General features: G+C 40.4%; 1 protein-coding gene and 1 long non-coding RNA gene across 4 annotated transcripts; one reads left to right on the top strand and one right to left on the bottom strand.

Annotated features, from left to right (window-relative positions):
- Positions 1 to 43,884: 43,884 nt before the first annotated feature.
- On the bottom strand, positions 43,885 to 117,378 carry HECTD2 (HECT domain E3 ubiquitin protein ligase 2). Of its 2 annotated transcripts, XM_070470640.1 has the most exons (21): positions 117,094 to 117,378; positions 97,731 to 97,860; positions 76,791 to 76,929; positions 74,315 to 74,417; positions 73,679 to 73,768; positions 72,928 to 72,992; positions 70,916 to 70,961; positions 69,057 to 69,166; positions 67,473 to 67,621; positions 66,810 to 66,933; positions 64,350 to 64,446; positions 61,202 to 61,309; positions 60,240 to 60,372; positions 59,286 to 59,374; positions 54,779 to 54,937; positions 51,523 to 51,597; positions 50,478 to 50,565; positions 50,284 to 50,390; positions 48,429 to 48,544; positions 47,716 to 47,859; positions 43,885 to 46,386 (listed from the first exon to the last, which is right to left on the bottom strand). In XM_070470640.1, the coding sequence occupies exons 1-21, from the start codon at positions 117,229 to 117,231 to the stop codon at positions 46,266 to 46,268; spliced, it is 2,331 nt and encodes a 776-aa protein (XP_070326741.1). In that variant the 5' UTR covers positions 117,232 to 117,378; the 3' UTR covers positions 43,885 to 46,265. The 2 variants fall into 2 exon arrangements, with proteins under 2 accessions (XP_070326741.1, XP_070326742.1); XM_070470641.1 differs by lacking the exon at positions 97,731 to 97,860 and having other exon boundaries at positions 117,094 to 117,164.
- A 69-nt stretch (positions 117,379 to 117,447) lies between these two features.
- LOC139036040 (uncharacterized) lies at positions 117,448 to 129,196 on the top strand. Of its 2 annotated transcripts, none has more exons than XR_011488735.1 (2): positions 117,448 to 118,444; positions 126,375 to 129,196. It is a non-coding gene; the product is annotated as an uncharacterized lncRNA (long non-coding RNA). The 2 variants fall into 2 exon arrangements; XR_011488734.1 differs by having other exon boundaries at positions 117,448 to 118,511.
- The last annotated feature ends 2,015 nt before the right edge of the window (positions 129,197 to 131,211 follow it).

Genomic DNA, 131,211 nt, shown 5'->3' with positions numbered 1-131,211 from the left:
AAGAAGGTTGGGTCAATTCACATCCAAGGCCCAGGAATCTTCTGGGTGGGAAAGGACCAGAGAACAACATCCTTTTGCAGAGTTTGGTAAAGTGGGAAATTTGATGGGAGTGGCCAGGACCTTGGACTGACTGGCAGAAAATCATTCCAAGATCTATAGTGTCTGGTTTTGTGATATGGTTTCAACACAGATGGCTGTGGAAAGCCGCTGGAATCCAGATCTGGGATATAGCTCAGCAGAGATGTAATGATAGGAGCTATAACCTGTGTCCTGGGTTGGGATAGACAGTGTTCTAAGGTGGTTTAGGGGTGATCCTTCAACAGCATCAGGGGATAAGAAGCAAAAGCAGAAGCGAACACTGATTGTTTCATTTATCCTTAGAAAGCTCTTGGGGTTCTGAGACAAATTTTAGGACAGCATAGAGGGAAATACAGTTCTAACAGGAACATGCAGGACCTCCAGGGGCTTCATTGAAAAAAAAGTGACTATGTTTTATTGCAGGCGAATGAAGTAGATTAATGGGCTTCCTAAGTGGTGCAGTGATAAAGAATCTGCCTACCAATGCAGGAGATGCAAGAGACACGAGTTTGTTTCCTGGGTTGGGAAGATCCCCTGGAGGAGAAGGAAATGACAACCCACTCTGGTATTCTTTCCTGGGAAATCTCATGGACAGAGGAGTCTGGTGGGCTACAGTCCATAGAGTCACAAAGAATTGGACATGACTTAGCATCCATGCAATGAAGTAGATTACACCAGTTACAGGTTGAGAAGCTTAGAAAGTCTGTCAGGAGGGAAGCACCCAATGAGCAAAGATGTGGACATGGAAACAGGTCTGCTGTGTGGTTTGTGGTTTGGTGAGAAGTCTTGACCCAGAGTAGGAGGGATTTAGCTGGCCAGTGGTCAGATACAAATCTGTGTGGATAAATGAAGCTAGATTCTGGATGGACTACCACGGTGATAGACCAGGAGTGTATACATTATTCCCAGGAGATCGTGGCTTTTGGGGCACTTAAGCCCAAGAAGTCATTCTGAATGGTGCCCAGAGGAGTGGATGGGAGGGGCAGAAGCTGGGATGCTGGGAGGTCAGCAAGGCTTTGGACCAGGGGAAGGTCTCTGATGCCTTGAGGGCAGGGATTCTGTCTTCTGCATCATGGACTCCCAGCAGAGCATCTGGCATATGGGTATTCAGTAAAGATTTGTTGAATACAGGAAGGCTGTCACATGGTGGGAAGCAATCTCTCGATGTCAGGCAGAGCTCCTGATTTCTGAAGTCAGGAGACACAGATTCCAAATTCTGGCACTTCCTTTCAGTGGGATGTGGTGAAACTCATTTCACCATAATGGAATTTCAGTTTCTCAGGTCTGATGAACAGCCACTCACTCACCAAGCATTTGCTGAGCACTAGTCACGTACCACTCGTGCCAAGTCTCAAAGAGGAATGACAGGTACTGTTCAAAGCAGTGCAGGTACTGGCTCACTTAATCCTGTGAGGGAGCTACTTGTAGGATCCTCATTTTCTGGAAAGGGAACTGGAGCACGGTAGTTAAATAACTAGCCCAGGTTTCCACTGTTAGTAAGCGGCAGAGCTAGGACCCAGTCTGATTGTGGGGTTGGAGGTGGAGGTTCATTGAAGGATTCATGGGGATGTGATGTTTGAACCATGCTGGAAAGCTGCATAGGCATTTGAAAGGTGGAAATGGGCAACCAGCAGAGAATAGCAAATGCACAGGGGTCTGAAAGAGCATTTTGTTTGCCGGAGAGGAGACTGGTACGGGGACTAGAGAGGACACACACCATCATGGGGTTTGAATGCTATATGAGAGAATTTGAACTCTATCCAGGAAAACTTCCCCACATTTTCCAAAGTGTACAAAGAAGCCTCAGTTCGAAGGGACATAAAGAGGTGTGTATTAGGATTCTCCAGAGAGAAAGAACCACTAGTAAGTATGTGTGTATAAGAGATTTATTATAAGGAATGGGGGGCTGAGAAGTCTCCCAATCTGCAGTCAGCAAGCTGGAGACCCAAGAGACAGGATAAGTTCCAGTCTGAGAGCCAGCAGGCTGGAGATTCAAGAAGAGATGGCATCTCAGTCTGAGTTCGGAGGAAGGAGACCCAAGTCTCAGCTCAGGCAGCCAGGCTGGAGGAACTCACTTTTACTCCGCCTTTTCATTCTACTCAGGTCTTCAACTGAGAATGGATGAGCTCACCTCCACTGGGGAGGGCCATCTGCTTGACCTATCTACTAGCTCACCCAGAAACACCCTCTCAGCCACACCCAGGGTAATGTTTGGTCAAAACTCTGTGCAACCTGTAGTCTACTCAAGTGACACAGAAGATGAAGCATCACAGATATTGGTTGTGAAAGGGGGTGTGCATTTGGAGTAAATGCTGTGGGCAGCCCATTCCTTCTCTTCTGTCTCCAACAGAGCTCCAGTTTTGTTCAGAGATGTTCTTCTGGTTCACAGGGAAGCTGACCCACCACCAGCCTGAGGGAGACTGATTGGAGGGAAAGGCTGTTCCTTTTGACACTTCAGGACCTGTGACCTGACTGTGGCCAACAAGACCGGAATGAATGCCAGGAGCCTTGTGGGAAAATTTCTTCTCATGAGGAAATGGTTGTTGTTCTTCCTCTGCCCTGTATCAGGCCATCTCATGACTGCCTGAGGAGAAAGCTGGCACTGAGGATGGCAGGGTAGAAAAACATGAGGATGTCTCCAGAGCCTGCCCTACATCTCTAAACATCTGCTTTGTGAAATATCAATGTCCTGATTGTTTATCCCAGCTTTGCATAAGCTTTTCTGTCCCTTGCAGCTGTGTCCTACCTGATACCATCATAAAGTAAGACTGGGGATTAGACTTAAAGTCAGTGAGGTTTTCTTGATTCCAGTACTCCTCAGCAGGATTTAGTATGTGGATACACATTGCAACTACCCAGGAGTAGCATTTCCCAAACAGGCGAGACCAGGCAAAGTTTTTCAGGGAAGAATCTCTGGAAACTGGTGTTCATGGAAATGCTGGTACAGGTGGTGGGGAGACTTGTGAGACGTGAAAGCAGTCAGATGACAACACAGTAAACCCTACCCTTTCCTCCTCCAACCACACCAAGAATTATGTCTCTGGTGACCATGAAATTTGAGGAAATTCAGAAGTAGCTCCCCAGGAACAAGGTACCAGTTTTGACTTGCTCTAACGACTTATTTCCTTATCTCCTTCCAGTTCTCAAACTCTGTGAGGCTTGTATAATTTGGTACATTCATCTCTGAGCCTTGAACAAAGTTTCCCTTCTTTTTTTAGTCACTTGCCAACATCTGTGAATGAAGTTGAAGTTGATATATATATATATATGTGTGTGTGTGTGTGTGTGTGTGTATATATATCATCTGTCTATAAGCACACACACACACACACACACACACACACACACAGATACTCAACCAGTCTTTTTCTGGAGTGAATTATTTAAAGTAACCAACTGAATGAATTCCTGCTCAGTGGGCCTCTGACTAACGTTCAATTTCACTCAGGCTCTGACCATATTTTTAATTTCTCTGGTTTTCTGTTTTTTCAGTCTAACGGCCTCAGGGAAATGGCTTGAGGCCACAAAGGACGGTGTTAGAATGTTTTCTCTGACAAGGTGACAAGGTAGACAAATGGTATAAAACTGAAGCATCTACTCCATCTCAGATGAGAAAAAATTGCTTCTGTGGCTCTTCTTGATCTCTGTTAAATTCATCATGGTTTTCAGACTGAAACTACTTTGGCTCCATAAAAGCAAACGGAGAAGAGGAAGAGGAAAGTCTCTGGCAGGTCTGCACTAAATGACCGGACCCCATGAGAATATGAACTGTGGAACCCTGGGCAGGACAACTCTGTTCAGTTTCCTTTTTCACACCATGGGGTGCTGGCCATGACCTCCCAGAGACAGCATGATGTCGATGTGAACTACGGGACATAGCAAACAGCAGAGCCCCTGTAAGGATGTGGTGACGTGTCCTGTGCTGTTTTCTGGTCTCATGGGCAGTGGTGAAGTCACTGCTGAGAACAACTGTGCTCCAGGGTGTGAATGTGTCTCGTAGGTGATGATTTATCATGAGCTGGTGTTCATGGGAAGAAACACTTTCTCGGTCACCTCTCTCCTCGTGAGAGGAAGGGCCCTGTCTTTTCCTTACCCCAAAGCCCAAATCTCAAAGGCCTGCCCTGGGAATTCCTCTTTAACCCTTAGAGAACCATGCTGCTCATCTGGGTCTTGTACTGATCCAGGGTTGCCCACATCACAAGAAATCCTTTACTTCTCTGTTGACTAAGTTCATATCAATATGGAATCTGCTTTAAAAAGCCCAGCTAGAAAAAAAAAAAAAAAGCCCAGCTAGTGCCAGGCAGGCCAGATGAGTGGACTTTTATTGTGGGGCAAGGATTGTGTGTTTCTTCTGACGAGGTCATTATTGGTTATAGGACAAGGAGGAAGCCTGATCAGCAGTTAACACAGTGAAATTAAAAATTAACATACTCCTGTTTGCTGAACTGTAATCTTTGAATCAGTCAATATCCAGAGGCTGTGCCACTTACCTAATTTGAGGGCGGTCACAGATTCTGCTCGGAGACCAGCCCAAGTAAACAGTGAAGGCTGAGATCAATTGAGCAAGGCTAGGTTTAGATACATCTGGGAGTGGGGTCCTCCCAAAGTGCTTAGAGATTTCTTGCAGGGAACTGGCATCTGTGGTGCTGGGTATGGGGGGCTTGAGAGGACCCAGAGCCCTAGACTTTTGGGAAGGCAGTAATTCCAACTGTCCCTTTCCAAGGAAGGCCAAGGTTACGGGCAACATCTTTCCCTTTTTCTCTCTTTTCTACCTCTTTCTCGTTTCCCAACCCAATATGGCAGGCAGTCAGATGGAGGTTGTGGGTAGAAGGCAGGGAGGGACTGATCAAAGCTGGTGGGAAACCTGTGAGTAACTGTCCCAGGCTGGATGACTCTTTCCCATCCCCCTCTTCATTTTGGGGATGAAAATATCTATGAAGAAGGGGGGTGATGGTGAAAATTTTAGCTGCAGTTTAGTATTTTAATTTTATCTCTGAACACAGTTCCTAGAACATAGGAAGTACTCAATAAATATTTGGCAAATGAAGGAAAGAATGAATGTGTGGACTAGGACCACAGAGGACTGGGAATTAGGAACAGGAATTGTAGTTCATGTTCAATTATTTTACATATATGGGCTTCTCTGGTAGCTCAGCTGGTAAACAATCTGCCTGCAATGTAGGAGACCCCAGTTCAATTCCTGGGTCAGGAAGATCCCCTGGAGAGGGTTGGGCTACCCACTCCAGTATTCTTGGGCTTCCCTGGTGGCTTAGATGGTAAAGAATCAGCCTGCAGTACAGAAGACCTGGGTTCCATCCCTGGGTTGGGAAGATCCCCTGGAGAAGGGCATGGCAACCCACTCCAGTATACTTGCCTGGAGAATCCTGGCAGGCTATAGTCCATGGGGTTGCAAAGAGTTGAACACAGCTGAGTGACCCACCACAGCACATTTACATATATGCATCTGTACCTATGTCAAGGGCTTCCCAGGTGGCTCAGTGGTAAAGAATCCACCTGCAAGCTGGAGACATGAGTTTGATCCCTGGGTTGGGAAGATCCCCTGGAGAAGGAAATAGCCACTGTAGAGAACTAGTGATTGGTTAAGATGGTGATAGGCTCTCTCGCCCTGCTTCCTGTAAACAATGACTTTGCACGGTTATCTAACAACTGAGATCCTCTATAGCAATGCACACATGCATCAGTATGCAACAGCTTGGGAAATTGCCACCGTTGTTCATGTATACCTATGTAAGTCCTCCTGGAACATCTCTGACTGCTGCGCCAGGCACTAGAAAATAAAGCATATCTGCAGTTTTTATGGCTCCTAGCATTTTCTTCCGGCTTCCCAGCTCATGCCTTACCTACCCAGGGTTCAGTGATAAACAAGAGAATTGTCATAGTAGGCAGGATTCCCAGCAGGTAGGGAAGCCTGAGGCTCCAATGAATGGAGGAAGTCAGTGGCCACTGCAAAGTGTGTGGTACCTGGTAGCTTCAGTCCTTTTGGTGTGGGCCCCAGTGGAACACCCCAGTGAGAGGTGGTGGACAGGTCACTGGATAGTCTTGATAAGGCACTATAGGTGGTTCCCGTTTGCCAGACAAGGTGGCACACACTGCCACCATTACAGTGAGAAGGATTTTCTTAACTTCCCTGGAAGCTAATATGGATAGTGCCATATGCAATGCTACACAGGTCTGCAAATTGCAGAAATGTGAGGAAGAACGAGAGCAACATATATGGACATTAGAGCCAGAAAGACATGGCCTGAGGAACCCAATGTCTCCGCGGGATGGTGATGATACCATGGGTCCCTGCTTGTTAGCAAGACCCGTCATGTGTCAGAAGATGAAACACCAGCAGCCTGTGGCCCAGGTGTGGGGCATCCCCAAGGGGCTCCCAATGTGTCTGTGACTGAGTTCATAACTTATTGGCCATGTATCCAGGTGGAGTTGGTTGACCTGGGTAAGCAATTTCTACAACAGCAAGGGGAACACTTGGCAGCTTGCCACAGGGGTGGATGGTATTATTTGCACCAGAGATGAGATAGAACAGTTGGCATCTATAACCACTAACCCCTGATCGAAACAAAGATTACAGAACGTTAGGTGACACATTCAGGGGGCACCTAACCAAACAGTCTCCCTGATGGAATGGATTAACGTTGCCATCCACGCTGTGTGGATGGATGAGGGACAACTCCTGGATACTGCAAGTAAGTGGCATACCCTTGCTGAGTTAACTCAAGTTGTGAGATAGTTAGGAATGAAACAGTCTATGCTTAACTTAAATACATAGGGCCCAGATGTAAAGCATTTTACAGGTGGCATGCGAGATGCCATTTTGAACAATGTCCCATCTACCTCTTTCAGGTCAACTGCTATTCTTGTGCCCTATGTGGGCCATCCCATCTAGGAAGTGATCTCAATGGTGGTAGCTTGGGAGAAGTAGAGGGATGGTGGCAGGCAAAGGGGATTAGAAGTGTGAAGACCCCAAAGGGGGTTCGAACTGGTAAAGGACCCATCTAGGTACGCAGATGCAGATATGGGCCGATTGTTGTCAGTGGGAGTCGATAAAACCAAGTTGGATAAACAACCCAAAGCTACATCCTAGAGCTATGGAGGCAACTGAGGCCAGAGCAGCAGTTTACCACATGTGGGAAATGCCCACAGCAAGAGAAACAGACCATCTACCTGGAGGACTATGTGGCCCCAAAAGGTGTATCCTCGGATGACCTCTTTCAGTTTGAATAGGGCTCAGGCCAAGGTGTCCACCCAAGGAACCTAAATGGGGACCAGAGGCTCCATGTAGAGCTCGAAACTTATGGGTCACAGGCTAACGTACAGAAGATAATGGCTCTGGTTGACACCGGTGCCCAGTGCAGCCGTATTTACAGTAAGCCAGAATAGTTTCTAGGTCCCAATGCTCACGTTGATGGCTATGGCAGCCAAACAGTTAAGGTAAAGTCTGTGTACCTGCCTTTAGAAATTGAATGGCTCCTTGCACGGATGTATACTGTGTATGTATCTCTGATCCTGGAATATATTTTGGGGATAAGTGTTCTGCAAGGCCTAAAGTTGCAAACCTCTGAGGGGGAATTTCGTCTCCAAGCACATGTGGTGAAGGCTGTTGTGAGGTGATACTTGAAGCATCCCCCACAGTTACTACTGGCACCTTGGAGGGTGATGGCTTTGAGACAGTACCATCTACCAGGGGGCATGAAGAAATAGTTGCCACCATTGCCAAGCTGGTGAAAGTGGGCATTGTACAGCCCGTTCATAGTCTAACTCCCCAGTGTGGCTTGTTCAGAAGGCTGATGGCTCCTGGCGGATGATAGTGGGCTACAGACAACTCAACAAAGTCATGCTGCTCTTGCATGCTGCTATACCGTCAATCTGCGACTTGATGGACCAATTGACCCCAGCATTGGGCAGGTATCACTATGTGGCAGGCTTAGTTAATGATTTTTTTCTACAGCTATAGCTTATCAGAGCCAATATCAATTTACATTTACATAGGAGGGTCCTTCCCCAAGGATACCTACACAGCCCAACTGTATGTCATGGGCTGGTTGAAAGGAAGACCTGGCAAAATGGAAGTGCCCAACGTCAGTGAAATTGTTCCATTATATTGCTGATGTGCTACTAACCTGATTCTCTTGAAGATTTAGAACAGCATGTACTGAGCTTTTTAAGCATTTGAAATCATGTGGGTGGGCTGTGAACACTGCAAAAATCCAAGGGCCAGGATTATCTGTCAGGTTCTTGGGAGTTGTCTGGTTGGCTAAGATCAAACCTCAGTAGCACAAACCTCAGCTTTGGCTAGGTGGGGAGCATACCTAGAACAAAGGAGCTCCTTGTCTGCCAGTCCTTTGTCACAAGAGTTGCAGCATATTCTAGGGCCTGTTACAATTACAGAAGAAACACCTGCTGTTGGTCTCGGGAGACACCCTGACAATAATGGAACGGAACTGGAACCTTTGCCATTTAAAGGAGATAAACCTTCAATAGAAGTTGGAGCCTGGTACACTGATGCAACAGCAGAGGCCAGACTTCCTCCTGGACGGCCTGTACTATCCAGTCTGCCACAGATGCAAATATGGTTTGACTCAGGGTTGGGCCAAAACAGCTAGTGGCCAAATTGTGAACGGTCTAGGCGGTAGCAAAGAATGAAGTAACACCCTTTACTGTTTGTACAGAAAACAGTATATAAAGGTCTAACATGGGTCAACACATGGAAAGCACAGCAGTGGCTAGCAGGACACCAACCCCGGCGGGGAAAAGCCATGTGGCAGGACCTACGGAACTGAGGGCATGAGAAAGACATAACAGCAGTACATGTGACTGGGCATCTGCCTATGGCAAGCCTGGGGAAAGATGAAGCTGACAGCTTGTTCGTGTCCCATGGGTGGAACCAGCCCCGCCCAATGAGGTAGTGGGCTGGCTGCTCTGGTGCCTGCATTATGCAGGAATGAAAACCATGTGAATGGTCACTAAAAGATGGGATCTCCCCATCTCATGGAAAGAGATAGCAGATGCTTGCCATGACTGCCCCACATGTGCCCGGGAGGACCTCTGTCCCTGTAGATTGGCAGCCACTGATGGACAAGTGGTAAGAGGAAGGGTTCTGTTGATTCGGTGGCAAGTGGCCTTCACAGGGCCTCTGCCAGCATCAGATAACCCTAGCTTTGCACTAACAACTGTAGACACAGGTACAGGTTTGCTTTTTGCCTGGCCATGTAGGGCCATGGATCAACGCTACACGCTTAAGGCATTTGATTGCCTGGTGGCCCTATACGGTCAACCCTCTGATAATAGAAAGTGATCAAGGTACCCATTTCCCTGGGAAGGTTTAGTAATGGGCTCACAGACTGAGGATACAATAGGTATTTCATGTCCCATGCCACCCATAGGTAGTAGGTATGATTGAGTGATATAATGGCTTTCTAAAACAGAGCCTACAGACGTCTACTGATGCCCCCCTCTTTGAAGGGTTGGGCCTGACACCTATGGGAGATTTTGTGGGTCCGTAATGAGAAACCCTGCAGGGGTGGAGTTGCCCCTCTGGAGGCTCTCCTACCTCGTGCCGCCGAACCTACACAATCACAAGTAACAACAACAGACATTTTGTTAAAGCCTAGATACGGAACCCGAGGTAATATCCTGCTGCTGGCTCCGACAGGAATTTCACAAGGGCAGATGATGGACTGGACCTGGCCATGGAAGCTAAAAGCACCCCACATGTGGTAGATGGCTTTTCTAGCCCCATGGGGACAAGGACTGCAACATGAGTTTCAGGTGCTACCATGGGTGATGAGTGCCTGGCCCCCTCATGTGCAAGTCAGCTGGCTAGGACCACAGGGGGCCACCTCAGTGCTGAAGGGTGCCTTCATGCTCTCTCTGTGGCTCCTTATGAGCTCTCCTGTTATGCTTCATATAGAATCATAGGATGTGAGCAATCAGGCAAACAAAGTGTGGTATACAAAACCAGGTAAACCCCTGGTACCAGGAACAGTTCTCTCCCAAGACACAAAGCTTGCATGCATTTTGTTAGATGGGAAGAAATTGCCCATGTTGGTACCTTTGACCTCTTTGTCTTTCTGCCCATAGGTGCGTCATGATCAGTATGATTGTAAGTGTGTAATGCGATGGTACAAAATGTGTTGGCATGTTGGGTCTGCACCGAACATGGGGCTTCCCTGGCGTATTCAGCCTATGACATTGATTATCTAGACCTGGAAATGAAACACCTCCTGGTCAGAAAAGAAGAGCATTGAATAGAATGAGGCAAAGTGCCTGATTGTACAAGATGTGAAGAAATGGTGGAATAAGCCCCACCCCTGGGGAGAACATGTAATGTGGTAACCAGTGTAACATGTAACCAGTTTTCCTGGTTACCCGCAATAAGTGTTGAACTATGGGAAATTGTACCCTTTGTGCAGAGAAGAATGATGCTGAGCCTGCAGGTTGAACCCCACCCCCACATCCCTCTGTGGTAATGTTAGCCTTAATTATACATATCGAGAGGCCAATAGTGTAATCCCTGTCCCTCATGGAACCCCATGGGTATGTGGGCCGTATGGGTACCTGCCCAGGAATTGGACTGGACAGTACACTTAAGGCCAGTGGTACTTGCCTGCCTCAGTATGTGTGACCCTCCCACAACAACCCGCTAATTGGAATACAGTCTGTGCATGGTACCGAGTGAAACGGACCCCCCGGTGGTACTATCCACTAGCCTTGTTCTGGCCCCAAGGGGCAGCTATAGTTACTGAAACACAAGTGACTGCACTTGCCTTGCATACCGCCCATGCTCTGAATTACATGCATCACATCAGGCCTTAACTCTGTTGGATTAAGAAGTTTACCAAATGAGGATCACAGTCTTACAGAACTGAATGGCCCTAGATTTATACTGCTACACAGGGTGGAAGGTGTATATTTCTAGGTACAGAATGTTGTGTATATATCCAGATAATCATAAAAATATTACAACAGCGTTAGAGCACATGACAGGAAATTCATAAGATACAATGCCTTCCTGGAGACCCACTACAAGAATGGTGGGCCAATCTGTCCAGTACCTGGTACTGGGTTTTGCTGCGTATTGGGGGTGTAGCTTGCAGACTAGTATATTGTTGCTGTAGCCTCTACTGCTGTTGTGGAATGTGGGTTCAGGGGGTTTCTTTAGTTACTGAAACGATGCCGCAGAAGACGAAATTTGCAGTCTGTGGGGCAAGAACCCCTGAAGGGGTGGCATCTAGAGAACTAGTGATTGGTTAAGGGTGATAGTCAGGCTCTTTCTCCCCACTTCCTATAAGCAATGACTTTGCATGGTTATATAACAACTGAGATCATCTATAGCAATGCACACACACATCCAGATGTAATAGCTTGGGAAACTGCCACACTTTGTTCATGAATACCTATATAAGCCTGCCTGGAAGATCTCTGGCTGCAGTGGCAGCCAATGGCAAATAAAGCCTGTCTGCAGTTCCTATGGCTCCTCGCATTTTCTTCCAGCTTCCCAGCTCATGCCTTGCCTATCCTACCTGGGTTCAGTGATCAGCAAGACAGAAACCCACGCCAGTATTCTTGCTTGGGAAATTCCACAGACAGCGGAGCCTGGTGGGCGACAGTCTACAGGGTCAAAAAGAGTCGGACAAGACTTAGAGACTAAACAACAACATGCCTATGTGTATCTGGCTTGTCTTCTCTTTTTCTCTGTATGTGTATGGAACAGTAGGTCTCAAGGAGGGGCAATTTTGCTTCCCATCCCCTGCATATTTGGCAATGTCTGGAGATGTTTTTGGTCATCACAACTGAGGGGATGCTACAGGCATCTTCTGGGTAGAGGCCAGATACACTGCTGATCATCTGACAACAGAATCATTCAGCTCCAGATGCCAATAGTGCAGGGTTGAGAAAACTAGTATGAAAGAATGTTTGTTGCCAAACTGTTAGTAAGGGTTATTGATGGGAGAGGGAGTGGAGGATGGAACAGAGTTTGGGAAAACTTTCCACTTACTAAGTTTATTTATGTGTTGTTGGGACTTTTTTTTAACAACATGAGTGTATTACATTTGCAGTCAGAATCAATTAGTAGGACAGAAATTTTTATGGTACGCTTAGTGTATCCCTGGGGATATAGAGATGTGTAAATAGTAGATGTGCTCTTAAGGGGCCCACAGGTCAACAGAGAAGATCAAACAGCACTCATTTAGAGAGGTGGGAAGTGCTCAGAGCTTGCTGAAAATGACATTTTTTTTTTTTAAATTAAGGAGAAAAAGTACTTGGTGTCACCAGGTGTAATCACCGTGCAGCGTGGTTCCAAGGCACGCAAGGGCACGTTTGCCCTGAGGAGGAGGTGATGAGGCTCTGTCCAGGCCCTGGAAATCCTCATCTGGTTCTGGCCTCCAGAGCAGCCTCTCTGGGCAGGCCTAGCCTCTGCTCTGGCATCACCAGCTCCCTCCAGGTGCCCCTCAGCCCTGAGGGTGCAGGCAGCAGAGTCCCAGAGGAGACCTATATGAGAGGGAGCCCCCAATACAGAGTGAGCAGCGAGATCCTCTGACCAAGCCCAGGGTTGCTGCTGGCAGACGTTGGGAACATCAGTGTTAATAGCTCATTTAATGGAAGAGGCCAAGGGGGGGAAAGGCTTGTCACACAGTGAGTTAATCTCAGGGCTGGCACTAGAACCCAGATGCTAACCCCCAGGCTCGGAGGCTCTGCTGCTGCTCCAGGACACCGTTTGCTTCCTACAGGGCTGGCCAATTTCCTCACAACACCCCCTCCCACCATACCACCCGCCCCATCACCATGTGGTGGGAGTGATGACTTAGTTGTTAAGTTATGTCTAACTCTGTTTCGATCCCATGCACTGTATTCTGCCAGGTTCCTCTGTCTATGGGATTTCCCAGGTAAGAGTACTGGAGTGGGTGGCTATTTCTTTCTCCAGGAGATCTTCCCAACTTAGGGATCAAACTAGCATCTCCTGCATTGCAGGTAGATTCTTTATGGCTGGGCCACTAGGGAAGGCCCCCATTACCCTAGCAGCCTTCAAATGTGTTTGCCTGGCCCTGAGATTGCTCCATGTTCCCAGCTGAAGTTTTTACTTCAAGTTCTGGTGAAGGCTAGGGAGAGCAGCCTGTTCAGACTCACAGGTGGAATGGTCTCCACCACCTCTGAGAGTCCAGCCGGTGAGGTTTTGAAAGTGGTTGTGAGGGAGAAACCACACAGCAGTAACCTCATGTTTGGTAGACTTGGGGCAGTGCCAGTATGAATAGCCTTGGGAATGAGTGTGTGTGTATAATACATACATCCGTGTTAGCAAAATAGATGTGGATTAAGTGTGTGGGTGTGTGTAGCCATTTAAAAGAGTTAGATCCACATGTATTGGGTGGAAGGAATGTCCAAAATACAATGTTAAAGATGCGAGTTACTGAAAACAAGCTTGGTAATAACTCAATTTTAGATCTAAACTTCTTGATGAATGTTTACATATGTTTGTATTAGTTAAGAGAAAGATACAGAGGGATACACACCAAACTACTAATGCATCTAATCGAGGGCTTGAAACCACCGGCGGTTTAGAGGCTTCTCTGAGAAACTCCACATCCCCTTGTATAGGGTTTGTGGGGCATCTCCAGTGTGTAGTGTGTGAAGTAGGAGAAGGTTTTCTTTTGCTTGGGGGTGGGGGTAGTGGTGTGGAGGATGGCTGTACAAAAAAGAGGTTTAGAAATCTCAGCCTATGTTTTTAAAAAAATTTTTTGGCTGGTCATGGATTGTGGGATCTTAGTTCCTGAGGTGTTGGTAGAACCATCTCTCTCCATCTCTCTTTCTCTTCCCCTCCCTCTCCCCGCCTCTCCCTCCCTCTCCCCTTCTTTCCCTCTTCCTCCCTCTCCCCCATCCTACCCTCCCTCCCTCTCCCCTTCTTTCCCCCTCCTTCCCTCCTCTCCCTCTTCCCCCTCCTTCCTTCTCCCTTCCCTCCCTCTCCCCTTCTCTCCCTTCTTCCTCCCTCTCCCCCATCCTACCCTCCCTCCCTCTCCCCTTCTTTCCCTTCTTCCTCCCTCTCCCCCCATCCCACCCTCCCTCCCTCTCCCCTTCTTTCCCTCTTCCTCCCTCTCCCCCTCCCTCTTCCCCCTCCTTCTTTCCCCTCTCCCATTCTTTCCTTCTTCTTCCCCTCCCCTCTCTCCTCTACCTCCCTCCTTCCCCCCCCTCCCCCTCTCCCTGTCCCTCATGCTCTTCCTTCCTCTCCCCTCCCCTCTCTCATTTAGCAGGATTTCTCAGGCCCCAGGATTTATTCATTGAGTTTGACTATGGGTCAGTGAAGTGGTTTAGAGTGAAGAGCTCCCAAAGTCCATTCCTGCCCATTAGGGGTTAGAAAGAATTTTTTTCTGATGTTGGGTAGAGTTCCCATGCATGTGTGTATGTGTGTGCACATGCACGCTCACTGTCCCTCTGAGGAGACACCCAAGACTGACTGAGGGTTGTACTGGTTGCTCTGTGCACACACGGTCCCTGTGAAACAGAAGCCAGCCGTTCTAGTGAGCTGATGTCCTTCTTGCTGTAAATACTACCGCGTCCCTTCTCCCTCTAAGTTGTTGGTAGCAGCTTGGGGAGTCTGAGAGAAAGAGGGACACCCTTGCCATTGGACCCCCTTCTTTGGGCAGGGGCTTCTCAGGTGTCACTAGTTGTAAAGAACCCACCTGCCAATGCAGGAGATGCAAGAGACACGGGTTTGACCCCTGGGTTGGCAAGATCCCCTGGAGGAGGGCATGGCAACCCACTCCTGTGTTCTTGCCTGGAGAATCCCATGGACAGAGGAGCCTGGCGGGCTACAGTCCAGAGGGTCGCAAAGAGGCAAACATGACTGAAGCGATGTAGCATGACTAAGCACGCTGGGTGTGAGGCAGCTGGAGCCAGGCTGGCAGGAGTAGCAGGCAGAGGTGTTCTGGCATTTTCCTGATATTTCTGGGTCCAGTCACTGGGTGGGTCTGTCCTCCAAGAACCTGGGGCTCTGTGGTTGCTTTTCCCCCCGAAGCCAGAAAGTGAGACAAGGAAGCAGGGAACGAAGGAGAGCAAGAGAGGGGAGGAGGAGGGGAGATGGACCTTCCTTCAGAATGACTTCCAAGAACCCAGGCATAACCTTGCCAAGCCCTCTCCTGCCTCGGGGCGTCAGCATGAGGCGCAGGCAGAGGGTGGGTGGCGGTGTGCGATCGAGCCTGCTGAGGGGAAACCTGGTTGCCGCTGTCTACTCTCTGAGCTTAATCTCGGAGCTCTGCCATTTCTGCCTTCACTCGGGCTTCTCCAATCTGTCCATCTTCTTAGTCCTGACAGAACTTTCCTCCCCGGAGCCTTCAAACCTGGACCTCTGTTCCTGGGGAGGGAGTGGGGTGGGTGTCAGTCTCCTGGTCTCCACTTTCCCCTGGGCACCTCGGCTAGACCCTGCCACACCACCGAGAGCCTGCATCAGCTGCTAAAGGCTGGCAGCCCTCAACCACCTCAAACTCTTCGCTTCATTTTACTCAGTGGCCAGGTCGCCTGCTTTTCTCCCACCCAAATCCTCCCCTGGTCTCCCGACTTCACCTCTGCGCTGTGCCTCACTTTGCTGCAGTTCTTATCCCTCCGGCATCAATTTAAAGTTCACTCTTCTCCCAAGACCTGTTCACAAACTGGAAACCTCAGGAGGCCTCCCTGGTCTCTTCAACCCACACTGACCACCGCTGTTGCCCCAGTTCTACTGCATATATGGTTCAGAAGTCAAGAGCTTGCTGCTCATAGTTTTTGTCCCCAGCTACATGCAGGCTTCTTTAGGGCATTTACCATGCCTTTTACTTTCTTTTCTCTCTTTCCCAGCCCAAGACTGGGATCACTGATGGATTAAAATAGGAAAATGATTGCAAGAGATTAGAGGAGGCAGAGTGCTTAGATAGCCCAGAATCCTCCAGCAAGGCTGTCTTTAGTTGTGTCTATGATCACGTGTTTGGCCATTGTAGGTGCCACGAACACTGTAGCAAATACTTGTATGCTCTATTGTTCATTGTCCTTTCTAGTTTCTTCTCACACGGCCATAGCCCAGGTGGTTATGCAGAGGCAGAAAACACCAGAGTGAAATCAGACTTGTGAGTCATTTCCCCTGCTCATTCTGTGACGAGAGAATCAACCACTCCATCTTGCTACCAAACCAGTTTTTTTGACCCCCACACACCAAGCCAAAACCCTGAGACACAGAGATTTGCAGCAAAACCACAGGTTATTCACTAAGGTAGCTAGAGGAGAAGACAAGACAAAAAAACTCAGACTGCCTCCTGGAGGGTGCTCTGAGGAGTGAGGAGTGTTGGGAGCATGGGGCAAGCTGATGAGAAACAGGTGTGGTAGCTGTTCTGCACAGGCGTCACTAGGCTGTGGGCATCTGATTATCCAAAGGTCACCTAGCAGACACTCACGCATGCCCAGTTGGAGGGTCAGTGGTCTCATCCAGTCTTAACAAGCTCAGCTCCAACTAGATGCAGTTGATTCCAAGCTCCTAGAAAATTGTTCTGGCAAACACTTTGTTGTTTAGCTACGTGCAGCTTGGGGAACGTGCAGGTCTTAAAACAACCTTGATTAGTGAAGGCAGGTGAAATGGATTTGGCTAATCATTACACCAGGTTTCCAACTGAACCTCTTCAGCCAGTTTTGGTGATCAGAAACTCCCTTAATCTTAGGTGCATGCGTGCATGCGTGTTCAGTTGTGTCCGACTTTTTGTGACCCCATGGACTATAGCCCTCTAGGCTTCTCTGTCCGTGGAATTTTCCAGGCAAGAATACTGAAGTGGGTTGCCATTTCCTACTCCAAGGGATCTTCTCAACCCAGGGATTAAACCTGCATCTCTTGTGTCTCCTGCATTAGTAGGTGAATTCCTTACCACAGTGCCACCTGGGAAGCCCCTGGATCTTAAGACCACTCATTGAATCTCCATGTTTCCAAGCGCGGGGGCATCCACCCTTCTTCAGAGTGCAAACCTGCCTGTGATGGGGCAATGTCCTGGTTGTCCTGTCACTAGTATTTGTAATTTTCTCCTAACTTCCTCTCATGATGTTATGGCCTCTCTTTCCATAGAATAAGAGATCAAGGAAGAGGGTGGATTTGAATGAGATCATCAGTTAAGATTCCTTACAATTTAGATTTCTGTTCCAATTATGATTTGCTATTGCTCTTCAGTCACTCAGTTGTGTCCAACTTTTTGTGACTCCATGGATTGCAGCATGCTAGGCTTCCCTGTCCTTCACCATCTCCCTGAGCTTGCTCAGACTCATGTCCATTGAGTCGGTGATGCCATCCAACTATCTCATCCTCTGTCATCCCCCTCTCCTCCTGCTTTCAATCTTTCCCAGCATCAAGGTCTTTTCTAATGAGCCAGGTCTTCGCATCAGGTGACCAAAGTATTGGCATTTCAACTTCAGCATCAGGCCTTCTAATGAATATTCAGGATTGGTTTCCTTTAGGATTGACTGTTTTGATATCCTTTGACCCCCAGTTATGATACATATCTTTATTGCCTTTATAATGAGTCAGGAATCTCTGGTTGCAAGTTTCAAAAACCATACAGATGTTTTCCACAGACACATCTGTGTCTGTGAAATCCATTAACTGTTGGAATGATTGATACTGTCCAAGAATATTGATATGTCTGGTGGACACTGTTGTCATTCCCTACAGCCATTCTACTCATCTTCTCTTCTGACAAAGCCCCAAGTGTGACCAGCTCCAGGGGCTGACTGTTGGAGGTCCCAAGACCATCCCCAATTTCAGTAATTTGCTAGGAGGACTCCCCGGACTTAGCACATAGTTGTACTCACAGCTAAGGTTTATGACAGTGAAAAGATACAAAACCAAATCACAAAGGGGAAGAGGTACATGGATTATAGTTCAGAGGAACCCAGGCACAAGCTTCCAAGAGTTCCTCCCAGTGAAGTCACATGGGACATTCTTAATTCCTCTCTGGAACTGTGACAGTACATGTGAAATGTTGTCCGCCAGGGAAGCTCATTAGAGACTCCATGCCCAGAGTTTGTATAGGAGACTGGTCATACAGGCACTCTCTGCCTAACACATATCAATAATCCAGACTCCCAGAAGGAAAGCAGGTGTTCAACACAAACCGTACTATTTTCACACACAGTTTTGACACAGTGAGGGGAGGACTCTATGGGGAGGTCCTGAAGCAGAGGCAGAGAGAAGAGAAAGATCTCTCTTTGTGTCACTGGGTCTGGGACAGACCATAGCTGGTTATGGGCTTTCTCCACAGACAAGGACTCTCGGCGGGAGTCAAATGACCTCTATGTGCCCTCTGGCTTGTTACTAGGAAAGATGGTCAGTTTTCTGTGGGATGCCTGGGGATGTCCTTCTGGTCAGAATGATTCTGGGCCTCTTGAGGATACTGTGTGGCCAAAGATTACTAGCTAAAGGTATAAGTAAGTCAGAGTAGCCACAAACCCAACTCAGAATAATTTAAGCAAAAAAGACTTTATTAGCCTATGTAACTGGGGGTCCAGAGCTGCAAGTGGCTTCAGTTGGATCAAGGGGCTCTGGAGGGTTTGTTTGCCACCTCCCAGTTCATCTTGCTTCTATGAGGCTTCATTCCTCCAACTGGCTGTCTCTACACAACTGTCAAGGAAGTCGCTTGCACTCCTGCCAAAAGTAAATCCAATCATGAGGAGATAATCAGACAGACCTAAATTCAGAAACATTCTACAAAACTAGCCTATATTTTAAAAAGATCCATCATGAAAGACAAAAAAAGGCTAAAGAGCTCTTCAAACTATGTAAGGCTAAACTGTCTCATTTTTCATTTATGAAAATTAAATATAATGTACCAACCTGGATCCTGAATTAGATCCCGGAAAGAGACTGTTATAAAGAAATGTTCTGTATATTAGGCAGTAGTATTGTTTCAATGTTAAATTTTCTGAATTTGATTTTTGTATTGTTATATGGGCTTTCCAGGTGGCTCAGTGGTAAAGAATCCATTTGCCAGGGCAGGAGATGTGGGTTTGATCCCTGGGTCAGGAAAATTCCCTGGAGAAGGAAATGGCAACTCAGTCCAGTATTCTTGCCTGGGAAATCCCATGGACAGAAGAGGCTGGTGGGGTATAGTCCATGGGGTCACAGAAGAGTTGGACGTGCCTTAGCAACTAAACCACAACAAATTGTGGTTATATAAAAGAATATTCTTGTTCTTAAGAGATAAATTTAGAGTATTTAGGAATAAAAGATGTCTGCAACTTACTCTCAAATACAGTAATAATTATGACAACAACTATATACTATAATATTAGAATAGGCTAGAATAGGATATGTACAGAAGGGGCAGAGAGATAGAAAATATAAAACAAATTTGGCAAAATGCTAATCTAGGTGAAGGACAAACTAAGTTTATTGTATATACTAGTCTTATATTTTCTGTAAGTTTGAATTTTATTGAAAATTTAGATTTAAAAATTGACCAAAAAATGTTGTAATGGCAGACCTCTCTCTCTCAATGTGCATGTACTGACCTCATGGAAGAGTCTAGTTGATGATCCTGGATCATATACTCATTTTATGGGAATCAGATATTGTGATTGACAGCCCCATCAGGGAGCTTCTGAAATGGGAAGAATTCCCCAAAGAATCCAAAGTAAAGAACATCCCATCCATCACAGCCGTCTCTGGCTTCTCTCTTCTCACAGCTCCCGGTCTCCTGGGCCCTCATTTGTTTCTCTCCTGATGTCCACATGGCTCCATCTTTCCAGACCACGCCTCCCTCCAAAATGGCATCAGACAAGGCAGATTTTTCTCAACAAACAGTTTCACACTTGGGACTTTTGGGAATTCCTCTCTCCTTTCATCACATCCATCTGGATCCCAGCCCTCTTGGTCCTACTTTCTCTTAGTTCAATGATGAAGAAATCTGTGTTCATATAAAAGTGTTAACAACAATTATGTGTGTGCTCTTACACTCAGCTTACAGATTCACATTTTTGACTGAACCTTACTTAACCCAGACAGAGAAGCCAATGGCAGGAGTTTCAAGCACAGAAGTAGACCAAGGAGAGAGAAGTAATTTAGGGCAGTGGGCCCATGGCTTCCTTTGCACCCCACTGTGTGGGTGGCTTTTTTCTTTATCTCAGGCCAGGATTTCTGACAGGGGGCTGACTGCTGTTCCTTGCAGTTGGAGGAAGCCAGGGTAGCCAAAAGGAACAGGGCCAATATCACTTCATTTCCCAAAAGGCAATTTGATAATTGATTTGTTCCCAAGCAGGAAAGCCGAGTTAGCAAAGAGATTGCTAGAACTCCATTAGTGCAGTCTTGGCATGGATATCTCTGCACTCAGCCTTCTTGAGAACAAGGCAGAATTTAGGAGACCCATCTGCTGAAAGTGAAACTAGTGAGAAGAAATGAAGAGAATTCATTCATCCATTTATCCTGTATTCACTCATTTGTTCATTTATGAAAAATTTAGAGATACCAAGGGAAACTTTCATGCAAAGATGGGCACAATAAAGGACAGAACTGGCATGGACCTAACAGAAGCAGAATATATTGATAAGAGATGGCAAGAATACACAGAAGAACTGTACAAAAAAGATCTTCATGACCCAGATAACCACAATGGTATGATCACTCAGCTAGAGCCAGACATCCTAGAATGTGAAGTCAAGTGGGCCTTAGGAAGCATCACTATGAACAAAGCTAGTGGAGGTGATGGAATTCCAATTGAGCTATTTCAAATCCTAAAAGATGATGCTGTTAAAGTGCTTCACTCAATATGCCAGCAAATTTGGAAAACTCAGCAGTGGCCACAAGACTGGAAAAGGTCAGTTTTCTTTCCAATCCCAAAGAAGGACAATGCCAAAAAATGTTCAAACTACCGCACAATCATACTCATATCATGTGCTAGCAAAGTAATGCTCAAAATTCTACAAGATAGCTTCAGGAGTACCTGAACCATGAACTTCCAGATGTTCAAGCTGGATTTAGAAAAGGCAGAGGAACCAGAGATCAAATTGCCAACATCTGTTGGATCATCAAAGAGCAAGAAAGTTCCAGAAAAACATCTACTTCTGCTTTATTGACTACAACAAAGCCTTTGACTGTGTGGATCACAACAAACTGTAGAAAATTCTTAAAGAGATGGAAATACCAGACCACCTGACCTGCCTCCTGAGAAATCTGCATGCAGATCAAGAAGCAACAGTTAGAACCGGACATGGAACAACAAACTGGTTCTAAATTGGGAAAGGAGTACATCAAGGCTGTATATTGTTACCCTGTTTATTTAACTTATATGCAGGGTGCATCAAGAGAAATGCTGAGCTGAATGAAGCACAAACTAGAATCAAGATTGCGGGGAAAAATATCAATAAACTCAGATACGTAGATGATACCACCCTTGTGGCAGAAAGTGAAGAGGAACTGAAGAGCCTCTTAAAAGTGAAAGAGGAGAGTGAAAAAGTTGGCTTAAAACTCAACATTCAGGAAACTAATATCATGACATCCAGTCCCCTCACTTCATGACAAATAGATGGAGAAACAATGAAAACAATGACAGACATTATTTTTTTGGGCTCCGAAGTCACTGCAGATGGTGACTGCTGCCATGCAATTAAAAGATGTTTGCTCCAGAAGAAAAGCTATGACAAACTTAGACAACATATCAAAAAGCAGAGACATTACTTTGCCAACAAAGGTTCATCTAGTCAAAGCTATGGTTTTTCCAGTAGTCATGTATGGATGTGAGAGTTGGACTATACAGAAAGCTGAGTGCCACAGAATTGATGCTTTTGAAATGTGGTGTTGGAGAAGACTCTTGAGAGTCCCTTGGACTGCAAGGAGATCCAACCAGTCCATCCTACAGGATATGAGTCCTGAATATTCTTTGGAAGGACTGACGCTGAAGCTGAAACTCCAATATTTTGCCCACCTGATGTGAAGAACTGACTTATTTGAAAGTACCCTGATGCTGGGAAAGATTGAAGGCAGGAGGAGAAGGGGACGACAGAGGTTGAGATGGTTGGATGGCATCACCGACTCAATGGACATGAGTTTGAGCAAGCTCCGGGAGTTGGTGATGGACAGGAAAGCCTGGCGTGCTGCAGTCCATGGGGTGGCAAAGAACTGGACATGACTGAGAGACCAAACTGAACTGAGCTGAGTAACATAGTGTTGAGTGTAGGCTCACATGAACCTTCTTACAGGTTGTGTTGTGTTCTGCACAACTCCAGGGGGCGCTGTTCACAAGAATCGTACATGGCAGGCCTAGCTTAGAAGGCAGTTGTGTTGGGATTGTAGCGCCTTGTTTCAAATCTGTTTACATCACCTCCAGCTGTGTGATCTTGACTAGACTCTTGACATCTCTTTGACTGAGTGACTTCATATGTAAAGTTAGGATACCATCTGCCTCAAGTGGTGTTGTGAGGATTAAACGCACAAATACATCTTCAGTATTCTGAAGAGTTTAGACAGACTTGTAATGATCTGCTCCTAAGGGATTAGTAGAATTCTCTTGGGAAGCTGTCTGGGTCTGGAGTTTTCTATGTGTCTGTATGTGTTTTACCAGACATTTTAAAAGCAAATCCCAGACAACATATTATTTCACGATAAAGATTGTATATGCCTGTAACAGAAGAAGATGAAAATGAAAAGCAAATAACAATGACAACTCACTCATTTACAAGGCCATTATCACATAAACATAGTTATTAATGCTAATTCCTAATATCCAGCTCATATTAAAATTTCTCTGTCTCAATTTTTTTCTTTTTGTGTTATCCAAAATGTATTTAGTAGGATGGTTTTCCCCTTCATCCTGGGGCATTTAGCACTGCTTCTGTCCGAAGGAGCATCCTTCTGTCAGCCTTGCCTTGCCTCCTGCAGTAGCCAACACACACAACTGCCATTTGTTCTTGGTCACAAGCCATGGCCAGGCGACAGCATCTGGGCATTTTGAATCCATGAAGTATGGTCTGAGGCTCTGAACCAGTAATTCTTGTGTTTCGTCTCCTGTTTTTGAGAGTGATGAAGAGACAGAGATCCTTTGAGAGACATGGTCATGTAGGAAGCTTGTTCCTGCAGGAAAGTTCATACTTTTTACAGATGGTTTTCAAATCAGAATCCAAACACAGTTCACAAATAGTGTTTGATATTTTACCTGGCCAGTGTGATTTGTGTGTACAAACGCCTCAAACTCCTTCCCACACGCTATGTCCTGTGCCTTCCCCTGGATGGGTGCCCTTGTTCCATTTCCCACATTTCCAGGTTTCTCGCTTTTCTCCTTCTAGCACTCATACTGACATGGATGGTGGCCCATTTTCCTTCATTTTCTCAAAACACTGCTCGCAGGTATTGCAGCTGTCAGGGGACTCAGAGGGGACTGGAAGCAGCGGTGCTATGGGAGGAGAGCTGGTAAAATGGTGGCAACACACAGCACAAAACTCCTGTCCTGCTTCTTAAATGAACCCCTGCTCTCTCCGTCACCTGAGACTTCTCCCTAGTCTTTGCTTCTCTCCAGAATCCTGGCCTCTGGCCGTCTTGCTGAGCCCTCTCTCAGTTCCCATCAATGCAATATCTCTCCATCTCTGAGCTTCCTCATCCCTTCCTCTGAGATTGCCAATAGTCACCTCAGTTTCTTCTTACATTATCGGGCCAGGCACAGAGTCCCCTTGGTCTAACTCCTCTCTCTTTAGTACCTAAGTCATGTCTGACTCTTGCAACCCCGTGGACTGTAGCCTGCCAGGCTCCTCTGTCCATGGGATTCTATAGGCAAGAATACTGGAGTGGGTTACCATTTCTTTCTCCAGGGGATCTTCCCGACCCAGGAATTGGAACAGAGGTCGCCTGCATTGCCTCTGGGCAAACCCTCGAACCTCTTACTACAATGAAAAGGCCCATAAGAGTGCTTTGTTAAACAAAAGCCGGAGTTTTCAGCTTCCCAACTCCCATCCCTACATCCTCTGGCACTGTATTCATCCAGACTAGCACAGTTGTTCACCAGGACCATCATAGTAGCTTTTTACCTGGCCTGAGTGATGTTATCCTTGGTTCTCTCCAATGCATGCTTTATACTAAATCTAGAGTGATCTTCCAAAAACACTGATGTGCTCACACGGTTGTTCTGTTTATAATACACCAGTGGTTGCCATATTTAAGATGGATAATCAACAAGGACCTACTGTATAGCACAGGGAACTCTGTTCAGTGTTACGTGGCAGCTGGATGAGGGAGGAGTTTGGAGGAGAATGGATACACGTAGATGTATGACTGAGTCTCTTTGCTGTCTACCTGAAGCTATCACAACATTGTTAATTGACTTTACTCCAATATAAAATAAAAAGATTAAAAAAATAAATCATTGGTGTTCCATTTGCTTCAGACAGCATTCCAAATCTTCCACATGCTCAGTCCCTGCCTGAGTCCAATGCCCTCCCCACCCTCACCTCTCATTTTCTCCATCCACTGGTTTTCCTTCAGTTCTTGCAGTTCAAATATTTGTGGTTATCTCTAGTGGCCAGACTTTAGTAATGCTTTTTTCTTCATCAGTTCTGCTCTCCTTCCTCCTTTCACCTGGTACCTCCCACTCCTCCTTTGAGTATTTGCTTATAGAGAAATTTCCTGGCCTTCAGTTACACCTTCCTCTGCCTTTGTTGTAGAGGACAAATGTCATAGCATTGTTTGTCTAAAGTCTGCTCTCCCTTCTACAGTGTGAGGTATGTAAAGGCAGGAGCCATGATTGTGTTATTCATACTCCATTGCCAACTCATGACACAATATCAGGCACAGGTATTCAATGAATAATTGTAAATTCAATTGAGCATCTAAAAGGATCTAAAAAACAGCATCTAAAAATGGTGCCATGGCCTCTGGTGATAATGAAAAAACTCCAGTAACTCCGAAGCAGACTCATCCCTTTTAAGGAAATCAACAACACTGCATTAGGCTCTTACACAGGTGCCAAGATTCTGCCATTTCAAAGGGAAAAAGAAAAAAAAAAGTGCATCCAAAGCTGCCCAGCTGGTGCTTACAGAAACACTGCAGAACAATGCTCTGCAAAGTTTCTTTCTTCACCCAGGAGAGAGTCCTTTTCAAACCACATTTCCAGAATTATACAGTTGCATGAGAAATGCCTCAGCTCCTGCTGATGAAGTGATTTCTGCAGAAAACTGACTGCCTTCCAAGAGGAAGGAAGGGCCCCGGAGATGTCTCTGAAAAAGATGAAAGGATTTCTAAAATAGCAGCTTAATGTTGTATCACATATGGGATTTTCAAATTCACAGCTGGTTGGAAAACCATTTCCGCCTTCAAGTCACTGACTTACTGCCTTTGTGGCTGGAAGCACCCAGAGCTTTTATTTATCTCCTGGTCACCCAGGGGGTCTCTCTGCCTTTTTCCTACCCTGGTCCCTCTTTCCTGTTGAGTATGTCCAGTTGTGTGATATTAGCACTTGACTAAGTGTTCACACTAGAACAGAAACTCCACGGAGGTTGTACCACATTTGTGCTTTGTCCCTTTGATCCTGCGTATGGCTGTATTTTAATATGTTGTTGTTGTTCAGTTCAGTCATGTCCAACTCTTTGCAATCCCATGGACTACAGCATGCCCGGCTTCCCTGTTCTTCACTATCTCCCAGAGCTTGCTCAAACTCATGTCCATTGAATTGGTGGTGTCATCCAGCCATCTCATTCTTAGTCGTCCCCTTCTCCTCCTGCCTTTACTCTTTCCCAGCATCAGGGTCTTTTCTAATGAGTCAGCTCTTTGCATCTGGTGGGCAAAGTATTGGAGCTTCAGCTTAAGCATCAGTCCTTCCAGTCAAAAAAGCATCCTGAAGAGAATCCCTCATGGATATAAAAGAGAATATTGATACCAATCTAAACCCTCAACTTAAATGCACTCACTCATGCCTTATGCACAGTTCAGTTCCTATTGCTACCTAACAAACTGCTCCAAAACATACTGGCTCAAAACAACTACCATTTTTATTTTGCTCACAGACTCTTTGGGTCAAGAATTCAGACAGCTCCAAAGGGAATGGCTGGTTACTACCCTGTGATTTCTGGGACCTCAGTTGGAAAGACTCAAAAGTTGGGGATGACTCAACAGATGGGAACAGTTGATGGGGAAAAAAAAAAAAGCACAACCTAAAAGTTGAGAATTATGTTTTATTCAGTGGACATACTGAGGATGTAAGCCCAGGATACAGCCTCTCAGATAGCTCTGAGGGACTGTTCTGAAGAGGTAAGGGAGGAACCAGGATATATAGGAGTTTTTGCAAAAAAACCCATGTAGCTGGAACATTGTAAGATTACTGTTAGTTAAAGAAAAAACAGACATTTAAAGTTAATAAATTTAGTGTTTTTCCACTATTTACAATATCCAGGACATGGAAGCAACCTAGATGTCTGTTGACAGATGAATGGATAAAGAAATTGTGGTATATGCGGTGGAATATTACACAGTCATAAATAGAGTGAATTTGAGTCAGTTCTGGTGAAGTGGATGAACCTAGAGCCTGCTATACAGAGTGAAATAAGTTAGAAAGATGCATGAGACAAGTGCTCAGGGCTCTTGCACTGGGAATACCCAGAGGGATGGGATGGGGAGGAAGGCGGGAGGGGGGATCAGGATGGGGAATACATGTAAATCCATAGCTGATTCATGTCAATGTATGGCAAAAACCACTACAATATTGTAAAGTAATTAACCTCCAACTACTAAAAAGTAAATGGAAAAAAATAAGTTAGAAAGAGAAAAGCAAATATTATATATTAATGCATATATATGGAATCTAGAAAAATGGTACTATTTTGGTACAAAAATGGTACAATCTATTTGCAGGGCAGGAATAGAGACTCAGACATAGAGAACAGACTTATGGACACAGTGGGGGCAGGGGAATGAAAGAGTAACACTGAAATATATATATTACCATATGTAAAATAGATAGCTAATGGGAAGTTGCTGCATAACACAGGGAGCTCAACCTGGTATCCTGTGACAACCTAGAGAGTGGGATATAGGAGGGAGGTTCAAGAGGGAGAGAACATATGTACACCTATGACTGATTCATATTGATGTACGGCAGAAACCAGCACAACATTGTAAAACAATTATCCTCCAATTAAAAATAAGTAAATTTTGAAAAAATTTAGTGCTTTCCTATGTATGGGGAGATGCAACAGTTTCTAGGCGCACTGAAATCATCCCTTAGCTATCTAGGGCCAGTATCCTGCTTATCTCCATCCTGACTCCCCACAGAATACACAGTCAGGGGTGGCTGTAGTGACTGATGACTTGATGACCACAACATTGTTTGTTTACTGGAAGAGACATTCTTCATCCACTTGGTATAATCACCTGCAGGTCCCTCACTCACATGTCTGGTGCCTGGGCTGATATGACTTCAAGGTCAGTACTAACGACCAGAGCACCTACTTGTGGCCTCTCCATGGGGCTTGAGCTTCTTCACAGAGTGGCAGCCTCAGGATAGTTGGACTTCTTACATGGCTGTGAATTTCCAGTGAGTGAGGTACAATCTGCATCGCTTTTAATAACTTATTTATTTATATTAAGTCTGAATTGTAGAAAGGAATGCGAGACAGGAGAGATTTTTGCAGTCATCTTTGAAAGATTCAGTCTGGCACATTCCTCCAGGCTTTCCCTGATGATGGATGGGTAACAAATTTCCAGGGTATTGGAAGGAAGGACCTGGAGACAAGGTCATCTCATGTTAATTCTGAACCTTTCTTGGGATTGTTTTTTCTTTTCAAGAAGAGATAAATGTTTTTTTTTTCCTAACCCATGTCTTTTTAAAACAATTGTTTTCAATGATAGTTGACTTACAATGTTGTGCCAATCTCTGCAGTACAGTAAAGTGACTCATATACATGTAGACAATCTATTTTAAAATATCCTTTTCCATTATAGTTTGTCACGGGATATTGAATATAGTTCCTCGTTCTTTACAGTAGGACCTTGTTGTTTATCCATCCTATATATCATAACTTACATCTGCTAATCCCAAATTCCCAGTCCTTCCCTCCCCATCCTTTTCCCCCTTGGCAAACAGGAGTCTCTTTGAAGAGATCCATCTTTATCTTCTTAATCAGGATTGATTTTTGGCTTAGGAAATGATTTTTTTTAGAAACAAATAGATAGGCAAGATGAGACCAACATTTCCCACCTCTGTTATTTATCAAGCCATTAATAAGTGTTTGTCATGGAAGAAAGGACTTAAAGTTTGAAAAAAGGTTAAAAATGATTTTGCTTTTAGAAATTAATGCACATGATATAAATACTGAGAAGCCCTTCCATAAAAAACCTTTTACATTTCAATTTGGACACCTATTAGGTGGTCAACAAAGTGGTTAATTTTGGGGGACCAGAGTCTGGTCCTTGGTGCTTCACTGACCATCTCATGACCCTGGGGAAGTTAATTCCCTTCTTTGAATCTCAACTTACTCCATTTATAAAATGAAGAAGTTAAATTAGATGATATTGAAGGTCTGGTGGTCTCGAGGGGCAGATATCAGTTCCCCAAGCCACCCCCAAGTCGACTCACAACAGTGTGTTTCCATGCACACCAAATTTCAAGATAATCCCCTTTCCAGGTTGCTGACCCAAAGAAATGACAATTCAGAAAACCTAGCACACATGTGTGTGTTCTAAGTCGCTTCAGTCATGTCCAACTCTTTGCGACCCTATGGGCTGCAGCCTGCCAGGCTCCTTTGTGCATGGGAATCTCCAGGCAAGAATACTGGAGTGGGTTGCCATGCACTCCTCCAGAGGATCTTCCCAACTGAGGGATAGAATCCGCGTCTGTTATATCTCCTGCATTGGCAGGCGGGTTCTTTACCACCACTGCCACCTGGGGAAGCCCCTGAGAAAACCTAGGGCCGATGCCGAAGGTCCACTTGCTCTTAACCTGCTGGGCCGGCCTGGCCCCTTCAGCCTCATGGGGCTGTGGTGAGCTTTGAGGGGTAGTGTGGAGCAAAGATGCTGCATATGCTATGTAATTCATCTTTGTAAAAACATTTATCATTATAAGTATCATTGAAAGTCATCATTGTAAATAACATTTATCATAACAGCTCAGAGGTGAGATCAAAGTCCAACCTGACTCGGTTTTTAGATTGATTGAATTGAGGAGGGGTGGATGATACATAGGGCTTCCCAGGTGGCCCTAGTGGTAAACAACCCGCCTGCCAGTGCAGGAGACATAAGAGATGCAGGTTCGATCCCTGGGTCAGGAAGATCCCCTGGAGAAGGGCAGGGCAACCCACTCCAGTATTCTTGCCTGGTAAATCCCATGGCCAGAGGAGCCTAGTGGGCTACAGTCCATAGCATTGCACAGAGTCAGACACAACTGAAGCAACTTAGCACACACGCATAGATGATACATACCGCTGACTACTTGAACTTGTAAACCATTTGTCAGGAGGAAAATTTTAGACAAGCAGGTTAGGATTCACAGTTTGGTAGAAGGGCTAACAGACGGGGTGGTGAAATCAGTTGAGCAAACAGAAGTTTGCATAAAGCCTTTGCGACATTGGGAGGAGTGGTCTCTTGGTGGAAGAACCAATCAGAAGCTATGGTTGTGGCTGCTCTCTCCATGACCCTTGAGAAACCCTTACCCTATGTCCCCACTATAGGCCATTGAGGGATTTGTGTTGGGGAGTGATATGTACCAGTCAGCCTAGACTGCATGACCCATGAGCTGTAACAGCAGCCAACATTTATTAAGTGCTAAATAAATGCCAGGCCCCGAGCTAATGTTCTTACAAACTCATTGCATTTAGTCTTCCCAACAACGCTCTGAGTTGGGTCCTATTATTATTCCCATTTTGTGGATGAGGAAAGTGAAGTTCCAGAAGGCCACATCCTTTAGCAGAATTCAAACCCAGGTTTTCTAATTCCACAGGCATGTCCTAAACACTGCTTTGACCCTTGACATCAGAGTTTCCACTGTTTGCTCCTTGAAGTGGGGAAAATGCCTTTTGAGCATCCACAAGGAGGGTAGCACCAAGTACATAGTCTTCAATAAGTCTTCAGTAGCCCTGCAGGGAGGGTGTTATTATTTCCACTTTACAGGTAAGACTGAGTGTGGAGATTCAACATGGACAAAGTGACACAGCGGGAAATGGAAGATTTACACCTGATCTGTCCGGCTCTTCATCCTTCTCTGCTCCTGCCCCTCCCTGAGCTGTCCCAGATCCACTGACAGAAATGATTGCTCCCTTCTTGGGATTCTGTGATGATTCTCTCTCCAACTACACTCCGCCACACGCTCTGACATCAGTGTATAGAGATCCCATCTCTCCCAGGTGGAGAGCTCTCATCTCTGCTATCTGTGCCCTGAGGCCAAAGGAGAACATGGTCCTGAGCTGGATTGCAGAGAAGCTTGGTGGTAGAGTCCTTGGGCAGAGCTTTGGGAGCTCAGACTAGCAGGAAGGATCCTGAGATCTTACAGGCAGGGGATGGTTAGTTGGAACAAAGATCCCATTAATGGAGGGCAGAGAGGGTAGAGCCAGTGCTTTGGGGATTAAAGGCCTGGACAAGGATTTAGGGTGGAGTGGGGAGGTCATCGACAGGGTAAGAGAGATAAGAGGCTCTGAGAGCTGATGCCAACCAACAGGCCAGTCTCCAGGGCTTTATGTACACACATCCCCCCACGGTCCTTGTTGGGAATGCCCTTTAAAAATGCCAAAGAGAGCATCGCATCACTCCGCTATCACTCCTTGGTCCACACGGTGCTTCATCAGCGCCTGGCAGTCCCTTGTTTAGAGGCATCAGGCACATCGGGCAGAGGCAGAAGGGGCCAGGGAGCTGGTGAGGGCTTCCTGTCACATGCCTCAGTACTGGGCAAGCTGTACCGAGAAGCCAGGGGGTACCAAACGCTCTTGCAAACTGTCTGGGGCCAGTACTGGTGCAACCGCAGGCCTTGCTGCCAGCTGACATGGCCATCAGCACTCCTGGAAATCTTGAAAAGAGGAAGAGTGGTTCCATAAAGGCTGAGTCACCAGGGGAGCCCAGGCAGGGCTCTGCCAGCACTGTGAAATGATGGGACAGGTTCCCCCTCGCCGCCCCCCACCTTCAGCTCCTCCGGCAGCTGGATTGGATGGGTGATGTTTTCTATTTAGGGTTTTGGGAGACCTGAGGTTCTGCAAAGAGGCCTGGGGGGAACTACCAGATAGAAGCCAGGTGGTCTGAAGCCTGAGTCCCTCACCCCATGTTGCACAAAGCTGGTCCTCTGATTTCTGTTCTTGATGCTTGGTTACAAGCGTCTCTCCCCCTGCCTGTGTTGCCCAGCACTCTGCCTCCCTCCCCGGCCTCTGCTGAAGAGCAAATGTGCACATACACGTGCACAAGCTACGAAGAAAGTCCACTTAATTCCGTATTGTACATTCACAATGATGCATTCATAATTCAGACTACGGAAGTGGGTGAGGAGGTGGCCTGAACTTAGCTGCTCTGTCTATGTGGGGCCTTTCTCCAGCCCACGGAGGTGTCCCAAGCAAACTGCAGAGAACGGCTCCCTCATCACTTCTCACCACCCTTCTCTGCTCCTACCCTGAACCCTGGCTCCTCCTGCAGTCCACTCCCCTAGACGGGGAAGTCTCCAAGCCTTGAATACGGAAGGGGGCCCTGTGATGAGTCATTCTTCCTGGGAGTGGAAGAGGGAGGGACGAATGTCAAGGTGGTTGGGGCCTGGGGTAGGGTGTAGGGGTGTAAGGGGGATCCACCTGCCTTTTCTTGCTTTCTGACACACCCTGGAGAGTGAAGCTGAAAATCTGATGTGAAAAGGTAGTTTACCCTCATGAGATGATTCCCAGAGCTCTGGGGGCCTTACTTGCTGTATACACCATTCATCTCCTTTGTGGTCTTGGGTACAAAGCCGGGGATGCTGTGACTATGTTCCCTACTAGGTGGTCTCTGAGTTCTGACCCAGTGTGTGAGGTTTCTGGTTCTGTGGGCTCTGATGTCCCTGACAACCAGGTTGCCATACTGGCCACAGTAAGGAGGCAAGAAAGAAGCAGGCCTTCAACAAATCAACCCATAGTGATGCAGAAAGGACTTTGGCATGGTCCCCAGGCATTTGAACAGAGGAACTCAGAAGCAACAAAACCCTCCCCTGGGAGTCAGAGCTCCCTGCTGTCCGAGATCTGGTCTAACATCCACTCTACATGCCCATACCTGCTGTGCTGAGTAGGATTCCAGGTGCAAGACTTAGGGGTGGGGTGCTTTCTGCTTATCAACACAGGCTGACAAGCAGTGTATGTATGTGTGCTGGGGGTGAGGGTGGGAGGGATAATGGCTCCTTTTCCAGAGCCCTCTCTGGCTTTTGGGTGGGGTAGAAGGACCACCTTGCTGGCCCAGAGAATAGCTGGTTGTCTTTCCCCTACTGGTGAGTCCTTAAAAACTGGGATTAATGAGAACAAAATCATAGGTGGTTCTGGAGGAGATTCTCAAGGTAAAAGGATGCTGAGTCAGGGTGGACTCTTCAGCTCTTATCCATCTCACTCTCACAGAATAAAGCCCATGTTTCCAGCTTTCAAGGGATGGAGCTGACTCAGATGGTGTGGGATCCAAGTTCCTTAGAGACAAAGCTTGGTGATTTCCTGGGATCAGGCTTTGCTCATAGGTGGTGAGACTATGGGGGTGTCACACAGAAGCTGTTCTACCTTCCTCACCAAAGCTAGTGTCCCAGCATCTACCACTGCATGCCCCGTCCTGGTTGTGTGAGGGTATGGTGGCCATATCAATACTAGAAAAGTCTGGGAAGAAAACGCTAGGTAGATTTTCTAAGCTGGTTACCAGCTGGGCCTTTCTGTCTAGATTGCTGTCCACTTGAGAGCCCTAGGGCAAATGCTGCTGTGTCCTGAGACCTCCAGTCCTGACCCTCTGGGTGGATCTCAGGCCTTTCTGCATCAGGTAAGTCTTCCAGCTCTTTTGATGCTTGGTAGGTGATATAAACACCTCCCAGTGACTCTTAGAAGCTGCTTCCTCTTGTCTGCATTGATAGCGTCACTAGCCAGAACCAGCCTGGGATCCATGAGTCATGTCACATTTAGTTCAGTCAAGAGAGTGGCCTGGTTGTAAAACTCCACACTTAAGGAGCCAAGAGCACCCAAAGAGACCATCAAGAAGGCAGTGTTAACTCTGATGGTGCTGGTTTGCGGCGGGAACAGCCCAGCCATTTGTGATATGTGCGTCTCTGAGCTGTTTGGGTGACAAATGCTCCCAGTGTCACTCCCTCCAGTCACCAGTGTCCCAGCCTAGGGTGAAGCAGGGCATGAGTGGAGCCATGACTGCACTACTGGGCTCTGCCAGTCTATGGAGCCCCGGGATGGAATCCCAGGGAGGACCATGTTCTGTGCTTGACCAGGGGCAGTCAAGGGGCAAGAACATGGCTTCAGGGGTGCAGCGCTGCTGCTTACTAGCTGGTGACCCAGCTCTGGGCCCCAGGGTACAAGGGGGGCCCTGGTGTTCTGTGACCTCAGCGCTCCTCCCCTTGAGAAAGCTCTTGGATTCTGCCCTCAGGAATGGGAACTGGCCTATTTTGCCCAAATGTACTGTTTTCCAAACAAAATAGACCCTAGTTACTAATTACCTAACCTACATTTCCTGTGATTGCAACGGTGGGGGAGGGGGCAGAGCTAAGATTTCTAAGGGAGTGTTGGAAAGAAGGGAACAGATAGATAGTACTCAGAGGTGAGGCTGAAGGCTCACAACAATTGGGCAGAATCCTGAAATTCTGGTTGATGTCATTCTTCAGAAAAAGCTCTGTTTTAGAAGAGCCCCTTAGTCTTCAAACACAAATAAGAACTATCCTATTTTTTTTATAGTTACAAAAATTAAGATTAGTTTATTATCTATCGCATTATATGATTATGTTATTTATGATATGTTACTATTCTGTTAATATTATATATATTCTATATACATATGTCACTATATGATATTAATATATCATACACAGTGACTATTATATAATGTATACAAAATAATTATTATGTATAATTCATATAATACACATGTGTGTGTCAGTTGCTCAGTCGTGTCCAACTCTTTGCAACCCCACTGCCAGCCTCCTCTGTCCCTGGGATTCTCCAGGCAAGAATACTGGACTGAGTAGTCATTCCCTTCTCCAGGGGATCTTCCCAACCCAGGGATTGAACCCAGGTCACCTGCATTGCAGGCAGAATAGCACACATAACTAAAACACTACAGACACGATGATTTAGAAAGATAAAATCTCCTGGAATTCTATGGCTGTCTCCTAGCTGTTCCCAACCAAGTTAACAGTTTGGTTTATATTCTTATGTGTATTTTCAATGTAAAACCAAAAATAACTCTATGCTGCTGCTGCTGCTAAGTCGCTCAGTCGTGTCTGACTCTTCGCGACCCCATGGACTGCAGCCTACCAGGCTCCTCCATCCATGGGATTTTCCAGGCAAGACTGCTGGAGTGGGTTGCCATTGCCTTCTCCGATAACTCTATGACTTTTATGGAAATTGGATGACACTGAACATGCTGCTCTGAAGGTTGTTTTTCATACTTAACCTATTTTGGATATCTATCCATGTAGCATGTGTCAATTTGTTTCATTTAACAGGAAGAGGTCTTCTTAAAGCATTGGGGAATTTAAAAAAAAAAGAGTTTTTGAATTATAGAAAGTTCTTTTTTTCCAGTTTCAATATTGTTTCTGCTGTATTTAAGAAATGGAGACTATCCAAAATTAGTTTTTAAATGCTTCAGATATAGTTGAAAAAACCATCACAGGAATGATAGTTGGATTGGTGTAGGAAATCAGTGAATAAGTGGAAGATGCACTTCCGTGGGCTTCCCTATTCTGACCATTACTTATCGTTTTGTTTTTGTCCATTTTTGCCTTCAACTGGACTGTTGGACAATGGAAAACTGTCTGTGGTATGCAGAATAGTGGCTTCCAAAGATGTCCACATCTGAACCCATGGACTCTTGAATGTGTTACCTCACCTGGCCAGTGGGTCTTTGCATATGTGATTAATTAGGGATGTTGAGATGAGGTAGATTATCCTGGGTTATCTAGGTGGGCCTGAGGTAACCACAGGCGCTCTCATAGTGAAAGAAGCAGCAGGAAGGTCAGAGCGCTACACTGGTGGCTATGATGATGAAGGAGGGAACCTTGAGCCAAGGGACACGGGCAGCCTCCAGGTGCTTAACAAGACAAAGAAATGGATTCTCCTCCAGAGCCTCTGGAAGGAAGGCAGCCCTGTTGACACCTCAGTTTCAGCTGAGCAAGATGCACTTCACACATTGGAGCCCCAGAACTGTTAAGTTGATAAGTCCACGTTGTTTTAAGCCCCTGGGTCTGTGGTAGTTTGTTACAGCAGCAATAGGAAATGAGTACACCTCCATTCATCTGTTCATCTGCATGCTGAGATGACATTTGGTCCTCTCTTGGAGCCAACCACAAAGGCTGTGACCGAAATCGTGACACTGAAGCTCCAATACTTTGGCCTCACCTGATGTGAGGAGCCAACTCATTGGAAAAGACCCTGATGCTGGGAAAGATTGAGGGCAAGAGGAGAAGGGGGCGGCAGAGGATGAGATGGTTACATAGCATCACCAACTCAATGGACATGAGTTTCAGCAAACTCTAGGAGATAGTGAAGGACAGGGAAGCCTGGTGTGCTGCAGTTCCCATGTGGTCACAAGGAACTGGACACGACTTAGTGACTGAACAACACCACCAAAATCATGACCCATCTGTGATCCCAGATGACCAGAAACCAACCAGAATTGGCTTGTGGGAAGCATTTTAGGTTATTAAAATGAAAAGAAGTATGACAGGGGAGAGCCCACTGGTCTCCAAGAGGATGCTCAGGATCTCCTGGCTTAAAGGCCACCAGAGAGACGAGGGTACTTCATATTCTGGCTCCATTTAGTGGCTGGATCATGAGGCTCTGTGAGGTTACTTCCCAAGGTCACAGAGTGGGCTAGGGCTTGAGCAGATCTGAGATGGTCTCCTCCTCCTGGGTTCTGTGATGGTTCCCCAGCTCCCTAAAGGGAACCCCAGCTTTGGGCACCACTGAGGCGTGGCAGAGGGAGGGGTGGGCCTACATTTGCCCGTGCAGCCAGGCCCACCCCTCACCCACCCCAGCTGGCAGCCCAAAGGGTTTCCTGCCTGGGGAGGAGCCATGGTACCCAATCCTAGTTCCAGGTGATTAGGAACTCACCCGGGCAGCCTCCCTGGCTGGTCAGAACTTGTATTTGGCTGGAATTTCCCAATGCTTTCACGCAAGAGGCCAAAGAAGAGGGCTGGGCAGTTGTGACCAGCACAGAGACCTACCCCTTTTCCTCTGACCACGGGAGCCTCAGATGTGACAGTCGAAAGGGAAAAGTGGGTCACTTGGTACCAACTGGGGGACTTACTCTAGGTCTTCAGATTTCTCTCTTGGACCTGAAGGTGACTGAAGGCTCTTAGCACCTCAGAGGTCAGAGCTGACAGACCCGCACATGAACAAGGGCAGTTGTGTAACCCATTTTCATCTCTCCCTTTAATTTACTACATCACTCTGAGTCGTGATGAGAAGGACTCCAGCGGGGCTGGGCATGCTCTCAAAAGAGCCAGATCCAGTCATGAAAGCTGAGACAGAAGCCACATGGATTGGGCACCACCTGTCCAGGCACTTTACAGATGCTATTGCTAGGGTTAGGTCCCTGCGCTGGCCACCCTGCTCCCCTCAGCGTTCTAGCAGGTGTGGTAAACCCTAGGCCAAATGCAGTTCAGACTGGCTGCTCTGTCAGTTCCCTCCCAAGTTCAGGCTCCTCTGTACAGTTGAAGAGCATGCTGAGACCTTGTCTGATTGCCAGCTGCCACCACACTGGACTCTCCTTCCTCTTAGGCAGCTGGTCCACATTTAGACTCCCTGGCAGTGAGGTGTGGCCATGAGTGGTAGACTGCAGGCCTCCGGAGCCCCCAGGGAATGGCTTGCTGCCCAGGGGCAGGGAGTGCCATCAGCAGTTTCCGGCTGTCAGCTCCTTCATGGCTAGCCTCAGCTGCAGAGAGCTGCTGTCTGCTCTCACACCCTTCCCAGGGCGCCTGCCTGCCTGACGCCTGACAGGAAGGCTGGCCATTTTGGCCGACTGAGGACAACTCTGAGGGGCAGCATTGGCTCCATGACTTTGTCAGGACTGGGTTTTACCTCAACAGACCTCACCCTTTGCCCTATGCGGCTTACTCTTTTCCTTTCACAGGCATTGATTCCCAATAGCCGTTGTGAACCCCACAGCTTCACGTGGGCAGAGTGGAGGTCAGAGGAGAGGTTAGGGTGAGGGATGGAGCAACCCTGGAAGGGGGCCCTGAGTGTGATGAATGCCCCCTGAGCAGGATCAAGCGGTTCTGGGGCTCACCCCTGCTTATCTGCCAGTTTCTTGTTTCTAATCTAGCGTGGTTTTCCTTTTTATCTTATTATAGTTTGCTAGAAGTTTATTGATTTTATAAAGCTCAAATCTCCTTTTGAGTTTATGCCTCAGTGATGCTGCTTTTATATTTTAAAATTGAACTATTTATTGATACTTTTTTCTTTATTCCCTGTTGTCTCCTTTCCCGAAATTTTTTTATTGAATTCATTACTTTTATCTTGTAGGCGTCCCTGATCTCTCAGCAGGTAAAACATTTTCCTGCCAATGCAGGAGACTTAGGAGACGTGGGTTCAATCCCTGGGTCAGGAAGATTCCCCAGAGGAGGAAATGACAATCCACTCCAGTATTCTTGCTTCGAGTATCCCACGGATCGAGGAGCTTGATGGGCTACAGTCCACAGGGTCACAAAGGGTCAGATATGGTTGAGCAACTAAGCATGCACAATTTTATCTTTTAGTAAGTAAAATATTTAGAGCTATAAATTTCCTCACAAATATTCTTTGTCTATATCCCATGAGATCAAATATATAGTTTGTTGTCACTGTCATGGATTTCCAAGTAGTCCTTATTATAGACTTTATTTCCTCCTTGACCCAGAGAAAACTGTAATCTGTACTATATTTTGAAATTCTAAGGATATCTGTCACTTTTTTGGAAGACAAAAAGAGAAGCAAAAAAATCATTTAAGGTTATACAGCAATTGAGTGTCAGACTTAGGGCTAGAACTCAGATTGACTGACTCCGACTCCTTGTCCAAACAGGGAGAACAAGTTTTATCCATTTCTATCAGAACAGTTCAAGCTTGGGAGTTTCTGGGAAGCCTAACTAGTTGAGGGAGCATATGTAATGGGAAATAGTGATATTTAGAGCCAGAGAGACATGAACTCAAATTCTTAATGCCTGTGTGACCTTGGGCAAGCTTCCAGACCTGAGTTTCCATTTCTTATCTTTAGCATGGGGATAATAACATCAATTTTATGCTGTTGTAAAGATTAAATGAAACGTGAAGTGGTGCACCTCATACATCTTAGATGATCAATAAACATCCATTTCTGCTCCTTCAATTTATATTCTATAGATACTTAGGATACTGGATGTTTTGTTTAGTCAGCGATTCGTGTCCAACTCTCTTGTGAACCTATGGACTGTAGTCTGCCAGGCTCCTCTATCCACGGGATTCTCCAGGCAAGAATACTGGAGCGGGCTGCCATTTCCTTTTCCAGGGGATCTTCTCGACCCAGGGATCAGACCCATGTCTTCTGCACTGGAAGGTGGATTCTTTACCACTGAGCCACCGAGGAAGACATGGGGTACTGGATAACTGGTTTAAAAAATTAAACAAAGGGTTTTTTCTCTTATTACAAAGTGTTCATTGCAAGGAAATTTTTTAAGAAGCACGACAAAGCAAAAAAAGGTAAAATCATGTATAATCCCAGTGGTAATTACATTAACTGTGATAAAATTTTTCAGAACATACATGCACATATACACACACATTCATATACCTTCACACTCACTCACATACACACCCTCAAAATCTGGGTGATACCACAGAGCTGCTCTACAACCATCTCTTTCCCCTTCCATAGTTAACCCACAAAGGCACCACTGCTCACTGGTTTTGTTTCATTTGGTGAATGAGCCCTTGGTCACTGGCGGTGGGCAGGCTAAGGCTCTGTGTGGGAGCGAAAGGCTGCCTAGACTGATGGGAACACGATAGTAGGTTTGGGGGGTGGCGTTTCTGAAGGTGCTTCCCCGACAGCCAGGCTGATGGTGGGGTCTGTGAGTCAGGGCAAAAGGTAACAAATTATAGACAAGACTACCCATGAGGGTTTCTGGTTCATTCCACTAATTATGATGAGTGTTTCACCTGCCCAGTCAAGTCAACAAGTCAGGTAGGATTTTATCTGAGCTGACTGACCCTGCTTGCTCTGTGCTGGATGAGGACACAGGAGATGTCTCTGTTCTCAAGTGGCTAATGTGCTAATCAGCAAGTCTGAAAATATTAAGAGCCACCGAGCAATGAAGACAGGTGGGATGGGTGTGAAAAAGAGAGAGAGAGGCCTTCCAGCTAGCTGTTTTCTTTGTGGGGGGGAGGGGTGGTGATGGTGGAGTTCAGCACAAGGTTTGGCAGGGGAGGAGAGAAAATCCTAGTCTGTGGAGGTTTAGAGGGCAGGAGGTCTGAGCTGGACTGGGGCTGAGGGAGGAGTTGATTTGAAGGCAGGAAGAGGACCTCAGAAGCAATGGGCTGATCAGTGATGCCATTGTGCAGCGTGTGCACGGGACACAGGAAAGGAGCGATCTTCTTGGAAGATGGTACTGGGGAATATGCAAAATAAAAGTGGAACACAGGCTAGGCTTTGGAGTGAGGAGGTGGTCAGATAAGCATGGTAAGAAGAGAATTTGCTAAAGATTAATAGTGGAGACCTTATGATAAATGGGGGAAGAGTAAGTCTCTAGTCAGAGAAGCTAGTCAGCTATCAAGGGTCTAAACCAAGGAGGGGTCTGTGGGAATGGAGTAGAAAGAAGGGTCAAATCAGAGAAACAGTATAAAGATGAGGCTTGCAGACATGAGGTTAAAGAGAATGAAAAGTCAAAATGAGACCAACATTTATGAGCCAAGCTAATCAGGAGAATAAGATTGCCAGTGACAGCAGTAAGGAAGGCATACTGAAGGTCTTATAAGCAGAGGTGACCTACATGCAGGTGGAAACAGCACAAGATTATGCTCCTTGAGAAACCCTACTGAAATAATTCTATGCTTTTTCTATTGCAATTTGTGTGTGTGTCTGTGCACATAGAAAAAGTCAAGTTGGGATGCTGAAAAAAATCTACCAATTTAATTCAGTGGTGACTAATGCTTCTATGGTGCATATATCTGAGTTGTAAAATTTATATGGCGTGAAAACTTTGAGTTGTACAATTATCATGAAAATCCTAGAGAGATTTTCTTGCTATGATACACATTAATGCTTTGCAAGGTAAGTACTCAGAACCACATTTGCTTATGTTTGTAAAGAATAAGCATATGTGTATGGAACTGAAGATCAGCCTCCAGCTGAGATATAATAGGCATGCAATACACAAATGGTAAAGTAACACATAAATAAGCTCGTGTAAGTCATCTATAGGAAACAATGCATTTAAAAGTTTTATGCACTGAATGGGGTAAAGAAATAACCAAGAGGCAGGGCATGTATAGGCTGAGCTGAAATGGAAGAGGCCAGTTACTACCATAAACTTTTATAATTTGGGGGCAAAATATAGCTACAAAAGTCTTAAAATATAAATGTCCAAGATTAAAAGGAGGGGAAGAAGAGAAATCATCAGTAATGGGAAATGAGGAAGAAATGCAGAAATAAAAAGCAAGATTAGGTGACTCATGTGGGTCATGAACTGTCTAGCGGATATTAATGCCCATATGAATTAAACAGACATTCCTTAAGCCCTACTCATGGTGAGGAGCCAAAACTGATTCCACTTCTTAAAGCCCAGAATTTCTATATCTATGAAAACGGGATAGAAAAACTTAACTCATAAACCCCAACCTGTGCCACTATAAGGGAGGGGCCCAAACATACACAAGTGGGAGAGGAGCCCTAATCTGAGGAGGTCACATACAAAGTGGTCTAGAAACCTATAGGGTCTTTGTTGACAACAATATGAAATTGCTCTACTAGGACACTTGCATTTCTCAGGGCCCAAAATTAAAAGCAAAATTATAAGTGACATGACACAAGGAAATAAATTACTATGAGAGCCAGCAGATGAACAAATACAAGAATCAGTATTTCAAGAACTGGGGAGAGTAAAAAAATAATCTAAAATAGACTATCAAACAAGTACACTGAAAATTATCTTTTAAAAAAACCACAGGAAAGGAAGAACAGTATGAAATAAGAGCAGGTGGATTTGAAAAGGAACTGAAAGAATTTCTAGAAATAAAAAATAAAGCTATTGAAATACACCATGGTTAAACAGGATTTAATGATTGAGATGGTCCAATATATGTTTAGTAGGACAGATCAGAGAGAAGAGGGAAGCGCAGTGTTCAAAGAGGAAATGGCTGAAGAATTTTCTAAAACTGAAAGACAGAAATTCCTAGTTTCAAGAACCATAACAAATCCTAAAAGAGATTTAAAAAAATACAATATACATATTGTCTGTGATGTTTTGCAGTTTAACAAGAAAAAAAAATCTTAAAAAGTGGCCAGAGTAAAAGAGATTATCTACCAAGGAATGACAATTATACTGACAACTAACTTCCCATCAACACCACCAATACTTAAAATGGACAACCAAGAAGGTCCTACTGTATAGCAAAGAGAACTCTGACCAACAATATGTATCAACCTAATTGGGAAAACATTTGAAGAACAATAGACACGTGTATAACTAAATCACTTTGTTGTACAACAGAAACTAACACAACATTGTTAGTTAAAGGTGGGGCTATTGGTAAAGAACCGGCCTGCCAATGCAGAAAACGTAAAAGATGTGAGTTCAATCCCTGGGTCAGGAAGATTCCCTTGAGGAGGGCATGACAACCCACTCCAGTATTCTTGCTTGGAGAATCCCATAGACAGAGGAACCTGGCAGGCTACAGGTCACAGGGTCGCAAAGAGTTGGATACAATCGAAGTGACTTAGCACACATGCACACAGTAGAAAAAGTTAAAAACAAACGACTACTCTCTTAAAAAAAACAATGAAATGCAAAGATAATGGATTATACATTAAAAGTCCTAAGGGAACTATCACAAGTCCTTAAGTATCACTAAGTCCTTAAATATCACAACAGAAATGCATGCTTGATGAACTTATCTTTCACGAATAGAGGTGAAATAAAGTCACTTTCAGACAAATGGAAAAAGAACTTACTAATTTAAAACAGCTTCTAGCAGATATTTTGGAGGAAAAAAACTGATCCCAGAACTGGGTGTGAAGAACATTAAAAGAAGGAATGGTGTGCAAATAAACTGTAACTATGTGGTTAAATCTAAACAACTATATAAAATAATGTTATGGGCTGTATTTAAAAATTTTTAATTCATATTATAAAAGACAGAAGTCAGGATACAACTAAATCTCTACAATACATGAGCTATAACAAAAAGGTAATGGTAATAATATCAAACATATAAGGCTTATTATAGGTTAGGCAAGATATAAGTACTTATTTATTCATATATGCTAACTACATTTTATATGAGTGTATATATATATATATATATATATATATATATATTATGTATAAGCATATATCTATATGAGTAACCCTAGTGGCTCAGCAGTAAAGAATCTGCCTGCTAATGCAGGAAACGTGGGTTCAATCCCTGGATGAGGAAGATGCCCTGAAGAAGAAAACTGTAACCCACTCCAGAATTTCTGCCTGGGAAATCCCATGGACAGAGGAGCCCAGCAGGCTGCAGTCCATGGGGTTGCAAAGAGTCAGACATGCCTTAGTGACTAAACAACAATATACATCTAATACATATATTTACAATAATATATACACATACATTAAGTATATACACACGTACATAGTTCTACAGAGGTTTATTTAACAACTCTATGAATTATGTGTTATCAGAAGCAGTGGTTATAAGAGGTAATCCCACTGGAACCAAGGTTCCTCTGGTGTCACATTACATTGCTTACTATATGCCAGGGACTGTGTAAGTGCTTTACACATACTAATTCATTTATTTCTCCCCAGAATTGTGTCATTGAGATAGGGTTATTTTCATTTCACAAATTATTATCATTTGATAATTAAGGCATGAACAGATTAAACTGCCCAAGGAAACACAAGTATTAAACAGTAAACTCAAACTCAGGCAGTTTCAAAGCTCAATTTTTAACCACTCACCAGGCCCTCTGGGTGAACTGATCTTGTACCCTCCCCTGTGAAAACTCATCTCAGTCTTCCACCCAGCTAGCTATTTTCTCTCATCTATTATCCATGACATTCTCTCCTACATTCTTAGAATCTCCTCTCTTTGTTCATTAATCAAGGAAAATGTGGTAAGGGAAAAACATGGCCAAACTAATGGTTTTGGTAGGGGGTAATAGATCTGAAGTTGTTGATTGATGGCCAATGAAATGTCATACTTAGTTTATTTCTAGGTGACCTCCATGGTACTATAATGTTCATTTGGTGGAATATTTGTGTGATCATCCAGTCATTGCCTGTATGTTGTTTCATACCGAAAAATAATGTTAGAGGTTAGCAGCATTTGGTGTCAATAACACACATCTTTTGAAGGAGTATGTATTAATTTTCCAAAGCACCAGTTTAAAAGACAGTGTAACAGAGTAGTTTGCATTTATATTTTAAACTTTTAATTCACTGCCTAATGTTCAAAAAAATGAATTGAAGTCTAGTTGATTATATAACTTTAATATTTGAAAAAATTTATCCAGAAATTAACAACATAATACAATACACATTTGTACAAAAAAGAGGGGCGGTTAAAAACTTCTGATCATACAGACAAAAATATGATTAATTAAACAAAGATTAAAAAAAGACAGAACATTTTGTAAATACTGATAAATAGTGTGCAATGCTTTAATTTACTGTGGCAGATACAAAAATCAAGAATTCATGAACAGATTATATAAAAAGAAAGCAACTACATGAATTTTCTAGCTGTTTAAATTAACGAAATATAACAGTAGTGGTTCTTTTAAAAAATGAGGTATTAATTACACTGTAAACCAAAACCAGAGCATAAATAAATAAAGGCAATGTGCAATTTAGTGATAAATGATTATAAATTTCAACAACAGACAACAGAAATTTTCCAGTTATTTATGGACTCTGTGATTTAAAAATTTGGCTTGCTTGTATACTTCTTATTTAAAAATGACATAGCTATTGATATACAAGCACATCATAGACATGCAGACCAAGCCAACACAATTTTCCCATCTCTACCAAATAGAAGTTTTGTTTACATTTTACTTCGAACACTTAAATCTGGTTTCTTATACATGATTCTTTTGTGCTTATTAGTTAGCAGTAACCTACATTAAACACCTTACTTTCTAGTTCAAGCAGTGAAAGAGAGAAGCAGTTTTATTTGCACATGGATTAAAAACAGAGCAAACAAAACAAAACCAACATGCCCTTAAATCTCTTAGGTGTTCCAAGAATTTTAAGAAGAAAAAACCTTTAAATAGTATGTCCAAGTGGAAAAGTGGAATCACTTCTGTCTCAAACAGAATAGTAAATGAACTAACTCCTTTCCTCCAAGATTCACAAGTTGGCTTTGGAAATACAGAACAAGCTGATTAGTTCCTCCACCCTAGAAGAATTCTGCTGGTGGGGGTGTAGGAATCATAGCAATAAGATAGTAGTGTGACTTGGAAATCGGGAAAGTATTATTTGCATGTGAACCATGTGCTGGTACTAAATGCTGGCGTCATTATTATTGCAAATACACCTTCAGAGTTTTCTGAAGGAAAGCTATCAAAGTATAATACAGAAGTCGATTTGGAAATACTGCAATGTGCTAATAAAACTGCTTCATTTGCTGTAAATTAAAACCATTTACTGTCTGACTTAAAATGCAGTTTCTTTTTACATGCTACTTTATTAAGAAACTCCAAAAAGGGTACTTTTGAATTCACTATATTCAAAATCCAGTGAAAAACAAACATTTGGGCCAAAATGTTGAACCTTATCTTTACATCAAGCTATGTCACTGAGGGACTTTCACTTCACTTCATGTCATTTTGACACAAATGTTATCGTATTCACTTTTGTCAAATATCTTATCCTACTTGTTTTCAAAAATTAGTGTTTCAGAACAACAGGTGATCAAAAAATACTATAAATAAGTCTTGTATGTCAATCAAAGTGTATATAAAAACAGTTCTCTCTTTTTGTGCTTGTAATTGACTTAATTTATCAGTGACTACTCAGATCTATTTCCTTTCTAATATTCTGACCCTTAAGAAGAAAGGATTATACAAACATTACAGAGTACTCAAAGTAACTAGTTTACTGTGCGTGTGCATGCAGACTGACGATACTTAAAAGAATATAACCTTGAGTCCAATTAGTCTGAAAATAGTTACACTCTTGTACAATCATCTTTATTGATTTGTAAAAGCTGTACACACATCTAAAACCCTGAATTTACTTTGTAAAAATAAATCTTTAGCAATAAATGGCACTATCAAAATCCCATTATTCTCAGGCTATTATGTAGTTATTTACATGCTGATTTTCAGGAACGGCTGAAAAGAATCTTTAGAGGACCAAAGCCAGTATATCAAAAAACCCCTGTAAATTGCATTTGCAATTATACTGTTGTTTACCCGCTATATGAAAATATGGCTACATGCCCTACATTAATGATAATGTAGCTATCCATGTTGCTACCGTGCGCAAGCAGCACACAATTTGCCACTGGGCTCCACCGACCCTGTCATCGCTGCATTCTTTACTGCGTGATGCTTCCCCAGTGGAACACCTGTGACACACCACTTATGGAGGATGATAAAGTGCTATAAAAAGAGGGACTGGACCCACCTGTCTCTGCCACCTGGTCTTTTTCTCACTCAAACAGTGTTGTGTTTTTAGAAAACCATGCCTCTACTGAACACACTTCATATTTGATTTTTTTTTTTTAAAGTCAGTCTTTTAAAGTTGGTGAGCTTTTTCAAGGTATTTTGAGACAGAAAACATGGAAAGGTTAAAGGCACGATAAGAGGGAAGTGAATGCTACATATAAATGTATTTCAAGTCTTCTTGGTTACTCAAGTCCAAAACCTTCTGAATTTGAAATTCCAATGATCAATTTCTGTTTCAGGTCCTTTTTGCTCTTGTAGGGGGGAAGGCAAAGTTGATTGAAGCAGGTGTGGGCCACAGGCAACCTAGGGGAAACATTTTCTTCAAAGATATCAAGTCTTAAAACACACACAGAATGACTGCTAAGCAACTTTCAAAGTACCTGAACACACACACTCAAATCTGTTTTACTAGACTGAGATGACTCATCCATTCCTTTACTGAACAAATACTTCTGGAGTACCTGTCGTGTATGAGGCACCATTCCACATCCTTTGGCTGGATTTACCGACAAGACAATGGCCCTGCTCTCACAAAACTTGCATTCTAGAAGCATTATTTTTAGAGTCAGACAAATCAACCTGAATACCATCTCCCTCACTTTCTGGCTGTGCGATCTCGTTCAAGTGGCTTCATGTCTCCAAATCTCAATTGCCTCATCACATAAGGCAAACTATCTGAATGGGTGGAAAGACCCAGTAGAATAGTAGGTAAAATAACTATTATTTTACCCTTGACTGTCAAAAAAATCATAAGAACATTTCTGAGACACTTGATACCCACATTTCTCCTGTTGCTGCCCTCAAGGTACATGCACCCTTCATCTTCTGAATCTTTCTGATCAGATTTCCCAACCCTCTACCTGATGACACTTTTATCTATATCCAAGATTCCAGCAGAATTCTTAGACCCTTTCCTTCAGTTTTTATGAACTCCACAGAATCAGAACAGCTGTCGGTGGTAGCAGTGATAAAGGAAAGGACAGATTTCAGTTCTAATTGATGAAAGGAAGAACTGACAGAGCTCAGGGAATATATAGGGCAGGAGTAAAAACTATTTATCATCAAAGTAGTATCTACTCAAATCAGCTTTAGAAATTACAACGAGATTGGGAAAAGAAGTAAGTAGATCAACATTACCCCACCAACACTCTAGAAAATAATTTAAAGCCATCATCAGCATCCCTTTCATATGCAAAGAGCACTAGATAAAGAAAAAAAAAAAAAAAAAGGACAAGCACTAGAGGAATTCCAGTACAACAGGACTTCTGGGACTAATTATAATAATAGCCAAAAAACTCACCTGGCATCTTAAATAAAAACTTTTAAGTAAAAATGAAGGTCAGACAATCTAAATACCATGAAAAGCAAGCTAGATTCTGGAAGTGATGATAAAGTAATTGACTTAGCAAAGTAAAAAGTTGATGGAAAGGAATTATTATCAGTTAGTATTGGTATGTCTCAAACTTAATAAAGAACCTTAAGCCATAGTCTATCTTATTTCAAAGCCATGTTTACTTCTAGCACTTTTTCTAAGAAAACAACTTCATATTGAAAGAATCTTCTAATTCCAAGCATACTATTATTAGCAAAACCTATAGATTAAAAAAAATGAATGACAATCTGGAAACTTACCAGTTAGTAGAAGTTTCATTCTTCGAGATTTTAAAGTTTAAATCAGCCATTCCTCCTACAGGAACTCTGTCGCTTCCTGTAGTAAAATGTAACAACTTCTTTTGAAGATCAAGAGGAAATCCAAGCACAACATCCCAAAAGTATCTAGAGGACACCAAAGGAAATTTATATAAAATGTATATAAAATGACAAAAATCCTGCAGATGAGAATAAAATAATATAAAGTAACAACACAAAACAATTCCCTTAGAGGTACAGACTACTCTCAAACTGAAATGGAGGAATGACAGGCTTCTATATATAAATTAGAGTTCTGACTAACATCATTATAAAAATAGTCCAACAACGGAGAGTACATAAGACATTTTTCTTCTATATAATTTTCCGTATTTTTCAACACAGTGCTATTAAAAGGCTTTTTATAAGCATGGCATCTCTGCAATTCTAGGACCAAAGCCATTTTTTAAAATAAGTCAACTCTCTGGACTTCTGTAGAAGCTTACTTTATCACTTTCTCCCAAGGGGACTGTGAAGTGATTTCATATTGAATATTCTCACATTACTTTCAAGAGATAAAAGAAGGCAGTGTGGGCTGTACAAGATTTCTGGTGACTTAACTTGATTCAAAGATTGTAAGTTACACAAATAAACAAATCACATTCTCTTTCATTCCCTCTTCAGCAGCCTCACTCTCAGAAGTATAAACAGCTCACCGGATAGTCAAGTCAGTTTTCGCGTAACCATCATACTGTGTACTTCTCTGTAGGGCATGCATATCCAATTCAGGACTTCCGCAGACTAGAATTTCAACCTCTTCTGGACGAAGCAGCTGCCAATAATTATTTATCAAAAATGATAAGAAAAAGTAATGATCAAAAAAAGTGAAACTGGAACTGTTTCCACTGAATCAAGCAACAAAAATCATGACCTTCTTATAGTAAATCAAACCATTTTTTAAGGAAAAATATTCTCCGTTTATATTTTTCCTACTGGGATATTTTTGCTTCTGAAAGTTTATAAATCTTGTCCAACTCTTAGATTCCCCCTCTTGCAAATAACAGCAATTAGCTAGAAAAATAAGTAGATGACTAGGCATAAATCCAAATTACAGCTCTTCCCCAAAACCCAGCTTGAAACTCTTTCAGCTACTCTAGCATCTACTGACATGGCTGGATCCAACATCCACGAAGCCTCCTGTGCACAATGTGGCGTTTGAGTAGTAGGTTAGTCTGTTTTGTGTTGTTCACTTGTTTTTTCACCTACACAGCTTGTCTCCCACCTAAAGAGATTAGAATTTTAAAATGAACACTTGCTACACTATTTATTTTCCTTCCTTTCACCCCTAGAACTACAGTGCATCGCAGACAAAACTTAATTAGAAATCAACAAGTGCTCCATATTCAAAGGTACTTTCAATAAACATGTGATAAAGACCATCACAGAGTGAGAGCTGAACTATAAAGAAAGCTGAGCACCGAAGAATTGATGCTTTTGAACTGTGGTGTTGGAGAAGACTCTTGAGAGCCCCTTGGACAGCAAGGAGATCCAACCAGTCCATCCTAAAGGAAATCAATCCTGAATATTCACTGGAAGGACTGATGGGGAAGCTGAAACTCCAATACTTTGGCCACCTGATGCAAAGAACTGACTCATTTGAAAAGACCCTGATGCTGGGAAAGATTGAGGGCAGAAGAGAAGGGGATGACAGAGGATGAGATGGTTCGATGGCATCACGGACTCAATGGACATGAGTTTGAGGAAACTCTGGGAGTTGGTGCTGGACAGGGAGGCCTGGCGTGCTGCAGTCCATGGGGTCACAAAGAGTGGGACACGACTGAGCAACTGAACTGAACTGAAAGACTATCTACCATTCTAAAGCAAGTCCTCTCCTCTGCAAAATAATTCACATGAAGACCTGACTCCAAACCCTCCTTATAAACTTGAGTGGAGATGGCTTGATGGAGTGTGCCCAGAGGAGCAGGGATGAAGAGACTTTTATGACGTTTCTGATTCGGTGCTCTCAACAGCAGCTCACCCATACTCACACAGCTAAGAAAAAGTCAAACTGACCAGAGCCCACCATGACTCTGGAGATAAACTACTTCCTGTGGGAAAAAGGCCACTCAGAGTTGCTGCGGGACCCCTGAAGAGGAATGAAGCCGCTATAAAAACCTGTTCCTTAAATGGTGAGAAGTTGTAGCTTTTGCCTGGAGCTTATGTTAACCATTTTCAGCATTTTGTGCCTCAGTTTTAAAGGTCTGGAGCCCTTGGGGATCTCTTCATCCACTCTGCTTGGGGAAATTTTTTAAAGCTTAGAAGACATAGTTTAAGATACAGCATAATGGGTAGGGGGGATGGAGTTGACTGGTCTTTTTTCTCTTTAGAGAGTTAAGGCTGAAATGAGAGAACTATTTTTATTTCCAGCTCTAGCTTTAAAAACTAGAAAATAAATTTTTAAAAAATTTAAAAACAAAATTTTTTTTTTTAAATTTAAAATGTTTTAAAGAATTACTTGTCAGTATCATAGTATTACAAAGCCTAACTGAAAGCATGAAGCTTTAAACTCACCATTAGGGCATTTGAAGCACACACACTATGAAATCCATAATAAAATGCAGCAAACTGCTTATAGATGGATTTGTTGAGAAGAAAGTCAATATAAAGCTGTACATATTCTGAAAAGCAATTTTACATCTGTTAAATAATAAAAGTAAATGGCAAACACTAATGCACTTTAGTTAAGAAAAGGTGTTTTAACTTACCTTTCCTATTTTGATTGGTAACTGGAATTTTATCACCACCCGGCTTTAAATTATAGGACTTAATTATTCCAAATTCTTCTTGAAACACCTGATGGGAGATACCGACATACCACATTTATTGGTATATGCTAACAGACTTCAGTGAACAGGTTTGTAAAATTTAAAAAAAAAAGTGTTTCCCTCTTTTCTAAATTACAAAATACAGAAAGGTTTGGCTCTTGTGAAATACATATAAATCCACGGCTGATTCATGTCAATGTATGACAAAACCCCCCAAAAAATAAAAAATAAAATAAATAAAATAAAATCCAAAAAAAAAAAAAAAGAATGGTGTCATGAAAGCATTTTGGAGTAAAAAAGTAGGGTCTTAACCCTCTTGAATACAGCTAAATACTTTACTGATGTTTAAAAAAATTTGCGTGACCATTTGGGTAGCACTCAGGCCTTTGGAGCTATGTGGATTACTATCATTTCCACCTTCGGATTATTTTTAGGAGAGTGGAAATGAGAGGATTTTGGTCTGATCGATTAACTTCTGCTCCTTACTTCTTGTACTGAACTAACAGGAGAGGCTGGTTTTTAGAAGGTGAAAAGCTCAGAGGAAGTAACTGCGTCCAGGACATAGGCCAGGTGCCTTGCAGAGTACCCTCACCCTTGCTGGCTTTCCTTGACTACTTCCTTACCCGTCTGCTTCAATGTCTCTGCGCTTCCCCGGTGGCTCAGATGGCAAGGAATCTGCCTGCAATACAGCTGACTTGGGTCTGATCCCTGTGTCAGGAAGATTATTCTTGCCTGGAGAATTCCATGGACAACAGGAGCCTGGCAGGCTATAGTCCAGGGGGGTCAAAAAGCATTGGATGCAACTGAGGAGCTAACACTTAACTTTTTCACTGTTTTTAATCGGGTTAAGATCCTATAAGATAGGGAGTGGTATGTATAGATCAATCCTTGTTCCTCTTCTCTAACGATGGGTATATGGTAACAAGGGGTATTTTTCATATATGAAATACCTGGTTAACAGAAAGCTATTTGCCCTTAATGGTACCTGAAATGTGGAATAGAAATCTTCTTCAACATTGCCTTCATATGACAGGAGTTCACTTAATCCATGGGCCAACTCCTGTAAAGAGAAACCTGTTATTTGCGTTTTTAAATCAAATAGTACTACCCCAAACAGTAAACCAGATCTACTATAGCTCACTTACACATGAGATAAACTCAAGATTTTGAAATAAAGATAACATTGGGACATATCTTCCAGGGTAAAAAAATACTGGTTAATGATTTCTACCATGTAAAAGTTTTGGAAAAATTTGCTGGAAAGGTCACATGAAGGAAAATATCCAGTTATACCCATAAAGGCATAACTCTGGGGTCTATTCTTATGCAGAGAGCTAAGAGTACAGTTTCCATCATAATTCACTGCTAACTGCAATACCACTGTTTATGAATTTGTAGTATTTCTCATTCTCAGTTTATATTCTTAAAAAAATCTGTTAATGTTTTAGAATTCTTCTTTTAAATAAAAATACACAGTTTATATATGCTAAGTGGTTTTTACATTTCAGTTCAGGGTTCTCCCCTCCCAATAAAAAGTTGAGAACACGGGAAGAAATGTTTTCCTACATTGTAACTCATGTTTCCCCTGGACAGAGATTTAAAAATAGAAAAACTAAGCCAGTATTTTTTAAAATTTCAGGTTGTACAAAAAGTGTTTTATTTTAAACATTAGCAGAAAAGATAAAGAACAGCATGTTTAGAATGATCTTACACATTTTACATATTAAATTTTCCATTCCACTAAAATAAATTTTAAAACAAATCTAGGGTGACATAGGTTTTAATGTGATTTTTATCATTTGTTTCCATTACTAATAAAGTTATGGCTCCTGAAAATTATAATTGGTAGATCTGCATTTTTTAAAAGAATTCAAGGAAGTAGTAGATTAATCCAACTGAAAGGATTTACCATATCATTTCAAAGATCGAATTTTTAGTGATAAAATACAAAGTCAATTAGGTAATAAAGTTATATACTCAGATCTGCTTTATTCGACTGTAGGGACTTTTATTTCCAGCCTTTGTATTTTCAAAACTCAATTTTTAATTTTTTTATCTATAGTTAAGATTATTAAATGTAAAAATATTATTAATTAGCCCATAGTTCAACATTTTTATGATTTTTATAAATATAAAATTAAAAATGCATGAAGATATAGGTTTTATATACTATTTGAATACCCTGGTATTATTTAACAGACCGTACTGGACAGTGACTTAAACAGAAGAGAAAAAAGCTACTACAGTTGCTGATTCAAGGTTATACTTAGCCTCTCCATTCTCAACTAAAACCCTCAAGGGTAATTTTCACAAGGCTGTGTAGGGAAGATTTGTTGTTGCCATGGGACAGTTCTGATGCTTTGAGTCATGGATCCCTTCTCTACAAAAGCAATGGAGTTTCCATTAACATGGTCACGGAAAAGCATTGGCCTATTAACACTATACTGAAGGGTCCATCATTGAATATTTTGCTTACTTTCTGTGTGTTTCTTAATCCTTATTCAAAAATAGTGTTTAAATTAAGAAATATATCACTATAGGTTTCTCTTTGCTTTCCTGTTTACTCTTCTTGAAACACATACTGTACAGATACAAATGGTAAACAAAGCACTGAATAAAAAAAGCACTTCACATTTTTCTAGACATGTTTTGCCATATATGAAATGGGAATTAGGTGCTAATTTTAATAGATGCCATTCATAAATTGATACTCCATTTTAAAAATTAAAAAAATTCCCCGCATTCTACTATTCTAACACAGCAGTTTTCTTGCTTCCTTTCAATCTTCATTCATGCCTGCACAGACACTCAGATTTTTTTCAGTTGATCTCATAGTTTATGCACAATCTTGATTCATCATTAAAGAGGCAATGTAGGACTATGAAATTAACTCAGTATCATCTTCAGCTCCATAATACGAAAAAACATATTGGTATAGTCATTCATAAAATATCCATTAACTAAAAACTTGGATCCAAATGACTCAAGTTTAAATAGCTTTAATCCTAAAATCAGACAATTTATTGGTAAAAATCAGTAATAAAATTAGGAAATCTATTAGTAAAAATTTGACAAAAACTGCATATATGGGACCAAAAAAATATCACAGAAATCTAAAATGAGAAGTTAGTTCAGCCATTAGTATATATAGTATTAATATGTATTATACACTAGTATATATTAGTGGATAGATGTAACAATAACTTTCATTGTTATACAAATAAGCAAATTCAGTAAATTGTCCAGGGTCACAGGTAGTATGTGGCCAAAATACAAGAGTATAGAGGGCAAATCTTTCTTAAGTAGAATTTACTCTATTACCTTTTCCAACTACTGAGTCTTGTAAAAATATGGATTTAGGCTCTTAATTCAAAAGAATCCAAACTTACTTTAAAAAATGTGTTTGAAATCACATGAAGAATGGTTTTCTAATTGGTCACGTGTTGTGGAGAGGTTTTTCAACTTTGGTAGGAAGGTTCCAACTCTACACCAAAGTGATCTGACCATTAACTAAAACACAACAATATTTAAATAGGTCCTTAAGAAACAAAGAGGATGTCCACATCCAGCTACTTACTAAGAATAGTGAAGGGAATTCTCTGCTGACCAATGGCTATCAAAATTCAGCTGTGAAAAGTATTATTATTGTAGGGGATTGTCAGTATGATGAGCATACTATCCATTCTTCTACTAAATTTTAACACTGGATTAAATCTGATGATTGGAAGTCTAGTCTCTGAATAGCAGAATATCAGAGACAGGTCTGTGAAATTCATTGATTTTATTAAGGCTGTTGTTGCAGACATTGTTACCGATACTGCATAGTGACACATTGATAAGAATCCACAGAAGCAATCAAGTATTGAATACTGAGTACTTTATCATCTCGTGTAATCTTCCTGATATGTAAGTTTTACTATTCCATTGTTCACATAAGGAAACTAGAGTTCAGAAACATAAACAGCTTATTCAAATTCACAGAGCTTGTAAATTGCAGAGGCCAGATTCAAATCTCTGCCTCTGACTCAAAGCTTGTTCCACTATGCTGGAAGAACTAAGTGCTGCAACGTGGGTTACGTATCTCTACAGGGAAGGAGAAAATTAGACGAAAGGAGACAGGTTACAAACGTAGAGGGAAAGCATATCTAAACATAAAAATAGTTACCAGGAGGAGAGAGACTGTAGTAGAAGAAGGATGACTAAGCAGTAAGGGATAAGATACTAAACAACTGTATACTTACAGGCATGATTTGACACAGGTCGTCAGTGGTAACACTGCAGATGCCTACTGGCGTATTTTGATCACTAGGAACGATGGGAGGGCTCAATAATTTCTTATAGCAGCAGGGGGGGAAACGAATATCCAAAGTAATGCTGTTATACACAGCTAGTCCCATAAGCTATGCATACTAAATGTTAAGCATTAACATAAAATCCATGACAACAAATGAGTTTTGAATTATGCATCTATTTCTTGCATACTTTTTTCAGATCTAACACTGATTTTCTAATTAATCCCATATACTTCCTCTTTCCTTTATTTTCCCTTTATTTTACATAATAGAATTCCTTGATTACCAAAAATTATGTAAAAAGGAGAGGTACAGATAATAGTATTTAATGATTTCCCTAGAAAACTGTATATCTAAGATCACAATAGCAAGTTCACACATTTCTATAAAGTATTTAACATATAAGAAAACTTATAAGAAAACATATAAGAAAACTTATAAATTTAAACAAAGATCATGTCTGACTCTTTGCATCCCCATGGACTGTAGCCTACCAGGTTCCTCCATCCCTGGGATTTTCCAGGCAAGAACAATGGAGTGGGTTGCCATTTCCTCCTCCAGGAGATTTTCCTGACCCAGGGATTGAACCCAGGTCTTCCACATTGTAGGCAGATGCTTTACCATCTGAGCCACTAGGGAAGTCTATTTAACATATACGAAAATTTCTAAATTTAAACAAAGATGGTGGTGATTTTATTAGCAGCAGTTTATTCAGAACTCGCTGCAGAACATCCCATTGATTTTGGTGACCATTTTGGCTACTTTCAAACTAAATACAGGCTACATAGAGAGACCTGTATTGAGTAGGCACATGGAAACACACACACAGCCGTCTGCATACACACACACTACTGATAAGACACAATTTCCCACAGTGATACCGGAAAGACTTATTACCTGGAGTTTACTCAAAGTGTTAAATTAAAAAGCTACAGATGTTATATTTATAAACTTTGCCCAACTGTATTTTTTTAAATCAGTTATATAGCAGAATGTAACTTTATCCATTTGCTAAATGAGGGGTTTTAGAGCAAATTTTACGACATTTCAACTGTCAAAGATTATAATAACAACTTCTTAAGGAAGTCATTACTTTTACTGACTTAAAAGGAAATCTAAACATATGGTCTGGACAAATCATTAAAAACAATTTAAAAGATTTAGAAAATAGCCAATATTTTAATTTGCTAGGGCAGAAAAAGGCTAATAATAATCTAAGGAACAGCTATGTTATTTTATAGGTAACCATACCAACAGAGACCGAGAAGTGTGTTGTAGAGAAAGGATATTGAAAATAAGCCCTAATATACTCCTATAATCATGATAATAACAATAACAGAAGTAAGTACCATATTACTGTAGTTACCATGTATGATCATTTACTATAGTGATAAGTTCTAAGCCTTTTTCATTAAATTAAAAAAAATTATAATCCTGCAGGAAGCTTTTTAACAGATAAGGAAGTAGGTTCACAGGATCTGCTTTAGGGCACCTTCATTGCAAGAGAATCACACTGATTTCACACTAAAGCTGCTCTGGTTGAAGTTGGGGTAGGAGTGTGGGAATTCTGCTGGAGATACCATGTGGTGCAAACAGGGTGGAATTTGAAAACCCTGCACTATATTATATTGCCCCATTCTTAGTTCCAATGCCTTTCTGGTAATTCTACTTCTAAAAAACTATTAGATTATGGCTCTTCATGTGATCTTCAAAACATTTTATAATTATTACTATAGGTTTCATTATAACATTTCTTGTAAACTCCAAGGCCTTAATATTTAAAAATAATCATATTAGAAATACAATACTGTAAGAACTAATAGACCAATAAATCTTTGGTTCTGAAATTTTAGTGAATGCTTTTGTGTGTGTGTTCTCAGTCGTGACCACCTCTTTGCAACCTCATGGACTGTAGCTCACCAGACCTCTTTTCATGGGATTTCCCAGGCAAAAATATTGGAGTGGGTTGCCATTTCTTTCTCCAGGGGATTGTCCCAACTCAGGGATCAAACCCATGTCTCCTGCATTGGCAGGCAGATTCTTTTATCACTGAGCCACCTAAGAAGCCCCTCTGAAATTTTAAAATTGGAATTATGTATGGAGCCAATTATATTTTCTTAATCACCACACCTATTACTTCTAAATTTTTTGTTCTCTTCACCTCTGGTAGATTTTTCAACCACTTACGTGACCACAGTCCACTGTCATCACACATTTTTCATATAAAATATCATGCTTTTCAGGGTAGCAACCTTTCTATAGTTTGTGTGTGACATCAATACACATAAGGAGATGAAAATGAAATCGTTGTGAAAGTGAAGTCGCTCAGTCGTGTCCGGCTCTTTGCGACCCCATGGACTGTAGCCTACCAGGCTCCTCTACCCATGGGATTTTCAAGGCAAGAGTACTGGAGTGGGTTGCCATTTTCTTCTCCAGGGGATCTTCCCAACCCAGGGATTGAACCCTGGTCTTCTGCATTGTAGACAGACGCTTTTACCATCTGAGCCACCAGGGAAGTCCCTCTGATAAGGAGATAGAAGTGTTTATAAATTAATTTTAGATATAACTGTTCAACTTGTAATATACAACATCTAAATGCATTTAATATGCTCTTTTGGGTAATGATTGAATAGAAACTAATGCCTATTGCAAAAAACCCCAAAAAACCCGGTAAGCAAGTTCACGATGTCACATATACTACTCTGAAAATGTAGTGTAGAGCTAATACTTTATTACAAACACTAGAAAGCCAAACTAAGTCAAACCTAAGCCATGATAAGAATGTAAAGTATGACAAACATATTTATCAGGAAATTCAAATGACTCCTAGTGTAGTGAGAAGTATTAATAACTCAGGCCTTCAATGAAGTTGAAACATTCAACAAATGACTACTGTAAATAACAGAATAAACATATGAGTCTAGGAACTGTTACACGTTCCTTACTGTGGGCTTGGCACTTTGGACCTTTAGATACGACAACACATAATCAAATTTCAGATTAAGTTTACTTTCATAGTGTGTGGTTTTCCCTACTCCCTTTTCTTCCATGCAGTTTCTTGATTTCCATATACATTCTTCAGGATGTATTCTAACAAATGTCACAAAGTCAGATGATATTCAAAGCCCTCCATCTGACGGCTCTTAATCTTATTTGCCTGAATATTCACTGGAAGGACTGATGCTGAAGCTGAAACTCCAATACTTTGGCCACCTGATGTGAAGAACTGACTCATTTGAAAAGACTCTGATGCTGGGAAAGACTGAAGGCAGGAGGAGAAGGGGACAACAGAGGATGAGATGGTTGGATGGCATCACCGACTCAATGGACATGAGTTTCAGTAAACTCCAGGAGCTGGTGAGAGAGGCCTGGCATGCTACGGTCCATGGGGTTGCAAAGAGTTGGACACGACTGAGTGACAAAACTGAACTGAATCTTTTTTGCCAGCATCATCTATAGTTCTCAGAGAGCCCCCTGCTCCCAACAAGAGGACCTACACATTGTTCTGTGACGGCCAGCACAGTGTGGACTCTTTCCCAGCCATTTTCCCAGTCCAGGTCCCACTCTCTCCAATCCTGGTTTAATAAAATATATTGGTTCCATTTAAAAACTCTACCTTCTCTGGGATGAATACAGTGAACTGTTTCCTTCTCAGAACTCCTCAGCACTTAATGCCAAATGGTCATTGGATTCTGAGAACAAACTACCTGCATGGGTGTTCATCTGTCCGTCTAGACGGTAAGCTTCTTAAAGTAGCTATTTTTTCTTTTTTTAACCTATGTATCCCTATGATTTGCTCATTATTTATTCTTCTCTTTCTTCCACAGACAATTATATTTTTTAGAATTTAAAAATGAATGCAGAAGGCATCCTGTCCAATCTCCCACCCAATGCAGGAACACCCTCTCCAACAAACCTGAAGGAATCAGAGGATGGCGTAGGAATTTATATCATTTTAAAAAACACTATAAAATAATGCTGTATGCTTCAAATGTTCCCATTCCATTCAATTTTTAATTCTTATGAATGTCTCAGGATTTGAGGCCACATTAGATTTAATCTTCATAATTTCAATTTAGAAAACTGAGTGAAGTAAGCACAAAGTGAAAGAACTAAGGGAATAGTTCATTATGAATAGGAAAGTCACTTTGACTTTTAAAAATGTCTTAAGTTTCTGATAATGTAGGTTGTAAATGAAATAGCAAATAATACTTGAGATAAGGTTTTCAGAGAAATATGTTAACAGTTCAGTCACTCTTTCCAGTTAACTAAATCTGCTGATAATTATATGGCTGTGATCTTACAAAATAATAAAGACTATGGAAAAATCTACTAGTAAATTTGATAAGAATCTTTAATCTGAATAAATTAATGAGAACCGTTTTCCAAAATTCAGATAAAATTCTTAAAAATCTCTAATCTACTAGCACCTCCTAGTGGAAAGTTTAAAGGATACAATTCCAACCAATCGGAATTCAGAATAGTTATCACATTTAAAGCTGCTAAACCAATGGCAGTATGAATCCTTATGATACGTAAACATGCCTGGAAAATAGAAGCATAATTTCATCAATATAATTGATTTAAAAAATCAAAATGGTAAACATGTACATGATATCTTATCTATTAGAAGCAAAACAGTTCAGCAATAGTTATGTTACAGACCAATTTTCATGTTAAAATATATCAAATAAGGGTCCAGAGAGTGTGCAAGAGCCTTTTATTCTTCACTGGTATCCTGAACCAAGGGTTGAAATGGGAAAAAGACAGAAACTAAATTAATCAGTTGATTTATAGAAACTATAGTTTTATACTTTGTAAGTTAGCAAAATTAATTCTGAGGATTATCTGGAGACTTCATCACTGTCATCTCTATTTCCCATTACCAGAGAGATATTATACAAACATATATACAAAATTAAGAAAAATAAAGAATTAAGAAAACACTTAAAACTCTTTTGAAGAAAATGCTTAACAATACTAAGGATTATATAGGTGTTTTCTCTAAATCAAATGAAACCAAATTAAAGTTCAAAGGTTTATTTAATGCTTCCTATTTATTAAAATGGCTCATTATTTTATGAAAGAGTTTGAGTATTAGTGAAGAGCAAACTATAGCTCTGATCTTAAAATTTTTCATGTTCTTTTTATTTCAATGACAAATTTTTACATATTTGGCTTAGTCAGAAAACATGTGAATGCTTCTATGCTAATACATTTTGTGTAGGATTCCCAGTAAGATAATAAATATAATCATCAATTTGGTCAGTTAAAAAAAATGCAACTAACAGTCTTTAAAAAATTATTCAATATTTATGATTGACAAAAAATCTGTAAAATCATAGATTAAAAATGAGTGACAAATCTAACGATCAGGAAGAAAACACTTTCACAGAAATTAACTACTCACCATAATCTGGATGAAAAATTTGGCGAATTAGAAGAAGGAACCATTCTTTAGTCAAGCCACCCATATCCAAACCAGCTTCCCCTACAAATGTAACTTTCAACTTCTTTTTCAGGTCTGCTCTTTTCCGGGTTAACTAAGGAAATTATAAGATAGAGGAGAACAAAAGGCAATAAAAAAGGAAATTAACCTTTTAAATTCTGGGAAATGCATTATCATATTTACAATGTCACAAAACTTCATCCATCCATCCATCCAATAAATCTGTCCAACCCTATTGTAATGTTTGCTGTATAGATTCAAGCAACAGAATTAGGAAAGTCAGGTACCTTGCTCAAGGTTATTGCTCACTGGCATCGTACTGACTCCAAGATTTTAATTTAGTCAAATACAGTACAAAGTAACTCATTTAAACTTGCCTTCAACACTAAAGTTTTAAAAAAATCATATAATTAAATCAAATATTATAATATTCACATGAAAATCTGGTTAAAGAACTGTACATGCTTGAAGTCTAATAATACATGTATATACAATCAAAGTATCAATATGTTTGACCCTAAATATACCCAATATATCCTTGTAGATGAGACTTCTAATTTTACAGATGAGTAATCTGAGGCCTGGAGAAGTTAAAATGACTTGTTAGGCACCCAACCAGTTAACAAAGGTGGTCTAGAATCTACATTATATATTCAGAAATATGAATTACTCATTTAAGTGTTTTATATGAAATCCTTTTCTGAATATTTAACAACAAACCACTAAAAAACATATAAAAAAATGAACATAAAGCTTAACTATGAATACAGAACTGTTTTCAACCATTGTATCAAAATATAAGAAAGCACACCACTGGCATACAGAAATAAAGACAGCTTACTAAGATTTTAGTAATAAGCCACATTATCAAATTATTTAGAACTTTAATCAATTAATACTAATCTGGAATAAATAATCTATACCTCATCAAGAGAATCGCTAACCAGATGTGTCCGCCTTACTTTCATATTTAGAAATAACATATTCATATCAGGTCTCTGTCTTCGAGATACTTTATCCACCAGACTTTGCTAATTGAAAAAGAAAGCAAACATTTTCATTTTTACTTGAACTATAATCTCAATTAAAACATTTAAACACTTAGGTAAAAATCACTTATATTCTTCTCTTTACCATCTCTCATATAAACAATTTCATAAACTCAATTATGCAAATTTTGATTTATGAAAATGCCTTATTATTTCGTTTTGGGACAATGATAACAGAAAGGGATACAAAATGGAGGACCCAAAAATAATTCAACTTCTACAGTAAAAGAATGTTGCATTGCTGCTTCTGTATGTCTCACCTCTTACGTAGCAAAGTTTTGTGTTTAATAAATACAAACAAAGTAGGAACATTGGGAACAAGGTACATACGTCTGATGATAAACTTGGCTTACGCTTTTTAAGATACTGGATTTACTCTACAATCTACTTCTAGAAAGTAATTTTCAACATATTTCAGAAACCGTTAACAATGTTCATATCCTTTGTCCCAATACTAAACAGAGGAAATATTTTATACAGTGATATTCATCACAGCATCATCTATAAAAGCAAAACTTTAGAAATATACTAAGTATGAATGTCTAGTGGAATTATAATACAGTTATCAAAAATGATGGTCATAAAAATCATGTAAATAACATGGAAAATGTTTAAGGAATGTACAACTAAAAAAAGCTAGGAAACAAAATTGTATACACAATATTGTTTCAACTCTGATGCCTCTTAAAAGATAATACAGGTAAAGACTATCAAAAGCAAATTCCCTAAAATGTTAACAATATTTATGCCTGGCTGTTGGAAACAAGGGGATGTTTTACAAAAGTATAAGAAATATATGAATGTCATTTATCATATAAAGTCTACATGCTTGTGTAATATATTTAATTTATCTAAACTTTCAGACTACCTCATCCTCTTTGGTAGCAAAGAAAATGAATTACTGTGCAGATTAAAGATAAACATTCTGACATTTTATATACATGCAGCAGTTTGCTTTAGTAGGTAAAATTTCAATACCCCAAATCTATATAGTAAGGCTACTTTCATGATTTTGTAGATTACTATAATAATACCCTAATTCAGAGCCCTTCTTCATCTCTCCAGTATTCGATTCTAAAAGCTTGCAGTAGGTTTTTTTTTTCTTTCCCCTTCTCTGGGTCCTCTCTTTTGTGCTCAAACAGATCTACATTCCTAGCATAGTATGCAGTATCATGGACCTGTTTTTCCAACCCTTTCTTATCTTCTGTTCCCAGTCGAGCTCCTGGGAAGCCATCACATTGGAAATTATCCAACACACAAATTTAAACTAGGATGCTAATGGAAGACAAAGCCTAGTGGCTCCTCCTCCTGTCAGAGATTCATACTGCATAGAAAGTGCTTCAGATGAAAGAAATAACCCAATGATGGTAGAATTTTAGACACAGACTGATGAGGAAGTTATTTTTAATCTGGGAAATCACTTTCACAACTTTAAATTATACTATATAAGTTCTTGCTTATATTAACTATCTATAAGGTTACCCTGTGTCAAAATAGTCACCAGTCATTAATTCTAAATAGTATGGCATAGTTTACAAGCTAAAATGCTGGGAAACACCCATAACTGGGAACGCCACTGGACTCCAGTTGCTACTCATTTGTGCCCTTGCTCTGTGGAAGACAGCCCAGGATACGTGCTACAGCTGCCACTCTGCTTTTAATTGGAAGGGAATTTAAAAGAAGGTATTTAAAATCTTAAGTGTGAGTGGCACAGCAGAAAACTGCTCAGAGGAACTTAAACTTCTAGCTCTTTAGATTTTTTTCTTATAAATAAAAAAATCATAGCCCAAGGCTTAAAAAAAAAAAAACAAACCTAAAAAGGCACATGAAATGGCATAAATGCTAATCATCAAAATGACTAGCTAGACAGACTAATCTTTGAGCCAATATCTAACCAGGATTAGTAATTCTGGTGCTAAATATACCTGTTGAAATCTACTTCTCAGCAGGGTAATATGGCTATGTTACTCCTTTGGTACACAGAGGAGATACCATTTCTTCTAATACTCCAACACTCAGTGTTAAACTGACTCTGGGATGTCACTAGTCACTCAAATCTTTTGTCCCGCTCTGTAATAGCAAAAAATACTCACCTTCTGGTGAATTACTGAAGAATCAACAATTCTTACTTTTATGGTATTTGAAGTATTATAATTATGCCTTAGAATTATTTTTATATCCTTGAACAAGACATGGAAATCATTTCTTTTACTCTACAGGTCTGTCTTGGGGGTCTCTATTTTAAGAAGACTATTGCCAACCTCTCTAAGTTTTAAACTTGTTAAGTAATCATGTCGCAAAAGCAGAAACTCAAAAACATATGAGTATTAAAGTGTATAGTCTAGAGCTATAATTTTTTTTTAAAAAGCACAAAGTAATTATGTACTTCATCTATAACTATACTGTGTTATGCAGAAATCGTGGTAGGAAGTGGACAGGACAGGCCCAGAGATGAACTTCATCCTCCTAAAGCCGCCCTGACTGCTACCCATTTCAATGGGCCTGCAGCATTTTGGTTCCCTAAGAATCAACAAAACACCCCTCACCATCTATGCACATATTTTTCAGTTTTCTAAGACTACACTTTTTGCTACATTTTCTAATTTTTCAGCTGTTTCTATTTGACTTTCATAAAATTTAGAAAAGTGTCAGTGGTTTGAGCGGTTTGCTCTCAAGGACACCCCTTTTCTTGTCCTCACTGTAGTTCTTTCTCACTGATGCATTGCTAGTGACCCTGGAGGATGGTATCTACAAACTGATGTCCAAGTTCCCACTACTTTGGATCTGTGAGAGGCATTTAACCTTCCTGCTATATTTATAAAACAATGAGAAGTTGATGAGGAGTATTTTTTTCCCTGTATCACGAATAGGTTTAAGTACTTTTTGAGGGCGTATGATATGAATTTTACTTTTGACATTTCCTGATTATGCTAGAACAATTCACATGACATTTGACTTATTTGTTAAATTATTTAATATATATTGATTATAGTCAGCATAAATGTTTTCATAGCTGGCTTACCCTTGCGATGCTTATCATCTGTTGTTCTGAGTCTCTTTGAATAATGATTTTTTTTGCGGCTATAGAAATAACGAATGGGTACTGACAGAAGGAAAACCTGCTCAACAAGTGAAAACAGAAAAAGCAAAATGGTGTATTTTTAGCAAAATTATACTAAGGGAATCTAAGGTACCGCTTCCAACAATATTAAACCATTACTTTTGTACTGTGTTTTACCATTCACAAAATGATTTTATGTGCATCATTTCTTTGAATCCCACAGCCCTGTGACCTATACATCATTATCCGATGTGCAGTGGCTTTATTCCCTAGAGGAAGCTACATCCAATGTTCTGAAATATGTGCTGACAGCTTACACTGTTTATACAAATAATCTCAGTTTATGCAGCCACTTGTACATCATTACCTGGGAAAAATACGGCCAACATCAGAAACAGGAGGCAGAAGTGCTGATGAAGGATTAGGACAGAAAATCATGTGCAGAAATCAACATAAGAATCCATTACTCTATGAATATGCATATGCACCAGAAATGCTTATGCATCAGAAATGAAGAAATCTAGCAAGAACTATGGTAGGAAAAGTAACACATTTAAGAGCAATAAAGTAAAATGAAAAGTGTTGCTTTAGCACTGTTATTTAATGATGCAGTAATATGGAATGGTATGTATTTGTAAACACAAAACACACAATCAAAAGTTATGAAAATAACTTCTTCCCTGGGTCAGAGCTCACTCTATTATATAAAAGAGCCATAAAGCACACAGATAAGCTGCATTCAGAGAGAACTAGTAAGGCAGCAATGACCCTTCGGGAGCTAGACTCCCACCTAAGTGGCTGTAATGAATCCATCAGCCGTGGTTGGAACACATCCAAGGACAGTCGAGCAGCACATGTGTGACCACTGGTCACAATGTGATGTAGGCATTAGCAGGAAAAAGGAGATAGCCCTGGAATGACCTGAAAATGAAATGGTTTTCCTCTTGGAATGAAACTGTTAGAAAGCAGTAAGAAAATTGTTCAGTATTAATGTGTAATAATTTTGAATCACAAAGTGCCAACTAAAAATTTGGAAACAAAAAGAAGTACAATGAACTTAGTAGGATAATGCTGGTCTAACTATGTACTTTTAAAATAGTGTTCTCAGCCCTTCCCTAGTCATAGCACATAGACAAATGACACTATGTGTATGACACATTGAGATAAACACAAGAGGCTGGCCATGGCCAGACACGCGACTTGCCCTGGGGCTCTGATCCCCTTCTAGGGCCCAAGGGCTGAAGGGATCATTCTTGGTACACCAATGTTACAGTACAGTGTTTAGAGGAGCTTTGCATTAAAAGATGTCACTGAAATATGCACAGTAACTCTTGGCATTGTATTGTAGCTCTGTCTACAACATTACAAATACATTAAAGTGGGACAAAAATATCTTTGTAGAATAAACTCTGACAAGAAAAAAATCCATCAGACTGGCCAAGGTGGAATTCTTACTCCGTTCAGGTGTGGATTGAGATATATACAGGATTCTAGTCTATGTTTTAGGTCAATTCTGGTAGAAAGGGTCCCTGGAAGCTTGAACCAATTTTGGGGCTTGGGGTTACTTATACCCATATCATCTCTCTCAGTTAGTCTCTCTTAGAATAATGCATTCTGTAGGACAACTCAGAGTTTGGGAATAAATTATGTCTGGGATAGTCTTGCTGGTTTAATCCAAACTCTAAGTGTGACTATAAGGTGCAGGGTAATGAAGAATTTGGCCAAGTGTTTTGAAAATCTATTACACTAATGTAACAAACCATTTCTGGTGAAGCCCTTTCTCTGTAACATCCATTTTTCTAATGCTATGTATAAAGAACAAACACTTCATCTACAGGAAGAGGAAGAAAAGGAGTGAATTCACGTGTGTATGTGTACACATGTGTGATCACTGTGGGAGATCGGGCACCAGCATACTATGGTCCATGGGACCAACATGGCCGACAACTCAGGCTTGTGAGTAAAGCTCTGGAACACAGACACACCCCTTCAGTTACATATTTACTAAGGCTGTTCTGTGCTAGAATGGTAGACCAGAGACTGCATAGCCCAAAGAGCCAGACACATTTATAATCCTGTACTTTCCAGAAAAAGTTTGTTGACCTCTGTGCTGGGTGATGACACACAGAATAAGAAAATTTATAACAAACTGCATACTAAGAACTTTTCCCTTAAAAAGATGTTACTAACCAAACAAAAATCATATTAACATAAACATAAATTCAGATGAAACAGAAAAAGAAGATGCTTTAGGAAATATAATGATATAATGATTTCAAGGCTGGGTATCTAAAATATACTTAAAAGTTTATATGTTAAGGTATGTGTATATGTAAATTTACTTACACAAACTTAAAAGCCAGTCATTATTTTGAATAGTATTTTATTCAGGTGAACAACCAAATGAACTTTTGATCATACCTGTGAGAGTTTCCAAAGCTCTGCCAGGTGTGGTATTCTTCCATGAGGTCAATGTGATCCAATGTAGAATTATAGAAATCAGTATAAGGAATAAGGGGAGGGTGAACCAAACTGTTCGCAGTATCTGTAAAGATAATTCTAACATAATGATCTTTCCCAATATGTACATGATTCATTCTAGTAGGAAGAATATTTTAATGCCCACCAGAAAGCCTTTATCTAGAAATACCTCTTTTAAGCAATTGAGGTGCTGAATGAAGAAGGTAGTTTTAAAATTAAGGTCAAAATGCAGCCAGTAATTACTTGCTTTAAAAGAAAACTTGAATGGTGAGGATTATAATAGTATAGTAAAGGAAGTAAGCAAGTGGCATACTCAGGAATGAATATAAGTTCGTGTATTCTTAGGAACCACTACTTAGGAGGTCATACGCAGTTGACAGCCATAAAACAGAATTCTGCTCAATAAAATGCATAAAGCTTTTTCATGCTTATACATTAATTGTGAAATCTATTAGCAAAATAGAAAATACATTACTACAACTCTCCTCCTCAAAGGAATGATTTAGGATGTACGTAATGCCTCTATAGTATTTTGAGGTCCTTATGGAAATATCCTTATATTTAATAAAAGAAAAGTAAAGATGATTGAATAATAAAACCTACTAAGTAAAGCCAATACTTTAGATGCTGATGGGATCCACCACGAACACTTTGATATAGGTGGAAATTCTTCAGGTTTTGCAGGAAACAGGCGTAAAGAAATAAATTGCAGCAATCTCTCTACCAATGGTTTGAACCTCTTCTGGGATAATCTGGTAAAAATTTTGAAATAATTCCAATCAAAATTCACATTTTCTATTTTGGCAATATGTTTGTTAGAGATCAAAGTTCATCCTTTATGCACAAAATTTTAGGCTATTCCCCCAAATTCTATTTCTTTAATTGCCCCAAATTTGAAAAGATGCAAAATCTTACCTCAAATATCATTTCTTAATTAAATGAGAAATAAACACCAAAATTACTAAAAGTTAGCATTAAACATTTCACTTTTAAGGCTTTTAGTACTCAGTCACTCCTCATTCATAGACTCTGTATTTACAAATTTACCCATTCCCTACTATTTAATTCTAAACCCCAAATAAATAATTGTGGCACTTTTGTGGTCATTTCATGGCAGTGCAAAGGTGGCAAAAAACAGGAGTTGCTTATGCTGAGGCTGAATAAGGTGATGCTCTGCCTCCTTGTTTTAGCTCTCATACTGCAAATAAGTATTCTTTATACAATCTACTCGGGTCATGTTTTTCAAATTCTTATGCTTTTCATTTGTGATTTTGCCCCTAACTCTAGTGCTAAAGTTCTTAGTGTTCCTAAGAAGGATGTGATGTGCCTTATGGAGAAGGTACTTGTGTCCAATAAACTTTGCTCAGACATGAGTTATGATGCTGTTGGCGGTGTGTTAGCTGCTCAGTCCTGTCTGACTCTTTGTGACCCCATGGACTGTAGCCTGCCAGGCTCCTCGGTCCATGGAATTTTCCAGGCAAGAATACTGGAGTGGGTTGCCATTCCCTTCTCCAGCGCATCTTCCCGACCCAGGGGTCGAATCTGGGTTTCCTGCGTTGCAGGCAGATTCTTTACCTTCTGTTGGCGGTGAGCTGAATGTTAATAAAATAATGATTTTATCAAATAAGGTGGCTTTAAAATGAAACACAGATGAAGTAAGGCTATGTTCTGATATGCTGATGGAAATGGTGTGAGCAAAGGCTCGTAGGAATCTAACCCTCTTGAGTGGAAATAATGGTTTACTATTCACCAATTCAGTACTCACAGTAGCTTTATAGAATGTTAACTATTGCTAATAATGAGAACTGACTGTATTTAAAATTAATTTTGGGATGATTTAGCTTCTTTAGCTTGTATTAGTCATGGGGAAAAGTAATTGTTAATATAAGTACAGTACTGTGAAAAAATACTGTACTTTTATAAATTGATATTGATGCCTAATATGTTCAACGATAGGAATGTGCTGTATAAAATGCAAAAGCAGTGGATAGAAATCTCAACAACAGCTAATACAAGCAAAATGGTTACTTACACACAAAACAGATCTTTAATGTATCCTTTACATAGTACTAAATAATACACTTGTAATTGGCTTCTGAAGCACTGTAAATTATAAGTATCATTTCTAAAGACCTGAAAACATTTAAGGTTATTATAAAATTAAAAGTTTTTAATATCATAATTTACTTTTTAAACCAGTGAGCTAGGAAATGATGGTCAGCTTCCACTAAGCTGGCTGTCTGTCGTAGCAAGTGGGCATAGATGACATATGTAGATGTGTTATTAAATTGAGGATTCTGAAAAAGATATTAAAGATAATTGTGTTAAAATTGTGTTAACATGTAAAAGGAAAGACACTAAGCTTAATGAGCTAAGTGGCAAATTCAGAAAACTAAATTTGAGATTATGAAATACTAGATGAAATCCTTTAAAATAAGAATCTATTTGTTTCATTATTTAATTAACAGACACTTCCATTTCCACAATGGTCCAGTGGCTTTGAATTAAGAAAGATTTAGGTGTGAGGGCTAATTCTACCACTACTACACACCCTTAAGAATGTTCCTTAAACTTTGATGCTCAACTTCTTCATCTAGAAAATGGGAATGATAATATCTATCTTGGAGGTTGTTTTGAGTACTAAAAAAAACCCAAAAAGATAACATAAAGCACCTAGCTCACTGCCTAGTATAAACGGAGGGAAATCACTCCTTTCCAATTAAGCAAAAACCTGGTTCTTTCTTGATTTAAAAAAAAGGGGGGGGGGGGACAGAGAATGCTAGAAAAATAAAAGCTGGTAATGAAACTTTTGCAATGTGAAAAGAGTTATTCACACATTTCACAAAGAACAGGGGAGAACCACCTAACAGCTCCTGAGAACTTTTAAATGTTAAAGGAGAGCTTGTAAACCAAGCACAAACTCTAGTTACATTTCCAAAATCTAAAACTCACAATGTACATTTCAGAACGTGGTGGTAAAAATAAGTGTTACTGAACAATAAACTGAAATTGTAAAAAAGAAAAGAGCACCATATGTTTTTCAAAACTGACTTACGGTCAGGATGGTTCAAAATGAGGGAGTGACCCCAGCTGATAACCTCACCAAGTGATAGCTCTTAAGAGCATAACTTACTGAGGACCAAATACACTCTCCTAAAAATGTGAGCTCCATGCTGTCACTTTCTAGCTTTTACTATCTTCACATATATTTCCTTTTCTCCCCCCTAGTTTTGTCTTTCTCTTCTTACCTTTTTACCTCCCCTTCCTCGCTTTACATCTCTCAACTGCCTTTTATCTATTTCCCCTTATTTCCCCCGACTTTTTCTTCTTTTTCTTTTTTCCTCTCTCCTCCTCCTTCTACCCATATATTCCATATTTTTTTATTGGACATAATATTAAGTTAAACATTATACCTTATTTAACATAATTTTTTTATCTTTAAATGAGATAATAATCTATACAACTATCTTTGGTAAACTGTAAAGAATAATACAAATATAGTATGCTAGCTATGGAATAACATACTTCTCAAAAAATTATAAAAGTTAAAATTACTTTTCATTTGTTTGGACCTTATTTATTTATTTATATCAATGAATCTGTATCTCTTGAGAGGAAAAAGTTCATCATCTTTGCTTCAGCAAACATAAACAACCACTTTGACTTTTCCATTAGAATTCTAGCTTAAATATTTATTGAAAAGTTAGAAACCTACTAATTGGGAAACAAAAAAGTGTTTTGAAGCCCCCTTAAAAAACTAGTTACAAGACAGGAAGTTGACTGGAGGAGGAAGAAGTGCTTCTATTCTGTTTGTTCCAGAATTCAACAGCAGAAAGGTAAGAACTAAACTAAAATATTAAATCTGGATATAATTTAGCTTCCCACTGTTTGTTATAGCTTTAATTCTCTGATTAAAAGTAATTATAATCTAAAAAGTATCAAAAATGCTGCTCAAAATAATACTTAGTACTTGGTATTATTTTACTTACAAATGTACAGATTGAAATATGAATTATACAATTTCAACTAAATTCTTGCTTTCTTACCTGTAAAAGTATAAAATATGCTCTAAGATCATCTTTTGTTCGTGGACTGAAAAAGAAAGAAGTGTAACTGATGAGAGATGCTTAATCTTATACCATCTAATAAAAATTATCAATGTTTCTGTGAGAATTGACTTGATAAATGCTAGACTGAATTCTGAAAACATAAACCTAGACTTAAATCTGAAAACATAAACATAAATCATTGCCCAAAGTGTACTAGATGCCTTTCATAAATGTAAAGCCAAATAATCTGAAATATAAATAAATAACATGTATATTAAATTTTGAAATTCATATGTATGTATTTATATTACATATATAATTTTAAAATTAGTAGTACTATTCCTCTATGGAAGAATTATCTGACTGAATAATGATTTAAATTATTTGGGTTTAAATAAAATCTAAACTATTTCTTTCTATAGTAGTCTACATAACTTTCAGATTATTTTTTCAATGGGACTACTATTTTATTTTAGAAATTATATTTGAAAATATTTTAATAAGATAAAAGCAATTCATAAATATTAAAATTCCTGGTGATAAGAAAGTCCTCTTTATTTTTTCCATTTTATAGCTGTACCATTAAAATTTCCATCTTCCTGTCCTATGCATTAGTATTTTAGTACAGTGTACAGCTTTGGGTACAGAAATGGTGGTTAAGATCATAGGCTCTTTTGCCAGTCAGCCTGGGTTCTAATTATGACTAAGGCACTTACTGTGTTAACCTAGGCAATTTACTTCTCTGTAAGTTAATTTCCTCAAGTGTGAAGTGAAAATAATCCTATTAGCTATTTCACAGGATTGCAGTGAAGATTCAATATGAGAAATACATGCAAAATCATTTGAAAGGTGATTAGCTCATAGTAAACAGTCAATAATCTATAAATTTGTTACTTTAAGTCCAAAATAAAACAAAATTTTGGGGGTAGAGACCACATGATCCTTTAATAAGTAAGTTGCATCAAATTATTTTAATCCGTCTCAGGTACACATTTGAGGAGTAGGGGTTAGAAAGCTGTGGGAGCGTGCTCAGAGGGGACTAAGGTCCTGCGGTTTCAGACCACTGGACTTCCTCACTCTCCTAAGCATTCTTTTAACATTCTAATTTTTCCTCTTATCTCCAATGAGGCATATATTCAACCAGAGAAAATGCAAAAGTATTACTAGAATGATAAACTAGGAAAATATTAAGATAAAAATCACATGCAAAATATAATATGATTTGAATTGTTTTAAAAAGACAACTAGAAAAAAACTGCACAGTTACATTTTTACTTTTTTAATAAAGTAATATTACTTTATTACTTTAGTAATAAATAATAAAACCACAAATTTCTTTGAAAATTGGAACAATGTTGTTAAAATATATAGGGTATATTTAACATATTTAAGAACTGTGGTTTGGTATTTTCAAACCGGGCTTAATATAAACATTTAAATTATAATTTAATGGCATTGCTTGGCTTTAAGAGCAGCTACTATTTACTATGTTATTTAAGTAATATCAATTTAAATATGTACTTTTAAAACTGTATTTTTGTGTTCTGCATATTCCAAACACTATCAATTACATTGTTCTTCATTCTTTACATAACAATTCAATATTTAGTTCCAGAAAAAAAATATGTTAGTGGCTAAATTTATGTTTCCTTATATTAGAATTAAGGAGATGTCTACTCTGCTACCCGGAAGCCCAAGGATAAATTTAATGCTCATATTATTTCCTTCTAGGTTACTGATTTAACCACCCATCTACACAACAAATATTATATACAGTTTTAAACAATTCACAGATCCTCTGAGGCTCACATGTGGATCCTCCTAACAAGTCATAAGTCTCAAGTTAAAAAGCTTTGTTATAAATGGTTTACAGTTTCATTTTATGTTTTTACTGTACCAACTAAAATCTTTTCTGAGTAAAACACACACATATACATTAAAGTTGGATGAGGTGCACAGATTAACCATCTATACTGAGGAGCCACAACTATAATACTGGTCACAATTACCCTTTCCAGTCTTGTAACAGGCTGTTAATGATTCCCTTTAATACTGTCTTCTGAATGTCTTGAGGCTGTAGGCAAAAGAAAATCATGAAATAATTAGGATTAGATATTTAGGTGACTTTTATATGTTACTTATATTTGCAGATCTGTTTCAGTGGTTAAAACTAGACTTGATGACTGATTACTGCCACTTATGGTGGTCTCAATTTCACTTCTGAAAGATTACAGTGAAAATGCTCCCTGGGGTGTGCACTGTACAACCCGCACAAACACACGAGGTGGCTGTTTGATGATTACTGTCAGTTTTATGTGACAGTGTAAAACAGAAAAAGGAAAATAATTTCACTGTCTCTGGATTGACAGGGTTAAATCATGAACACAAACTGAAGAATAGCATGTTTAACAATATAAAATGATGGCATACATTTTGTACATATTTATATGTTATAATTAGCAGTTAAGTCCATAGTTCATTATAAAGTACAACCAAATTATGTTAAAAAAACAAGACAAAAATTTTTTCTTACAGAATTCGAAAAACCTTTTAATTAGAAAAATATAAGAATTAATTAGAAAAATATAAGAATTAAAAAATAACCTAACTTTCTGAGAATTTCAACTAAATTTACCAAAAAAGTTTCTTATGTAATTATGTTACAAGGTGAGTTTTACAACATTTGTGTGATGGATTTCAAAGTACAGTATTAGACTCAAATAATTGTATGATTTGCATGTGTTCATAAATGATACTTACAGTATTAAGTAAGGCATCATATACAGCATTCACAAATTTAGCATTAATCCCAGAGTCTTCAATAGTATTAAACGAGGCAGAGGCATCTTTCTGAAAATTTAATTAAAGAACTAAATGTATATAACATTTTAAGAACTATTCTAAGTAATATCTGAATCATAACTATTCCTTCATAATTTATAACAGTCTTAGTATGATGATATAAAAGAACTGTTACAGCTAAATTGATAAAAAGGAAAATAAATACATAAGGATTATTTTAATAATTTCTTTTTTAAAAACTGAAAGAATGGAGTCAAACGTTGTTATTCGCTAAGTCATGTTTGACTCTTTGTGATCCCATGGACTGTAGCATTCCAGGCTTCCCTATTCTCCGCTATCTCCTGGAGTTTGCTCAAATTCATGTCCATAGAGTCAATGAGGTTATCTAACCATCTCAAGTATTACATTAGTACAAATAAAAACAATTTTTAAGATATCACTTAAGTAATTATTGTGATATCTATAATTTCAGAATACATATTTATATTTGCTTAAGTAGCTGATTAAGCCAATATTGGCTAGAAAAAGAGATAAATTCAGTGTCTTTTTTGGGAGAAATTTAAAAAGTGAAAAATGTGCTTTACATGTTATTACCTTAAATGCAGCACTTAGTTCTGGAAAAGAATCAAATGTTGTAAGATAAAAATCATATACTGTTTTCCAATCTCCTGATGACTTAGCTTTTTCTACATCTTCCCTAAAATAAAAGCATTCATTAGCCACAACAGATAAAAACATTATGCAGATAATACAGCACTGGTTCTTTACAGATAAATGTTACCCAACATGCAACTTGAAATAATGAAGCTGAATACAGGAATGTGTTCCAGTTAATGTAAATATGTAGTTTCTGAATTCATAAGTCTTAACTGGATTAAGATATTAATCCAGCTTCAACTTTCCCATTTATTTGCTTTTTTAAAAGTTCATTTTTGGGCTTCCCTCGTGGTCCAATGGTTGCAGATCCACCTTGCAATGCTGGGGACGCCAGTTAGATTCCTGGTCTGGGGGGATCCCACATGCCACGGAACAACCAAGCCCAAGCACCACAATGACTGAGCCCAGAGCCCGTGCGCCTAGAGCCCGTGCTCAGCAACAAGGGAAGACCCTGCAGTAAGAAGCCCATGCACCACAACTAGAGAGCGGCCCCCACTTGCTGGAACGAGAGAAAGTCCATGCGCAACAACAAAGACCCAGCATAGGCAAAATACATACATAAATATTTTTAAAAAGTTCATTTGCCATGCTCCTTATAATTATCTCTCTTTCTTTCCTTTATAGTCAAATTTCTTGACAGATTTTGTTTACATTCTGTCCCAACTTTCTCTTTCTCATTTAGTCCTTCGAGTATCCATTTGGTTTTTATTATTGCTGCTGCTGCTGCCAAGTCGCTTCAGTTGTGTCCAACTCTGTGCGACCCCATAGACGGCACCCCACCAGGCTCTGCCATCCCTGAGATTCTCCAGGCTTGGTGCAAAAAGTAAATGTGGTTTTGCACTGTTGAACTTTGCCCTTTGATATTGGAAAACACTCTTAAATAAATGTGGTTATGTTACTATACATCATTTTAATGCACATTTCTTGCTTTATGTTTTTTTGCTAATGACTTATTAGTAGCTGTTTACTTTATATTTTAGACTACAGAAATGATGTTAGACAAAAAGCTAATTTGAGCAATTTTTGTATTCTAGTTTAAAATGGGTCATAAAGCAGTGCCAACAACTCACAACATCAACAACACATTTGGCCCAGGCACTGCTAACAAATGTACAGTGCAGTGGTGGTTCAAGAAGTTTTGCAAAGGAAATGAGAGCCTTGAAGAGGAGGAGCATAGTGGCTGGCGATTGGAAGTTAACAATGACCACTGAGAGCCATTATTGAAGCTGTTCCTCTTATATGAGGAACATGAGAAGTTGCCGAATAACTCAATGTTGACCATTCTAAGGTCATTCGGCATTTGAAGCAAACTGGAAAGGTGAAAAAGCTCGATAAATGGATGCCTCATGAGCTGACTGCAAATCAGAAAAACCAATGTTTTGAAGTGTCATCTTCTCTTATTCTACGCAACCAACCATTTCTTAACTGGATTGTGACCTGTGACGAAAAGTGGATATTATACGACAACTGGCAATGACCAGCTCAATGGCTGGACAGAGAAGCAGCTCCAAAGCACTTCCCAAAGCCAAACCTGCACCAGAAAAAGATCATAGTCACTGTTTGGTGGTCTGCTGCCTGTCTGAACCACTACAGCTTTTGGAATCCCAGCGAAACCATTACATCTGAGAAGTATGCTCAGCAAATCGATGATATGCACTGGAAACTGCAACGCCTGCAGCTGGTACTGGTCAGCAGAAGGGATCCACTTCTCCATGACAACACCTGACCACACATCACACAACAAATGTTTCAAAAGATGAACGAATTAGGTCATGAAGTTTTGCCTCATCTGCCATATTCACCTGACCTCTTGCCAACTGACTACCACTTCTTCAAGCATCTTGACAACTTTTTGCAGGGAAAACATCTCCACAACCAGCAGGAGGGAGAAAATACTTTCCAAGAGTTCGGCGAATTCTGAAGCATGGACTTTTATGCTACAGGAATGAATGAGCTTACTTCTGTTGGCAAAAATGTGTCAACTGTAATAGTTCCCATTTTGATTAATAAAGATATGTTTGAGCCTAGTTATAATGACTTAAAATTCATGGCCGGAACCAACATTACTTTTGTACCAACTTAACAGCAGCAAGGTAGCTTTTATGGTCTGTGTGTCACTTAGCAAATGAAATCTTTTTTAAAAAGGACACATTCCTTCATCTCTGCTTGCTTATTTTGACTCATTTTCTCTTATTTAGTGTTTCTTTTGTTGCAACATTATCTATCCCTTACCTGTTAATTATATATTTGTTCTCACCTTCAACTTGAGACATCTAGTCTTTGGTGCATTCACTCTTATAATACCATATGAGCCATAAGTTCAATTAATTTCCCACACAAAAATATTAAATTATGTGAAGTGCCGACATGCAGTTGACTATATGTCTACATGTAACAATGAGCCAAAACTTACAGAAAGTCCTTCATAGTTTTGGGCTGAACTGGAAGGATGGGTTCTGGAAGAACTGGGGCTTTCATTTCAGATGATAATGGATCTGTGGAGATGCGCTGTTTTTGTCTAACATCAAGGGAAATTGGTGGTAGGTCTCTCACTGTGAAGGATAAAGTATTCAGTGTAATTAATCATAAACTTTTCCAAATTATAAAAATGCCATGCTAAGTCAACATAAACAGAAAACAGGTTATTTTGTATTGCATTCACTTTGGGATCATATAATAGAAAAACCTACCACACTGAAGGGCACTTGCTGGGAGAGTCTGTTGTCACCCTACCCAATTTCACCCACAATAGAAAAATCATATGACATTAAAAATTATTTACAGATATAATATGGGGCTTCCCAGGTGGCTCAGTGGTAAAGAATCTGCCCGCTAAGCAGGAGATGCAGGTTCAGTCCCTGCACCTCCAGAGGGCTGGGAAGATCCTTTGGAGAAGGAAATGACAACCCACTCCAGCATTCTTTCCTGGAAAATCCCATGGACAGATGAGCCTGGTGGGCTACAGTCCATGGGGTCACAACGAGTCAGACACAACTTAGGGACTGAACAACAACAAAAACAGATATAATACAGAATTTTTCTTTTGATGCCTCCCTTCCTATAAATTATGTCTTTTAGAGATTATTATTTCAGTGAGACTAGATGTTTTTAGTGATTATTAGCTTTCTGAATACAGTTGCTCCTTGAATGGTGCAGAACTTGGGCACCAGTCCCTCACATAACTTTACAGTTGGCCTTCTGCACCCTCGGTTCAGCATCTGCAGACTCAACCAAACACAGATTCTGTAGGAATACAGTACTTCTATACTGAAATTTATTGAAGAAAAAATCAGCCTGTAAGTGGACCCACACAGTTCAAAGCCATGTTGTTCAAGGGTCAACTGTGTATGCAAATCACTTATTTATATCATCTGCGATGCTCTGTTGGGAGTTTTAGCACTTTGTTATCAATTTGCATGAACAGTTTATGTATTTTTCTTTTCCCCCAAATATTCACTGGTTCACTGACTGGCCTTTTTGTTGCATTTCATAACCTTATAATGGCAAAATAAAATAAGTACTGAGATAGCTCATTAAACAAATGCATGGCTTAAAGAATTACTGCAAGGCAAACACCTGTGAAACACTAACCAGTCAAGAAATAGAGTGCTACCAGCCCCTCCCTGCTCTGTCTATTCCAATGTTTGTTAATATCTATTTCTTTATAACTCTTTCCTCATTTCTTTTTTAAATGTTAAATATTTTCTTGTTTTTTAGGTCTCATAAGGTGCTTTCACATTTGTTTGCATTTATGTTCCTTCCAGTTTATTTCTAAAATTAAATTCTAATTATTTCCTTTATTGTCACTTCAGTTTTCATTTTTTGCAATTCTAACTTATGGCATTCTTTCAGGTGTCATATCATTTTCTTAATGAATTTTAGCTCACTTTGAAATAGAATTTTATCTTTTTTTGCGGGCATGTGTTTCAGATGTGCTCTCATTGTTCAAGTGGCTGTTATTCTGCTTTTTTATTAAAATAAAATTTTTTAATTAAAAATTATAGAATTTTGTAGCCAATTTGATTTGAAATTATTTTCCCCAAATTTTTAGAAGGAGGTGTAGCTCTCCTTTTTTTGTTTTTATGTAGAACTCAAATATATGATAGTTTGCTTTCTGGGATTCCAGGCCATTTCCCTGCTCCACTTTTATTCCAGTCTTCTCTCTCTGTCCTTAATTGCTATTGTCCTAGAGCTGCTCAAATTTGATTCTAATCTCAGGATGTCCTCCACACCCACCCCCAGCCTGGAAGGAAGTACTAGTTGGGAGAATTCACAGGGGTTACATGCTCCCTTCAGACCTCACACGGGCCACCTGCATGCACCTGCTCTTGGCAAAACCCCTTCCAATTTCAGTTTCTGTTCTCTAGTTGGCCTCCTGAGCTTTCCAATGAATAGCCATTCCCTTCTTCAGGGGATCTTCCCCACCCGAGGATCAAACCCCTGTCTCCCACATTGAAGACAGATTCTTTACCATCTCAGTCACCAGGAAAGCCCTTATCCAATGAATACCTGCTGCTTATTCGGAAGCTCTCTTGGTCTCGAGTCCGTCAAATGGCCTCGATGCTTCCTTCTGTTTACATCACGCTTACATCTTCTGACCCTGGTCATTTGTCCTGCTATCTTTTGGGGTTTACAGGGACATTTTACAAGCTAATTTTGTAGTAAATGATGTCCAAGATGTTTAATTTTGCTCTAGAGGTGGTATGTGTGTTTTACTAGGGATTCAGGGAGATTAAAAAACAATGCTGCTTCTGCTGTTACCTTCTTTTAAATCTGTTTGCCTTTTAATTTTATGTCTGAAAACAGAAAAGTAATTTTTCTTATTTTATTCATTTTTAATTGGAGGATAATTGCCTTACAATATTGTGCTGGTTTCTGCCATACATCAACAGGAAACAGCCACAGGCATACACATGTCCCCTCACTCTTAAGCCTTCCCCCCGCCTCCCACCTCATCCCACCCCTCTAGGTTGTCACAGAGCATCAGGCTTGAGCCCCCTGTGTCACACAGCAAATGCCCACTGGCTGTCTGTTTTACATACAGTAGAGTATATTTTTCAATGCTACTCAATTCAATACACCTTCTCCTTCCCCAACTGTGCCCCCAAGTCTTGGAAACTGAAAAGTATTTAAATAATACTTCTATTACTTAATTTATCAACATATTCCTTTAGTAATCTTTTTTTTGGTAATTTTTTATGATTAGTAATCCAAGCCTTCCCTTCCTAGAGACCTAGAGAGCAGATGACCATGTATCTCTTCTAATCTGTGCTTCTTTTCCCACTGCAGTACATGTGAAGGATGTACTTACCACATTGCCTAGCAAATAGTAAATGCTCAATAAATTTTATCATTTCTAGAATTTATGAGGTAATACAATATAAAATGTATTTTTTCCCTAAATGGCCCATTTCAGAATACCATGTATAAAAGTATGTCACTGCACACTGTTTTTTGATACTTTTATCATATGTTAAGTTCTTCTATATTCTGGAGCCTATTACTGGTTAATGCATATGATTCTACTGACCTGTTAATTTTTGTATGAAATAATTTCAGTTACTATAGCTTAATATCTATCAATACCTGGTAAGGCAATAGGCTTGGTCAGAGATAGCTGGTGGCTTGGGCATAGTAAACTGATGAGAAATGGTTGGATTTGTGACATATTCTGAATACAGAATGATAGGAAGATGTGTTGGCAGACAGGTAGGAATGCCAGGATTTGTTAAAAGAAAAATGAGCCAAAGATGACTTTGATAATTTAGCTTGACCATTAACTGGGACCATTTACTGAAATGGAGAACACTAGACCACTCAGTTCAGTTCAGTTCAGTCACTCAGTTGTGTCTGACTCTTTATAACCCCATGAACCGCAGCACGCCAGGCCTCCCTGTCCATCACCAACTCCTGGAGTCCACCCAAACCCATATCCATTGAGTCAGTGATGCCACCCAACCACCTCATTTTCTGCTGTCCCCTTCTCCTCCTGCCCTCAATCTTTCCCAGCATCAGGGTCTTTTCAAATGAGTCAGCTCTTTGCATGAGGTGGCCAAAGTATCAGCTTCAAAATCAGTCCTACCAATGAACACCCAGGACTGATCTCCTTTAGGATGGACTGGTTGGATCTCCTTGCAGTCCAAGGGACTCTCAAGAATCTTCTCCAACACCACAGTTCAAAAGCATCAATTCTTGGGCACTCAGCTTTTTTTGTAGTCCAACTCTCACATCCATATATGACCACTGGAAAAACCATAGCCTTGACTAGACAGACCTTTGTTGATAAAGTAATGTCTCTGCTTTTTAATATGCTGTATAGGTTGGTCATAACTTTCCTTCCAAGGAGTAAGCGTCTTAATTTCATGGCTGCAATCACCATCTGCAGTGATTTTGGAGCCCAGAAAAATAAAGTCAGCCACTGTTTCCACATCTATTTGCCATGAAGTGATGGGACCGGATGCCAGACCACTAGAGGAAGTTTTGTTTTTTTTTTCAGGAGTTGGGGTCGGTGGGAGTCAGAAAGTTTTCTTTTGGCCACATTAAAGGTAAGATGCTTATGAGACATCCAAATGCAGATGTTGAGTAGATATGACTCTTGAGTGCAGGGGAGCTGTGAAGGTTTATAGCTCATAGTAAAACTGCTCAATTAACGAGATCCCTAAGGAGAGGGTAAACAGAGAAGAAGCCTGAGAATTGAGCTCTGGGGACTGTGTCCTGGAGCAGTCCAACACTGGAAGCCAATTAATTCTCTCTCTTTTATTTCACAGTGAAAATACTGAAGGCTTGACTTTTATTTTGAATGTAGCTCTAGTCTTCTAATTTATGATGCAGTACTTTCATATTAAATAGTTGCTATTTTCTAAACCTGTAAGTTCAGTCTTAAATTTTTTTAATATAGAAATTAAGGAAGCTATTAAAAATTTTTTCAGCCAGTATGCTTAAATTTATATTATTAATTCTAGTTTTATGCCATTGCAGTTAAGGAATATAAACTTAACAATTTCTTATATGAGTAATTTATTGAAAATAACTTTGTCTATTTATTATAAAATTTTATTAAAGACTCAGGATTAGAAAGGAAGAAAAAACACCATCATTTTCAAATGATTTAATTATAAACACAGACAAATCCAAAACAATCTCCAAACATCACCAATAATCCAAAATAGAATAACTAAGAGTTTAGCAAGGTGCATGGATTTTTAAAAAACCAATATATAACAGTCAACTGCATTTATAAACATCAGCAACAAACTACAAAATATAGTCTTTAAAATTTGTAAAACTATTAAACAGTAATGATAAATAAATTGTAAAATCTCCATAGAGAAAATACTAAAAGTTTGTTTACAGATCGAAAAAAAGATCTAAATAAATAGAAAGCAATACCATATTTGTGGCTGATGATCATAAAGAAGACAATTTTTCCTAACTGGTTATTAGATTCGAAACAGTTCAGTAAAATCCCAGGCTTCCCTGGTGATTCAGACATAAAGAATCCACCTGCCAGGGAAGAAGACATAGGTTACATAGGTTCAATCCCTGGTCCAGGAAGATCCCATTTGCCATGGAGCAACAGACTGGACACCACAACTACTGAGCCTGTGCTTTAGAGCCAGGGAACCATAACTGCCGAAGGCCACGGGCCCTAGAGCCTGTGCTCCGAGACAAGGGAAGCCACCACAACGAGAAGCAGCTCAGGAACCGGAACTAGAGAGCAGCCCCCGCTCACTGTAACTAGAGAAAGCCTGCACAGCACCGAAAACCCGGCACAGCCATAAATAAATAAATTAATAAAATTACTTTTAAAAAATCCCAGCAATACTTTGGACTTGGTGAACTTATTCTAAAAGTCATATGGAAGGCCAAACACACAAGAATAGCTACAGCATTTCCAAAGAAACAAGAGTAAAAAAAGGGGATCTTGCTCTACCCTCAAAAATTTTTTGAGGTTATAGTAACCAAGACAGTGTTTTACTAACATAGGATTAGATAAGTTGACCAATGGAATAGAGAACCCAGAATCACATCCATCCACACATAAAAGTTCAATATATGAAATATATGGCAGATCATTGGAAGAAACAAAGAATTTGAAAATATGGTTAACCACATGGGGAAAATATGAAGTTGAATCCCTATCACATACTTTATAAATTAGGAATAGGAGAATCCTTCTGCTTTTAGGACAAAGAGGTTTCTTTTTTTATAGTTGTAACCAAAAAATGCAACTATAAGCAAATTGATACTTTTGACTACGTTAAAATTAAAAACTTAAGATCACCAAACATATCTGAATTAAAAAAGTGTAAGTTACAAGTTGGGAAAATCTGAAATACATACAACAAAAGATGAGCACCTAGAGATATTTCCTAAAAATCATTGAGAAAAAGAGAAATAATCCAAACAGAAAGTCTTTTGTATTTTTTGCTTATCATGTTCTTTTTTTTCTTTTTTTTTTTTTTCAGGCACAACTTTTTTTATTATTTTTTCTTTTGTTTTGAAATCAGTAAAAGAAACTGGGTCCTATAAGCTGCAGTGATCTAAGCAGCAGCAAGTTTGTGCATTCGTCTTTTTGTTTTTGTTTAAATACGTTTAAATTATCACACTGCTGGCACACCTCATTTGCATGAAATTCTGCACCATACATACTAACTGTAGTAAAGTTACCCCCCCATGCCAGGAAAAAAAAAAAATACTACTCTGGAAGATAATTTTCACTGAAATCTAACCAAACTTCGTTTAAGTGGACTGTGACAAGATTATAAATGATATGAAAAATAACATTTTAACATTTGGCCATCAACTTAAGGAAATGGTTTGCCTATACAAATTTTGGTAATTTTTAATATATTCTACCCTCATATGGTCCTCAGAATTAAAGCATAATAAACAGAAAAGGAAAAAGAATGCAACTGAGTGCTAAGGCAGAAATTTTGCCAGAAGTAATGAAGGTAGAGTATATACTAAATATCAAGTGCAGAATTTCATAGGGCCAACAAGTTAACAGTCTATATTTTTCTCTTACACAGGCAAAGTGGATTTTGCAATTACCAGTTGCGTTAAATGCACCAAATAAAGCTCCTAAAATTGATACTATAAGGCGCCACCTTAAGTTTTCCAGGCTGCAACTGTGCATAATTTTAAAATGGTTTTCTTAAATTTATTTATTTTTTTAACATGTTCTTTCTTGAGTTCAATGTTGCTTCTTTCATTGTTTCCCTTCTGTTCAGGGAACCTCTTAATACATTCTTTTTGACCATCTACTGGCAACAAATTCTGTTTGTTTTCCTTCATCTGGGAATGTCCTGATATCCTCTCCATTCCTGACAATAGCATTCTGGGTATAGGATATATGACTCTGGGTTGGCAGTTCTCTTAGTCACTTCCTTCTGGCCTCCATGGTTACTGATAAGAAGTTGTTATTTGAAAGATTTCCCCCATCAGTAAATATATCATGTTTCTATGGCTACCTTTCAATATTTTGTTGCTGTTGTCTTTAGTTTTTAGAAGTCTAATTATGCTACGACTTGATGAGGATCTCTTTGGGCTTACCCTGTATGGGATTTGCTTAGCTTCTTGAACCTAGAGGTTCATGTCTCTTGTCAAGTGTGGGAAGTTTTCAACTATTTTTTGAGTACTTTTTCAGCCTACCCTCTTCTTCCTCTTCTTCTAAGACTCCAATGACAAGAATGTACTATCTTTTATTACAGTCCCACAGGTCTCTGAGACGATTTATTTTTCTCTATCCAATCTATTTTCTCTTTATTGTTCAGATTGGGTAATTTCTACTGTTCCATATTCCAGCTTATTAATTCCTGTCCCTTCCATTCTGCTGCTAAGTCCATCTACTAAACATTTTACTTTGGTTACAATATTTTGTCAAGCATTAATACTTACAAACCAATAGATTAATATTCTGTAGATTCTAAATTCTACAATAATGAAATGTAATTCCATTACTGTAATGTAATCAGAATATACTTCAATTAAGAGAACACAAACATCACGGCAGTTAACAGCTACGAGGTTCTTTCTTCCTTCCTTATTCACTCTCCCAATCAAGCATTATCTTTGGATCTCTCACTGACTTCAAATTTAGAGTATCTTTTAAAACAAACTTTTCACATTAGAAGACAGCACAGAACTGCTTATTTCTTACACTCAAGAGCACTAATTTTTGAACCTTACTGTACATCAGAATCACCTGAAGACCCTGTTGAACTAAAACAAAAATTACTGGGCACCCTCAAAGTTTGTGATTCAGTAGGTCTGGGGTAGGGCCCAAGAATCTCATTTCTAACATGCAAGTCAGAGGATCACATTGAGGAACACAGTTCAGTGATTTAGAGAGAACAAAGACAGTGATAATATACTGAATAAAACAGATGATTAACCTTCTTTAATTCAATTCTATAATTTAGTTTTATACCCTTTATTCAATATGGAAATATCTAATTTCTAGCAATTTGTACTTTACGCACAAATCAGACAGAAGTTCATCAGTTAGTAAAATTAGATAGCTCTGCAAATGATTTGTTATGTGTTATGTGTGGCAACTGTTATTAAAGGGATAGAAAGCTGCAGAAAAGAACCTCTCTCCAACACCAGTCTTGTTTCATTATTACTTTTTGAGGCTCCTCTAGTTTCTCTTCCTCTTCACCAGGCTTACCCTTTCCTATCCCTTCCCACACACCCTTCTCAACCTGGCTATAAACACCCACTATTAGATACAAACAGGCTCATTCACATATAAATTAACTTATTCACTCACAGAGCATACATACACATTTTTATACCCACTCATTTTTATTAATATCACGCTGAGGTGGAAGAGAGAAATTTTAGTTAGTAAGAGAACTGGATTTTGGCAAAGATTGAGAGTGGGGAGATTCTTACATAAGATAAATCGTAATGCCAAAGCCAAGAGGATTAGAGGATGAGGTTAGAACCAGAGGCCCAGATGGAATTTATTTTTAGTTTGGAAGGTAACTTGGGCTGAGGAGTAGTGCAGAATGCTAACGTACTATGTAAATGGGACTTGAGTCACAAAGAAAGGCAGAGTCCTTTGCTCACATTAGTGAATGAAAGCCAAACTACAGGATGTGACATTCAGTTATTAAGAAAGGAAGAATAACAGCTCACAGCTGCTCTCCTGTCCCTGAATATCAAGGCATTGTTTCCAGAGACAGGCTTTCAGCCTGTTCTCACAGATGGTTATTAAAACCTAATTCAAAAGAGAAAACCAATAACGGTGGTGATGAAGGATTAATTAAATCTCAAACTGATATTATAAATAGAACAGCAAATCTTGTTCTATCGTAAACAGCTTTCTCTGCAATATAGAATATCATAACACACAGAAAAAGTCACAATATACACTTATCAGTGAACCTGTCATTTAGATTTCATTCAGCCAATACTTGGGAACACTCTGTGCTAAACTGATAAGCAGTAATCATTTTCCCTTTCTTTTAATATACTGTTGCCAATTTTAGTTGGTTGCTTAGAAACATTAAGTAAAATACTTGATGCCATGTGAAAAGAGTAAGGGTTATGGTGGGGGTTGGTAGTGTATTTTTTTAAAAATGTGAGGATCATAATATAACCACATATAAGGGTGTGAGATTACTAGCCAAAATTTACCAGTTCACTGTTTTCAAGAAGCTATCATAGGCTGACTCTGGTTGGAGATCAGTAATACGTAGCTTTCTACAACCCCATCACCGAGATGATGACTGACATTGTAAACTGGCCACATGGTTAAGAGACTGGAGGGAGCTTCGAGTCAGTCAGCACAGGCAACAAGAGCAGCTCCAAAGCAACAAGAGTCTCTATGAAGGTGAGGCACCAACAAGAGAACTGGGCCTCTGATCCTCACCCCCTACTGCAGGAAAGCAAATAATGATGTAAAGGTTTGCTGCTAGTAACACACTGATACAATATGCCATACCCTGAATTATCCCAAATCATTTGTAATTAAATAAGTAATAAGTAATGGAAAAAGCACCAGTCTTGGAAACAAGAGCCCAGGTTCTGTTGCTGGCTGGGTTACTAACTTTCACAACCTTAGACAAATCATTGAAACTCCTTGGATCTTGGCTGTGACCTTATAAAATGAAAGAGATGGCCTACGTTGATCATTTCCAAGGCTCCTAAGAAGAACTTCAAAGGCCACCTCAGGGCAACGGTGCTGTGTCCACTCAGGGAAACTAAGCTTTTCTCTGCTTAATACACTGGTGCTCTAAGAAAGATTGTTTTTCAAAAGGTGTTTGCCCTGAAAATTGAAAGAAAAAAAAAAAGGGTTTGAAAAGCACTGGTTCAATAATTTCTAATTCCTATCTCTAAAACTTGAAGAACAAAATGGACAGGACTTATAAACCAACAGAAAAGGTAAAAATTCTCTTATTATAGAACATAATGTGTGACCTATAAAAGAAAAACTGAAGGAGATTGAAAATTTAACATTCATATGTCATCTAAACACCTGATTTTAGTTATAAGGTTTTGTCTTACAACAGGGTAAAGGAAAAAATTCTGAAATAAGCCTCAAGAGACCTGACTTTTTTTTCCCTCTGGATATACACCTTACATTCACATGATGTGGTAGTTCTAAAATAGGTCCATAAATTCTGTGATATTCCTCCCATCTAAAGATGGAGTCTAATTCTCCCTTTGAATTTAGGCCAGACTTAGGGGCTCCCCGCTGATGAAAAATGTGGCAGAAGTCATGCTGTATGACTAGATTACAGAATAAAGCCAAACTTTCTATCATGTATAAAGACAAGTGGCAAAAATGAAGCCTAAATTTACATGAAAGTAGGAGCGAGTAAACTATGAAATGTCAAAAACAAAACTCAACAAGGATCAAACAAGATCAGTATCTTGGAAAATTAACCCCTTAAATAAAAAAAAACTCAGGTGTAGAAGATATTTTACATCTCATAATGCCCCATTTCCTCAGTCTATAGACAAGCAAATGAAGGGCCATCAGGTCTAGGTTTAATGTCTAAGGTCCCAGTGACAAGTTATTCCCTGGTAGCTCATCTGGTAAAGAATCGGCCTGCAACGCATGAAACCCTGGTTCGATTCCTGGGTCAGGAAGATCCCCTGGAGAAGAGCATGGCAATCCACTCCAGTATTCTTGCTTGGAGAATCCTCATGCACAGAGGAGTCTGGCAGGCTACGGTCCATGGCGTCGCAAAGAGTCGGACACGACTGAACGGCCAAGCACAGCCATAGCAAACTCAAAGACTCAGTTCATACTTAATATCCTAATTGACAACCTGCAAGTGCTGGGCGGTAACAAGTGAGTTACAATTTCAAGGCTCCCTCTACCGGTTCACTACTCTGCACTGCTTCTGACTACTTCAGTAGTGGCAAGCCATGCAAACAGGGAGAGACCAGAGTGAATTAGTCATAACAGGTGGTGTTTACATCTTTGTCTATAGGATGACTTTTCTGAACATTTGGCAGAAAATAAAATTGAAGGCAGGAGAGAGAAAAGAAGAAAGAAGGGAAAAAGAACCCACTCTGACTCAGAGTCATCAGAGCCAAATAAAAGTGACATATTCATTGGTGTTTGGAGATGTACTTTCTCACTAAGTTCAATTGTGTGTGTGTTTGTAAAACTTCAGCAGAAGCATACACAAAATGTTCTTTTTTGGATCTAGTTATAAAAATATTCAAAAGTGAAGTCGCTCGGTCGTGTCTGATTCTTTGCGACCCCATGGACTGTAGCCTACCACGCTCCTCCGTCCATGGGATTTTCCAGGCAAGTGTATTTGAGTGGGTTGCCATCTCCTTCTCCAGAGGATCTTCCCAACCCAGGGACTGAACCCGGGTCTCCCTCATTGTAGGCAGACGCTTTACCATTTGAGCCACCCAGGCTGCTTGTAAAATATTCAAAAGCCCTTTTTATACAAGGTTACCTCTATTAGAATAGATGTCTTACCCTGGACATACATTAGAGAACTGTAGCTCTGAGACAGATTACACGATGAACTGGCCAGAAACCCAGAAAAAGTTCTTCCCACATATTTCCTCAAATTATTTGTTGAGTAAAGACTCTGAGTACCATGGACACTGGATCCTGGGGATATACGGAGATTGTAAATGCATTTACAATCCTGAACCCAACAACTCCACTTCTAAGAATATCCTACAGATAAGCCACATGGGAACAAATGACACATGTTCAGAGCTATTCGTTGTGGCACTGCACATAATGCAAGAGACAAACAATTTATTGATTTCAATAGGATCTTGGTAAGTCCAATATAAAGGAATATAAAAAAAAGAGTAAGGAAGCTCTTTATGCACTGATACAGAAAGATATCCAGGATACATTAACAACAACAAAAATAACAAGTGCTAGGTAAAAATGTAGGCAGTTACTTTTTTAAGATAAAGTGGAAAATCAGCATGTATATTTATATTTGCTTTCATTTGCATAAAAACACAGGAAAGAATACAAAAGACAGCAGTGTGAAAGTGAAACATCTAAAACATACCTATTTTATAATTTTGATTTTTGAAACACATAAGTGTGCTAGCCATTCAAAAAATTAACTGTGCATTAAAAAAAGTTAGATGAGCCCTTTCCCTCTCCCCACAAAAAAAAGCTTAAAGAGTTTATAGACTGGTCAAGAGACAGATGAATCAACAATTCAATGCAGCAAGGTACTCTAAGTTCTTGACATATAAATCGCTCCCACAGGCATGGTTAAAAAAAAGTAAGTCCAAGGTGAGTCACCCTGACCTAGAAAAGGATCTTGGAGATTTAGCCCCAAATCAATTCATTCTCCCAGAAATGCGGGCGATGGGGTCATCTGAGGCCTTGAAAGTGAAAGTGAAGCTGCTCAATCATGTCCGACTCTTTGCAACCCCATGGACTGTAGCCTACCAGGATCCTCCGTCCAAGGGATTTTCCAGGCAAGAATACTGGAGTGGGTTGCCATTTCCTTCTCCAGGGGATCCTCCCGACCCAGGAATCGAACCTGGGATTCCTGCATTGTAGGCAGACGCTTTGCCGTCTGAGCCACCAGGGAAGTCCTTGGAAATAGTTTTTTTAAGGCAGAAATCCCACAGCAGCTATTGTGAGCCCTTTTCTCTCCCCAGACGCCAAGTCCTGTGCTGGGTTTCTTCTCACAGTGTGTTTCCCTGTCTGCCTCTCAAGCTGCTCCTGGAGAAGCTGTGAAAACTCTGTGGCATTTCACCTGCAAACAGCTCACAGCACCCCACCACTCACAGACCCAGCACCATCTGAGCTAAGACCACTCTCTTCTTCCCTGGGCTCTTGGGGCAGCACGGAGTATGGGACACACTTCTCCAGGTAAAAACCACACAGTTCACTAGGGCCCCTCATGGCTCATCTCGAGTCAACTCAGAAAATGGACTGAGCAGGGAGGAGACCGGGGCCCCTGGGTGCCGTCAGAGTTCATGTCAACTTTTCCTGAAATAACCAAGTGTGTAAAGACATTTGAAAAGGCATGGAGAGGAATTACTTCCCTTCTTTCAGAGACGGTCTGTGCTGTTTAAAGATGTCTGAAATAATCTGACAGGAGCACCATCATTATAGAGAAGAAGGTATGAAAGGGTAAGAGAGGATGTAGTGCTCACCCTGTCCCCCATTACTTGCCATTTATATTGTTTCTCTGAAGATGTATCATCCCCGGCAGCTGTCATAGTAGGTAAAACTCCCACACTGCTCTGATCTTTAAAAGGACAGCCAACTCGAAAGGCATACCTAGTCACGTGATCCGCAGGGAAGCGAGGCATCCCTGGGCTGTTAGGTAAACCCACGCTGGGCTTTTGCAGCTTCTCTAATACCACTTGAAGATCAGACGGGGAGACAAGCTGTTAAGAGAATACCCAGCATAGGTCCCCCGAGAAGGAGGAAAACTGGAATAACTGCCAAGAAGGAGGCATCTTTGAGGAAACAATCTTACTGGCAAGAGAGGCTTTGCAAAAGATCATGGAATTATAAACATGCTTACATTTGGAAGACTTGGTCTAACTTCCCACTCAATAAAAGAGTTCTTTTGCAGCAGCCCTGACATGTGAACTCCACGTCACGCCTGAATTCAGGCGGCACCCAGACAGAACAGTTATAAGTCAGCACTAGCAGTTCCAACACAGTAAAGGAAGTCTGCTAAGAGGCCTATTCCCGTAGGGTGATATATACACAAAGATATACACACTCCAAGATCAGGGTGGGGCAGACTGCAGATTCCGTAAGAATGGAACAGACGAGAGGGCCAAGTGGTGGGAGCCCAGATATGTGGACCACATTCCGAATCAATACATACACCCAGGGAGGAGGCAGGCAGGTGTGGGCACCAAGTTGGCAAGCTGGGTTCAGAGGTCAAGACAGTACTGGTATAGAAAAAATGGAATAGAGGAATCAGTGGGAATCAAAAGCAAAGGAATTTGAACAAACAATCCAAAGAAGTTTATGGCTATGCGTTGCTTCTTTTTGACTCCCTGTCATTCTCCTTAGCAGGCAATTCAGTGCTTATAAGGTTCCTAACCTTCTGTTGTGGGCTGAACTGTGTCTGCCAAAAAGATATGGTGAAGTCCTAACCCTCGGGGAGCTGTTAATGTGACTTTGTTTGGAAATAAGGTCTTCGAAGATATAATCCAATTAAAATGAGGTCATACTGGATTGCAGTAGGCCCTAATCCAGTGACTGATGCCTTTGCAAGAAGAGAGAAACCCAGGCACAGGAAGATACACAGGGGAGAAGGCCATGTGAAGACAGAGTTAGAGGTTAGAGCGATACATCTACACGTAAGGGCACATCAAGACTTGCTGACAACCAGCAGAAGGTAGGAGAGTGGCATGGGATAGTTTCTTCCTTACAACCTTCAAAATGAACCAGTGCAGCCAACACTTGGGTTTTAGACCCCTAGCCCCCAGAACCAGGACAGAATAAAGTTCTCTTGTTGTAAGCCACCACGTTTGTGGTGCTTTGTTACAGCAGCCCTAGAAGACTAAACACATTTTCCAAGAAGATGACTGAATTCAGGGCAAGAAAGAGTGAGTTTCCTACTTCCTTTTCCTACCTCCTCTCTTCTTTCAAGTCCACAGTCTGAGCAAGAGGTGCCCTTTTCTCCTTGCTGGACCAACCCCTGAAGCCTTCTGCCTGCCTCTTCCTCGATCCTATCCTTTTACCACTGCTCTGTTCTCTGTGCATTTTATTAGCTCATGTTAACCTCTTCCTGCATCACATCTTTTTGCTTGATCACACTATCCTGCAAGGTTCTACTGTTCTTTCTTCCTTTCAGTTCAAGCTACTCTAAAGGCTGTCTACACTGCCCCTAGATCCTTACTGTTAACCTACACCTTGACTTTTTACAACCCGAATTCTCCTGCTAACTATCCTACTGAAATGGTTCTCAGAGTCACTAACAAGCACACTGACCAACAAATCCTTAGCTCTGCCTCAGCACTCACTCATCTTGTGCTCTCTCAGCAGTGGCACCACTGACTAAATCTTCTTCTTTAAATTCTCTTTTCCCTTGAATTTTCAAGTCAGGGCACAACCTGGTTCTTTGACTTCCTTCAGGGCTTATTTCCTTTTACCAACTCTCCTTTTAAACTCGCTTTTCCTTTTCTGTCTCTTTCATTAGTTACAAAAATTCATGCAGGGCAAGGCACTTACAACTCCCTGTGGCTTAAGTTTCCCTACCCTTGGCCTGGGAAAATAATTCCTATCTTAGGCTGGAGGGTCAAACAGTAAAGAACCTGCTTACAGTGCAGGAGACCTGGGTTCGATCCCTGGGTTGGGAAGATCCCCTGGAGAAGGGAATGTCTACCCACTCCAGTATTCTTGCCTGGAGAATTCCAAGGACAGAAGAGCCTGGTGGGCTACAGTCCATGGGGTCGCAAAGAGTCAGACATGACTGACTGACTGATACATAAGAGGCTGCTGCAGGAACTACATGTGTCTGTGTATGTTTCAGTGCTGAGAATTGTGTCCAACATGCAAAGGGCACTCAATAAAGCTGCTGGTGTGGCTCCTGGTGTTACTGCTTGAGTGCACCCACTTTCCTATCCCAAGCTGTCTCTCGTTTCACTCCAGGCAATAAATACTTGCTAAGACCCCCTGATGGACAAGGGAACTGCCCTTAGGCTCTGCAGGGGTTACAAAGGTATTTATTCCCTCAGGAAACATATAGTCTGGGAGATTAAAGTACAAATGATACTACACAAGATTGAGACTAAAAGAGGTGAGAAAAAAGAAACACCTATATTGTAAGAAGGGAAGAATTACAACAGTTAGGGAGAATCAGCAAGGGTTCAGTAAAAAGGTAGCAATGAAGAACAGACAGGATCTGACAGCTAGAGAAGAGGGAAGAGTGCATTCCAAGGGATGCACTTGGAACAAACTGCAAAAACTCTGCAGTGAGCAGGTATGAGGCATGCAGGAAAATAGTTGAAATGTAAGTTGTATGGAGGAGAAAGGTGGGAGATCAGTTGAAAAGCTGTCATATTATGAACATCCTTGCGTGTCAAGATAAAAAATTTCTATTTCATTTTGGAAGCTTTAGGGAGTATTAGAGATGATGTAATTAGAGTTGTGTGATTAATGTCATATGATTAATCAGACAAGAGAAACAAGTCAATCAGGAATTTCCTCTATCTGTCAGAACAAGAGTTGTGTTGTCAGAAAATGTGGGATTGAATTGCAGTTCTGTCACTTAGCAGCATGACCATGGCCAAGTCACTTACCCTGTCTGAGCTCCAGTTTTTTTACTTATTAAATATGTGTTATAAGCAGAGATTGAAGAGGGCCTCAGGATTCTCAGCCACCTGGTGGATCACATTACATGACCAAAGGGATTGTGCAGATCTAATTAAGATTACTAATTGTGTTGTTGTTTAGTCACTAAGTCATGTTTGACCCTGGGATCCCAAGAAGCACAGCACACCAGGCTTTCCTGTCCTTCACTATCTCCTGGAGTTTGCTCAAACTTATGTCCATTGAGTCGGTGATGCCATCCAACCAGCTGATCCTCTGTTGCCCCTCAGGTGGCCAAAGAATTGGAGCTTCAGGTTCAGCAGTAGTCTTTCAATGAATATTCAGTTGATTTCCTTTAGGATGGACTGGTTTGATCTCCCTGCTGTCCAAGACATGCTCAAGATCTTTTCCAGCACCACAGTTCAAAAGCATCAATTCTTCAGTGCTCAGCCTTCTTTAGGGTCCAACTCTCACATCCATAGATGACTACTGGAAAAACCATAGCTTTGACAATATGGACCTTTGTTGGCAAAGTAATGTCTCTGCTTTCTAATACACTGTCTAGGTTTGTCATAGCATTTCTTCCAAAGAGCAAGGGTTGTTTAATTTCACAGCTAAACCACCAACTGCAGTGATTTTTGGAGCCCAAGAAAATAAAATCTGTCACTGTTTCCACTTTTTCCCCTTCTATTTGCCATGAGGTGATGGGACCAGATGCCACGATCTTAGTGATCTGAATGTTGAGTGTTAGGCCAGGTTTTTCACTCTCCTCTTTCACTTTCATCAAGAGGCTCTTTAGTTTTTCTTCACCCTCTGCCATTAAAATGGTATCATCTGCATATGTGATGTTGATATGTCCCTTAACAATCTTGAGTCCAGCTTGTGATTAATCCAGCCTGGCATTTCACATGATGTACTCTGCATATAAGTTAAATTATCAGGGTGACAATATACAGCCTTGACAAACTCCTTTCCCAATTTAGAACCAGTCCATTGTTTCCTGTTTGATTCTAACTGTTGCTTCTTGTCCTGCAATCAGGTTTCTCAGGGAACAGGTAAGGTGGTTTGGTATTCCTATCTCTTTGAGACTTTTCCAGTTTGCTGTGATCCACACAGTCAAAGGCTTTAATGTAGTCAGTGAAGCAGGAGTAGATGATTTTTTTGAATTCCCTTGCTTTTTTCTATGATCCAACAGATGCTGGCAATTTGATCTCTGGTTCCTCTGTCTTTTCTTAATCCAGGGAGATTCATCCAGGAAGGCAAAACCTTATGAGACCTTTACAAGCAGAAGGTTTTCTCCCACTGGTTGCAGAAGACAAAGTCAGAGACACTGAAAGCATGAAGGGGATTTGACACAAGGGATCCTGCTGCTAGCCCTGAAAAAGAAGGCTGGGAGACAGCCAGTGAGCCCATGAGCAGCCTCTGGGAGCTGAGGGCAGCTCTGGGTGACAGTCAGCGAGGAGATGAGACCACAGTCTTCTAACTGCAAATAGTAAGTTCTGCCAGCAACCTGAGGATTCTTGCCCAGAGTCCAGCTCAGCCTCCACGTTGAGAGACCGTGAGTAGAAAACTCAGCTACACTCACCAAGGTCTGACTTAAAAGAGTTGTGAGCTAATACATGGTAGTGTTTTTAAGTCACTATTGTTGTTTAGTTGCTAAGTCACGTCCAACTCTTTTGCGACCCCATGGACTGCACTGTAGTCCACCAGGCTCCTCTGTCCAATGGGATTTCCCAGGCAAGAATCCTGGATTGGGTTGCCACTTTCTTCTCCAGGGCATCTTTCTGACCCAGGGATTGAATCTGTGTCTTCTGCACTGGCAGGCAGACTCTTTATCATTGAGGCACCAAGGAAGTACCCTTCTGAGTCATTAGGTTTGTGATAATTCGTTGAGCAGCAACAGAAAACTACATTGTAGCAATTCTAGTATATATTTTACGTGATTGCTATGATGCTAAAAAAAAAAAAACACACGAAAGTTTTCCCTAAATCATAAATATTACTCAAATAAGTAATAGTTACTATCTAGCTAAGGTCTAAAATAGAAATCATCTTTCTCAATTTCTCTCCACCATTGAATAGGCTCATTTTCTTTATTTCTATAATTTTATCTATAATGGAATCACAATTATAAGCTTGTTTTGTTGTGGGACTGTGACATATGGGCACTGGTGCCTCCTTAGAGTAAGACTGAGGTGATGAAATGTTTGTGTGTATATACATAAATAAAAGAAGGAAGCAGTTATCAGGGACAAAGGTTGATAAATGAGATAATATAAATACTAAACTTGTAAGAGTGCAGAATAGGTCTACCGATCCCTTGAAGGATCAACAGAAAATATGTGCAAGAATGATTTATGCCATGTGCAGCTTATCAGTTCAGTTTAGTTCAGTCGCTCAGTTGTGTCTGACTCTCAGTGACCCCATGGACTGCAGCTTATGGGCACAGGCAATTTACCAGGAACAAGGTCCTTTAACATTTTGAGGTTTGTTTTGTTTTGTTCAGGTGTGAGGGACATTTAAACCTTTGCCGATTTGTTTCATTACAGGGTAAGGGGCACTTAAAATTGTGCAAGTAATGTATGATTCCTGTGATAAAACAATACAGGGTTATATAAAGAAACAGAACATATTAGTAATATCCACCCAGTCCTACCTTTTCTGAGGAAACCACAGACAGGTTGGTAGTCATCCTTCCCACACCTCTGTATCTGCTCAAAGAAGCCTAAAAGGTTTACCCACACTTTAAAAAACTGGAGTCATATTCTACCTACTAATGTGTAACTTGCATTTTTCATTTGACAATGTATTGTATTTCTCCTAGAAAATGTATATACATGTCATATTTCTCTTAATAGATGCATGTATTTATAATATGGATTACTACAATTTAGTCAACCAGTTTATTCAGATGGCTTTCAAATACCACTATTGTAAACATTTTTTCCATATGTCTTTCACCACATATTATTTCCTTAGAATAAATTCCTAGAAATGGAATACTGGGTCAATAAGTATATGAATATTTTAAAATTTGAATATATGTCAAATACTTCACTCTCTAGAAAAGCTGTATCGATTTCCAAGTCCTCTACTCAATAAAAGTGCCAATTTTCATATGCCACACACAAGACTACAGATACACATGCCTTCTTTCTCTGACACTAGGTAGGGAAATGTTAACTTCTTGTTTTAATCTGTATTTCTTTAATACTAGTGAGACCGAGCCTCCTTTCACATGTGTATTAATTTTTCATATTTCCTTTTTGGATTGGTCTGTTCATACCCTTTGCCTTTTTTTTTTTCCTCTTGGAATGTTCATTTTACTGATCTATTCATGATCTCTATGATACAAGAATTTATTTTTCACTGACTATGACATCTTACTTTATGATCTTATAAAATTTCTGCAGAAGTTTTAAATTTTCTTATCCTGCAAACATTGATTTTTTTGTTTGTTTTATGGCTGTTGGCATTGTCATTGTGCCAAAAATTTATTATAAAAACAACTTCCTGTGCTTTCTTCCAGTACTTTTGTAGTTTTTAAAAATTTAAAGTTACTATTTTCCAAAAGTTGGAAAGTTTCCATAATTCTGTTTTTTTTTTAAGTAATTTAATATGTACATACAGTATGTTTCACTGATCCATTTCCATTTATTTGACTATCTTGGTAGTATCACTAGGGCAGCTTTATAATATATGTTACGACAAAGGAATGGGATCCTTTGTTATTTTTTCTTATACCCTCTTCTTTATTCATATAGATCAAATAGAGCATGCATCATTTTCTTAAGTTTTCTCCCAAAAAACTGTTGAAAAATTCATCAAATGTTAGAGAACAAATCGGTGTAGCTGATATCTCTACGATATTCAAGATTTTCCATTAAAATCATCTTTTAGTCTTTTGATCAAATTTTATAGGCTTATTTTGTATAGGTTTTGCCTACTTTCTCTTTGGTTTATTTCTAAATATTTTCATATATTTTTCATCAAGTCTTCTAATTGATTACTGCTCAAATAAAGGAAATCTATTTAGTTTTTACATATTTTTATTGCGTCAGGCTCCCTAACCAAACTTTCTTATTCATGAATTTTATATGTCATTCTTACTCTAGGTAACAATTACCTAAATATAATGATTTTGCTCCTTTCTGTAAATATTTATAGAGCTTTTGACTAATGAGACCTAGCAGAACAATGCTGAATAATTAAAATCTACTTAAAAATTTTTTTAAAATTTTATTTTGGAGCATAGCCAGTTAACAATATTGTGGTAGTTTCAGGTGGACAAGAAAGGGACTCAGCCATACATACACATGTATCTATTCTCCCCCCCAAATCCCCTCCCATCCAGGCTGCCACATAACATTGAGCAGAGTTCTCTGTGCTATAAGTAGGTCCATATTGGTTACCTGTTTTAAATAGTAGCAGTGTGTACATGTTCATTCCAAAGTACCTATCTCTCTCCTCCATTCTTCCCCCCAGCAACCATAAGTTAAAATCTACTTATATAATGTTTCATTAATATACTTTCAGCTAAGATATAAAGACTGTGTATACTTTTAATAATTGTAATTACATTTATTTTTAAATTTTTAAATCTTTTACCATTCTTGATGTTAGGGAAAACAGGATGTGTGGGTGAACTTCTGTTTTCAGTGGCTTCTTTCTTTTGGTTAACAGTTGAAATAACACTGCTGAAAGTAGAAATCTGGCCTTTGAATCCTCTGTCCAAACCCTAAAAATAGAAAAGTTAACACTGCAGCATAATTCCTACTAGGTATATATAATTTTACTGTAAAAATCATAAACATTTATAATAGAGATTTTAGTTTGATAACAGATGCATAATAGATAAAACATGTATATAATATTGACTTACCTTTTCTAGGACCAAATTATTTTACGTATAAAATGAAAATAGTCATACCATCTAATGGCTTATAAGTTGACAGAAGTGGGGATAATAACAGTACCTTTCTCACAGGGTTATTGTGAGGTTTACCTGAGATAATGTGTGTAAAGCAATGAGTTTTCTTGTCTTCTGATGTAACTTTAAAAGCTCAGGTAAAAAGATAAACCCTTTAGAGTTCATTTCTCTCTAAACATGTGATTGGACTTTCAGTATAAGGAGATTTAAAAAAAAATAGGGCTAAGCAACTTAAGTGCAAATAACAGAGAAATCTTCCTATAGCATAGAATCTATCCATTAATGTGCTTTCCACAAAATAATACCTATAAAATTCATAATATATAATCAATGTGCACTTTAATTATAAATAAAATCACATTACCAGTTCAATACTGAGTTATAAAGCTAGCTGAGGGCTTACTCTCAGTTCTCAGCTCTTTACAACTTACACTATATTCCAGTTTCCAGATGCTTAATCAAACATAGTAAATTCTTCCCTAACATTCAATTTTTTACACTAAAGGTATGTAATTTCTTTGCCTTAAGAGGAGAGAGTTTCTTTTCCATTTTCTTCTATATTTACCAGACTGATTTTCACTTACCTTTTCAGAATTAGCTCAGGTGCCATGTAGCAAAAATATACACTCACCAAATACTTACTCTCCCAGATCACCCACTCTCTTACAGCTAAATGAAACTATCTAAATGAAACTATTGAGGTGATATTGGCCATCTGTGGACCAGAAAGTACTAATGCATTTAAGGCTGGTGGTAAAATCACCAGCTCCTTTTTGTCCTCTCACTGTGTCAATCACAGAGGCTATGAGCCGAGATGTGAGAGCATCCATTGGCTCACGTCCCCAGATCGCTATGTGGAGCAGAGGCACTGATGACCAACAGCAGCTTATACAATTAACAATAAATGCACCTTTAGAATTTTCAAACACTGAAATTTGGGACAACTTGTAAATGCAGTCTAACCCATTCTGTTATAACTTCTCTGCAAGGCATTTTCTGGTGGCCCCCATTTCCACAAAAATCAATCACTCTTATTTATGCTTGGGATTTACTTAACTTATTCCACTGAAATTATAATTGTTTATATACTGGTCCTTCATGTTGGACTTGAAATTTCTTATTCATCACAGAGCTTGACATCCAGTGAATCCTGTGCACAGATCTTACACTTCAGAGTAAATTTATTTTTCTTTTAGAGAGATGAGTATAGAAAATAACCCAGAAAAAAATCAGATACACAGAATTTAAAAGTTTCTAGTCTTGAGACTTTTTAGAAATTAGCTATATAACCCCTTTATTTCACAGATGAGGAGAATAGTATTGAGACTCACCTAAAGTCATTCAGCTAACAAGCGACAGAAATGTGATGGCCACTAAATGAGAACTTGAAGAATGCGTCCATTAGGAAAGCACACGTATGCAATTCTGTGTATGCAACATCTTTGGCTGCTCACAGAATATGGGTTTTCTTTGGTTGTTGTTTGTTGGCTTGTTTGCTTTTTGGCTAGATTTAGGCTCAGTATTTCTGTTAGGAATTAGCCTACATGATCCAGCCTACAAAAGTTAAACAACTGAAATAAAGTCTTCTTCTAACAGATGTAGGGTATGAGCCTGAAGTTTCAGAATCACAGACAGTATCAACAAGGGTCTTGTACAGAGCCTATGACACGCTGGATGTTCCATAAATGATCACTCTTGTGACAATAACACTTAAAACAAGTCATGTATTCAGTGCTTGGTAGAAGGAAATGGCAACCACTCCAGTATTCTTGCCTGGAGAATCCCAGGGACAGAGAAGCCTGGTGGGCTGCTGTCTGTGGAGTTGCACAAGGTCGGACACGACTGATGTGACTTAGCAGCAGCAGCATATGCATACTACTAACTATAATAGGTGCTTTAATACAATATTTCTATGAGTTATATATTTACACCCCATTTTACAAATGAGGAAACTGAAGTACCACACCGAAGTTCACAGAGCTGGAAAGTGGGAATTCAAACTAGCCTGAATGACCTTGCTCACTACAGTAGCTATCACTTATTAAGAGCTGAGCGTGAGACAGTAAGTGTGTTCCATATATCAGCCTGTTTTCACAACCTTGCGGCTGATATTCTGTTTACTTTTATAGATATATGCTGAATGAAATTTAACAGCTTTGGGAGCAACTCACCTAACCAGAGGAAATCAACGTAAGTGGAAAAACTAACTGTACTTTAGGGCCTCTGATAACCCAGAAATCTGGGAAAGGCTCAACATTTTATTTTCCTCCTCTTTCCTCTACCCCTTCTTAATAATAAGAGATTCCAGAGAACATTGCTTGATTCACTTGTGGAATCTTCCAATAATAATTAAAAAACCCACAAATAATTGATTGAATCAACAAAAGCATTTAACAACTATCAGTTCTAATCTCTAACAGATTTATAATATAGATTCTCAAGGAGGAGAGAGAAAATTGGAGAAAAAGATTAATAAAAGAGTGATACGCAATACTTTTCTATAAAAGTCTTAGTAAATTACATACTTTGCATAACTTTGGTAAATTAAAACATTATGCTCAACTTCACAGAACTGATTAGAAAAATAAAATAATCCATACATTTGAAAAAGTATTACCATTCCTTGCTATAAATATTATGATACTTAAGTAAGAACTGTATTAACTTCTGGGGCCAAGTTTGTTTATTTGTATGCTTTGTCCTATCAAAACATCTTAAATAATAATGGGACTGAATGTCAAATTTGATATACATATATTTCATTTATGCATGAGAGTTGATAAAAGTAACCAATCTATAAAATGAGGTCCATGAATGGCCCCTTGGAACTTTGTTATGCTGTTGTTTAGTCACTAAGTCGTGTCCAACTCTTTGTAAGCCCATGGACTGTAGCCCACCAGGCTCCTCTGTCCATGGGATTTTTCAGGCAAGAATACTGTGTGTGTTGCCATTTCCTTCTCCAGAGGATCTTCCTGACCCAGGGATCAAACTTACATCTTCTGAATTGGCAGGTGGGTTCTTTACCACTGATCCACCAGGGAAGCCCAGAAGTTTGTTAACTTAGCTGTAAATATTTACAATAAATTAATATACCAAAGGTTTTTTCATTGATAACTGTCACTGATGTTATCTAAGACTGCGCAACTTAGAGGATTTAAAGAGCAGCGTAGTTGCAGTACAGAATCAGAAAGGGAGAATGGTCCAGTGAGGTGAGACTGGAAAGATAGGCAGGGATAATACTATGAAGCCTTCAGGACAGGGAGTATAGATTCTATCCTGGAAGGGGATAGGGAACAGTCGTGGAGGACTTGTAAGAAGGGTGTGACACAATTATATCTGTGTCTTTGGAAAGTCACTGTCAGTAGGTGTAGGGAAAAGACTAAAGGGGAGCAATACCAGAAAGATACATCAGGTCTACTTACTGGGAGAAATAAGTCTAAACTGAGAAAGGACTTAAAGGAAATGAAGAAGAATGACAGCCTGGGCCAAAGTTACTGCAAAATAGCAAGAGTTATTTCAGGTCATAATGAGAATCAGAGAACCCTTAGATAAGTTATAAAATAAATGAAATGAACAATGTAAACTGCTTTATTTCAAATTTCAGGAAAAATACTTTGACACCTCACCATAAAGAAGAAGGCATATGATTAAAGACTATTGACTATGCCAAAGCCTTTGACTGTGTGGATCACAACTAACTGTGGAAAATTCTTCAAGAGATAGGAATACCAGACCACCTTACCTGCCTCCTGAGAAATCTGTATGCAGGTCAAGAAGCAACAGTTAGAACTGGACATGGAACAACAGACTGGCTCCAAATCGGGAAAGGAGTACGTCAAGGCTGTATATTGTCACCCTGCTTATTTAATGTATATGCAAAGTACATCATGAGAAACGCTGGGCTGGATGAAGCATAAGCTGGAATCAAGATTGCTGGAAGAAATATCAATAACCTCAGTTATGCAGATGACACCACCCTTATGGCAGAAAGCAAAGAACTAAAGAGCCTCTTGATGATAGTTAAAGAGAAGAGTGAAAAATTTGGCTTAAAACTCAACATTCAGAAAACTAAGATCATGGCATCTGGTCCCATCACTTCATGGCAAATAGGTGGGGAAACAATGGAAACAGTGGCAGACTTTATATTCTGGGCTCCAAAAATCACTGCAGATGGTGACTGCAGCCATGAAATTAAAAGATGCTTACTCCTCTGAAGGAAAGTTATGACCAACCTAGACAGCATATTCAAAAGCACAGACATTACTTCACCAACAAAGGTCCATCTAGTCAAAGCTATGGTTTTTCCAGTAGCCATGTATGGATGTGAGAGTTGGACTATAAAGAAAGCTGAGTGCCAAAGAATTGATGCTTTTGAACTGTGGTGTTGGAGAAGACTCTTGAGAGTCCCTTGGACTGCAAGGAGATCCAACCAGTCCATCCTAAAGGAAATCAGTCCTGAATACTCATTGGAAGGACTGATGTTGAAGCTGAAACTCCAATACTTAGGCCACATGATGGGAAGAACTGACTAACTGGCAAAGACCCTGATGCTGGGAAAAACTGAAAGTGGGAGGAGACGTGGATGACAGAGGATAAGATGGTTGGATGGCATCACCAACTCAATGGACATGAGTTTGAGTAAACTCTGAGAGGTGGTGATGGACAGGGAGGCCTGGCGTGCTACAGTCCATGGAGTTGCAAAGAGTCGGACATGACTGAGTGACCGAACTGAAGAAAATTCTAGGCTATGTTATATAAACATATTTGTGGGATGACTAGAAAAGGAACCAACGGTCACTAGGCAAAAGTATGCATCTCATGCCAAAATAATGTAATTTTTCTAGCTGACAGGGTTATCATTATACTACTGTCATGTAGCAACTGCTATGCAAAAGTAGTATAAGGGCAAAATCATGGAAACACTGGCAAATATGACATAAGCTGACAAAGAACATGAAGAATGAATGACCAAAAAAGATAAGAAATCTAAGAGAAGATCATGTGTTAAAAATGAAGGAAGGATCATCAAGAAAAAGGCGGTCAGCAATGTTGAATAATGAACAGTGGCTAGGTCTAAAGTGTGTCTACTAGAATGTGCAGCTGTGAAATATTGGGGACAAAGGAGACAACAGATTCCGGGGAGAAACTGCCACTGATGGTGGCAGAAACTATATGAAATAGATTGGCAAACGAATGGGAGGTCAGGAGGTGAAAGCACCGAGTAGGATTTGCTCTGTCCAGAAGCTTTATGGAAGGGTACAAAGTGGCTGCAAGGGTACAAAGATGTGAGGAAAGATACACTGAGCATGTTATCATGTCTGCCAAATACAGGGTTCGCTTCTATCCACCCCAGAGCATTACTGCTATTCTTTGTGCAGCAAAAGCCAAAGATTGGAGCAGAGACAGGCAGTCAACCAAAAGGCAGCCATCTGTCAATTGGGTGGCCACACATTAGGTGGCCTGGCATACAGGACATTGATGCTTCCTAATATGTCAATCAGAGGAGGTCTTTCCAGATTTCAGATGGAGGAATATGGAAAAGAGCAAGCAGCCAAGAATGAGAGAATAGCAGGCACACAGAGAGCAGCTGGTCTCTGTTCCTGCCTGCTTTCTGGTTCTATCTATGTATGTTATTTCCATAAATCCCCCTTTTCCAAAAGGAGGCATATATGGCCTGATTTTCTGTTCCTTGTGATCAAAAAAGCTTAACATGAGGAAAAAATCCTTGGTCTAATAAGTCTTTTGCTTATAAGATGACTGTGCCCTTGATACTTCACACTTGAGATGACAGGAAATAAATCATGGACAATTTCACAGGTTGACAGTGTACTACAGACAAATAAGAACAAACTCTCAAAATAGCAGTTGCCCCACACTAGTTTGCACAACAGAAACCTTCCCATAGCCTAATACTTCCATGAGAATGCAGAGTCACATGTTGTATGATGGTAAACTGATTAAAAACTAGAGAATCAAGATGCTATTGAGTGCTATTAGGACATGAGTAAATGAAAGGTTAGGGAACATTATAAGTCTTCTAAGAATTGGATCTACCACCGTTATTACATCTGGTTCCCCGAGTAGTTTTGTCTATGAGCAACTGTTGTCTATGAGTCTTAAGGAAGTAACACAGTAGAGATGACATCCTGGAATGTGGCCAGCCTACAAACAGTGGGCTGCATGTGTTGAAGAATAGATAGTAGCAGGATATCCAACCAGCTGTTACAGAGGAGGAAGAAGTACAAATAGGGAACACGGAGGGAAAGAGACGCTGAGAATTCACTGAGGAGAAAAACTCAAAATACACCTAGCATAATAAATAAGACTTGACTCTCTCTTGAGGTAGAGGCTGACCATGGCAGCCTGACCATGGCAGCCTGACATTTAACAAACAGCCTGAGTTTAACAAACAGCTGAAAAATTTTATGTGGTAATTGCAAAACTAATCAAAGATCATATTTATTTCAAGTGCTAACATAGACCTCAATGGTCTTTTTGACTATATAATCACACAGATTGTTTGTAAGATTATAATAGTTTCAAGAAATTAAATATAATTTCAAAAAATTAAATAGAATTAAATTAAATGGAATACCTGTTTTGCCCTGTTAATCTATAATTAAATACTGTTGACCTTATTTTAAATTTTAATACATGAGCTCCTACTTTGAACATTTGCTGAGGAACAGTGCGGCGAGCTGGCCTGACTGCTCAGGCTCCTTCTTGGCCCTGAGAGAGATCAAGAGGTCCCTCTCTGTCCCGCCACCCCTGATTTATTAAAGTGCAGGTTGGCCTTTCTTACCTCCCTCAAGGAAATTGCTGTAGCGACCTTTTACCCATTTTCCTGACGAGATTGTCAGGCTCCTGTGTATTGCTTATGTCTAGGTAATCTTTAGGTAATCTTTAACTGATTGTAATCATACTAAGATGCCAGTCCCTTGCTCTGATAGTCTTAAAGAGTTGAGATAAAATTCCTGAGCGAAGACTAATGCCTGCGATTCTGCACGTATACATGTCCTTGATCTAAATTTAGTGAGTCCTGTTAGCATATATATGTATGTTACCCCTCAATAAAGTTGATGGTTTCAGTCGAGAGCTGACTCCATCCCTCTCAACCCCATCTTTCCGAGTCTTTATTTCTTAGGTATTTCGGCGATTGCGTCCGTGACCTGTTCGTTTGCCGGCAGGCTCCGGCAGAACAGACTACATCTGAGTTAAATTTCTGATTTATCATATTTTTCTATTAGAGGTCAATAAGAAGGATACTCATGGTTTTCCATCATATCTTTTATATTTTATATTGAAAAAGTTCTTTTTATATTCAAAATTCTGATAAAATTAACTTTGGTCATCTACTATTCCACCAAAAGCTGCCTTAGAAAATAAAACATTTTCAATTACATTCTAAACCAATCTTTTTTTTTTTTTGTCACAGTGCACAGCATGTGGGATCATAGCTTCCTGACGATGGATTGAACCTGTGCCTCTGTAGTGGAAGCAGCTGAGTCCTAACTACTAGGTATTTCCTAAACCAATCTTTGATAAAAGAATAACTGCTGGCTCTGTTCCATCATGAAGAGAAGGCAATGGCAACCCACTCCAGTACTCTTGCCTGGAAAATCCCATGGACGGAGGAGCCTGGTGGGCTGCAGTCCATGGGGTCGCAAAGAGTCGGACACGACTGAGCAACTTCACTTTCACTTTTCACTTTCATACATTGGAGAAGGAAGTGGCAGCCCATTCCAGTGTTCTTGCCTGGAGAATCCCAGGGACGGCGGAGCCTGGTGGGCTGCCATCTGAACCTGTGCCTCTGTAGTGGAAGCAGCTGAGTCCTAACTACTAGGTATTTCCTAAACCAATCTTTGATAAAAGAATAACTGCTGGCTCTGTTCCATCATGAAGAGAAGGCAATGGCAACCCACTCCAGTACTCTTGCCTGGAAAATCCCATGGACGGAGGAGCCTGGTGGGCTGCAGTCCATGGGGTCGCAAAGAGTCGGACACGACTGAGCAACTTCACTTTCACTTTTCACTTTCATACATTGGAGAAGGAAGTGGCAGCCCATTCCAGTGTTCTTGCCTGGAGAATCCCAGGGACGGCGGAGCCTGGTGGGCTGCCATCTGAACCTGTGCCTCTGTAGTGGAAGCAGCTGAGTCCTAACTACTAGGTATTTCCTAAACCAATCTTTGATAAAAGAATAACTGCTGGCTCTGTTCCATCATGAAGAGAAGGCAATGGCAACCCACTCCAGTACTCTTGCCTGGAAAATCTCATGGACGGAGGAGCCTGCTGGGCTGCAGTCCATGGGGTCGCAAAGAGTCGGACACGACTGAGCAACTTCACTTTCACTTTTCACTTTCATACATTGGAGAAGGAAGTGGCAGCCCATTCCAGTGTTCTTGCCTGGAGAATCCCAGGGACGGCGGAGCCTGGTGGGCTGCCATCTATGGGGTTGCATGGAGTCGGACATGACTGAAGCAACTTAGCAGCAGCAGCAGCTGTTCCATCGTGAAACACTTTTTAAAACCAAAATATCTCACTATATTTCTCACTATATATCTCACTATATATATCTCTCACTATAGATCTTTGAGGTGAAATATTTTAAATTGTATACACAATTCATTATTTTGTACTGTTTACAAAATTCATTATTCCTAACATTCATTGTCTATTTATGCTAAAGCCTTTGACTGTGTGGATCACAACAGTGGAAAATTCTTAGAGATGGGAATACCAGACCACCATCCCTGTCTCCTGAGAAACATATATGCAAGCCAAGAAGCAACAGTTAGAACGAGACATGGAACAACTGACTGGTTCAAAACTGGGAAAGGAGCACGCCAAGGCTGCATATTGTCTCCCTGCTTATTTAACTTCTATGTGGAGTACATCATGCAAAACGCGGGATTGGATAAATCACAAACTGGAATCAAGATTGCTGGGAGAAATATCAACAACATCACATATGCAGACGATACCACTCTAATGGCAGAAAGTAAAGAGGAACTAAAGAGCCTCTTGATGAGGGTGAAAGAGGACAGTGAAAAACCTGGCTTGATACTCAACATTAAAAAACTAAGATCATGGCATCCAGTGCAATCACTTCACGGCAAATAGATGGGGAAAAAGTGGAAGTAGCAACAGATTTTATTTTCTTGGGTTCCAAAATCACTGCAGACACTGATTGCAGCTATGGAATTAAAAGATGCTTGCTCCTTGGAAGAAAAGCTATGACAAACGTAGACAGCATATTCAAAGAGACATCCCTTTACTGACAAAGGTCCACATAGTCAAAGCTAAGGTTTTTCCAGTAGTCATATAAGGATGTGAGAGCTGGACCATAAAGAAGGCTGAGTGCTAAAGAATTAATCCTTTTGAATTGTGGTGCTGGAGGAAACTCTTGAGAGTCACTTGGACAGCAAGGAGATCAAACCAGTCAATCCTAAAGGAAATAAACTCTGGATATTCATTGGAAGGGCTGATGCTGAAGCTGAAGCTCCAATTCTTTGGCCACCTGAGGTGAAGAGCTGACTCACGGGAAAAGACCCCAAAGTTGGGAAAGATTGAGGGCAGGAGGAGAAGAGGGTGACAGAAAATGAGATGGTTAGATAGTATCACCAACTCAATGGATATGAACTTGAGCAAACTCTGGGAGATGGTGGAGGACAGAGGAGCCTGCCATGCTGCAGTCTATGTGGTCACAAAGGGTTGGACATGACTTAGCGACTGAAGACCAACATATTTTAAACTGCCAGCTTCACAAACAGCTGGACATGTTAGCATTTTAAACCATATCAAGTGAAAATTAATGCTGTATTCTAGCTATTATACAGGTCAGATTGACAGAAGTTTTATTTACTATACAGATAACACACACAAATGCACAGGTAGATGGATTCTACATAGAGCTGTCTGGTTTGGCTGGTGATACAAAGCTGTCACACAGGATCCAGTCACCAGCATATGTTAAATTATGTTCAGTAGCTTTTATTTGAGAAGAGATGTACATATTTCAGAAAATGCTTCATGCAATAAATAAATGGGTATTCTAAAATACCCATTTTAGCTACCTGTTGGCTAGCTGGGAAATTCACTTATGTGGAATACCTGTCATCGGTAATACAGAACAAAAAGCACTAATGGTAATAATACAAAGGAAATTCTAGATACATTAGCATAGTGGTTTTCAAGCTTTCTGGTTTCAGGACCTCTTTACATTCTTAAAAATTATTATATGTATGTACTCATTCCTGTTTAAATAGCAATAAATCCATTTATGGACAACAACTATTTTCCCAACAAACAAAAATCAGTGAGAAGAGTGACATGGTTTACATTTCGCAAAATGACTTTTATATTTATTTCTGCATTCAATTTGTTGCAATATCATCTGTCACATAGAAAACTACACTGTACACTAGAGAGAAGGAGTGAGAACAAGACAACACAAATAACATCCTACTATCATTACAAAGGTAGTGCTGACTTCATGGACATCTTAAAGGATACTGAGGATTACATGTTGAGGACTGCTATAGTAGGAATAAACAGTAATCATCACTAAGAATGAATCTACGAAATCTTGGGAGAACAAGAAGACAACATTTAAATCTGCTCTAATACAAGCATTTGCCACATGTGGCTGCTGAGAACTTGAAATGTGCTAGTAAGTGTAAAATACAGTTTTCAAAGACTTAGTATGAAAAAGAGGTAAAATATTAAGTGTCCATACTGATTAAATGTTGAAATGGTTAAGTTTCTGGATATACTGGATTAAAAAATATGCTATTAAATTTTATTTTACCTCTTTTTATTATCTTTAATTAGCTATTAGAAAAATTAAAATTACTTATGTGGTTCACATTATATTTCTACTGGACAGAGCTGATATAAATGAAAACATACTTTCCTAAACTAGGTCCAATCCAACATACAATCTTAGGAAACAGGACAGAATTATTATTTTGATTCATCATTTCTCTGCATCATTCTGGAGAAAAAGATCTGATGTAGCAAATGTAAACATGGTATAATATGTAGATGAAGAATCAAAGCTATCTGAAGTAATAAAGTCTGAGTTTCTTGCTTTGGTCATTTCAGATATGTATATGGGACAATGGTGATTTCTACTCTTTCGGCCACACCTCAGTGAAATTTATTTTTCACACTCAAAGGTAAATAGTTTGGCAACATATTGTGTGTGCCAAGTCGGTTCAAGAGTGTCTGACTCTTTGAGACCCTATGGCCTATAGCCTGCCTGGCTCCTCTTTCCATGGGATTCTCTAGCCAAGAATACTGGAGTGGGTTGCCATGCCCTCCTCCAGGGCATCTTTCTGACCCAGGGATTGAACCCTCGTCTCTTATGTCTCCTGCATTGGCAGGTGGGTTCTTTATCATTAGCGCCACCTGGGAAGCCTGGCAATACATTCAGTGCTCCTAATATAAAGCAGGAATCCTTCAATCAGAATTCACGGAATACCTATGATACACAGAAAAAAACCTACAAAAGACTGAATGGCTTCCTGAGATACTAAGCAAAGGTTTCTGCGTCAGAAGACTGGTGAACAAAGTACATTTCTATGTTTTAAGTTAACACAGAGTCACCAGGGAAGCCCTTCAGCATTGACTATACTTTGCTTTACCAACTTTTAAAATAAACTGACCTAAACTACCTGTTAGGGTCACACTAGATGAGAGGCCTCAACTCTATTTAGGGCCTAACAAAGGAGACTATTTTAGGCCTTGTTCCTAGGTAGAGAGATTTTGCTTTTCTTTTTGTATGGTTTTTCACAGTTCCTTATTAGGATGCTGGGTTATAAAATCAGTGCTCTACCTACTTCTATTAAGATGTGAAAAGCTGGCTCCTTTCAAGGTGTGAACCTTCCTTCCCCCAACTAAAAGGCACCAATCCAAGTTGAATTGTTCTCTTTAAGTGATATAAATCACAATTTTCAAGGGAGACTAGGAAGGATGGGGATTCTGAAACAAAATCTTAACACCAAAAAAATCACAATGCAATTGATCTTATAGATAACTGAAAATTAACCCTACTTGATACAAAGAAATGTTAGTCCTGGAGCTCGGAAATTTCGGTGTTGGCTTATCAGGAAGGCAATGTATCTTGGGAGATTTTATTATTTTACAACATAGGAAAAAAAAAAGAAATTATACCAACAGATTACCCTTATACAGCAAAATGCTACTTTTAAACTGTGTGATTTGATGAACTCAATTCTCAATTTATTGCTCTTTAAAAAAAAAAAAGCATCAAAACCAAGTTAATTTGAAACAAAGTTTTCTTTAATGACTAGGTTCAAACTTCAGACTAATTTTTCAATTAAGCTGAATTAGTAAAATTTCAATAATTTCTATTTTTAAAAGGCACATTCATCTATTATAATTATTCCTCTCAAAACATTTCCTGACTGCTTACTAAACTGTTAGCAAGTTATAAATATCAACTTAACAATAACTAGTTATTCACATAAGTCTTAGCAGTCTAACATTTTTAAAGTGCAAGAAGGTATCCTCATAATAAACATAGAAAAACCTCAATTTTCCAGAGGTTTCTCAGCTCCACCCACTTCCTTATTCATATTCTGTTGATCTTTCTCTACTCTCTCTTCCTCAATTCAAGTAAATATAAGCAAATTAATTTCCAAACAATATGCCAAAATAAGCTGCTACCCTGGGACACCAGCAGTAAGTACCCCTTTCTGAAGCCATTACTTTTCCCTTTCAAAAAAATCCTTCTGAATCCAGGAATACCCCAGCCCTGAAGACTTCAGAGAGCGCAGGACACCTTTTAATTCAGAGGGCATGTGTGTGGAGTGCAGGAAGAAGAGGGAGGTGCGGTGGTAAAGGCAGTATCTACAGAGTAATGCAGGTGATGTCTACAGACAAGGCTGTAAAGGGAAGTACCTTAGCCACAGGATAGATCAGAAAGGGAGCTACACATAGCAAGCAGTTTCATATTGGATTGGCTTCCCTTCTGGCTCAGTGGTAAAGACTCTGCCTGCCAATGCAAAAGACTCAGGTTCGATCCCTGGGTCAGGAAGATCCCCTGGAGAAGGAAATGGCACCCCACTTCGGTATTCTCACCTGGGAAATGCCATGGACAGAGCAGCCTGGAGGGCTACAGTCCATAGGGTTGCAGAAGGGTTGGACACAGCCTAACGAAATAACAACATGCTGGACACTTTGAGAAGTTCTCTGGTTCATAACTTACAATGACCATTTTTCTTCAGTTGTTAAACACAGTCAAATTATTTGTGTCCTAACACCCTGAACTAATTATGAAAGGGAGGATAAGCAGGCAACTACAACACGGCTTTGAAGTTTAAAAAAAAAAAGTGGACAAACGACTTTAAAAGTCACTCAAAATTAAACACACTCTGGCTAAGTATTTATACAGCTACAGCCCTCCCTTTCTGTGTCTTAAGACTCTTTGATCACTTCTTTAATGAGATTGCTTTATTTTACACAGAATTTAATGATACATTAATACCATAATGAAAACTGATATTATCAGATACATATTTCTCTCCTAGATAGTTCTAGCTTTAGTAACAAAGTTTTGAACAAATTTGCCATTGGACCACATGCTCTTTTCTAATCTAAGAAATACTGCTATAGGTGGAGGTTCTCTGAACCACATGGACCCTGACCACAGACAGAGAGTGCATGGAGTAAGGGAAAGGGCATGGGGTTTTTTTTTTTTTTTTGAGTCAGAAAAGTCTCAGCTGAAACCGAGTTCTGGCCCCTTACTAGCCATTTTACCCTCTGGTAAGGTATACTATATGTAACCTGACTCTATGATTCCTGTCTGTGTGAACTGGGAACAGAATCTTTCTCATGATTAGAATGATCAAGTGGTTAGTGATGAATTTTAGTTGAACTAAGTGACTAGATGAGAGACATATGGACAATGCTTAGCACAGAGAAGGTACTAAATAAGTAGTAGCAATCGTTTGTATTATTTATATGTATTTCACATATGGATACATGATGTATTTTTTAGTACCTGTGGTTTATTAAATTGCTTAAGACATCTTCACTACAACAACCTCTACTCCTCCCTATCTCAACTCTTGTTGAGAAAGGGTACAAGATTTTCCAAAAATAAGACTCTTCCAAACACCTAGATGGGCAAATTTTATCAAAGTTCACACATACATATGTTTATTTGGAATGCTGTTGGCTGGACTGCCTTTTTATGTAAATATTTTCCTCTGAGCGAATTCATCTGCAAACTGTAGAATTCTTTTCCTTTATTAATCTTTCTTCTCTTTCATTCCACTAGATTCCACTTTGTAGGGATTCTTCCATCCTTTACACCTTATCACATGGCCATGACCCTAGTGGATGCTCCATCATCTCTTGTATGAACTGCAAAGCTCCTTCCTTGCCCTCTTTCTCCTCCCTCCTCCAGTCTAACTACCTCTAATCACTTCCACTAATTTCATTCTGTTGCTCCTTTATTTAAGAAACTCCAATGGAAAAAAAAAAAAAAGAAGAAACTCCAATGGTTTCCTGTGAAGCACAGAAAAAAAAAAAAAGAAAGTCCCAGCTTCCCTGCCTGCTGATCTGGTCCAGCCCCCACGCAATCTCACTTACCTCCCACAAGTTGCCAGCATGCTTCCATTGGGTTGACTTTATTACTCCCTAATTCTTCCCTTTAAGCCTTGTTCACGTTCTTTGCCCACTTGCTTTTGCCCATCCAAATCCTATCACCCTTCAATGGCCAGCCAGCTTAAATAATTACCGCTGCTTGAGGGCCTTTCTTCACAGTTCTGCACGCACTGATTTCCTTTCTCTGATCTCCTAGAGCGCAAATTGTTTCTATGGCACATGGTAGCTTTTACACATTGCTTTGCTTTGTTGGGTTTTCCAGTGTTAGCTCTGCCTACCCTGAGGCAGGAATCTATTTTTCTTTTTTAAACTTTGCATTTTCTGTAGCATCTAGCCCAAAGCTAAACATAACAGAGGTTCAATAACTGGTAGTTACATTGTGGCCCAGCGGATCCATCAAGCCAGGTGACACACCCCTGATAGAACCTGTACAAACCTCTCATTTTTATTACTGGACTTCCTACCAAATCCTCTCCACATACCTCAAGACTTGCTCTCACCTTCCCCCTACTTGACAAATCTCCTGACCTTCGCTGTGGGCAAACTTTCCCTTTCCATCCTAAACTGATTTCCTCCATTTCCCTTCATTGCCCTGAACTAAGTAAAGTCTAGCTCTTTCTTGAAACCACTTCATTTCTCATAAACCTATGCCATGGAGAATCTCCCCTTCTCGTCTCACCTGATTTAAATGATGAAGTAGACTCATCTTCACTTATCACTATTATTTGCTCCTCTTTTGACCCTCTTCTCCTTCCCCATTCACCAATTTTTTCTAACTTCCATATTACATCAGCAACTAATTTATGATATTCTTCTCCAGTCCAATCTGTCAACTTCAGTAAATACTCACATCATCAGTCCTTCATATTTTCTACTCCCCCTAGCTCTCTGGGCCTGCATCACTTCTCCACAGCAGCAAAGCCAAACCCCAAACACTGACAGGCTTCTGAGGGCTCTATCTTGAGCCCTTGAGCCACTCTAACTAGGAACCACCTTACCCGCCATTTCTCTCAATTCCCCACTACACCTGATTTCTGTTGTGCCTCATTTCACTTAACCAGTACCTTTCACTGCTGCTGCTACTGCTAAGTCACTTCAGTCGTGTCCGACTCTGTGCGACCCCATCCCTGGGATTCTCCAGGCAAGAAAACGAGTGGGTTGCCATTTCCTTCTCCAATGCATAAAAGTGAAAAGTGAAAGTGAAGTCGCTCAGTCATGTCTGACTTTTCACGACTCCATGGACCGCAGCCTACCAGGCTCCTCTGTCCATGGGATTTTCCAGGCTAGAGTACTGGAGTGGGGTGCCATTGCCTTCTCCGGTACCTTTCACTATTCCATTTCAAATGCTGCTCCATAAACTAAGCAGACTTGGGGCAGTGGAGTTAAAATACAGACTCCAAGGAACACTTAATTCAGTACACAGAACATCAATTTTCAATCTTAGCTACACCTAGAAATTAAAAAAAAAAAAATAGGTGCCTGAGCCCCACTCTTAGAAATTGATCTAGCTGGCCTGCATCTGGGCCTGAGCAATGATGGCTTCAAAAGTTCCCATTCCCCCATGGAGCAGAAGTTGAGAACCAATGAGCAAAAGTGAGATCTAGGAACCTGGACTTCACCAAGCTACCAAGGGATCCTGGTGGTCCGTCGGGTTTGAAACCACTGTGCCAGGCACTTCCTGGCTAGAATGGACGTCCTGCATGCTTAGGAAGTTGTAGGATCAATCACGTTAGGGTTGTTTTTTCTGGCACCCTCAATCCCACTCCTGCACCTTTGAAAAAAATTTCTGGGATACAGTCCCAACTCTTCAAGTGTAATCAGGGTCATCATAAACTGGCCTTCTACTTATTTTAGGGAGTTGTCACTCTAAATTATTTCCAAACTCTCATAAAAATGTAATACAGTGATTTTTGGAAAATGTTAGTACTGTAAGGTTACAGTAATTGAGTCAGAAACTCCATCTACAGAGACAGAGCCGTTAACCTGGGACAAAAAATAAGCATCACTAAAATAGCTCAAAGAGATAAGTTATTGATAGCACTCAGCTGCCTAAGCGAACCTCCAGAAGCTGTATTTGATCCACAAGGAGGCTGAAAAAGAACCAAGCAGGCCACAAGCTGTCTTTCTCTGTCCCCCGGTGAGCTTGGACATCATCCAGGCTGCCTGGCTTTCTCGCCTCAGGAGGATCAAGCGCACAATTTCTTGACTAAGGCTTTTCACTGCTATCACTCAGAATTCCAGATCTAGAGATCTCTCTTTAACAACTACACACCAAGTGTCTTCATTACTGGCTAAGTTTCTCATCCTCCCCCTTGCTCTCCTCTCTTGCTGCAAAACCTGAGAACTTTTCTCGCCTGACGTGACTCAAAACCTCAGTGCTAATGATAAACTCTATCATTTCAGAGTCTGAAATTCTGAATGCCATTAAAAAACAAAAACCTGTCATTAAAACAAACAAAAAACAATGTTACCAACTCTGCTTGTAAGGCATCAGAAACTGCCGTCAAAATCTCAAGTCTTCATTCTTATCCTCTTTTAATTTAACCTATGTTTTTTCAAGGTTTTATTCAAGATCTTAAACTTTTTGAACTCTGTTCTTCTGTCTGTCCAGCAGTACAAGCCCATATTCCTTTATTCACACTTATGAAATCCTCTAAGCTCTTAATACTGAAAGAGCTTATTTGGTAATTAAACATGTCCCTGAACAGAACTTTTTGACAATCCAACCTGAGCTGAACTGATAGGAAGCTACTGATAGACCTTATCTCATTTATTGTGAACAACCCACACTTTTCACTGCAGAGTTATTAGTATGCTTAATTATGAAGAACTGGCCAGGACCCCACTGTGGATATTATACATTACACTAAATTAACTTTCTAAAATCCAAAGAACTCTCAATTTCAAAGCCCCAAGGTTTCAGATAATAGTCTGTAGACCTATGTCCACATTGTATCAATTTCTCCAAGTTTTTATTCTAAGCCTTACATTTTTCAATTACACAGAAATAAATAAGTTTTGGGGAGTGTCCTTACTTGAGGACCTAAACCCATTAACACAACTGTTCCTATAAGCATGCATGCATTCATTGTTTTAAACTGACTTAGAAATAAACTGCTGAAACACTATTTGCCAGTTAAGAACATCCCAGATAAGCTCGGAAAGCCCAAGAAATCAACAGTAAGAACTGGGTCTATAAGCAGTTGAGTGACAAATTCCTTCAAAGCATTTCCCAAAGTAATTTCTACCTGCAACTCCAATTTACCAATCAACTGTAGTAATTTTTTAAAGTGTCTTTTTATCACTGTCTACACTTTGCTGTGATTGAAGGTATGGGGCTCGTTCTAACAATTTTCAGTTATCACAATCCTTAGACATTTCCCAAAAACCTACTGAATCAAACGTTATTTCTATAACATTTTAAATTAGAGTTAGCTATTTTAGTAAGTTCTTAGTCATTTAAGAGGGAGGTTTTAGGAAATGAATTGCAACCAGGAATAAGGAAAATGTATCATGTTCTCTAAACTTTTACTATTTTTTTCACACAGGCTGCATAAGTCATGCTCTTTAAATGTACTGAAGTTTCAAGAAGTATATAAATATGGGATCAAATTTTAAAAATCTAAAAAATTAGAGGTTAATTTTGTGTGTGTGCGCGCTCCAAAGTAAACAATCATAACCACCAGTAAAAGTAGGGAAGAGGGGCTGTCCCATTACATCATCCGGCAATCTGCAGTTTGAAGCCTGAAAGCACTCTCCAAATAATCCTTAAGAAAATCCAGCTGGGAAATCATCCCCGAGAAGCTTTGATCCCTTGAGTTTAAATATAAGGTTAAAAAAGCTTCCCCACCTTACGTCACATGTCTACCATATGAAAAAGAAAACCCATCACCGAGGCATCTACCTCCCACTTTATCCTGACAGCAACCGAAAGGTCACAATTAAGTGGAAACTCGCCTCAGAGCCTGTTCAATCTGAAGGGGGAACGGAAAGAAAAAGCGAAGAAAAGGGGAGAAATCTTCGCTCTCCCAGGGCAGGCAGACAGCTCAGCGGAAAACCCACTCCCGCCTGCCTGACACCTTATCCTCATCCAAGAGACGATGCCGACTCCAAAATGCTGGTCATTTCCTTAGAGAAAGAGGGAAGCCCCCAAACCAGAAAATGACCGAAAACAGCCAGCTGACTCGGCCACCCCGGCATTCCCCGAGGGTGGAAGGTGCAGCTTGAGAAATGATCACGGCTGTCCTCGAGACACAACTCCTCGATTTCAGCCCGAGGAGGGGAAGCCCAAGCGCTTCTCTCCGGGCGGGTCCCGGGCCCCCCGGAGGAGACGCGGGTCCCCGGGCGCCCCTCGCCCCCCTGGCGACCGGCCGTCGGGGCGCCCCGCGGCCCCCGCCCGGCACCTACCGCAGGGGCACTGGCGCCCGCCGATACGATGGGCGGCAGCTTCTCACGCTCCGGTTCCTTCCCTTTCTTCTCCTCGGGCGCAGTCGCCGCCACCGCCGGCAGCGCGGCAGGCGAGGGCACCCGATCCGCTTCACTCATGTCGGGCCGGGCGGCTGGAGTGCGAGGCGGCGGCAGCGGCGGCGGCGGCGGCCAGGCTGCTGCTGGGGTTGGCGCTGCTGCCGCCGCGGCCGCGAGAGGGCTCTGGGCCACCGCGTCCAGCCTCCGCCGCCGCTCCGCCCCCGCCCGCGCCCGCGCCCGCGCCCGCGCCGCGCGCGCGCCCGGATGCCCCGCCCCGCCCCCGCGCCCGCCCCCGCTCGCTGGGCCAGCCAGCCCGCGGCTGCCGCCAGCTCCTCGCCTCAGTCGCCCCCTCCCCGCCCCCGGCTCGGCTCACGGCTAGCGGGTCCCGGACGCTGGCCGCTGCCACCCTCGCCAACCCCGGGGGCCTGGAGAGGAGGCGCCGCAGCCGGGCCGCCATGTTGTTTGCCGACCGTCGCCCGAACCGGCGAGGAGGGGGTCGAGACTAGAGGGTCGGTACTCTGGGGGACAAGGCGAAGCCAGCAAAGGTCGCGCGGGGATAGAGCGTTCCCGAATGGCTTCTGTGGGGCGGGGCGAGCGCGGCAGCCTCCTCTGCATGGACGGCCCTTACTTGGGGCGCCTAGACCCGCGGGGGGATTTTTCCTCTCCAGCGCCCGCAAAACCGTCGCCTTCGGGCCGCTGCTTGCCCCTGCCACCCCTCCCCGCACGCCCGCTTGCCCCAAGAGCGAGGTCTCGAGCCTGAGCGTCCTCAGGAGACAACCTTCCTTTTATAGCCGACCGACCCTTTGTAAATGCCCCAAGAGCCCCCACCTACGAGGGAAAAGGCTGAGGCGGGGAGAGGGGAAGTGAGACGCCGTGGGCTCCACCTTCCCCACCGCAGGGCGGGACGGCCAGGCCACACTTTCCATTCCTGTTCTTCCCGTCCCTACTTGGACTGCCAAATCCGCCTCTCCCTTCCCGTCCCCACGCGCCTACATCTCGCTCTCTCCCCGCATCTCTTTGCTGCCTCCTATCCCTTCCTTGTTCGTTTCCTTTTATAAGTTGCAGATGGACAGACCCAAACTCCGCTGCACAATCCTTAATGTCAGATCGTTAATATGGGTGCGAACTTTAAAAGTGAGGAGGAAAGCTTTTAATCATGATATTGAACCATCCCCCATCCCCACCCCCATGACCGAGCCACACAGACATTTCCTTTCCTTTCCGCCCCCTCCTTTTCCTTTTCTCAGTCTGCTGGAGCTGCGGAGACACCTGCTGATCTAAGGGAAAGGAGAAAGTAAGAATGTGCTGCATCGTGTTTTAACAACAGGGAATTCTTGACAGTCACATCTCCACATTTCTCGGTAGCGGTTTTGTTATTTTACTTGAAGATGAGTGAATTTTCAAATCATGGATATCTAGAGCCAAATAACTAAAAATATCTCTGAAGCATCTTTGGGAGGATGTTTGGGTTATCTGTTATTTTATATAATTCAGGATTATTAGCGTAACTGAGTACTAGTTATGGTGCACCATGAAACGAGGTTGCATGTTTTTTCCTTCAAACGCAGAATTTGTAACAAACAGATCTGAAGTAAATCATGTAATGACTATAATAATTAGTATTCAGGATTGCCTTCTATATTATAAATTCCCACTTTCATTTGTAGAAGGGCTTTCTAGTTTTAACATAGTTGCTGTCATCACCTATTTAAATGTTAATTAGCAAAAGGTTTGAAGTGCCATATAGTTGGCAAAAAGTATTTTAGTGCTAATTAGTCTTGGAGGGAAAATGACGCGGACACACATTATTTTGATGCAGTCTCCTATTTTTCTTGAATTCTTTTTCAGGATTTCCATTTCTTCTCAAACCTATGAGATATTCACCTTATAGGAGGAATATATAATTATTTTCTACTTTTAGCAGGTCATTGTTCTGATCTTTTGATACAGCAGCAACTGAAATATAAATGGAAGGCTTTATTTTAACTGCAGTTCTAGATAGTCTGTGCTGCCAAGCTATATTGATAGAACAAATTGTTGTTCAGTTGCAGAGTCTGACTCTTTGCACCCTCATGGGCTTAGGCAGGCCAGACTCCTTGTCCTTCACTATCTCCCAGAGTTTGCTCTAATTCATGTCGATTGAGTCGATGATGCTATCTAACCATCTCATCCTCTGTTGTCCCCTTCCGCCCTCAATCTTTCCCAGCATCGGGATCTTTTGATGGTTAGCCAATGAGTCGGCTCTTCTCACCTGGTGGCCAAAGTATTGGAGCTTCAGCTTCAGCTTCAGTCCTTCCAGTGAATATTTAGGATTGATTTCCTTTAGGACTGACTGGTTTGATCTCCTTGCAGTCCAAGGGACTCTCAAGAGTCTTCTACAGCACAATTCAAAAGCATCAGTTCTCTTTGGCACTCAGCTTTCTTTATGATCCAACTCTCACATCTATACACGACTACTGGAAAAACCATAGCTTTAACTGTATGGGCCTTTGTTGGCAAAGTGATGTTTCTGTTTTTAAATACACTGTCTAGGTTTGTCATAGCTTTCCTTCCAAGGAGGAAGTGTCTTTTAATTTCATGGCTGCTGATAGAACAAATACTAGGGGAAAATAACAAAATCAGCCCTCCATATCCACAAGCTCAGCCTCTGTGTATCGAAAATACTCGAAATTTTTTTAGGAAGTTCCATAAAGCAAAACTTGAATTTTCCACCAGATGTTTATATAGCATTTACATTGTATTAGGTATTATAAGTAATCTAGAGACAAAGTACATGGGACCATATGTGTAGGTTAAATGCAAATACTATGCCATTTTACAAGGGACTTGAGGATCCTTGAACTTTGGTATCCACGGAGCTCTGGAAACAATCCCTCTTGGATAGGATGAACAATTGTATCTTTTGCTATCCTTTTAAACTAGATTTAGTAATTTGTGATTAAAATGCTTGGATGAGAAAGCAGTTGAATTACAGGCCTTATGCTTTCTCTTTTCAAGTGCGAGACTAAATAGAAGTTTGTCTGTACATGTAGTCACATTCAATAGAACAAATGCTTCAATATTGGCAAAACAAGGCAAATCAGAAATTTTAATTTCTGCTACTGTGCCAGAATAGATACTCCACTTCTTAACAAGTATGCTGATTAATTCACCTGGAAGTTGCATTCTTCCCCCCCACCCTCTGCAAAAAAAGAGGTAATTCACTGATGTTTTCTTTTACTTCCTGTTAAATACATTGCTCTCAATACAACACCCTATCCTTTCGTCATCTACATGTGCTCCAGAATGGAGAGTGGGAGAGGGTCTGCTGGAATGCTGCAGAATGATGACTCCAGTGGGCTGGAGAAACAGAGTCCTAACTGCCACCAAGACACTTCTGAAGGCCCAACAGGAGTGAGAGGTTGTGGTGTGGGACACACACAGCATTCTGGTTGCTCTGTACTGAAGTGTGGAAAAGATGCTTTTCCATTCTGCCAAGTGTTAAAAAAAAGTGCAACAGTGGTGGCATCCAAGTTCAAACTCGTTAGCACAGGAAAACTTGGGAGTGAAGCAGGAGAAACATTTCACCTTCCTAAGTCCAGATGGAAAACGTGAGCTGATTCATCATACCTGTGGGGTATAGTAGTTTGGGGGTGGGGTGGGGAACTTAGAGAACGGGTTATTTCTGTGAAAGCAAAGACCAAACTACAAGGTAACTAAAAGATCTAAATTATAGGTAAAATTCTATTGTAATTGTATACAGTGGTACTAATCTAGTGAACAGGAGCAAAGTAAGTTCTGAAAGTTTGGTTCAGTTCAGTCGCACAGTAGTGTCTGACTCTTTGCGACCCCATGGACTGCAGCACACCAGGGTTCCCTGTTCATCACCAACTCCCGGAGCTTGCTCAAACTCGTGTCCACTGAGTCAATGATGCAATCCAACCATCTCATTGTCTTTTGCCCCCTTCTCCTGACTTCAGTCTTTCCCAGCATCAGGGTTTTTTCCAATGAGTCAGTTCTTGGCAACAGGTGGCTGAAGTATTGGAGTTTCAGCTTCAACATCAGTCCTTCCAATGAATATTCAGGGTTGAGTTCCTTTAGGATGGGCTGGTTTGACCTTGCAGTCCAAGGGACTCTCAAGAATCGTCTCCAACACCACAGTTCAAAAGCATCGATTCTTTGGTGCTCAGCTTTCTTTATAGTCCAACTCTCACATCCATACATGACTGCTGGAAAAACCCTAGCTTTGACAAGATGGACATTTGTTGGTGAAGTAATGTCTGTGCTTTTTAATATGCTGTCCAGGTTGGTCATAGCTTTTCTTCCAAGAAGCAGTTCAGTTCAGTTCAGTTGCTCAGTCATGTCTGACTCTGTGATCCCATGAATTGCAGCACGCCAGGCCTCCCTGTCCATCACCAACTCCCAGAGTTTACCCAAACTCATGTCCATCAAGTCGGTGTTGCCATCCAGCCATCTCACCCTTTGTCTTCCCCTTCTCCTCCTGCCCCCAATCCCTCCCAGCATCAGGGTCTTTTCCAATGAGTCAACTCTTCACATGAGGTGGCCAAAGTACTGGTGTTTTAGCATCAACATCAGTCCTTCCAATGAACACCCAGGACTGATCTCCTTTAGGATGGACTGGTTGATCTCCTTGCAGTCCAAGGGACTCTCAAGAGTCTTCTCCAACACCACAGTTCAAAAGCAGCAATTTTTCGGCACTCCGCTTTCTTCACAGTCCAACTCTCACATCCATACATGACCACTGAAAAACCATAACCTTGACTAGACGGACCTTTGTTGGCAAAGTAATTATTCTGCTTTTTAATATGCTATCTATCTAGGTTGGTCATAACTTTCCTTCCAAGGAGCAAGCGTCTTTTAATTTCATGGCCGTAGTCACCATCGGCAGTGATTTTGGAGCCTAAGAAAATAAAGTCTGTCACTGATTCCATTGTTTCCCATCTATTTGCCATGAAGTGATGGGAATGGATGCCATGATCTTTGTGTTTTGAATGCTGAGTTTTAAGCCAAATTTTTCACTCTCCTCTGTCACTATCATCAAGAGGCTCTTTAGTTGTTTGCTTTCTGCCATAAGGGTGGTGTCATCTGCATATCTGAGGTTATTGATATTTCTCCCAGGAATCTTGATTCCAGCTTGTGCTTCAACCTGGCATTTCCCATGATGTATTCTGATTATGTTAAATTAGCATATTGACAATACACAGCCTTGATGTACTTCTTTCCCAATTTGGAACCAGTCCATTTTCCATGTCCGGTTCTAACTGTTGCTTCTTGACCTGCATTCAGATTTCTCAGGAGACAGATAAGGTGGTCTGGTATTCCCATCCCTTAAAGAATTTTCCAGTTTTTTGTGATTCACCCAGTCAAAGTCTTTGGTGTAGTCATAAAGCAGTAGTAGATGTTTTTCTGGAACTCCCTTAGTTCTTCTGTGATCCAAGGGATGTTGGCAATTCGATCTCTGGTTCCTATGCCTTTTCTAAATCCACCTTGAACATCTGGTAGTTCTTGGTTCATGAACTGTTGAAACCTCACTTGGAGAATTTTTAGCATTACTTTGCTAGCATGTGAGACGAGTGCATTGTGTGGTAGTTTGAACATTCTTTGGCATTGCCTTTCTTTGGAATTGGAATGAAAACTGACCTTTCCCAGTCCTGTGGCCACTGCTGAGTTTTCCAAATTTGCTGAAATATTGAGTGCAGCACTTTCACAGCATCATCTTTTAGGATTTGAAATAGCTCAGCTGGAATTCCATCACCTTCACTAGATTTGCAGTGATGCTTCCTAAGGCTCACTTGACTTCAGACTCCAGTATGTCTGGCTCTAGGTGAGTGATCACAGCATGGTGATCATCCAGGTCATGAAGATCTTTTTTTATACAGTTCTTCTATGTATTCCTGCACCTCTTCTTAATATCTTCTGCTTCTGTGAGGTCTTTTTCTGCCCTTTAATGTGCCCATCTTTGCATGAAATGTTTCCTTGGTATCTAATTTTCTTGAAGAGATTTCTCGTCTTTCCCATTCTATTGTTTTCCTCTATTTCTTAGCATTGATCACTGAGGGTTTTCTTATCTCTCCTTGCTATTCAGTTATAGTTATGCTATGACAGTTTGGTTAAAGGTGGCTTATAACTAACTAATGCCTTAATTATGTAAGATATAAGTTATGAATTAGGGCTTCCCTGATAGCTTCATTGGTAAAGACTCCGCATGCAATGCAGGAGATCCTGGTTCGATTCCTGGGTTGGGAAGATTCCCCTGGAGAAGGGATAGGCTACCCACTCCAGTATTCCTGGGCTTCCCTGGTGGCTCAGCTGGCAAAGAATCCACCTGCAATGTGGGAGACCCGGGTTCGATCCCTGGGTTGAGAAGATCCCCTGGAGAAGGGAAAGACTACCCACTCCAGTATTCTGGCCTGGAGAATTCCATGGACTGTATAGTCCTTGGGGTTGCAAAGAGTCAGACATGACTGAGCAACTTTCACTTTCATGAATTAATGAAGATTTTTAAAAACTTCTTTTTCACATTTCAACTGCATATTGTTCTGAAGTACTAGACTTGGAGAAATGAAATTATTTTAGCCATGCTGATATTGTTAAAAAAAATTGTTAGAACTCTTCCTTAGATTGAATCACTGTGACTTTTAAAGATTATTTTAAAGAATAATTTTGATTTACTATGTGAACAATACATTGTCATTACAGGAAAAGTTATAAAATACAGATTAGTAAAATGAAGAAAATAAACTCTGGATCTTTCCCAGCTTCAGATAATCGCTAAGACCTTGGTATATAACTTTATAAAATCTCCTGTCTGTCTGCCTGCCTGCCTATCTGTCTACACATACACACTGTGTTTCTTGCTTTGTTTTTATGAAAACAGAACATCCTGAAATACTGTTTTGAACCTGTGTACCTCATTCTTCAAAATACCCACAGTGGTGTCGTAGATCTATCTTTAGAGGGTGAATTTTTAAAAATTACTCAATGTTATGTAGGGTCAAGACCGAGGAAAAGAGTGAATGATGATCAAGCTTTATATTTTGAATCTGACCTCTCTTGAATCTATTCTTTCTATATGAATTCCCTTGTCCATTGACCTAGTCAATCCTTTAAGATCTCTAACCCAAAATATTAACATAGTTTTCCAATAGGTCTTGCCTTCAGTGTTTTACCTGCTCCTATTGCCACAAGAATGACCTTTTCAAAATATGTAACTTCTTGTCTGACCTTTCTTTAACAAAACTTTAATGATCTCTTGAAGCAAAACTCTGAAACCCCTAGTATAACATTCACCTGAATTGTTTATGATGAACTCTTTTTCTTAATGTCCTATGTGTGTGCTCAGTCTCTCAGTTATATCTGACTCTTTGCAACCGCATGGACTATAGCCTGCCAGGCTGCTCTGTCCAAGGGATTCTCCAGGCAAGAATACTGGAGTGGATTGCCATTTCCTTCTCCAGGGGATCTTCCTGACCCAGGGATTGAGCTCAAATTTACTACGGCTCCTGCAATTTTAGGTGGATTCTTTACCACTGCCCCACCTGTAATCTTATCCTTAATGTCCTAACTAGAATAAATTGTTTTTTTCTTTCTGCTTTGAGAGTGTTGTACATAGTTATATTATGTACCCAGTTACTTGTTCCCCCAATAGGTCATGACAGAGAGGAGAAATTCAGTTCAGTTCAGTTCATTTGCTTGGTCATGTCCACCTCTTTGCGACCCCATGGACTACAGAATGCCAGGCCTCCATGTCCATCACCAACTCCCAGAGTTTACTCAAACTCATGTCCATTGAGTCGGTGATGCCATCCCACCATCTCATCTTCTGTCGTCCCCTTCTCCTCCTGCCTTCAGTCTTTCTCAGCATCAGGGTCTTTTCAAATGAGTCAGCACTTCACATCAGGTGGCCAAAGAATTGGAGTTTCAGCTGCAACATCAGTCCTTCCAATGAACACCCAGGACTGATCTCCTTTAGGATGGACTGGTTGATCTCCTTGCAGTCCAAGGGACTCTCAAGAGTCTTCTCCAACACTACAGTTCAAAAGCATCAGTTCTTCCGATCCATACATGACTACTGGAAAAACCGTAGCCTTGACTAGATGGACCTTTGTTGACAAAGTAATGTCTCTGCTTTTTAATATGCTGTCTAGGTTGGTCATAACTTTCCTTCCAAGGAGTAAGCGTCTTTTTTTTCTTTTTTTCCATTTATTTTTATTAGTTGGAGGCTAATTACTTTACAATATTGTAGAGGTTTTTGTCATACATTGACATGAATCAGCCATGGATTTACATGTATTCCCCATCCCGATCTCCCCTCCCACCTCCCTTTCCACCCGATCCCTCTGGGTCTTCCCAGTGCACCAGGCCTGAGCATAAGCATCTTTTAATTTCATGGCTGCAGTCACCATCTGCAGTAATTTTGGAGCCCCCAAACATAAAGTCTGCCACTGTTCCCACTGTTTCTCCATCTATTTGCCAAAGTGAAGGGACCGGATGCTATGATCTTAGTTTTCTGAATGTTGAGCTTTAAGCTGACTTTTTCACTTTCCTCTTTCACTTTCATCAAGAGGTTCTTTAGTTCTTCTTCACTTTCTGCCATAACGGTGGTGTCATCTGCATATCTGAGGTTATTGATATTTCTCCCAGCAATCTTGATTCCAGCTTGTGCATCATCCAGCCCAGTGTTTCTCATGATGTACTCTGCATATAAGTTAAATAAGCACAGTGATAATATACAGCCTTGATGTACTCCTTTTCCTATTTGGAACCAGTCTGTTGTTCCAGTCCAGAGAGGAGAAGGGTCATTTTTAATTACACCTTAAATCCCCACATGTAGTACACTATGTGGGATGTGCTATTGAGACACTCAGTAAACTCAGAATAAAGGAAAATAAGATGTTTTTCTTAATGTGGCTTGTAAGGTGTTATAAAAACAGTTTCCAAAGGGGAATAACAAAAATGCTTCAAGTGAAGAGACACATTCATTTTTTCTTTTTCTTTTTTAAATTGAGGTATAGTTGATTTACAATATTTCAGGTGTACAGCGAAATGATTCAGTTTTCAGATTATTTTCTATTTTAAGTTATTACAAAGTAGTGACTATAGTTCTTTGTACTATACAGTAGGACTTGATGATATATTTTATATATAGTAGTGTGTATCTGTTAATCGCAAATTCCTAATTTATCCTTCCCCATCCCCTTTCCCTTTTGTTGAATTTAATTCAGATGACCATTACATCTACTTCTGTGGGCAAGAATCCCTTAAAAGAAATGGAGTAACCCTCATAGTCAACAAAAGGGCCTGAAATGCAGTGCTTGGGTGCAATCTCAAAAACGAGAGAATGATCTCTGTTCATTTCCAAGGCAAGGCCTGAAATGCAGTGCTTGGGTGCAATCTCAAAAACGAGAGAATGATCTCTGTTCATTTCCAAGGCAAACCATTCAATATCATGGTAATCCAAGTTTATGCCCAAACTACTAATGCTGAAGAAGCTGAAGTTGAATGGTTCTAGGAAGACCTACAAGACCTTCTAGAACTAACACCAAAAAAAGATGTCCTTTCCATCATGGGGACTGGAATGCAAAAGTAGAAGGTCAAGAGATACCTGGAGTAACAGGGAAGTTTGACCTTGAAGTACAAAGTGAAGCAGGGCAAAGGCTAACAGAGTTTTGCTAAGAGAACGTACTGTTCACAGCAAACACCATCTTCCAACAACACAAGAGCCTATACATGAACATCATCAGATGCTCAATACTGAAATCAGATTGATTATATTCTTTGCAGCTGAAGATGGAGAATCTCTATAGAGTCAGCAAAAACAAGACCAGGAGCTGACTGTGGCTCAGATCATGAACTTCTTATTGCCAAATTCAGACTTAAATTGAAGAAAGTAGGGGAAACCACTAGGCCACTGAAGTATGACCTAAATCAAATCCCTTACAGTTATACAGTGCAAGTGACAAATAGATTCAAGGGATTAGATCTAATAGAGTGCCTGAACAATTATCAACAGAGGTTTGTGACACTGTACAGGAGGCTATGATCAAAACCATTCTGAAGAAAAAGAAATGTAAAAAGGTAAAATGGTTGTCTGAGCAGGCCTTACAAATAGCTGAGAAGAGATGTGAAAAGCAAATGAGAAAAGGAAAGATGTACCCATCTGAATGCAGAGTTCCAAAGATAAACAGGGAGAGATAAGAAAGCCTTCCTAAGTGAACAGTGCCAAGAAATAGAGGGAAACAATAGAATGGGAAAGACTAGAGATCTCTTCAAGAAAATTAGAGATACAAAGGGGATATTTCATGCAAAGATGGGCACAATAAAGGAAAGAAACAGTATGGACCTAACAGAAGCAGAAGCTATTAAGAAGAGGTGGCAAGAATACACAGAAGAACTACACAAAAAAGATCTTCATGACCCAGATAACCACGATGGTGTGATCCCTCACCTATAGCCAGACATCTTGGAGTGCAAAATCAAGTGGGCCTTAGGAAGCATCACTGCGAACAAAGCTAGCAGAGCTGATGGAATTCCAGCTGAGCTATTTCAAATCCTGAAAGATGATGCTGTGAAAATGCTGCACTCATTATGCTAGCAAATAGAAAACTCAGCAGTGGCCACAGGACTGGGAAAGGTCAATTTTCATTCCAGTCCCAAAGAAAGGCAATGCCAAAGAATGCTCAAACTACCACACAGTTGCACTCATTTCACATGCTAGCAAAGTAATGCTCAAAATTCTCCAAGTGAGGCTTCAACAGTACGTGAACTGAGAACTTCTAGATGTTCAAGGTGGATTTAGAAAAGGCAGAGGAACCAGAAATCGAATGACCAACATCCCTTGGATCATAGAAAAAGCAAGAGAATTCCAGAAAAACGTCTGCTTTATTGACTACACCAAAGATTTTGATTGTGTGGATCACAACAAACTGTGGGAAATTCTTTAGGAGATGGGAATACCAGACCACCTTACCTGCCTCCTGAGGAATCTGTATGCAGGTCAAGAAGCAACAGTTAGACATAGAACAACAGATGGTTCCAAATTGGGAAAGGAGTATGTCAAGGCTGTATATTCTCAATCTGCTTATTTAACTTATATTCAGACTATATCATAAGAAATGCTGGATGAAACACAACCTGAAATCAAGATTGTGAGGAGAAATGTCAACAACCTCAGATAATGCAGAGGACACCACCCTTATGGCAGAAAGCAAAAAGGGACTAAAGAGCCTCTTGATGATAGTGAAAGAGGAGAGTGAAAAAGTTGGTTTAAAACTCAACATTCAAAAAACGAAGATCATGGCATCCAGTCCCATCACTTCATGGCAAATAGATGGGGAAATAATGGAAACAATGGCAGAATTTATTTTCTTGGACTCCCAAATCACTGCAGATGGTGACTGCAGCCACGAAATTAAAAGACACTTGCTGCTTGGAAGAAAAGCTATGACAATCCTAGAGAGCATATTAAAAAGCAGAATCATTACTTTCCCAACAAAGGTCTGTCCAGTCAAAGCTATGGTTTTTCCAATAGTCATGTATAGATGTGAGAGTTGGACCATAAAGAAGGCTAGCACTGAACAATTGATGCTTTTGACCTGTGATGGAGAAGACTCTTGAGAGTCCCTTGATATACAGGGAGATCAAACCAGGTAATCCTAAAGGAAATCAGTCCTGAATATTCTTTAGAAAGACTGATGCTGAAGCTGAAGCTGCAATACTTTGGCCACCTGATGTGAAGAGCTGACTCATTAGAAGAGACCCTGATGCTGGGAAAGATTGAAGGCAGGAGGAGAAGGGGACAGCAGAGGATGACATGGTTGGATGGCATCACCAACTTGATGGACACAAGTTTGAGCAAACTCCGGGAGTAGTTGGTGATGGACCTGGAGGCCTGGTGTGCTGCAGTCCATGGGTCGCAAAAAGTCAGACATGACTGAGCAACTGAACAACAGCAAAGTTTGTTTCCTATGTCTATGGGTTTATTTTTGTTTTGTAAATAAGTTCATTTGAATAATTTTTTAATATTCCACATATAAGTCATATCATATATTTGTCTTTCTGACTTACTTCACTTAGTATGATAATCTCTAGGTTGATCATTGTTACTGCAGATGGCCTTATTTCATTCTTTATTTTTTTTTTTTAGTTCTACCAGTTTATTGCTACCAGCCCATCTCCCTCTGCTCTCATGCACGTGTGCTCATTCATGTAACCCCATGGACTACTGTCTGCCATGCTACTCTGTCCATGAACTTTTCCAGGCAAAAATACTGGAGTGGGTTGTCATTTCCTTCTCAGGTTTATTTCATTCTTTTTTATGGTTGAGTAAAATTACATTCACATCTTTATTGAGCTGAACTCATTTAGATGATTTTGTCTGGTATTGCTTCTTAAAAGTCTAGATTTTCTAGCACGGTCCAATAGAACTTCCTGCTGTGGTGGAAATGTTCTCTATCTGTACTGTATGTAGCCACTGGCCACATGTGACTACTGAGTACTTGAAATGGGATTACTGTGACTGAGGAACTGAATTTTAAATTGTGGTCATTTAGTTAACTTATATTTGAGTAACCAAATGGGACCAGTGGCCACCATATTGGACAGCACAGCTCTAGAGTCACATATGAACTTTAAAAGCATAGCCAGCTCCCAAATTTGTGGCACCTTTATTAATGAACTTTATTATATCTTAGGGTTTCCCTGGTGGCTCAAGGGTGAAGAATCTGCAATACATAAGACCTGGGTTTGATCCCTGGGTTAGGAAGATCCCCTGGAGGAGGAAATAGCAACCCATTCCAGTATTTCTGCCTGGGAAATCCCATGGACAGAGGAGCCTGGCGGGCTACAGTCCATGGGGTTCCAAGTGTCAGACATGAATTAACGACTAAACCACCACCACCATTCATTTCCTTCTTCAGAGTATATGCAAGCAAACATTTCCAAAATAATGAGGACAGGTTTAAATGAGCTCTGAAAGGCTAAACCTAAAAGACTAAATAGCTTCTTTTGGAGGTGGTAGCTGGGTTCTTTTCTTTACTATTTTCACAGAAATTTCCATTTTCACAGAATTAGATGAGACAAACTACATTTGACTGCATCTTGTTTTAGCCCAATGCTGTGTAGAAATGAACTCAGTCTGTTGCTGTGGAGAAGAAAATGTTAATGGCAGTAAAAGTTGAAATCTGTGTATGTTTTCAAATTGGTCTTGGATGCCCTCCTTAGACATTTCCAAAGAAATAATGATACCTAGGTACCTGTGTTTATACCTCTTCTAAATATTAATCCCAATTTTATATCTGTTTTCCACTCATAGGAGACAAAAAACAAATCCCAATGAAACAATAAATGGCACAATAAAAGCATTCCACGCGTGATTCACGTATTTCAAATTTTCATGAGTCTAAGTTAACAGAAGCTCTGTATATCCTTTGGTTGCTGAAGGCATGAAAACAAGTCAGAATGGCAGACACTGTTATTCATTTTTTCCTTTTTTCTTGCTAGCAGAACCTGGTTTTAACTCTGTTGGGAATCTGCCCAGTTAAGAGGGGTTTCTTTTTTGGGCTTCCTTGAAGCTAAAGGTGGGCATCTGCCATAATTCTGACCAATGAGGTGTAAGCTGGATGGTTTAGGGGAAGTTTTTGCCACCTTTGTCCTGCTTGAAATGAGGGTAGGATGTGTGGATGTGGTGCTATAATCTCATGACCATGAGTCTGCAATCATGAGGATGAATGTCAAAGGACTCTGGGGAGTGTAGTGGAAAGACAGAAGGAATTTTGAATGTTTCTGAAATTGGGGAGCTGATACACCAGCTTGAATTACCTATATGTGGTTTTTCTCTCATTTTAGCTAAACACATTTCTTGTATATCCAGCTTGCACACACATGAACCCGTAATTTTTTTCTTTATTGATCCTCAAACTAGTTAATTGGTTGAATTCCTACTGGTTAAACATGTTGTCTCAGTTATGAAGACACAATCCTAATCAAGTAAAATATCTTGTCTTAATTCTAAGATTTTTGGAAATTGCAGTAACCTTTACAAAAGCACAAACTTTATTGTTT

The sequence above is a fragment of the Odocoileus virginianus genome, chromosome 7 (genome assembly GCF_023699985.2).
Source record: "Odocoileus virginianus isolate 20LAN1187 ecotype Illinois chromosome 7, Ovbor_1.2, whole genome shotgun sequence".
In the NCBI taxonomy this organism is placed as follows: Eukaryota; Metazoa; Chordata; class Mammalia; order Artiodactyla; family Cervidae; genus Odocoileus; species Odocoileus virginianus.
The sequence above is the reverse complement of the archived record's forward strand: the minus strand, read 5'-3'. Positions and strand labels throughout refer to the sequence as shown.

Excerpts from the sequence above, each read along its gene's own strand:
- HECTD2 (XM_070470640.1), bottom strand. The coding sequence starts at position 117,231 with ATGAGTGAAGCGGATCGGGTGCCCTCGCCTGCCGCGCTGCCGGCGGTG. Across the intron at positions 69,167-70,915 it reads CATATTTTATACTTTTACAG|AATCCTCAATTTAATAACAC; the intron begins GTAAGAAAGCAA and ends TATCTTTTTCAG. Across the intron at positions 66,934-67,472 it reads TAAAGTATTGGCTTTACTTA|ATACTGCGAACAGTTTGGTT; the intron begins GTAGGTTTTATT and ends TTATCTTTACAG.